Source organism: Varanus komodoensis, unplaced genomic scaffold (genome assembly GCF_004798865.1).
Source record: "Varanus komodoensis strain SLA01 unplaced genomic scaffold, ASM479886v1 scaffold23, whole genome shotgun sequence".
NCBI lineage: Eukaryota > Metazoa > Chordata > Lepidosauria > Squamata > Varanidae > Varanus > Varanus komodoensis.
This window is the reverse complement of record NW_025335627.1, coordinates 3938398-4065769: the sequence shown is the minus strand read 5'-3', so window position 1 is coordinate 4065769 and position 127372 is coordinate 3938398. Positions and strand designations below refer to the sequence as shown.

Genomic DNA, 127372 nt, shown 5'->3' with positions numbered 1-127372 from the left:
TCTATGTATGACTCACCTGCCACCTTGAGAAACCGTTTTTGGCATTGGCTTTAAAAAAATACAGTATTTCTGCTGTTAGACTTTTGTTGGTTGAATGAGTAATGCTACCTAGGAACATAACACTTAGTTGATACATCTCAAAAACTGCTATTTTTCAGTGAATCATAGGGAGGAAATTTAGGAGTAGGAATTAGCCAGAAGGAGAAACTGAATTAGTTTGGGACAGGAAAAAGGTAATTCTATAAAAATAGACAGTTCAAAAATAGACAGCACTGAAAACATAGATAAGGATTTCTGAATTCCATGCCTGGAAGGAAGCAAAATTTCACTAGAAACACTAGAACCCATATTCTTTTCTGTAGCCCATCCGTCATCCCCCCACCGCCCCCCCGGGAGAGGGTGTCAATATGGTTGCAATGAGGAGTTTCAACTGAAGAACAACTGTGTATCTCTTTTGTTTCCTATTTTTTATATTCTCAACATGGGACTAATTTGTACACTATGGGGTGATTTTTAGGGAATTACCTTACAATTTGTAACTGAAACTTTTTAAAAATGATGTAGCAGGCATTGCTCCTCAGAAATTATGCTTTTCAGTTACTTCGGTAATAGGAGAATAAGGCCAGACCCTGTGCATTACTTTTACTGGAGTGGAACAAAGATGGAGCACAATATTGTCAGTCTACTCTGAAGCCCATCCAGCATTCCAGAGACTCCCCCAGCCTGCTGGAGCAGATTTTCTGGGGTACCAGAAATGGTTTTGTGCTGTTGGAAGATGCCATGAGCAACATTTGGCATGAAGAGAAAAGTGGTATGAGAGTATTATCATGATAATAAAGGCTGTTTCAGGGTGAACAAAATCTCAGTTCTGAGAACCCTATTTGGCAAAAAATGGTTCCATAATAACGTCTAATAAAAAATAAGCAGCTCCTCCCATGTGGCTTTCCTAATTCCCATGGGCAGAATGTTTCAACTTGGAAAAAATGCTTCTGGAAAATTGCATTTCAGCATTTCAGAACACAGTTCATCTCTTATACTTTGTATTATTTTAATGAGTCAATATAATCCCTACATTTGGAAAAGGGTATATAAAAAGGCCCGTTGGGCTGTCGGTCTCCTTTCCAAAAGGTTGACATTCATCAAGAAATCTACACAATTCACATCCAAGTTGAGAGTGATTGTACCAGAGAAAAAGAGGTTATTAAAAAAAAAAAGCCCCAAACATCTTGGCTGTTAGCAACTTGGCTGTTAGCCAAGTCAGATACTACAGAGGAATGAAAGGAAGGGACATATTTTTTGCAGATTACTCTTAATTATATTCACTTGAAAGTTAAGTGCCCAAAAATGACATGTGAGGAATCTGATACCAAACCGCCATTTTGGTTTGGTGCTTGGGGACAAAAGGCAAACCAAGAAAGGATAAGGATAGCAAAGTTTGCAACAAAAGTGGAAGAGTGCTAGTTGTAGGAGATTCCTTCTTGTGTAGGATGGAAAAATATGTACGTCGTGAAGAGCAAGAGAATCATCAAGTTTGCTGTCTCCCTGGTGACAAAGTTAAAGATATAACCAGCAAGTTCTCACAACTCATAGAACCCCCTGACAAATACCCCTTCCTTCTCTTCCATGTGGGTTAACTAACGACACTGCCATGAGAAGTTTTGCTGAAATGACATCAGACGCTAAAGCTCTAGGGAGGAAAATAAAAAACACTGGGGCCCAGATAGTCTTCTCCTCAATCCTACCAGTACATGGAAGAGTAACTGTTAAGGAAAGTAAAATCCTTCAAGTGAATGACTGGCTATGATGGTGGTGCCATAAAGAGAGATTTGGATTCTGGGACCACAGCTAAGCTTCCCAGAAGATGGACTACTGGCAAATGATGGGCTGCAACTCACAAAGAACGGGAAGCAAATGTTTGGCCACTACATGAAAAACTCCATTAGGAGAGCTTTAAACTAAAACCTATAGGTGAGGGAGATGTGCAGCATGGCATACCATCACTTGGCAAAGACTTCTACATTTCAACAGAGAAAAAATCTCAAGCAGGGCCCAACACCAGTCTCCCAAAAAACGTAGAAAGAAAAGCGGGGCACAGCAAGAATGACCTTTGACTTCCCTACACCATTGCCCAGAGTATGGGAAACAAGCAACACGAACTTGTGCTCATACTACACAAGGGCAATTATGATCTTAGAGCAATAACAGAAGCTTGGTGGGATGACTCAAATGACTGGAACTCTACAATTGATGGATACAGCCTGTTCAAGAAAAATAGAAAGGGCAAAAATGGAGGTGGAGTTGCACTATATGTGAGAGACACATATTTCTGCACAGAAATACAAGAAGAGGAACTTAGTAGCCCCATTGAAAGCATCTGGCTAAATTTAAAGGGAGCAAAAAAATAAATAAATAAGAACAACATAGTTATTGGCGTCTATTACCATCCACCCAGTAAAAAGAGGACAAGGATTTAACCTTTGAAAAGCAACTTGCTGGCATTTCCAAGAACAACATATTTATTTATTTATTTATTTATATTTGGGATTTTTGTATGCCGTCCCATTTGCATAAGCCTCGGGAAGGCTTCCAACATCATAAATAAATACACATACAAATACATACATATAAAACCTGGATACATCCTGGCTCAATATTTAAAACCAATAAATAAAATCAACAATTATTAAAATATCATTTAAATAAAAAGTCTTGGCCTGGCGCCGAAAAACAAATAATGATGGTGCCAGGCGGGCCTCTCGGGGGAGCGCATTCCATAAGTGGGGCGCCACCGCAGAGAAAGCATGTCCAACATGGGAGACTTCAATTTCCCTATATATGCTGGGAGACAAATTCTGCCAAGCATGGCACTTCTGCCAGTGCATGGCATGGCACTTCCAAGAGATTCCTGACATGTGTTGCCAACAATTTTCTTCAGCACAAAATAGAGGAAGGTACAAGAGGATCAGCTGTCTTTGATTTAATACTGGTGGACAAAAGAACAACCGTGGGACCTCTGGGGGAAAGTGACCATGTGATACTTGAATTCTCAATGATAAAGGAGTCAAAGGGTAACTGGAGCCAAACAAGCACCCTGGACTTCAAGAAAGTGAACTTTAACGAACTCAGACAGATGATAAGTGAGTGCCATGCCTATGCACCCTTGGGGGAAAAGGAGTCCAAGAAGGATGGGAAATCTTGAAAAAGAACATTCTCCAAGAACAACTATGTACAATTCCATTAAGAAAAATGTGTAGAAGACAGAAGCCCACATGGCTCTATAAAAAGTTAATTGACACCCTGAAAGAAGAAAAAAAAAAAAGAACATATTCAGGAACTGGAGGCAGGGCCAGGCCACAAAGGAAGAATATAAACAAATAGCAAGGAATTGCAGGGATAGCTTCAGGAAGGCTATGGCAGGAAATGAACTGAGATTAACAAGGGATGCTAAGAACAACAAGAAAGCCTTCAGATACATCCAGAACAAAAGACATGAGAAAGAGAAGGGTGTTCAGCTACTTAAAGTAGAGGGCAGAGTGATAACAGACAACAAGAAAAGGCAGAGGCACTGAATTCCTACTTCGCCTCAGTCCTCACCCACAAGGAAATCTGCAATCAAGAGGAAGTTCAAGCTGGAAGTGAGAGATGGCAGCCCAAGATTGACAGACGCATGGTCAAGGAATACCTAGGTGGAATCAACACCTTCAAATCTCCAGGGCCTGATGAACTTGCAGTGGAAAAAGTGTGGCTGCTCTTGCAATGGCGGGGAAGTTGTTGGTTGGGCTGGTGGAGAAAATGGTGTGGCTGCTTGGGGCGGCAAAGCCTATAGAGCTGGGATCACTGGGGAGATGGGTGCTGCAGATTTCCAACGTGGCCTCGCTCTGAGACATGGGACTTCACGCAGTTCCATGAGCTGCAGCGGCACTTCGGGCCTGAGGGTCTTGCTGTGCTCATTTTCCCGTGCAACCAGTTCGGCCACCAGGAAAATTCAACCAATGATGAGATTCTGAGTTCACTCAAATATGTCCATCCAGGCAAGGGTCATGAGCCCAGATTTTTGTAACAGATGCTAAATGACTATTTTGCCTCTGTATTTCTTCCAAAGCAGGATGGGGGAGATCCACATGGGAGATTAGATGAGGCTGGGGACTTAGGGGCACAGATTAGAGTCACCCCCCTAGAAGTTGGGGAGCTCCTCAGGACACTGTATGTTACAATAGTGCCAGGCCCTGACAGGTTCCAACTGAGAGTACTTTGGGAGTTGGCAGGGGTTCTCTCACGCCCATTGGCCTCCATTTTTGAGGCCTCACAGAGAATAGGTGAAGTTCAGAGGATTGGAGGGTGGCATCAGTGGTCCCGATTTTCAAAAAAAGTTATTAGAAGGGATATGGGGAATTATAGACAAGTTAGCCTTACGTCCATTGTAGGAAAAACAATGGAAAGGCTCATAATAGTGAGAGATCTAGTGATGCTAGATAGGGAAGGGAGGCTGGCGGCCACACAGCATGGTTTCTGCAAAAACAGGTCCTGCCAGAAGAAACTTCTGTAATTCTATGACAAGGTTTCAAGGTGGCTAGACGGAGGGGATGCAGTGGATGTGGTTTACCTGGATTTCAGCAAGGCCTTTGACAAAATGCAAATGAGGAAGTACAAAGATAATCAAATTTGCAGATGATACAGAAGTGAGTGGAGTAGCAAACACCCTAGCATGTAGAATGAAGGTCCAGGGAGAATTTGAGAAACTTGAGCACTGGGCTGAAAGCAACAGAATGAGATTGAATAAGGACATGTGCCAAGTCCTCCACCTAGGAAAACAAACCAAAGGCATTGATACAAGATGGGGAACAGATGGCTTAACAGAAATGTAAAAGAAAAAGATCTTGGAGTCATTGTGGACAATATGCTAAACATGGGCCAACAATGCAAGGCAGTCACCAAAAGGGCAAATGCTATTTTGGGATGCATTAACAAAAGTATTACTTCCAAATCACAAGAAGCAGTCGTTCCCCTACACTCCTCACTAATCAGACCTCATCTGGGTTACTGTGTCCAGTTGTGGGCACCAAGATTCATGAAAGATGCAGGTAAATTAGGAAGGGTCCAGAGGAGGGCAACAAAAATGATGCAGGGTTTGGAAACAATTTCCAATGAGGAGAGACTGAGGGAACTGGGCATGTTCAGCCTTGAGAAGAGAAGACTGAGGGGGGCATGACATCCCTCAATAAGTACCTCAGGCTGTCACAAAGAGGAAGGTCAGGATCCCTTCTTGCTGATGCCAGAGTGTAGGACACGGAATAATCAATTCAAGTTGCAACAACAAAGATTCAGGCTGGACATCAGGAAAAGCTTTCTCACTGTCAGAGCAATACAACAGGGGAACCGGCTGCCTAGAGAGATGGTGGGCTCTCCCACACTAGAGACATTCAAAAAGGAACTGGACAGCCATCTGAGTGGGATGGTATAACATGGTGTCCTGCAACAGCAGGGGCTTGGACTTGATGGCCTTCATGGCCCCTTCCAAATCTTCTATTCTATGATTCTATGAATTGAAGAAGAGTTCAGTTTCTTCCAGAGATTAGATCTGGAAATGAGGTCAAAAGCACATCTAAGGTCAATTCTGTTCATCCAGATCTATTCTATGATTCTGTGACATAGTGGGGACTTATTTTTGTGGGGTGTCGATATGAAGGCTGTTGTGAACTTTTGCACAGCATTAGTCACTAGTATACTCCCACCAGTCTTGCTGATGTCCTAAAATATGCAGCAACTTTGCCAAGCAGTTTCCCCTTATCATCATATTATGGGTAATTGGGTCATGACATATTGAGGGAGATTGATTATAAACATTCAGTTATGTTTGAATAATAACATCATAACTAGCAGCCCATTGGGCAGATTTAGACTTCAGAAGTCTCATGGAGAAACTGCAGAGTGGTGAATCAGGAGGCTCTTCTCTTTAATCCAGCTTCCTCCAAATCTCCAGGGTGAAGGATATGCATGAAATGGGAAGGCAGGGCTGGAATACTTCCATTCCTCTTGCATTGCATTGTCATGGAGTCAGAATTTTTGTTTATTTAATTTATGTATTGCATTTCCATGCTTTCTAATAGCTGTAGAATGACTGAATGGGGCATCTCTCTCTTATCCACCGACATATACATTTCATTATGGTGCCATTAGGGTAGGATGATAATGATAAAGATGTTTTGGTATTGCCGCTGCTTTTTTAGAAACCAAAATTAGTATGTAGAAATAAAAATGAAAAGCAGCCCTTGCTTGCACAGCCGCCATAATTCTAAACTGAAGAGTGGGAGTCAGACTTCAGCCTGACACATCTGTTTACCTCACTTTTTCCCAGCCCTTTCCTGAAGGAGCAGTAAGTAAATCCAGATGTGGTTGCCTTGGAATGAGTCATCATCCACTGAGGCCAAAGCAAGGCATTAAACTTGCGGTCAGTTATTTCCTCCTAATCTAAAACTGAACAAGCTGGGGATTCTCTCTAGTATGACAGACATTAACCGAAGGAAATGGAGGCAAGAGATAACCCAGACTACCCTGCTGAACTCAAGGGATCCAAATCATGCAAGCGGGAGAGCAACATTCAATAGGTATAGCTATTCCCAGCACAGAGGTTTATTAGTCTGCCTTAAATTTGTTAAAGATGAGCTGCTTGGCAGAAAAAAGAGGTGGCGACCTTAATCCAGCGCTAGCATAGCTGAATACACAGGAATTCAAACTGAAATTTTTAAGAGGAAAACACTCAAAGCTCTGGGCCTCGGTGGCTCAATCTGCCAGTTTCCGTTTTTCTCAGAACTGTATGAATGCTGGTGAAGTCTTATCAAACTGAACTGAACTGGAATTCTCGCTCAGCTAAATTAGAATAGGAGAACACAAGGACTTGGCTTGGGTGGAACTGACCAAACATTATGGAAAGAGCTTACCATGAGAACTTCCAAGAACAGCCCTCTATTAGTCAGGATGGAACAGCCATGTATTGTTCAGTCAGCCGTGTGTTGTTCCATCCTGAAAATATACTTGACTGGGAGCCACTGCCACACCTTGCTTCCATAAAATGTGTGCGCATGAGTCACATGTCTGAGATGTAAGTCCCCACCACTGATTTGTTGTCGCAGTTTCAAGTGTACACTTAAAACATCTCAGATGTATATTTTAAAAAAAGAACATGATCTAGCCCAAGTCAAATCATTTAAAAATAAAATCTCCATTGATTTCATTAGAAGGATGAATGTATGTGTTTAATTCTCCCACAGAATAAAGGGGACTTAATATTGACTGGATTGTAGGCAGAATAATCAACCTCACCCTTATTTATGATCTTATTTATCCAGCTATTTTTGTTAGTGAAGTAGCTCAACGCTTTACTTTGTTCTGTTGCAGAGCTCATGGGCAGATGTCTGTTCACCTATTTTCTCTCTTGAATTTAATTACCACATTTAATGATGTACCTGCACTGAAGTCAACTGGACTGCACAAATGAAAGAAGTTGTGCCTGTCTTTGAACTGAACAGTTGTGCTATCAATTGGAGCATCTAGAATGGAACTGTTCTTGCCAGTACTGGAGACCTTCTGGGCTACCTGTTTGTTTTCAGGTACCATTCAAATGAAGATTCTCTTCCTAGACTTCTCTGTCTGGAAAATCTAACAATACTTTCAACTATTTGAATGGGTGGTGTATAGATGCTAAGGTTGAGAACCCTATCAGCGTCTGCCCCTCCAAGCATTCATAGCTTTCCTCTTGTGTTCAGCTTGGTCTTCCAAAGAGAACCAAGCTGAGAGGAAATCCATGAAGCCTTGCAGAGACCTGGTTGTGCCGCTGGCAACCTTCTTCCTTGTCAGCAGCAGCAACCCAAAAGGCAACTGTAGGCACAGAAGAGAGACTCTGCTTGTGCACAGAAGAGAGACCCTGCTTGTAACCAGTTGGAGGGGCTGCTTTCTTGGCAGGCACCCTGTGACCGAGTGCCCTGCATCCAGCCTTCTTCAGCATGAGGAGTGGCCACCGCTTGAGTGGCTGTTCTGACAGGCGAACTGGCCCCACCATCAGGCAGTGGGGCGCTTTCTTGGTGGATGCTCTGTAACCAGTCTTCTTTGGTGCAAGGATCGACCACCATTTGACCAGCTGCTCAAGCGCATGAATTGATGCTGCTTGTGTAGTGCTAGGGCTTGTTTCCTAGGGAGCACCCTGTGGATGATGGGTGTGCTCGCCAGGAACTCAGGCTCTGGGCCTCTGCAAAATGAACTGGAGTCTAGGCAGCCAAGGAATCTGATCCAAACCCTAGATAGATTCCTTGTACCTCGCTTAATACGGGCCACTCGCAGATGGCCTCTTTTTTGGATATTCGTTGATGCTTCTGTTGATGTTTATGTGTACTTGCTAGAAGCCTGTATTTTCATGAGCACACACACACACGCATACACCGTATGTAAGCATGGAAACTGATACATTCAAAGGTATGTAGCTGCCTTGCTTTCTTTAATTTTGTTGAACTTTTAAAATGAAAATAATTTAAAAGATGACGTGTAAGCTAACGACATTGCGAGCTTCTGAAAGTGGGAAAGAATCCTGCAGATTCATCTACATAAAGGGCCATGATGGGAGGAGACTCGTTGCAGAAGGATTCTTCACAAGGTTAAGGGCGATTATGAGCTGAGACTTGCAAAGAATGTCAGGAGCAACAAAAGGGACTTCCGCAAACATGCAAATAGCAAAAGGAAGAGAGACAGGGGGTGGAACCGCTTAATAAGAAGAAAGGGGATTCAGTGACCAATGTGAGGGAACAGGCACAGATGCTAAATGATTGTTTTGCCTCTGTGTATTCCCTAAAGCAGGATGGGGGAGATCTATATGGGGGACTGGATGAGGCTGAGAATTTAAGGGCACAGATTACAGTAATCCCCCTAGAAATCAAGGAGCTCCTCAGGGCCCTGGAAGTTACGAAGGTCACAGGCCATGAGAGATTACACTGAGGGTACTTTGGGAGTTGGTGGGGGTACTCTCATGACCATTGGCCTCAATTTTTGAGGCCTCATGGGGAATGGGTGAGGATCCAGAGGAATGGAGGGTGGTGTCAGTGGTCCAAATCTTCAAAAATGGTAGTAGAGGGGACATGAGGAATTACAGGCTGGTTAGCCATACATCCTTTCTAGGAAAGACGATGGAAAGGCTCATAATGCCAAGAGATCTAGTAACCCTAGATTGGGAAGGGAAGTTGGTGGTCTGCAACACAGTTTCTGCAAAAACTAGTCCTGGCAGATGAAGCTTATAGAATTCTATGACTAGGTTTTGTGCTCACTAAATGGAGGGTACACAGTGGATGTGGTTTACCTGGATTTCAGCAAGGCCTTTGACAAAGTGCTGCATGATAACTTGGTTGAGAAAATGAGGAGTTTTGGGATGGACTGATGCACTGTCCAATGGATTAGGGCATGGTTGACTGACCAAAAGCAGAGGGTTACTATTAGTGGGGAATCATTGGGATGGCAGCTGGTGATTAGTGGGGTCCCCCAGGGCTCTGTCTTGGGACTGATCCTGTTCGGTATTTTCATCAATGACCTGGAAGAGCGGGTGACAAATCTGTTGATCAAATTTGCAGACTATGGAAGTGGGCAGGGGACAACAGGATGGTGTTCAATGCAGATAAGAGCAAGGTCTTACACTTGGGGCATAGGAATGGCTGTCATAAGCACAGATTAGGGGACAAGTGGCTGGAGAGCAGCACTTGTGAAAGGGACCTTGGGTGCTGGTTGACCGCAGGCTGAACATGAGTCAGCAGTGTGATGTGGTGGTCAAGAGGGCAAAGCCGTGTTGCGTGGCCAGCAACCTCCCTTCCCTACTTAGGGACTCCAGAGCATTTCCTATTATGAGCCTTTCCATTGTCTTACCTTCTGAAAACAGAACTTCTACCCAAATGACAACAGAAACTTTTACAAAAGAATGCTAGGAAATAATAAGGAATGCAAAAAAGCATCTTGAGAAGTGTATCACTAAAAAAATACAACAGCAGCAAAATCTTTAAACATATTAGAAACACAACAGGGAACTTATTGGGCCATTGGATGACACACCGAGACATTTTCCATTGGTCATTTGACCTCATGGCCACCACCCCATTTTCTTCTTGGACTTTAGAAGCAGCCAGATGGCCTGTGCCCAGGCTCGTGCTTTCTTTGTAGCCAAGCAGAGTGCATTTTGAATCAATTGTATTTATTACGCAAATTATGAACTAGGAACGTGTGAGGAATCCATTTGGGCGAAGGAATACATTGAGTTTCCTGGGCTCGACTTCTCAGACTCTGGTCCACTTTGCAGCAGTCTGAGTCCAAGTACCTGGATGCATGCCCAGGAAATGAGCCCCATTTGGGGCAACCATGTCAGAACTTGAATGCTATCACCAGTGTCATTTTAAATTATCCAAAATCTGCTTTCCAATGTAATCCATATGCTGACACTCGCTTCTATTTTTCTTCAACCGAATATCTAAGCCAGAAGAATAGAAACTGTGTCCCTCCCAGATGTTGTTGGACTCCAGTTCTCATTGGCCCCAGTCAGCATGGACAATGGTCAGACAATAGGCATTGTAGTCCAACTTCTAGAGGTCCACAGGCTACCAAGAGCGATGTGTGAGCAATCCATCTGGGGAGTGGGAAGTCATCCGATCTCGTGGGTTTGGCTCTCTGGGCTCTGGTCTGCTTTGCCATGTAGTGGCAAGCCAGGCCCCTCTTCTGCACCATGTGCAGCACTTGTGCAGCTACAGGTGGCGAGGAGGAAAGCTCTTGGCTGCACCGCCTTTCTTCCGTGCATGTTTGGAGACTTTCTGCTCAGCTTGCTAAGACTGAGCTGAACTCAACAGAAAGTCCACAGGTGCCAGGGGGACAGATTCCATGGCACTTTCAGACGTCTCTAGTCACTACTTTTGACAGGAGGAGCCACTACCTAAATTATTGCTTGGTCCTAAGTTGAGTGCACACAAACGGAAATCATGAGCAGTGAGTCTAGAAAAAAACAGAAAGGAGAACACACACATTATTTTGATAAGATATATTTATTCATGATTGAGGATGGTGTTGTTTCCCTTTTGGATCCAGTAGGGGACACTGAATTGCTTTTCTCAAATTAATCCTACTCTTGGATCTGACCTGTTGGTAGGAGCACCCTTTTTCATCTCATGCAATGCATTGGTTTGGTTACCTTTTAGCTAGGTTGGACTTTGCTGGGCTAATCCATATTTTCGTAACATCAGGCTTGAGGACTCAGAAGCTTTAATTGGTTCTGAGTTCAGCTACCCATATTTTTTCCTGGAGTTGATAATTCAGCCTTATTTTGCACCAATTATACTAGCTTCTGCTTGATTCTGAATGTTATTCAGCTGCACAGCCCAGGACCCAGATGTACTTGGGGGCCACTTTTTCTGATGGTACACCCCTTTACTCATTACACTGACATACTAGCTGAAACTGGACCAAGCAGCTACAGTTTATTCTATTACTCCAACAGATGTAGATTGTGACATCTAGGAGCAGCTCGTTTCTTTTAATCTTTTGGATATTCTTTCAGTAAATATTGGGAACTCTGCAGTTTACAAGGATTTGGGAAAGGCTATAAAGTAAATTCTTTCAGGAGGCATTTGGATGATTTGATTTGTTTCCCCAGGAAACAAATTTCTGGTGGTTTATTATTTATACAGTATTTTACTGTTTATCATGAGATGCAAAGGTTCAGAACACCACACACGAATGATTATACACTACAGTAAGAGACAATTGGAGAAAACCAGGCAAGAAATTAACTGGAGGAACAGAGGTCTTTTTCATGTATGGCACAAAGGACATTATTTAATCTGGAATACATCACAAATAAATACCATAGAACACTCTCCTTGAAGTAAAGTCCAAAAAAGTCATTTAAAAATTAAAGATTCTAATCAATGTGTTTTTTAAATTTGATTTGCAGTATAGGGGATACAAACTTTTTAAAACAATCCTATCTTGTGTGTAGAGCTGGAGGCAAATGGATCAGTGTTTGGTAGTGGCAGATAAATTATGGTATCCAGTGTGTTATCTTTCCCTTGCAAGATCTGTTTGTGTGTTCTTCAAAGGACTATAATTAAATGCAGAGTCATGCCTACACTACTGCAAATCTGTATCAGTTTATACATTGCTTCCACCAATAAATTCTGGGAATACAAGGTGCTAAGAATTTTTTGTTGTGATTTGTAGCCCACTCAGAATTCCCTGAAAGTGTGTACAACTGCCTAAGTAGTATAATGTTGTAATTGTAGATGCACTAACATAGAAGAAAGACTAATTGAACATGATGGGTATATATGATTCTGAGTGACCATACATGGATCAATCTGCCCTTTTGTAGTGTACTGATGTCTTTAGCCTATTCAAGAATTCAAAGTTGCCTTAATAACAGTGGAAATGTCACACTTTCCAATGAGTAGTGATTCCCACTAGTTGTAAAACTCCTTTCCTTGTAAGTTAATAACCGACATAAAGCCAATTTCCTCCCACCAAGTCTGTGGAAAACAATTTATTTGAATAAATTTCAAAATGAACAGCTGTCAGTAAAACACAGGAATAAAATAAAATGAAGTGGTAAAATGAATACTGATTATAAAACAACAAAAGCGACAATCTTGAAAAGTTTCCTTTTTTAAGCATATGAAATTCATAGTTAGAGCACCATTGGAAATATTGAATTAAACTTGTCCAAACCTGTCCAACTTTTCAAGAATGACTTGAAAACTGGCTTCCCACAGCATGGTACCATAGAGGTATTTTGGGTTAAAATCCTCATGATCTCTAACCCCGCCTGTGTCTGATGGTCACCCAAAGCACCTGGAGGACACCAGATTTGGGAAGGGTGGGGGAAACAAAACAGTAATGTAAACCTCAAGCTATGGGTGTGAGTGGGGTAGCACCTACATTGACCATCACGTTGGAAAGGAGAGGGACCTCTGAAGTTGAGATGCCCAATCTCAAGACACATGTATTAATAACAACATAGCTGAATGATTCATCTGTAGCTTCCTTCATGCCTAGGCTCTAGTTTGGGTGAGATGCTGTTGGTTTAATTCCTGTTAAAATAATTCGCTCTGAACTGGACTGCATACCTGAAATAACAGTTTAATAACTTCTATATTCGTCTTGGAGAGCAACAGGTATCTCAATAAATGTCCCTTATTTTTGTGAGGCAATGTCATTTTTCCAGAAATGACTAGTCTAAACAAGAATCATTACTTTGTATCTTTCTTGTTACAAAACAAAAGAACAGACAGGTTAAAAAACATTTTAGCAGTGAAGTAAGGGGATATTTTATGAAAAAGATCTGAACATCCATGTGAAATCTCAGAGAAGAGAATAGTGCATTCCTTATCCACCCAGGTTATCTTTGTTAAATATGCTGTGAAAACAGACTTTTCGGAACACTACCAACAAATGCAGGAATAAATCAGCCTTCATTTTCCTCTGCAGGTTGAAAGAATTCATGGAGAATAAAGAAAACAGGTAGGGACAGTGCTGAAAGGGCACAAGTGGACTATGGCTTTGTCTAAAGACATGGGTTCCATCGGTAGCTAACATTTTATTTCTGAAAATATAGAATCTGTAACTCCTGTTCCTCAGTCTACAGCTATTCTTCTGGAGACAGTTTGATAGAATACCCCCCTCAGCAAAGACTGGTAATCAGGCACCCTGAAGAGATGGCGCTCTCCATAGGCCACATCATATTCAGCTGTCTTCCCAGTAACAAGCACACGTATGTTAGGCTCATTGATTTGCGTGCCAACTGCTAGTACATAAATTTCAATTTCTGCCTGTCGAGCCTGCTGAACTGCTCTCTCAATCGCACTTCTGGTTATGCCTTGAGAGTTGCCATCAGAGAAAATTAACACCTTCCTCTTGGTTCTAGGAGTGGAAGAACGCCTGTACAGGTCTGTGACATAGTTCAGGGCTGCGTTCACATCTGTGGCATCATTAATAAACTCCATTTTGTCAATAGTATCAGCAATCACGGTGTAGTTCTCTCCAAATGGCACTTCCAGTTTCTGCTGGTTTTTGCCACTGTACTGGACCACAGAGACGCGCACAGCATTACCCTCCGGTTTGGCTGCAGTCAGGAATCGTTCTGCAAGGCGTTTCACAAACGTCTTGGTGATATTGAAGTTACGGCTCCCAACACTGGTCGAACTATCAACAAGGAGTGTGAGATCAGCTGAATCAGCGAAAGAAACTGGAAAGAGAAGAAAAAGCTGAAAATCATTTTGCAGTGCACATTTTGCAGTTGTAAAGACAACATGGGTAATGGGTTGTTCCAATGGTTATGTAAGCAGATGCCAGCATCTAAGAATATAAGAAGAGCTAAGTTGGAACTGATGGGGATCTGTCTGCTCTAACACTGTGTTTGCACGTTGGGAAACCCAACAAGATGACCACGGGAAACCCACAAGCAGGACATGACTGCAACAGCATCCTGCCACCCGTGTTCCCCAGCAGCTACTGTACACAGGCATGCCTTCTTAAATAATTCCTTCCTTGTAGAGGTTGCTCTGGCACCTTAATTTCTGACATTGTCTGAGATGCAATAAGTTTCTTTTGGAGTCCCAGCAGAGAGCGCCTGTGATCTGGGTAGTGGGACTCTGATAGCCAAGCCTCCTCTGCCTTCCCCTGCAAATGGCGTGGAAAGGACCATGCTGGCTGCCCCTCTGGGAGCACAAATATTTATTTTATTTATTTATTAAAACATTTTTATGCCGCCCCATCTGCCGAAGCCTCGGGGCGGCTTACAACAATAAATTAAAATAACATTTTAAAATATATACATTAAAATACAAATATATAATAACAAATATATAATATAAAACATACAATATAAAACAAGCCGCCCTGGCCAAATAAAATTCAATAATATTAACATTTAAAATACTGCTTAAATAAAAAGGTCTTCGCCTGGCGCCGAAAAACAAATAACGACGGCGCCAGGCGGACCTCTCTGGGGAATATGCCTGAGAGAGAGGTAAAGGGGGAGGGTGGAAGCTTATTCCTGCTGATCCCCAGTTCCTACGGGTGCCGCAGCCTCCTTTCCTCCCACTTCCTGGCTTTGTACCTACACTGCTCAAAGTAGCAGCTATGTAAAATGCATGGCGTGGGGCACTAGGGCAGTGCAGACTGCCAACACCGTGCCTTGCGTACTCTGACCACTGGATGGATGTGGTGCTGTGAATTAGGAAGCTTATCAGCATTGAGATCAGGGGCCCTTTTTCTAACTCTACAATTTCGCTAACTCTTTCCCCTTCATGGATCACTGCCTTGCCGTGGTGAAGGGGCTTGTGTAGCACAATGAAGCTATGAGCTATGCCATGCAGGGGCACCCAAGACGGGCAGGTCATAGCAGAGAGCGCTGACAAAACGTGATCCACTGGAGAAGGAAATGGCAACCCACTCCAGTACCCTTGCCATGTAAACCCCATGGACAGTGCCAAAAGGCAAAAAGATATGACGCCGGAAGATGAGCCCCTCAGGTTGGAGGATGTCCAGTGTGCTACTGGGGAAGAGCAGAGGGCTAGTACTAGTAGCACCAGAAAGAACGAAGCGACTGGGTCAAAGCCGAAAGGACATTCAGTTGCAGGTGTATCTGGTGGTGAAAGGAAAGTTCAATGCTGTAAAGATCTATACTCCATAGGAACCTGGAATGTAAGATCCATGAATCAAGGCAAGCTGGATGTGGTCAAAGAGATGACAAGACTGAACATTGACATCTTAGGAATCAGTGAACTAAAATGGACGGGAATGGGTGAATTTAATGCAGATGACCATCAGGTATACTACTGTGGGCAAGAATCCCTCAGAAGAAATGGAGTAGCCTTCATAGTCAATAAAAGAGTAGGAAAAGCTGAAGTTGACCGGTTCTATGAAGGCCTACAACACTTTCTAGAATTAACACCAAAAAATGATGTCCTTATATTCATGGGGGATGGGAATGCTAAAGTAGGAAGCCAAAAGATAACTGGAATAACAGGCAAGTTTGGCCCTGGAGTACAAAATGAAGCAGGGCATAGGCTGGTAGAATTTTGTCAAGAGAATACAATGGTCATAGCAAACACTCTTTTCTTAACAACCCAAGAGAGGACTCTACACATAGGCATCACCAGATGGTCAACACAGAAATCAGATTGACTATGTGCTCTGCAGCCAAGGATGGAGAAGCTCTATAGAGCCAGTAAAAACAAGACCAGGAGCTGACTGTGGCTCAGATCATGAGCTTCTTGTTGCAAAATTTAGGCTTAGACTGAAGAAAGTAGGGAGAACTAGCACTAGGCCACTCAGGTATGACCTAAAACATATTACTGATGAATATATAGTAGAGGTGACAAATAGATTTAAGGAATTAGATCTGATAGAGTGCCTGAAGAACTATGGATGGAGGTTCGCAACATTGTACAAGAGGCAGCAACTAAAACCATCCCAAAGAAAAAGAAATGCAAGAAAGCAAAATGGCTGTCTGAGGAAGCTTTACAAATAGCTGAGGAAAGAAGGGAAGTGAAAGGAAAGGGAGAAAAAGAAAGATACACCCAATTGAATGCAGAATTCCAGAGAAGAGCTGGAAGAGATAAGAATGCCTTCTTAAATGAACAGTGCAAAGAAATAGAAGAAAACAATAGAATGAGAAGGATTAGAGATCTCTTCAAGAAAACTGGAGATATGAAGGGAACATTTTGTGCAAAGATGGGTATGATAAAGGACCAAAATGGCAGGGACCTAACAGAAAGCATATAGAATTGTCCAGGGCCTATTACATGGTGGCCCCAGGGGCATCTTAGAACCATTTGAGGCTCAGTGTAATTATTCAATAGGCACTTTCAGGACAACAACTCTTTTGCCCACCAGGACTTGAACTCCAATGCTAGAGCAGTGAGGTGAGATATCAGGGGCACAATCTGGTCTCATTGATTTGGATGAATTCCAGTTAGTACAGCTCAAGGGTGTTGACAAGTTGCTTGGACAGGTTCATGGGACCACTTCCCTACTGGATTCTTGCCGTTCTTGACTAGTAAAATCCAGTAGAGAGGGAACTGTTGGCTGGCCCAGGGAGGTGACTGATGCTTCCTTGTGAGAAGGAGTGGTCCCTGACCAGCTGAAAAAAGTGATTGTGAAACCACTCTTGTTCTATGTGGAAGGGGACAAATACAAAGTAGTAACTCAAGCAGTGCCTCAACATTCAGCCTCCTGTGAAAGTAGGTCCATTTTACTCTATAACTGAATTATCCAATCAGAACGGATGTGGAAATGCAGAATAATTCCTCCGTGTCTTTGCAACTCCCCTGCTCCCCCATGCTTAGCAGAAGCACCTCATCCGTGGATGCTGCTCATGCTTATGAGAACTTTTGATTAGTTTCACATAGCAAAGATCTTGGTTAGTGGGCAGAGTCCAAAGCAAAAAGAAGTACTAGACACCAGTAATTTAAAATTATGGTAACAGGGGAAATATTACTTGATAAACACAACTTTCTAGAATACTTACTTGGGCATGTGTAGTCTGGGCATTTCTTTTCTATAAAACAAAGACAAAATTGCATTAATGGATTCTCTTTACAGACAATGTTCAGCATCAGTACAAATGAGACAGGTTTCATATGGTTCTGTATATTGTTACATAGGAAGGCATACTTAAAGATTGCTGTTGTGAGTGTATAGCAGCTACAAATTAGGGATTGGGGAGGAATTAATTAATTTGATTCCCTTTATTCAAAATTAATTGATGCAAACTTACTGAACCAATATATGAATTAAAACACAGTTAAGTTATTCATATCTGCTTGCATGTGGTAGGCATGTCACCCCCCTGCTAGTGCAGGACTCCCAAGTGACACCATCCCACTCAGATGTCTGTCCAGTTTTGCCTTGCATATCTCTAGTGTGGGAGAACCCATGACTTCTCTTGGCAGCTGGTTCTGCTGTCACCTTGCTTTGACACTTAAGAAGCTTTTCTTGGTGTCTAGCCTGAATCTGCTGTGCTGCAGTTTAAGTTTGCTGTTCATGGCCTACACTCAGGGATGAATGAGAAGAGGTCTTTTCCTTCTTTCTTGAAGCTAAACATGCCCAGGTCTCTCAGCCTCTCATCATAGGGCTTAGGTTCCAGACTCTGGATCATCTTCACTGTCCTCCTCTGAACCCTTTCTAGTTTTTCTGCATCTTATTACACTTGAATGCCCAGAACGGAACACAGTATTCCAGGTGAGGTCTGACTTGTGCAGAGTAAGGGAGAGCTAGTACCTCTCTTGTTCTGTTTCTATTTATGCATCCCAAAATAGTATTTGCCCATTTTTGGCTGCGTCGCATTGATAACTCATATCTAGCCTATTGTTCACAATAACTCCAAGGTCTTTTCCAGTGCTGCTGAGTCCAGTATTCTCCAACTTGTATCAATGCATTGGCTCTTTTTCCCCTAGGTGGAGAACTTGGCATTTGCCCCTGCTAAATTTCCTTCTGTTTCTTTCTGCCCAGCATTCTAGCTTGCCAAGGTAACCCTGGATCTTCTTTTTGTTTTCCAGGGTGTTAGCTATTCCACCCAGTTTTCTGTCATCTCACATTTAATTATCATTCCCTGGACTTCCTCAACTAGATCATTAATAAAATGTTGAAGAGCACTGGGCCCAGGACTGAGCACGGTGGGCACCACACTCATTAACTCTCCAGCTTGAGAAGGTACCACTGAGGTGCACTCTCCGTGGCTGATTTTGTAGCCAGTTTTGGATGCACCTAATAGTAGTTCTGTCAAGCCCACTTTTTGCTAGTTTATCATGGGGCACCATGGGACACCATGTCAAAAGCTTTGTTAAAGTCTAGGTAAATTATGTCCACAGATTTCTGCTGTCCATTTGGGTGGTTACCCAGTCAAAAAATGAAACTAGGTAAGTTTGGCATGGCTTATTCTTAACAAATCTTTGTTGGCTTCTGTTTATCACTACATTTTCTTCAAGGTGCTTGCAGACTGATTTTTAAATAATTTGCTCCAGTATTTTTCCCAGAGTCCAGTTAAACTGACTGGTCTATAGTTCTCTGGTTCATTTTTTTCCCCTTTCTTGTAGATGGGGACAATATCAGCACTTCTTCAGTTGTCCAGCACTTCCCATTTCCCAAGATTTCTCAAAGATTATACATATTTATTTATTTATTAAAACATTTCTATGCCGCCCCATTCGCCGAAGCCTCGGGGCGGCTCACAACATAAAATTAAAATACAAAAAATAACAATATAAAATAAGTCGCCCTGGCCTGTGTGGGTTCCTAACCTTTAGAAGGAAAGGAGTTTATAGTCAAATAAACCTGCAGTCATTTCTTTCCTCAGTCACCAGCTTCTGCTGACTCCAAATGAGCAGCACTCAAAGATTGTTTCACACACCTTTGCATATATGAGCAGTTATGTTCTGTAGAAAAGTGTCATCAAGCAGCTCAGCGTAGTTGTCTCGATAAACAGAGTTTCTTCCACAGGAAATAGATGATAATTGCTCAGGGTTTGGAGGAGCACTGTAAATGTCACCAATGCCCAGGGGAACCACCTAGAGGATTACAGGTATTCAGACTGCTTACACTTGTGAAAATCAATATTGTACATATTTTCTGAAGCCCCAGCTGGATCCCAAAGGATACAGAGCAAAACCAATCCTTGCCCTGAAGAACTTGCAAATGCAGAATATCAAATGCATTGGGCATGGGGGAATTACTCTAGTACCTATGCATGCACCAGCATCAGATGTTCTGATTATACTGCTAAGAAGAAAATGTAGGTATTCCTTTCTAGAGAAGTTGTCAATGGTCAAGCATGTGGTTATGATACATGGAACTCAGAGAGGAACTGGGTTGTTGTAAAAATGATTAGGCCACTCAAATTCCTTTTGATTTGGCTTCCCTAATTCACCTGACTTGGTGAACATTAGAATATGTCTCATCAATAGAATTTTGGATTCTTATTTGGGATCATTCTAAGGTTGCCTTAGATGAACATCTGTGTCTGGTCTTCTAAAATGTAAGAAAGATGAATGAATGTCAACGTTTACTGAGCATCTGACATTTACACTACCACAGTTGCAGGAACTTTACAGTCAAACCCAAACTTACACTGAAATTACCTCCCAGCACACCTCATTTAGTTGCATATTACTAATTCTTTGTTTAATCAAATTCTACTACCCCTTTCCTTACTCAGAAGAAAGACACCCTGACCCCAAAACATGTGTTTCCTATCCTTCCCCTTAAACCCTTCCAAATATTAATTTCACCTGGGTGTTGGCTTTGCAGAGAGTATCAAGTGGTGTTTTGTCCCGAAGTATGTCCGACCGCCCATCTGTGATGACTATGGCCACTCTCTTGTCAGAGGTAAATCGCTGCGCCAAGTTATCTTTGGTGAACTCAAGGGCTTCCCCAGTAAAGGTGCCGCCAGCAATCCAGTGCAGATTCTTCACAGCCCTTGCAACCAAACATCAGTCAGTGTCAGCTGCTGAAAGCAAAACTCCTCTCTTGACAAAGGAATCTAGACACACCTCTCTTCTTTCCTTCTTGTCCTGCCTTCCCTGATAAGTGTAGCTTGTTTTTGCTTCCAGAAATCTGAAACTCTAATTTTGAATATACCAACATCTTTTTTGTGTTAATAATGTGTCAAAATAGGGACGGGCAGCTGCAGGTGGCATGTGCCTCCCAGCCATTTTTCTGCCATTTGCCCTCCTCACCAGTGACAAAGAAAGGCATGGCTTATTTTAAAGGGAACATCCCTTGCCCAGTTGCTGCTGAAATGAAGCTGGCGTCTCAGTAATAGCACTGATTTTGGCTCGTAGGGTGGGGAAAGGAAGCTTGTGGTGGTGTACAGGAGTAGAAACTGGCTTCTGGATCTCTGAAGTTGCCCACCCCTGTGTTAAAACGATGCAATCTAACTAATTTGGCTAGGAGGTACAAACAAAGAGCCAGTGTGGGGCAGAAGCTAGAATGCTGCACTGGGACTCAGTAGATTTGGGTTGTAATCCCTCTCTGCCATAAAGCTCCCTAGGTGAGTCAGAGTCTCAGCCTACCTCCCAGGGTTGTTGTGAAAATAATTATGGATAGGAAGGGGATCATGTAACTACTTTGGGTTTCTTGGGATAAGAAAAAAAAAGGTAGAGTATAAATGCAATATAATATAACAACAACAATAGCAATAGTAATAACAAAACTCCCACGCATGTGTTAGTCACACAGTATGTATAAAATAGAGTACCAGGACTCATCTGTAAAACACAAACATTTGATCTAAACTTACTCTTTGAGAGCCCCAACGCTATCAATGTTTCTGTCTCCCATGGCCACCAGTTCCTGAGTTTTGTCATGGCTGTATTGCACAACACCAACATGGGATTCCCCTTGGGAAAACTGTTAAAGAAAAATTAGACATCAAAACTATATTTTGGGGGACATGGGCAAACAGTGAAGGACACCAAGGAAGGTTTAACAAGTTTGGGAACTGTTATGGAACTGGAATTCTTGGGGCTGTTGCTTTTGTTTATACAAAACAAACATTTTTATACTCGTACTCCTTCCGGTGCCAGGTAAAGACCTTTTTATTTAACCATCATTTTAATAATTAAATTATTAATATTAATAATGATTATTAAGGTTTTAGATGTTTTAAGATTTTTTTTCTTTTTCCCACAGTTGCATTTTCTATTCTTTCCCTCCTCCTCTCTTTCTCTTAGTTTTATTACATACTTTTCATATTGTTTTAATAATCGTTGTTTTATTATTGTACTATTATAATATTTTACACTGTGTAAGCCGTCCTGAGAGCTTGTTGGAAGGTTGGGATATAAATGTTTGTAATAAATAAATAATAAATAAATATCTTGACAGAGACACTCTGTTTCAGCTCTTTCATGGTAATAATGCAGCTAAGTTGATGAGATTTATTGATGACTTACCGTCACATGTTCATCCTTGCTCAGTCTGTCAATGACCTTAACAATGAAATCCTTAGCGATCTCAAAGTTTTGTAAGCCAATGCTCTCTGAACTATCCAAAACGAACAGCACATCAACAGGGCCACACTTGCATTCTGTAACAAAGGGCAGGGGCACATCACAGGAGCATGCATATAAGTGTGAGGACTTTATTGCTTCCAGATGCCAAACATATCGGTAGTTACAGCACTATTACATGGTAAGAAGTGTTCTTGCTGGTATAAGGCTCAATTCAGACATGTCAAACCACAATTGTCCTAACTATAGTTTAAAACCCAAACTATGTTTGGTACATCTAAATGCAAAAGCAAGTTACCACTTACAGATGCTCAGCAATCCCATGTAGAGATAAAGATCAAGTGTTGTAACTATGGTTTGAGCACTGACCAGAAATTAGCACAAACCAGAAATTACAGATCCACTTCAGATCATAGTTTCTGTTCACATGCCTTTTACAGCAACAAAAATTAAAAACACAAAAATTAAAATAAGGGAAATGCCATCTAATGTGGCTCAATGTAACCCTCCAAACTTGGAGGATTACAGGCATCCTATTGAGGGTGGGAGAAATGCAAAGGTGAAGGTTGCTTCTGTGGTTCTTGTGCTGCAAAAGGCTTAGAATGATGGTTTTGGTCATCTAAATCTTGTGCCCCAGCTCATGAGGAGGACAGGCTGAGTCACCACAGCAGGTGAGCAAGGGGTTGACTAGATAGCCTTGTAGGCCACTTCCAACTCTGCTATTCTATGATACAGTGTATCCCAGCAGAGCCTCAGTCCTTTCCTCCCTCCCTCCTAGAATGCCCACCAAATGCCAGCTCCAAGTTCTAACTTCTGACTTCAGTGCCAGTCATCATGGAAAGGACCAGGGCAACTGCAAGGCAGAGGAAGACTGCTCTGAGGCTGTGCTTCTGAAGCTGGAGCTGGGATTCTGACTCACCCTGTGACTGTCTAGACAGGTTCTAGTGGTTGCAGGTTTCTGCCCTTAGCTATTCCATGATATAATACATACATAGCAAATGTTAGTCTGTTAAGCCTGAAATTAATTACAAACACAAGTAATAAACTTCCTTTATAATGCAATGTCTTAGGACTGGGTCTCCAGGTAAAGATATACACTGATAAAGAAACTGCTGCTAATTCATGCACAGATGAAATTTAATTTATCTTTTTTCAGATGCTTAGATTATGCAAAAATTGCAGCAATATCTTTAAGAAAACAGGCTGACATTTTAACAATGGAACTCAATACTAGACAGTTTTATTCCAGCCCTGTCACCTGCCTGTCAGCTTTTAGTGGAGTTTACATCCATGCTAGCATCCCTTTGCAGTTTATGCTGGTCTGTTTTCTTCTTTCACCTTTCTATTTTTGAACTAATTTATTTTGGTGAATCACATTTATTCATTTTTCAGCATTCCTTTTAGAAATGAGAACATGCAAAAAATGCAGCTTGCTTTTTGCCTTCCCTTGTTAAGTCTATTATATTGATTGGCATTGCAACTAGTACATTTCAGTAACTGTCATAATGAAGGTTATCTATGTTCATTTACCTTAGAATGGCTGATAAAGTTAGTTTTATATTAAGATATGTGCATATAATTGTTCTCAAATAATAGGTTGTATGTTTTAGGGGGTTTTTTTGCTATAAATGTATTTAATGGAATTTAGGTATTTGGGTAATTAGTAGTTTAGTAACTGAATATTTATATATCAAGATTTGTCTTTTGTAGCTTTGCTGCTGGGTTTGATTTCCTTTTGGTTTTCCTTTTTGTTTCCGATTTGCTAGTCAATCACAAACCATTGTTTGTTAATTTAGCTATAACATTAAACTGTAATTAAGCTTCTTTGATCATAATTAGGTATAATTTAGAATTTAAAGATGGATAAAAGTTTTACAAAGCATCCATGCAACAAGATGGGAAAGATAAATTCACTAAATCAGTGCCTAGATTTCATTCTCCAGGAACATAATATATACTTTTACATAAACATTCTTAGGAATGCAACTTAAATCTGATGAAACTGTCCCAGGGCAGAACTTTCATCATCAGGGGTAATTAAATTATGTCCCACTTATAAGTGGCAGAAAGAGAGGTAAAAGAGAGCAATCAAGTTCTGACAGACCTTTCAAGTGAAGAAAAAGGAAAACATTTAATTTTGAATGGCTGTTTGGGCCATCTGGAAAGATAATTCCACAAATGCATCACAGGAATATCATTGGCAAAGAACTTACTGACAAAGAAAGGACTTGTGTTTCCTGGTTCACCTAAGCCACACAGCCTTCCTGCATTTAATTTCTCCAGTTAATGAGGAGAGCTCTAGGATACCAGCTTGCTTGTTTTATTGCAGCTAGTTTTAGATGTGGTGGGCAATTTAACTGGCCATTTAATACCAATAGCAAGTGGCGACAGTGGTGAATGGTCTTCAAGCAAGAGTCAGCCTCCCTCAACTAAGTCTTAATTACATTCCAGTAATTGAATAGTACTCAATTTATTTAAAAGTTTGTATATTTTACTGATGGTTTTCCTTAGACTACTATACCTATTTAAAATAATTCAGGCAGTGGTAGTTGTCTAAATTGTATTAATTATGTATATTTGTATTTTAATCTGTTTTTTTAGTTCAAAATTGTTCACTGCCCAGAGAGTTCTGTGCAAGGCTATTGGTGCACATTATAAATTTAAAAAATAAATACATAAATAATGATGGAACAAGGGGATGTTTAATGGAAAACAAAACTATGTTATTAAAGGAATTGGAAAAATAACACTCACCACAGCAAGCTAAGAAAAGGATGGGGGGAAAGAACACATGATATTGTGAATATCAGCATTGAACAGAAGCATTGCAAATTGAGAAAATGCTGAAATTAAAACATATACAGCATGCTGACCTGGAGAAAAGCACAATATATAGATGCTGAAATGCTTTCCCTTCATATTAGCTAAGCTTTTAAATGCTTCCTATATCTGATATGTTAATATTCTTTCTGAATTCTAGAAACTACTATTTATAAACAGAGTAAATATAATCAAAATGATGGAAGCTTTTAAATATGCATGTATATTTTATGACTGCCTCACATCTATTGCAGCATTTTCCAGAAATACAGATATATGCTGTTAAATCAAATCACTAGTTAATTCCCAAACAAGGATGTTTGGGAACATAATGTATACAAAAATCCTAACAGAAAGTGCTTTACAAACCTAAGAAAGTTGTTCAGCTAGGAAAAGCTGGCATGCAAACAGCATGTTAGAGAAGACACCATTTCCAAGCATTGTAAACTTTTAATTTCTTTGTCATTTATGGAATGAAGGTAACAGTTTGCTTGCTTGACATTCAATAGCAGAAAGTCTACTATTATGTTCATACTATAACTAACAGTTCAAAGATCTAGGTTCCAGTGTATTTTCTCTGGTGTGCACACAGGAGATAAAGTATGGGTATAGTTACCATCTTGCTCAATAAGAAGTTGAGGCAATCACTTTTAAAAATTGGGTTAAAGCTTGATGCAAAGCAAAGGGTATTATGTGCAATAAAAAGCCACTCCAGTTTAGCTAATCATATAATTTTACTGGCTGTTCCAGCATATATGCTTTGCATTGATTTGGTTGATCATTCCAAGGCATTCTTTTCTGCTTGTCAGAGAAGAATTGGCTCCTCAGTTTTGCAGAAAGTTATGTGTGATAAAACAACTAGGACACTAACATGTAAAGTAGATGGAGGAAAATGAGTAACAAGTCCAATTTAAAACTAGAAAGAGCACATTGTAGAAGCCTGCTCAGTGGAAGAGATGGTATTGAAGAAATATTTTTCACTACCATCGTATTTTTCCAATGCTATCTGGAGCAATTTTCCAAGTATTTCTGGGACTTCTCCAGCTTTTCCCTTGGAAGCCCTGCCTGACTTCAATAGACATTCTGAACTGCTACCCCTGAAAAGGCTATTTATAGCCACCTCCCCCACCTTATTTGGTGGGAGCACCTGGAGGAATGCCTCAGGGCACACTGCTATTAATTATGGCCTTGATGATCACGAGCCCCAAACAGTTTACATCATCCTGTGCAGAGCAGGAGGAGGGGCAGAGCTGATCTTCACCTCACTGTCTCCCACCCTGCACCTTTTGCTGAGCAAGCCTATTTGCCCAACTAGCTGGGTTGCTTCAGAACGGGGGCGGGAGGAAACCAGGTAGGCCTCAGTCTCCTCTCCTCCCCACCAGTCAAAACACCCCCTTTCTTAATCTCTGAGGTCTTATTTCCAGATTCAGAGTGGATACATCCAACAATCTTATGGCGCCTTAGAATATGTCTTACACTAAAGGACTGCTCCTTTGGTGTAAGGAAATATGGGAGGAAAGGCTCCTTTGGTCCCAAGGCATTTAAGGCTTTAGAGTGAAAGCCAACACTTTGAAATGGCCTCACAGGAGTTGTCTTACAGTCAGTGAGATGAGAAATTACAGGCATAATATGATTAAATTGGCCAGTCCTGATTATCAATCTAGTTGCCTGTTCTGAACTGATGAAATTTTCCAGGCCATTTTCAGTATATTCTACATGCTAGCCCCATTTGGAACACATCACAATAATCCAGATGGGAGATGGATACCGTATGAATAACTGTCACAAAGCTGGTTTATGAATCTTTGAAGGGGAAGAAGTTGCTCTAGCTACCTTCCAGAAGCAACCAAAGGGCCCTGATGAAGAAGCGCTTCTTGGACCCTGATTTTTTCTATTGGCTACAGAAAATCTCCTTTTTGGGGAAAGTGCTTGAGCAGATTGTGACTGCAGCTGTAGGATTTGGGGACAGATTGCAATCTGATTTCTGTCTTTGTGTTAGTATTCGGATGACTTTCATTTCTCTAATGTATAAGCTATAGTTCATAATGGGTTGACTGTGTCTTAACTGGACAGTGGTACTGATGATAACGAGCTATTTGATCCTGGGGAGTGTCATTCAACCTGTTTTGAATGGGGCTACACTTTTCTTATGGGCCAGCACAGATACTTGGGGATCTGAAACTGCTGAAAAATGCCCAGGTGGCATTGTTAACTTGCACTGCTTTTGGCTGGTGCAACAGCTGCAGCCTAACTGGCAGAGAGGTACCCTGGCCACAGGAGTTTTGCTTTAATCTCCAAGCTGAATTACTGCAATAGGCTGCTCTTGAAAAGTTTTCAGAAACTAAGGCTTGGTCATAATATGGCAGTTATACTGCTCTCAGCGACTGAGAACCATGGATATATAATTTCAGTACTGGGAAAAAACCTTCACTGGTTGTCTCCAGGCGCAATTAAATTTGCTAGTGTTGGCCTTCAAAATACTAAGTGGCTTGGGACCAAGGAATTGGAAAGAACTTCATCAAAGAGCCTTCTCTGAGTACCTGAGCTTATATTTAGGCCACTGGCTGCTAGAGGGCAGGCCACCCCAGTGGTGTCATCCAAACGATGGAGCTCTCTTCCTTGGGATATTTGCCTGGTGCTGTCAGAATTATCAGTTGGCTACTGAGCAAAGTCTGCCCCTGTCTTCTTGGGCTTTTAAATCCTGCTGGAGAGATTTAATTTCCCTTTTACATTGCTTGTTCCCCTTTGAATGGATAACTGCATTAGCTCAGTGATTCTCAGCCTTGGGGCATTGAAAGTTGTTTGACTGCAACTCTCATATTGACCATTGGCTGTACTGTCTGGGGATGATAGGAGTTGTGGTCCAATTGGACCAGCAGCATGTGAGGACCCAAGGTTGGGAATGGCTCCTCATTCCTATTACATTCTCTGTGATTTTTGTTTAAGTTGCTGCTTTATTGTTTCCTTATGGGGGAGAGGAGAGAAGAGACCCTGTTCACATTTGAGGAATGTGTGAAGGGGCTGTGGTTTCTGTGGGCCTGCTTCGCTCATAGTGCATCTGGTGGCCATGACCTCACCTGGATGGGTGACACATGTGTAAAACTCTGCTATGCAAGGGGGAACCTCAAATGGAAAAGCCCTGTGTTAGTGGTGTGGAGCTGCATGCCTGTCTTTGTGTGTGGACAATGGGTATGTCAGTATTGGGGAGGACTTTGAACATGTGGGGGAAATCATATGAACCTCTCCTCTTCTTATGCTTTATTTTATTGTTCTAGTTTTAGTGTCTGCTTTAAGACATTTGTAAAAGTGCTGAATATAACTCCTAAAGTAACACTGACAGAAAGAAAGAACAGCAATGGGCAGCATGTGGCCCTCCAGATGACTACAACTCCCATGACCCCTCACCATTAGCTATGCAGACTGCAGCTCATGGGAGCTGCAGAAGAAATGATCTGTGGAGGGTCATGAACTGCAAACTTTGTTTTGCAATGTGTTACTGTAGTGGCAATTTAAAAGGTGCTTGAATTGTTATGTTAGTTGCAGAGGAACAAACCTTTGCTTGCAGTGCTCAGCTAACACAACTTCTGTTCAAATTCATTTATAAGACTGGAGAAGTCCTAATAATATGTACACTTGGGCTAAATCATGGAAAAAATCTGAAAGTCAGATTGTACAGCCAGGGTATTGGAATGATGGCTTAGTAACATCAAGCTGTTGCCATTAATGGTATCATTTTCTGGGGTGGTTATTAGTCAAGGGTACCCCTGCTGGTTTTGCAAGAATGGAGGTCAAATACTTACAACACATTTTCATGATGATATCTAAAATTTCACATTCCTAAAAACAAAAGAAGAATCATTGGCCTCACCCAGGTCCCTGAAGGAAAGAATCACTTTCTATCCCAAATTAGTGCGGTCCTTCACTGCTGTGAGCCATAGAAAGTAATTCCTATCATGTTGACAATGAATGCAGCAAGCAGAATTCTGGAAACTTATAGCACATAAAGCATAGGATGCTTAGAGGGACTTTTCCTGAGAGCGCAGGCAGTATTTGCAGATTTTGGTCTAATATACAAAATCAAAGGCAGACTTTTCCAATAGAAAGGACTATACCACCATTTTTCTCTGTATTTTGAACCAAAACAATATTTATGAATTTGTTTATTTCTCTCTATTCTGCCTTGTCCCAATATTGAGACACAAGGCCAAGACTGAATAATTAAAATAATAATAGAAATGGCAAAATTAAGATGACAATCAAAACAATATAAAAGACAGAGCTAGCCCCATACAATCTCACAGACCCAGGCTGTTCCCAAAGGCCCAATGAAAAAGGAAAGTTGCCTCTGAAAATCTAACAAGGGAGGGCACTGACATAACCTCCCTGGGCAGGCAGCTCCAGAGCCTTGGGGCAGCCACCAGGAAGGAGGCCCTCTTCCACATTCCCACCAAGCATGCTTGTGAAGGAGGTGGGACCAAGAGGAGGGCTTGCCCTGAAGATCTTAGGGTATGCACAGGCTCATGGGAGAATATAGTCTTTCAAAGAGCCTGAACCAGAGCCACGTAGGGCTTTGTAGGGCTTAACTAGCATTTTGAATTGTGCCTGGAAACAGACTGGGAGCAAGAAAAGCTGTTTCAGCAGTGGAGTTGTACGCTCCCTGCAGCCAGCCCCAGTCAGTAGGAGGGTAGCAGTTCACTGAGCCAGCTGAAGTTTCTGAACTCTGTTCCAAGGTAGCTCACACAGAGCATGTTACTGTAAACAGGACGGAACTAAGCCGCGTGGCACTGTCACCAAATCAGACATCTTCAGGAATGAGCACAGCTGGTGCATGAGTTTCAACTGCGCAAACGCCCTCCTGGATGCAGCAGAAACCTGGGTGTCCAGGCTCAAGATTGAGTCCAGTAGTACACCCAAGCTGCAGACCTCTGTCTGCAGGGGGAGAATAACCCCATCCAGTACAAGCCAAATCTGTGTTCCTTGATCCACCTTCTGACTGACCAGGAGCACTTCTGTCTTATCCAGATTAAGCTTCTTTGCACTGAAGTACCTTCCTTGGAATAAGATAGTAAGGAGAGAGTTGGGCGTCATCAGCACCAAGACCCCAAACTCCAGGCAACTCCTTCCAATGGCTTCATGTATATGTTAAGTAGCATGGCGGACAGAACAAAATCTGAGAAACTCTATTGGTCAACAGCCAGGCAGTTGAACAAGAGCTTCCCAGCACCACCCCCCGCTTCCAGAAAGGAAGAGAGCCACTGCAAGATGGTTTCTCCAATGCCTATCTTGGCAAGATGGCTGAGAAGGAGACCATAGTCAAAGGCAGTTGAGAGGTCCAACCCCCCCGTCTTGTTACCAAAGCAGTTACTGAACAAGGCAACCTAGGCTGTTTCTGCCCCATACCATGTCTGAAGCCACACTGAACTGGATCTAGATATTTTGTTTCATTCAGGAGTCCCTGGAACTGGGAGAACACCACATACTCAAAAATGGAATATTGGAAACTGGTTAATAATATCCAACACAGTGGAATTCAGGTAGGGCTTTTCAATCGTGAGTATCACTGCTGCCTTGTTCAGATAGGCGGGGACCCTGCCTTGATTAAGGCAGGCATTCGCAACATTGCATGTCAACTCAGCCAATTCCCTTCTGGCTGCTTTTATGAGCCAGGAAGGGCAAAGATCCAGAGTATATTTGGTGGTTTTCCCTTCTCTAAAGATCCTGTCCAAATGATCAAGTGGTACAAATTTGAAAAAATCCAATAACACTGGACAGACAGGAACCAAGGTAACATGAATGGGGAGGGGATGAGAATAAATGTCCCTTCATGAGTTTCTTTTTTTAAAGGACTATTTTGTGATCTGTCACATTTGGAGTGTCCCTTCTTAGTTGACCAAAGTATAAAATCAGCTTGAAACAGAGTTAAAACAGTGGTGACAATAAAAGCTACCTGCACTCTCACCCATGTCGTATTTCATCAAGTACTATGAAGACTAAGGTGATCCCTTTAGCCCCTATCAATAAAATAAAACCCAAGGCTTTAAGACAGATCCAGAAAGGACACTTGGACACTTTTCTGCAGTTGGAAAGAAAAGAACTAACTAGAAGTCATACTGCTCCAATGAAAACTGAGAAGGAAATGTCATTGGCTCTAGAACTGACCTTTGTCAGGAGACCACACACACATACAGACACAGTAATGAACTTACACTGTTTCGCTTTGTTGAATACTTCCCACCACAGTTCTCAGCCCTCCATAAAAATAATTAAGTGCTTTGTGGCACAGGAAATGATAAGGCAATACTTAATATCAGTTTTACTCACATCTGGTCCAGGAGGGCCTATGGGTCCTGGAGGTCCCTGGAAAACAAAACCATTGCAAAAGTGCCAGGAGAATTCTCAGTCGCACATGACAAATTCCAGAGTTATGTTAAAGACAGTTGCAACACAAACTGCAGACAACTGATGAAATGAAAAATCTATGAACTAATTTGTTCATCTCAGGGTACCATGAGTTCTACTCATTAGGTTACTGCCTGCTGTGATTTGTATTAGTTGTCCAAATTCACTCAATTATTACTAAATATTTGCAACTGAAATCCTATTGTTTTCAAAGGAGTAAATTTAATTGGTTGGGAGTAAGAAAAATAAATGAATCAATGGGGATCGTGTCTCTGTTTGTGCATAAAGACGTGGGGTGCTTTTGCCCATGTCGACTTTTGGCTTTTGCCATGCACATTTTTGGCATGCAGTTCTCAACAGGAATGCAGATACTGGGTGTAGAGTGGGATGCGAGAGGAAGCTCCCAACCCCTGGCCTAGCCTGTGACACTGTCATGGTATAACCCAAGTGGCACCTGGAAGTTCTGTTCTTTCATCATTGTTAGTTAGCAGAAACTTCACTGTATTACTTACTGGAGGGCCCTCTGGTCCTCTGTACCCTTTGGCTCCTTTCACGCCTCTGGTTCCTGTTGTGTTGCTCTGTAAGAAAAATATTTAATACTCTCCTTACTACGTCTGACATTTGTCAACCTCTTATAAACCCACATTGATCATTCCTTATATATTTATCTATAAATTTTTTCAATCTATTTACCAATATTGCTGTAAAAATCTTAGCATCTTGATTAATAAGAGGTAACGGTCTAGAAGATCCAGGGTTTGTAAGGTCTTTATTGGGTTTTGCTGTTAATACTATCATGGATTGTTTCCAAGAGCTTGGAATTGTTTCCCCTTCCATTATTTTATTAAACATTATTTTCATCGTAGGAGCTAGTAATTTTTTTAAAAAATTATATTTTTAATTTTTTAAAAAATATAAAAAATAAAATTAAAATTAAATTTTAATTTTTTTAAAAATATATATATTAAAAATAATTTTTTATAATATTCAACACCTAATCCATCAGATCCTATTTTCAATTTATTAATAACTTCCAATATCTCTTCTTCTATTTGAGTTTTCATAATTTCTTTATCCTCTAATTTCACAATTTAGATTCTTTTCCATATATATCTGACTTTCTTTCAAATGTATTTCATTTCCCATATATAACTTTTTGAAAAACCTTTGAAAAATTAAAAGTTTCTCTTTCATCTTGTTACATCTTTCATTCTTTAGTACTCCAATTAAATTTTTTGCCTTGTGTGGCTCTGGCCAGCATTTTGGAATTTTTATTACTACTTTCATAAAATTCTCTTTTCACATAAATTAGATTTCTTTGCCGGAGAATCTTTTCGATAATACTTCTAATTATGTTGAACTCGCACAAAAACAGGATACCCCCAGCTATAATTAATAGATTTTTCTCTCAACAACGCCAGCACACTTTTCATTTTCCTTCTAAATTCTATTGTTGGTTCTTCTTTGGAAATCCTGTAATTGAATTACGCATTTTTGAAGTTCCTTGGACATAGTCTCCTGGTGAAAGATGCTCGTAGAATTTGTGTTAATCTGGCTTTCCAGAATACCCAGCAATTTTTGAAACTCTTTCATGTCTGTTCTAATTGCTCCCAACTCCTTCAAGAGCTCCTTCTTCAATGTAACATTAATAACTGTATTGTCGAAATTATTGCTGTTTTCGTTTTTAACAAGTCCGAATTATTAACTTCATCCCATCGACTATCAGCCATGTTTTAAACCCTAATCGGATCAAGAAAGCAGGAAGAGGAAAGCCAGAAGTATGCAAAGAGGTGGTAATGCACCTTATCCACTAGATGGAGTTCTACTTCAAGAAGAGTCATTACAAAAAGAAAGGGTTTATTGTAGAAAAAATAAGCCCTTTACGGGTCTCACAGTTGACATCTGAGATTCAAATCTTCCCAGGAGAGAGACAAAGGAATTAACTCATGTTTCATGTGTTTTTCAGTCTTTCTTGATCTTAATTTGAGTATATTTAATCATTGCTTTTTTGTTATAGAACGCACCGGAACGGAGTTCTGGCACCTTTTTTCAACAGATTTTCCAAGCTTTAAAAGTAACTTTTGAAAATTTGATGTTTGGTCCACGTGGATTTGAATCGTCCTGTTGAGCGTAGAAGGTCGGCGGCAAAATCATTAAAACGGTGCATGCGGGCTGCTTGTGTGTCAAATCCAATGCATGCGTACTTCGTCCACGATGGTTGTGATGGCGCTGCTTGGCTTGTGATTGGTTGTGTAGTCGCGCGCTGAGTGCTTACTGCGGGCAGCGACCATTATGTTTTGTTACACAACTGACGTGTGTGGGTGTGTGTACAGTGATTGACTATGTGTGAAAGGTAAATAATTTCATGAGTTCTGGCACCTTTTTCCTTACAAAAAAAGCACTGATTTTAATCATATTTTTCCCGATGGTCAGGAGGAGTAGAGAAATTTTGTGTCCAGAGTCCATCTGAGCTAGCTCCGCCCCCACCCAGATGGAAAAAATATTGACACAAGTAGGTGATCTAGAGCTGGAGACATCGGACAAGGAGGATCCCAGGTCACTGGAGCAACCACCAATAGGAGAGGAAAATACTACAGGGACTGGATCAAAACAGGAGAGCCTTAATTTAGGAGAGCCCTAAATTACCAAATTTAAATTACCAAGAAAAAGGAGGGGGAAGAAATAATGATGAACTGATCTGAAAATGGTCCTTTGGGTTGTTTGGGTAAAACAAATATAAAACGGTTAATTAGAAATGACGGTTGGCCCCCAGTGGTATGATTTAGGTGGAGCTTGTATGGACCACGAGAAGAAGATTGTACTATTTTAGCTTCGGACTTAAGAGTAAAAATATTCATTGTTACACATTCAGGGGTTAAGCTAAGTATGATCCCTTATGTGCAATGGAATATATGAGGCAAGGTAGATGGGAAGGTGCGGGTAATATAGTAATGGGCAGTAAGAAATATTTAAAATAGTGAGATCCCATAGCAAATTGGCATAAGCTGTAGTAAGTTTTAATATGGAAGTTTGTCTTTAGGGACTATATATAGAATTTAAGGGCTAATCCCAGTAGAGTAGGAGATTGTAAATAAAGGGGCTATATATAAATTTATAATAAAATTCACAATACTAGGGAATTATACAAGACAGGGAGGTGAAGAGTGGTCTATTTTTTCCCCTTTGGAGAGGTTTACGCTCTTTCTCCCCTCCCTCTTGTGCCTAAGGGCAGGAAGGCTGCGGGGGAATGGTGGTAATTCAAGGGGGAAGAAAGTTTTTCTGTGTATCGGGGTTGAGGGGAAGTTGTAGGTTTATTGTTTGATTTATGTTTTCTATGTTGTATGTATTGGTAATGTTAAATGTGGATCACAATACTCGGGATTGAAGCTACAGAGCTGGGAAAATCTAAATGGTTAAACAGATTAATATACTAACATGGAATGTGAAAGGCCTAGGGACAAATTTTAAAAGGCGTAAAATACAGAATGTACTGAATAGGAGTACGAACGATGTGGTGTTTTTACAGGAAACTCATCAGAAAAGGGATGGGTTAAATGAAATTAAAGGGAATTGAATTGATGTTTATGAAAAATGTTTTGGAACTTCTAAATCCAGAGGTGTAGCTATTATAATATCTAAGAGATGTGAATTTAAAATTGTTAGTTAAAGATCAAGAAGGAAGATATATTATAGTTCAGGGGCAAATGATTGTAAGTTAGGGAATATCAATGCTCTAAATGTTAACCAAGAACAATTTATGCAGAAGATTTTAGCGATATTGGAGGAAACTAGGAAAGGATTTGTGATTTTGGGAGGGGATTGTAATATGGTAATGGACAAAGTGAATGATAAATCCTCTTGGAAACAAAATGAAGAACAAAGTAGATATACTAAACTATACAAGATGAGAAATAGGACAGATTTGAAAGATGCCTGGAGAGAGCTAAAGGGGAATGAAAGAAGGTACTCTTTTTATTCAGAAGCTCATAAAGCCTATTCAAGAATAGATTATTTATTTATATCTAATGATGTAATAACTAAAGTTAAGAATGTAGAAATGGGGGTAATTCAGATTTCAGATCTTGTGGAATGCAAATGGAATTGGACTTTAAAGCAGATTATTATTATTTATTATAACAAAGCAGATTATACAGAAGCCAAAAGATGGAGATTAGATACTAATATTTTCAGATATAAAAAGGTTATGGATAAGATGCATACAGGAGATCTGGAAAATACATGCACAGGGAGAGGGGAAATTTAGTATGATATGGGACGCTATGAAGGTGGTATCAAGGGGCCTAGCAATTAAAGCTGGATACAAGGTAAGGATGCAACAATCTAAGAGGATGAATGAATTAGAAAATAATGTAAATGAATTAGAAAAAGATTTATTGTGACTAGAGTTGATTAAATTAGAAAATAAATCCAAGTCAAAAAAATATTGGAAGGTATATATATGGAAATGTGCAGAGAAACTTAATATATTTGAAAAGACAATTTTTGAGTGTGGTAACAGAAATTCTAAATTATTAGCACGAGCCTCACAGATAAAGGAAGGGTAATAGTGGTGTGATAGAGAATGGAGAAGAAATAAGATATAGTAAGATGAAGGAGAAATTAAAAGCATTTCAAGAATTTTATAAAAAATTGTATAGAGCCACAGGGGTGGATACAAATAGGGTTATAGAATATGTGAAAAATAACTTGGAAAAGAAGATTGATATACAAGACAAGGAAGAAATGGAAAGGGAAATTACTGTTGATGAAATTGAAGTGGTAATAAATAAATTGAAAATTGGTAAAACCCCTGGGGTAGATGGGCTAGGCGCTGATTTTTATAAGTTTTTTTTGCAAATTAATGATACCCAAATTGAAAATTTTGATGAATTAAATTTTAGAAGGTGAGGAGATCCTCCCCATCATGGAAGGAATCACTGACTGTTTTAATATTGAAGCCTGGAAAAGATGCAGTAAATATGAGTTCTTATAGACCAATCTCCCTGATAAATCAAGACACAATTTTTTCTGCAAGCCTATCTAATAGATTGTACACCTTTATTGGAAAATATATTAATAAAGATCAAAATGGCTTCCTGAAAAATAGATGGCAGATGTCTTGAGGAGAGTTCTGAATATTATATATCTAGCAAAGAAAAATAGTTTAAAAACTGGGATTTTAGCATTAGACATTTTTAAGGCATTTGATTTGGTGGAATGTGATACATTAGAAATTGTGATAGATAATATGGGATTTGGAGTTAAGTTTAAACATTGTATAAATCAATTATATAAAGATAACACCACAAGAGTCCTGGTAAATGATGGAATCACAGATATAATATCTCTAGGCTGGGGAACACGTCAAGGACGCTCCTTGTCTCCCATTTTATTTGTGATGGTTATGGAATTATTAGCTATTGTAATTAGGGAAGGTGTGGAATTGAAAGGAATTGGATTTAAAGAGGAAGTTAAGGTAAATTTATTTGCTGATGATACCCTATTGACGTTAGAAGACCCTGTAAAAGTTATAGATAGACTTAAGCTGCATTTACAAGAATTTGAGGAAATAACTGGACTAAAAGTTAATTCTGAAATTATGTTAATTAATTATAGTAAAGAAGATAAGGACAAACTGAAAGACTTATTTGAAGGGAAAGGAGGGATACAATAAAATATTTGGGGATTTACATTACATGGTATATACACAAAATAGGGAAACTGAATATGGATTATCTTAAAAAACAAATAGAGGAATACAGCAGGGGATTGGACTCGATGGCCTTCATGGCACTTTCCAACTCTACTATTCTGTGATTCTATGCTTAATAGATATTCTTAGCAAATAATAATAATGATATTCAGCAGGAATGTATACTCCAACCTCAAATAAGGTAGAAGTAAGCCACTTTCATTTCCAGAAAACTTACCAAAAATTAATAATGTCTTATTTGTCATACATAGGTATTTTTTCATTCCCCATTCTAGCTATTTCCTTGTTCAGTGATTTCAACCAAAGCATGTGCTGTCTTTTCCATGTGATCACTTTGAAAATCTCAAACACAGTTTACTATGATCATTGGTGGGACTCTTCACAGACATGGTAAATCTAGGTTACTTTGCATTGACAACAATGGACCCATGAAGCATTGGTTTTCAGCCATTTTACAGCTGAGGACCAGCAAAAATAGGAAAAGTAATTTGGACCACTGAGGCAGAAATAAAAAGAATTATACAGATACAGTATTTTGTGCATTCATTTTTAAATATAATTCAAAAAAAGAGAAAATTCTTTAAAATAACTAGAAACTGAGCAATAATTAGGCTAATAAAAGAATAAAATATTGAAATTAAATGTAATCAAATACAACTGAAATTTTTAGTGAACAATATTTAATTCAAATAAGGCTAGTGTGAAATCTGCTGTTACTTCTTTTCAAGCATGCTTGATAATCCTGGCTGCAGTGTTGTTTCCGAGAAAGGAAGCACTGCATTGACACACATTTTGATTGATTGATTGATTGATTGATTTTGTTTCTCTGTTTGGTTTTTATCAGTGACAGGGCTGAAAAACTATTTTCACACAAATATGTGGTAGAAAATACAATTAACGATTTAATAGCTCTGTAACTTAGAGACATATTCTTTTTTCCAGTGAGATTTAAGATTGTGACAATAACTGCATGGACACTAGACTGACATCAGAAGATAACTCGATCAATTTTTCTTTTTCATGATGATTAAGTGTGGATAGGTTGTTATCTCCTTATAAGTTGCTAAAAGATCCCCTTGGAGTCTCTTCTTCTCCAGGCTGAAAAGACCAAGTTCCCTCAATCTCTCCTCATATATCATCCCTCCCAACCTGGCCACCATTGACCTGTAAGAAGTGGCCATGGACCGCAAAGCTTGATCAGAGGTCTGCTGCAGCACTTTACCCAGGTTTTTTTTTTTGTCATAGAACACACCAGAATGGCGTTCCGGCACCATTTTTTGATGGGTTTTCCCAAGTGATTGTGAATCACCCTGTTGGGCACAGCAGATTGGTGGCAGAAATCATTAACATAGTGCCTGCGGGCTGCTTGTGTGTTGGCGCTGATTGTCGGCGCTGATTGTGAGGGTGCCGGTCGGCTTCGGATGCTGCTCAGCTTGGGATCGGTCATGTGGTCGCGCGCTGAGTGCTTACTGCTGGCGGCGATCATTGTGTAAAAGTATGACACCAAGATGTGAGTTCCAGCACCTTTTTCTTTTTTTTCCAAAAAAAGCACTGACTTTACCACATCCATGGGCAGCCCTGGTCCCCTGTACTAAGAAGAGCTGGGATCCTCCAAGGGATGCTCTTCGTGTCAGCACACCTGAAGGACCCTGTGGCTGGATCAGACCCAACTCCATCTCACCCAGCATGCTTTCCACAACAGGCCAGCCAGCTGCCTATGGGAAACTCTCGAGCAGGACAACTCTCAGGTTGAAGGAGGAGGAGGCAGGGCATAAACCTAAGGCAATAACAACAGCAGCAGCACCCTCCTGCCCCTGTTCTCCAGTAACTGGTGCAAAGAGGTGTCCTGCTTACAACACTGAAGGCAGCCTGTGGGCAGCAGGACTAGCAGCCGTGAAGAAGCTGATCCTCCAGGAATTCCTCACACGGCTTGGTCCTCTCCTGTCCCTGAAAACAAGCTTCCCCAAAAGACGGCCTCTGCAAAGAAAACCTACAACCAGGCCTGGGGTGCTGGATGCAGTTCCTCAGTGGCACTCTGCACATACTCAGGGACTCTTCTTTATTATTGTATTTAAAAGGCACAGCCTCTCACAATTACTAGCTCCATGAAGCCCTCATGCTGGCAGGAGAATCTCTACAGATGCCAAGCAACTGGTTCCCACCCAGTTCAGGCACCGTTTAGCCCAGAGGCCATTGATCAAACCCTGTTCACTGCATCTCGACCAGAGAGATGTACCTTGGTCTGCACTTCTGCAAGCTCCTATTATTCCCCCTGCAAAAGGTATTTGTGAGGTAAATACTCATGGAAAAGCAGCAAGGAATGGTCCACAGGTACTGCAGAGCACAAAGCAAGCCTCCAAGCTCAGAGGCACGCTACCCAGCTTCCAGTTGAGGGGGACAGCAGTAGGAAATACCAGGTTTGCTGCCTCTTCCCAGCCCCATCTGCTGTTTGGCCGTGGCCACTAAGGGGCACAAGGAGCCCAACCAGAAGCCTGGAATGGGTCCAGCCACCTGACATGAAGTACCATGGCAACCGCTCTGTACATGCTCAGAGCCCCTTGAAAGGCCATTGTGTCCTAGCAGTGGTGGGTGGTTCAAGGCCTTCGGAGCCCCCAGCGTGTTCTGGAGCGCTGCTGCGTGGCGGGCCATTGACCCTGTCTCTGCTGGATGTGCCTCATCCTGCCGCTGCAGAAGTACACCTTGCTGAAGACGCCCAGCATGGGCCTCTCACAGAGGGAGCGGCCATCCTTGTTGGGGCTGGAGTGGCGCTTGCAAGAGACCTGCGGTCACTGCTGGACTCATGGGCCTGGCACTTCTGCCGGATCAGCGAGCTGCTGATGGTCGCAGTCATGGCTGAATGGGGGCAGTGGTCATAGGCTGCCACTAGCCATCTTTGCCCCCTCGGCGGTGCCCCATTGCTGCATTGGAACCTCCTAAGTCAGGCTGGGACAACGCCAAGAACCTCCTGCTCGTTTTGGGGGGGGAAGACGCCCTGCCCACTTTGTAGATCTGATGGGAGGAGCTGGACAGGGGGCCCAGTGGAGGCAGTGGCACTTGTCTTGTCCGGTGCTCCCCATCCCTTGCCAAGCTCTGGAGCTGCTGCCGACTCCATGTTTCGAGCACAGGGATGGGCATGGTTGAAGAGCAAAGCCAACGGAGGGGAGGAACGAAGTCCGCATGCCCCGGCACCGCAGGAGATGGAGGGTGCTCCCCAGCGGCGGCTCCTTCACAGACTGGCCAGAAATCTCCAGCGGATCAGTGGTGGTCCATGGCCCGGCAGTTGAAAACCACTGCCGTAGACTGACCCTTAAATCTTCTCTCCCAGTTTTTCTCAACCACCGCAACCGAGGCAGTCTCACACGCCAGATATACTTGTACTTCCAAAGCCACTATTTTTCCCGATTTTATTGAAAGAATGATCCTACTTCCCCATCCATTCAGCTTATTTTTATACTACAATGTGTGTGAGGTTCAGTTTTTAATATTGTTAGAGAAAGCTGATTGTATTTCACATGAAGATGTACAGTGGGAATAAAACATGGGAATTAAGTTTGATATATGACAACATTCAATGTCTGAGAAATATAATCAACCCCACACTTTACTTACTTCCCTCCCAGGGTCTCCAATCTCTCCTTCATCACCTTTTGGACCAGGATAGCCTTTGGAACCCTGAAGAGACAACAGAATTTAGTACAAGTACACAACTGCATGGAAGGAACAGATCTTTGTAGTCAATAATGGGTAGCTCTACTGTCCATAAGTTAGCATGCTGGCCTCGTCAGAGTGCTTAGCTGCATGTAGGGAAAGATCATCAGAGGTCATCCAAATTAATTTTGTTGCTGAGACTCAGTCTTTTTCCAAGGTGTGTCCAAAGTAATACTCTCCCAATGCACTGAAAATACTGGGTGCTGCTCTGGGTGGATAATATAGCTGGTTATATATTATGATTATTGCACTATTTACAACCTGCAGACAAGGAAAGGAGCTCTCATAATTTTATACTTGACAAATTTGGGAATAATACAAGGTTTCTGTGGGTACGAGAAATTCACATTATCTTGTCAAGCCAATTTGAAAGCTCAGCCGAGAATCTGTCAATAGCTCTGTCAATCCCCACTGTAGCCGCTGCTCCCCACGAAAATATCCCTTTCCTTGGTGGCAGATGTAGCACTGATGTGCCTGTGGAGAGGTTTTGTTTTTTGCTTGCTTTTTGTCACTCTCACACATATGCTTTGGATTAGTGCCTTGGATTAGTGACATGTTGTTTCCAAGGGAACCATGTGAATAATAACTTTAGTCCTCCTGAAAGTAATAGATGTTACTTGCCAGAAAGGGAATTGGGGCATGTATTGGGAATGTGCTGTTGGCAGCGGTAGCTAAAACTGGTGGGAACAGGGAGAACTAAATTCTGTTCCAGGTAATTTCTTTTAATCTGAGAAGAATTTTGGGAAAAGCCTCTCATGCCTTTAAGGTGAGCTTTCTGAGCTCTCAAATTTCTTCCCTAAGCCTCAGTTTGGAGAAGTTGACCAACATGCTGCTTTAGAGTAAATTGCATTCAGCAAACTAGTTGAGGAGGAAAAGAGACTTGGGGTACCTGGGTACCAACTGTAACCAAGAGACCAAGAGACTGAGACTTACATTGATCCCAGGAGCACCTCTGTCACCAGGATATCCCTTGGGAAGAGAAAAGAGACAGGGAGTTAAATCAGAGCAACATAAGTTCGGGAGTAGGCAGGGGTTGGCCTCCATTTTCGAGACCTCGGGGAGAATGGACATGGTTCCAGAGGACTGGAGGATGGTATCAGTAGTCCCAATCTTCAAAGAGGGTAGCAGAGGGGACATGGGGAGTTACAGGCCAGTTAGCCTTACATCCATTCTGGGAAGATGACGGAAAGGCTCATAATAGGGACAGTAACCCTAGATAGGGAAGGGAGGTTGGCAGGTGGCCACAACTGAGGAGCAGGACATGGGTGGAGATGGCATTCAATGCGGATAACTGTCTTGCACTTGGGTGTCATAAGTACAGGTTAGGGGACAAGTGGCTGGAGAGCAGCACCTGTGAAAGGGATCTAAGTTGGAATTGGTGCAGCATAAGGCCACAAGGATAGTGGCCATATTGCAGGGGAAGCTGTATGAAGAGAGACTGAGAGAACTGGGTCATTTCAGCCTGGAGGAGAGGAAACTCTGAGGGGATCGGTTGTTGACATATAGGTACGTGAGGGGCTGACACATGGAGGTGGCACCCAGCTGTTTTCCCCTGCAGAGGAGGGCAGGGAGTATTCCAGTGGAGCCAAGCTCAGGGAACCAAGGTTCAATTTGGATGCCAGGAAGTACGTCCTGACAGTTAGGACCCCAAGGGTATGGAATGGGCTTCCATGGGAGGTGGTTGAGTCCCAAAATGAGTGTGTTCAAGGATAGACTGGACATGCCCATGGTAGGTATCTTATGAGTGGAGCTGGCTGGAGCCAGGGGTCAGACTAGATGGCCCAGGAGACCCCTTCTGACTTGCTTTGTTTCTATGTTCTGTGTTTCTGTATCTGGAAATGCTGCTGATGTGTGTGTATGTGCGTGCATGTGCAAGTGTTTAAGCATTTGGAACTTTGGAAAGTTGAATGACACTCACTGGGAAGCCAGGAAAACCAGCAGTGCCATTTCCTGGCGGGCCATCTTCTCCCTAGGAAATAGGAGCAGTTGAGTCTATTAAGAATATTTATATCTTTCAAGATTTAACTAGCTAAAACAGCAGAGATATGAAAAATGGACAAGCATCAAAAAAGAATGAGAAAAAACCTAACAAGTAAAATATCAGATAAAATATAAACAGAATGCAAAAGACAGCTAGCAAGATCAACCAACATGCAGGTCAAGGTCTGACTAAACAAAAATATATTTGGGAAGCAGGAGAGGAGGCGATACATATTTCTCAAAACAGAGTGTTTCAGAGGATGAATACTCATTGCTTAGATGGGGCAGATTGCTCCCAAAGGTGTTTCCAAATGACAGTCGCGTAATACAAGAGAAGATGTTCTCTGGATTTCTTGGTTTGAATCCATGTATAACTTTAAAGCATCTTGAATTATGCCTGGAAGCAGACCCATAGCTAGTGCAACTAATAGAATAAAGGAATCACATTCTATGTTTTGCTGCTCTTGGTTCCAATAGTTTTGCTGCTGTGTCCTGCACTACCTAGAAGTTTTGGGTGGTTTTCAAAGGTTACAGCCTGAATTTGCTTGAAACCAAACCATGACTCTGTCTCCCCCATGAACAGGTATAGTTGACACACAAATTGAACTCAAATTGATATTGCCTCAAATTATGTTACTTACCCTTTCACCTATCAAGCCAGGGTCACCAGGTAATCCAGGTGGTCCAGGTAATCCTTTTGGGCCCTATGCAATAAAAAGCAAAATACCTGTGGTTAGGGATATATAAGAATTTATGTCAGTTTGCAAATCATCTGAAAATGCCCGTTTACAACCCCAAATGTGAACAGAAAAGCATGACTATTTAACTTGTACATTACCTCACTACTAAAACTAGCACTTAGTGTGGCTTGCAATCACTAATAAAATGCAATAAAAACACAACAATAGCAGAGTAGGAACTGCCTCCAATCCAAAACACACAGAAAGTCTGCTGGAGTGAAGCCCTTGCTGCTTCCTGGTGCAATGATAGTCGAGAGGGAGTGAACTTAGTCTCCTGACAGGGAGCTCCATGGCCAGGAAGCAGCCGTTGAGAATGAGCCCTTTTATGACACCACCAAGTGCACTTCTGAAGGTGAAGATCTCCCATACCAGGCCTTTCCTGAAGATTTTAAGAAGTGGGCAGACTCACACTGGAGAAGGTCAGGTATAGCAGTAACACGGTCCCAAGTTATATACTGTACGTAGGTAATAATCAGCATTGTTATTCTGTTCAGAAACATGTTCCCCCAAAAGTTAGTAAATGCCAAACTTGCATTGGGAGCTGCAAAATTTCAAAAATGTCTACTTAAATAGATGCACATTTTCCTGTTCAAAAAGTGCAGCTTTCCTATTTGAATGAACCAAAAACCAAGTTGCAGATGAAAGGGAGTGAGCTGAACCAAGCACTATAGAGCATTTCTGGAGAATTTTGGCAAGTTTGAGCATCCTTGGTTCTTCCATCCTTAGCAATGGCTATTGTCAAAAGGCATTAATTCAGATAAATAAGACAGACAGTTGCAGTTCATTTTCAGAGGGGTAGCCAAGCTAGCTGTTGAACCAAAATCAACAAAAAGTCTAAGACTAGCAATAAATCTGTTGATCTTCATGGTGGCAGAAGACTCTTCCTTGCTTTTACATTAATTTCCATGTATATTCCTTGCCCCTTTTACTTCCTTGTTTAGAAACAAGCCTGATGCACAGAAGAATGTAAATCAGGCTCTGAAATTAGTCCAGGGAAAACTATCTTTGTTATATTGATTAACAAGTTTGTGATCCCCACCCTCAGAAAACAGACTGAGCTAGAACATTCCTGCATATCATGACTTTAGCCAGTGTTGATTGATGTTGCATATGGGAGCTAATTTCTAATACAGCTCCAAATATCCTTATATATAGAAGTTAATAGCTGAAGACACATGATCCTCATTACTATAACTGAACATTTTTACTGTAGGTATCTTTTAAGATTGCTTTGTATGTGAAGTGTCTGACTTTTAATCCATGGATGTAATGGATAGTCCCTTACTGCCTACTACAATTAATGCAGACTAACCTCTGGTCCATTAGGTCCCTCATCTCCTCTATATCCCTTAGGTCCAGGTGGCCCAGCTGCACCCTGGAAGAAAGAAATGTGGTTAAAATGGTTTTAACCTGCTAAATATCTGGTCAGCAAGCAAAGGCCTCAGTTCCCAGCTTCCCAAAAGGACCTCTTGGCAATGCTCAGAGGCTGAGCTGCCATTCTTTCCATATCCCTCCTTGCATCTTGCTCAGTAAGTGGGGAGAGGGCAGGCAGGACCTCCTCTCCTCAAGATACACTGACTAGGACAGTATTTCTGTAGTGTCAATGGAGTAAAAACCAGCAACAGAGAAAGATCTGAAAACACAACACAGATGTAAAAACTAATCTGAAGACAAGAAAAGCCTACTGCTGGAAAGAGCACAACTTAGTGCGGGGCAAATCTCTCTGGGGAGGGCATTCCACAACAGCAAAGGTGCTGCCACAGAAAGCCCTCTCCTCATTCCCCGCATTTCAAGGGGAAACTGAAAGAAGGCCTTACTTGTTCTACACACTTAAATAGTGGCTCGGAAAGCTATTATATGGGTAGCTCCGGCAAAACACAGCAAAGGTAACATTTAACATGTAAACTAGCCCTGAGTAGGGAGACGAGTTGATGAGCTGTAGTCACCGTAGCCCAGAATGGGTACGTGGCCTGGTATCCGAGTTTACATTCTACCTCTGCCCATACAAGAAAGTTGGGACATAAAAGAGGGTAACCATGTCTTACAGGTTCTCCAGGTGGTCCATAAGGTCCTTCTCGGCCCTGGTCACCCTGTGGCCCTGGTTCACCCTAAAAATAAGGGAAAGGAAGAGAAAACAACTTTGATGTGTTATTATTTATTACATTTTAACCTCTCCTTTCTCTCTTTTACAAGGAATCCAAGGTGGCTTACAAGGTTGTGCATCTCTCCATGTTATCCTAACAAAAACAGCCTTGCAAAGTAAGTTAGACTGAGTCCATGACTGGCCCAATGAGCTTCATGACTGGGACTAGAACCCAGATCTCCTAAGTCCCAGTCTGACACTCTAATCACTATGCCATACTGGGCCTTCTCAGAATGGACTCTGCCAGGGGAGATGTTAACATTTCAGGAAGGAATAATATGTCCTCTGTATATCTGGATTTTCTTTGTAATCAACAGATATAAGGCCAAGTCAAATAACACAGGAGCTTTCTAAAGCATCAATCAGGAGTTTCAAAAGAAAAGCTATTTCTTCTGTTTACATCCTGCTCCAGCCTACATGAATACTGAACTAACCAAGAAAACTATTTCCAGATGGTCTGAGAACTTTGTCCTAAACCTGATTACTGACAACTAAGTTCAGCTGTCTGTAACATGACCATGGGCCAAAACAGATATGTTAGTAGCCATGGGCAAACCCTTGCAGGCATTCCATGTGTGCTCTGTTATGCACGAATGAACCTTCTTGCCCTGTAAGCTTAGGAGACCCATTTGGATGTGCCAAGTCTACCTACATATGAGTCAACATGTGGAAAGTGTGGGGCACAGATGGATCCACACAGATGATTTACCCATGGCCACATAGATGCTTTGCCCCTTGCTGAAGAGTTGTGTAAAGTTTTCAGCAGCAGTAGCTATCCTTCTCAGTCAAGACTAGCCCCTCACTATATCCATGCCAAAACTTAATCTTTTTTTAATCCAAATTTCTCTTGTGTAGAATTTTCTTCTGCTGTTGCTGTTGTGCAAGTACCTGTGGAGTTGTTACACAGTCCAGAGTTCTTCATTCCACATGGTGGTGGGCCTAGCATAATGCCATACCTGAGAACTCACTAACAATAAGCATTTACCAACAGGGCTCTGGGTGATGTTGCTGCATTGGTTTGTGCTACTTAAATAGCTTACAAGCCATACAAGACAGGATGGGTTTGCATAAACTCAGAGTGCTGCTGGAGAGACCAGGAAGCCGTACTGCTTGTCAGCCCAGTTCCCAAGAGGGAGGCAGCTCTCCAAAATGTAACAGTTGCCTCCCGGGTGGGTCAGGGTCAGACTCTTCCAGGTGCCTTCAGAGGACCGCTTTGTCGTGTGTGCTGACTCAGATGAGTCTTTGGCGCACGCAGAGAAAGAGACTTCCCGTGGGAACCAGGCTTTGCTGCAGGAAGATGTATATCTGGTGCCAGTGGTACAACCCCCCCCCCCCACTCCCTGAAGAAGCTCTTCAAAGAGAAGAGGGCGCAGATGGGAGTAGGATTCAGGGAGGAACTGATAGCGAACTGCAGTCAGAGGGCAGTCGGGCAGTTGCCAAGGAAACGGTCGAGGCGCCTAATGATAACAGTCTGGAGAACGTGGGAGTTGGCTAGGCCCAGCAGGGGGTTGGAAAATGCGTGCTCTCGCAGACGCACGCGCAGACTGGGGCAATTGGAGACAAGAGAGTCAGAGCGACAGGGGAAAGAAGTTTGTCGGGGCTGCCCATCAAGGGGCGGCCCAGGCGAGTCAAAAGCATTCCGTGAGCTGATCTTATTCAGAAAGAGAGGACAACTTTGCCATCATCATTAGCATCATCATTATCACTGTCTCTCGTAGTTGTAATTGACAGTTTTGTGTAGAATAAAGATTTTAGTAATGACAGCCTGGTTCGTTGTTTTTGTTGGGAAGGAGCGCCAGCCTCACAACACGCTTCTTCTTTATTTGGAGAAATTAATATAGCTGGGTAGGGCTGAGCCTAGTTTTACTTAGTCAGATTATCTTTTCTGCACAACACTGTGAAAAGGCTGAGAGACCTCTAGCCTGTGGGGCTTCCTACTCACTGGGCTGCCCCTGCGGGCCTAAGGAATACAAGTTGGGAGCCTGAGCCACACACTGTCTTTGCTTGCTCCACCACTTCCCAAATGGGGGAAGGAGAAAAAGGGCGCAGGCCAACCTGACGGTGGCGGCACAGGGTGACATGCTCCTCCATCAGAGCCTTGCCTTTGTTGCCAGCTGGAAAGCCCCCTTGCAGTGAAGCTGAGGGGCTGGTAGGAAGAGCAGCACACATTTCAGTTGGAGTAACTCTGTGACTCTCCCATGCAGCAAAGCTGGGTCAGGACAGGACACAGCTTTGGGAGGAAGCTGATGCTCTGTTTTCAATCATGCAAGTCTCTGCTTGCAAATAGCATTGATTAAGGTGAGTCAAAGCCCAAATTCATTGATAGGAAACTACAACAACACACTAAGCATTTAATGAGAATGCACATCTAGGTCGCTAGGCTGTCAGTCTCTCTGAAAAGAGTGGCTAAATCTCAACATTGAACATTTGCAAGAGGTTATTAATCGTTCAGTTAAGCACATAGTACAATGCTACAGCTTTAAAAAGCTTGAAAAAAGCCTGACAATTAGAAAAGAACAACTTCTTTCAAAAGCCAGTTTATTAGAATAAGGATCTGATGTGCTTCAAAGGAGCTACTACTGCATGTTTATACTGAACACCCTGCAGATCTTGTGAAAGAGGCTGAAATGCAGACTGACTTAGTAATATCTCTTGTGAAAGTGCCATGACACTTGGGGAACTGCTCTCTTTCCTTTCTTTTAAATGATTATCAATTTAAGGCACTGTTCTGACATTAGCTTCATAGCACAACTGCTCACATCTGGCCCCCAAAGTATCATTGCATTGCTGCTTGTGAAAACATGAGATGTAAACAGGAAACTTAAATTTAGATAAAACTTAAACTTTCATCCTATTGTGCCTATTCAATACAGTAGCAGATTTTTGACTTTGTGTGCTTGTATGGCTGCCAGTTCCATCGTAACAGTTCACACAACATAGCGACTCCCTGTGATTAGCCAGGGTGGGTGGACATACTGTGCAAATCAGGCCAATGGTTGTGCATGGAGCCGTTTTGTTTTACCTTGTCTCCTCTTGGCCCTCTGTTGCCAGGGACACCTGGTGGTCCTCTTTCTCCATTGCCACCCTGTGCAAACATGGACATAAGTACATTTTGCATGTTAGACTCTGCTATGATTCTGATTGTCACTCATACCAGACAACTACAAAATATATGTGGATTCATAATCCATTTTTATTTCATGGCTACGTTACAAAGGGACTCTGCTTTGTTCTATCCGTACAGTGAATGTTATACAAGAGCCCATTCTCACAAAACAATTTGGAAGGATTTTGGGGTCATGTTGGGGATCAGGCACAGAGAGGGATCTCCTAGAATTTGTCATGAGTTACCCAGAGTTTATGAATGAGCCACTCTCATGAAAGGGCATTCAAAACACATTACATACATGATTTTGCTGTAATCCTTACAGCAGCCCTGAAATCTGGGTCCTAAATTGCAGGGATTAGGGTGAGGGTGAAAGAGAGTAGCTTATCAAAAGCTATTTAAGAACTGTAAGCAAGCTTAAACCAGTGACTTAAATCTTACTTAAACCAGGTGCTGGGAAACCAGTTTTCTAGCTTGGACACAGGTTTTCTCCACTTGGGGAGGCTGGGGCTGATGAGGACTTGGGGGACTGACCTGTTCAGGATCCCCAGATAGGGGCCAGATGTGGCCAGGGGCCATTGCAAAAGAGGCGAGGGCCAAGGCACAGCCATCTACTGCCACTGGGAGGAGATGGTGGTGGGTGATTGCCCTGACCTTGAGGTGATGGAGGTCTGTTGCCAGCTGGCCTGTGACAAACTAGGGACTTTGAAGCTCTGGGCAAGAAACTCAGGAACCTAAATGCCCAAGTGGCCTTTTTCTCTATCTTGCCTGTCCAGGGATTTGGACCAGCCAGGGAAAGAGGGTTGCAGAAGTGAATGACTGGCTCAGCGTGTGGTGTCAGAAGGAACACTTTGGGTTCCTTGACCATGGCACCCAGTTTCTTGTCAATGGACTTCTGGCGAAGGAGGGGTGCACCTCACAATGATGGGGGAAAGGTCCTTTGGAAATGCTCTAGCAAGCTTTGTCTTCAGACTTTAAACTGAGGTGAGGGGTGTGTGTGTCAGGCCTCCCAGAAACTTGTCCTGATGGGACAAGTGAGAGGAGAAGACCAGGGCTTTGGGACTAGAGTGTTAGAGGTACTGCAGGGGCTGGCAGGACTCCTGTGAAGGGTGGGGTATTAGGAAGATGGGAGGAAGGAGGAGGCTAGGGGACTGAAAGAAAGGGATCTGTGGGAAGGAACTGAGGTGCATGTACACCAATGCTAGGAGCATGGGTAACAAGCAGGAAGAGCTTGAGGCTGTTCTTGGTATAGAAGGGTATGACCTGGTGGGGATCACAGAAACTTGGTGGGATGAAAAGCAAGACTGGAATGTAAACATAGAGGGGTTTGACCCTTTTAGAAGGTACAGGAAGGGAAAGGGGGAGGGGTGTAGTGTCATATGTCAGGAAAGGGATAGTATGCAATGAGATAGAAAGTGGTGCAGATGGGGATCTGGTAGAGGCGGTCTGGGTAAAACTAAAGGATTTTGACAGGGGAAGGGACCTGATAGTGGGGGTCTGTTATCACCCTCCAAGTCAGCTTGATACCCTGGACGATGCCCTGACAGACCAGATTCGAAGGATATCTCAGGGAAATGACATGGTAATTATGGAAGATTTCACTCTTCCACAGATGAGTTGGGAGACTTACTTGGTGGTGACAGCCAGGTCATGTCGCTTCCTAGATGCTATAGAGGGAGAGTTTTTCTGCAGGGGGTCCAGGAAGCGATGTTGTGGGGGGGGGGGGGACATCCTTGACTTGGTTTTGACCAACAGGTAAGGTCTGGTAGATGAGGTGCAGGTGAGGGGAGCTCTGGATGCAAGTGATCACTCCATCCTTTGCTTTGAGATCAGGGGAATAAGGACATGCAGCAGGTCGAGCACTAGAATTTGGGACTTCACAAGGGCCAATTTTGGTCAATTGAAGGCCAGACTGGGGAAACACAAAGGCAGTATTGTTGGGGGACAAAAAGATAACTTACAGGAATAACTGTATTGGGCCCACATCATTTCTGCCTGTGTGCAACATGAATCTGAGAGCAGACTAATCAGCGAATGTAAAGTAAGGAATATGGCAGCAAGCTTACTAACACTTAGAAGATAAATTTTGGTTATATACATACTGATTCCAGAGGCTGCTGCCTAACTTCAAAGCCCTACACAGCTCCAGATTGAGATGCCTGAAGGAACAGCTGTTACCATACCTGCCCATGCACTAAAGGCACCTCTGCCCCTGCCAGCTGAGGTGAGACCTCAGCAGGTGGAAACTGCACTCAGGAAAGCTGGACTTTGGTTGGGACACTTTATTTGTGGAATTCCCAGGAAGTCTTGCCTGGAACTCCAATGACACTAATACTTTTCCTGTAGCAGGGCAATGCTTTTTTGATTAGATGTTGGCTTTGCTTTGTTTTATTACTGTCTTTTATCTTGTTATGCTCTATTATTTTACATACACATGTTGTAAGTTACCCTAGAGACTTTTGTTGAAGATGGCTTAAAAATGAATAAATACTTAGGAGTAAATACTTTAGGGTACTTCCGTTTGAGTAAATACGCACAGGATTCAGCTGCCAAATACTCTTTTCTTGATTTAAAGGCCATTATTTGCAACTAAGGGAAATGGTTTGCTTCACCACATCACAGGCAGTAGTATTTTGAGTCATTATCATAACTTTTAATCAGCCTACTTGCTCTCAAATCCAGCTATACCAGCTTTTCAAATGATTAATCAAACCAGTTCCTTGATCTCACATTTTGTCAGTAAGTCTACAAAGCAGGCATGCTTTTCCTTCAATAAGCAAAATTAGCCTTACCCTCTCTCCAACAGGGCCATCTGGGCCAGGATTTCCCTACAAGAAAAGTAAAGAAACATGAGAATTCTTTGTTGCATATACAAATCCGGTTATTAAAATGCACACAATTTTTAAATGTGTACCTCATCTCCCATTTCTCCTTTCTCCCCAGGGGATCCAGGCTCTCCAGATGTACCCTAGATAAATATGTGAGAGAAAGGAAGTAAGTACATTAAAATCAAAGGATTCTCAAGTAAGTTCTTTGGTGCTCTTACATCAGCTGTGAGCTACAGGACAGAGCTGTTCTCAACAGAAAAGGATCTACTTATTGCATGATTTCCTTCTTTGCTATTGCCAACCATAATAATAATCCATCTTCTGTTGCAAATATGAAGTCTGAAAAAGCAGTGTATTTCAGTGTAATTAAATATTGTTGATTTTTGTGGTTTTGTTCTTGCATGAATTTTTCCATAATGATTAAGCATTTAAGAGAGGAAAGCTGTGGTCCTTCCAGCTATCACAATCTGTTTGAAGCTGAAGCATGAAGGAAAATGGCTGATATTGAGAGTGTAAGAAAAATTAAGCACAGTGACCCATATAGAAAATCTGCCCTTCTTCTGGTCCATTTAGTATACATGCTATATTCAAATTAATGGAATTAAAGTAAGTGAACAGGTCAAATGCTCAGCCTTTCTCCAGTCCTAAGCTAACTGAAGCTGCACTCTAATCCTAATATACGGAGAGCTCTGAGATTCTGAGTGCTTTCTGCAAGGAGTACTTTAAACTCCATTTAAAGCCTAGACCACATTCTGTTTTAAGCAGCAACAAGCAGCAGTGATTTTGATGTGCTGGAAAATACCCTTCCACTCTTTTTGAAAGCTTTCTTTTTAAGGGTTTAAGGGCATGATCTGATGGCCAGTAGATGTTGTCTCGCCAGCCATAGGAGAAGGCAGAGTCTATACTGTGACCTTGGAAAAGCCTTCCGAGGATGCAGTGGGGACTCTGCTTTTGGAGGGTTCCCACTCAGCCCTGGCACTTATCTCTGCATCAGCTAAGGCCCTGAAGATGGGTGACCATCTCTGGGACAGCCACTGGTGGTGGGGGAGCATTCTGGAAGACAGACAAAGCACCACCAGCTTCTGTCAAATCCAGGTGGTGTCTCAGCCCCTACTTCTCATGAGGGGGGAGAAAACATTTAAACAGCTGAAATCTGTGGACTAAGTACTTTTGAATGAAGAGGGCGCATGGAGGCAATTCTTGGCTCTGTACTGAATTGGATGCCTGTAAATTTCTATGTTCAGGAGTCCTACCTGAGTAGCCTTTAGAACTCAACTATATTCCTGCCTTTGTACTTTTGAGCCTAGAATTACCTGGGGATTCCAGAAAAGAGTCTTACTATAATGAATGCAGACTGATTTCATCTGGAACTGAAGCCCTGAATGTGTTTTTCCCCTTTCTGTACTGCTATTTCCAGTGGTTTCTGCCCAGTAGATGATGGAACATCTATTGTTATTGCCAGTTTTGTTTCCCACTGCCAGTTCTCCTTTTCTGTCCCCACAGAAGCCAAAATGTTCTGGAGAGCCTCACTATAGCATACATCTCATTTCTAGGCCTTCTCAGGCATTTCAGACCTGCCCATTAAATGCACGAGAAGGGGAAACATGCTAACTCCATCTGCCTGTTGTTGCATTTGCCACCCTCTATCCAGTGGGGCTCCCCATGTGATCCTGGATAGGGGAGTCATGTGGGCAGCCTCCGCAGATAGAGGAAGCTTCACAAAGCAGTCCTTCAAGAGGCTGGCATACTCTTCCTCCTCAGAATGCCTGAACAGCCTTCAATAATTAGTTGGCTCTGAAAATGGAAATGCACAGCAAGCACTAAGGACAGGAGGGCAACCCCCAGCACATCATTCACCTTCCCCATGGATGTCTCCTCCCAGTGTTCTTAATTGCAGACTTATGCTACTATTCTGCTCTGCCTTAAAATAATTTCTGCAGTAAGAAAAATTGTTGGGAAAATGCAAGAGGATTGTGGCTGGATGGTGACATCATATTCTGGAACTTCCATACACTTGCATAAATGAAGGATAGTGTTTGTACATACAGATAGGTGAGAAACTCATTTCAGTTCTTTTTGACCAAAACTTATCCAATGGACACATCCTGGATTTGTGTAACAAAACATGTATTAAAAATTCTTGCGTTTGAAAACTGTGTCTAAAAGCTCTTTGTTTAATGAGAAACATCTGTACTTTTGAAACAGTTGTACAACAGATGAGTAGATTTGGGAAAATGTGCATGGAAATATAGAAGAAAGGGAAAACAAACACAACGTCTGCACTGTGACAGAATATGAGGAGAAACTAGTTTTGAGTAGAAATTGGAGAACTTCAGTGAAGAGGTTCCATAAACTTGAAAAGTCTTTTGCCCTCTCGTTACCCATGGTCTGAAATAGGGTGCTTCTTCTATGAACGGAGGCTTCTCATGTGATCTAGAACTCTGTGTTTTAACTCTATCTGGACAGGGATCGCCAGGGGTTAGGATAAAAGCCTCCCTCAGCCCCTAGTTTTCTGGTTATCATGAGCAGTGAAGAAACAGTGATCTCGCAGGAGAAAAGTCTCTCACCAGCTTAGCAACACAGATATCTCAGTAAGCAGGGAGAAGTGTTTTATTGTAACACTGTCCTGAGGCGTTTGCAGTGGATGGGATATAAAAGCTTTAAATAAATAAACAAACAAACGAATAAAAAACTTTCCCATCCCTGCCTGCTGAATTGGGTGCATATACAGTATGTCAAGCATATACATCTCTGCACTTTGAGTGTGTGTGAATGTGCACACGTGTGTGGGCCCCAAGCTCCCATCTGACACTAGAAATGTCCCTCACTGACAAGCATGTTTTTAGACTTACTTTTTCTCCAGGGGCTCCAGGGACCCCACGCCTACCAGGTGCTCCCTCAAGTCCAGGTTCTCCCTTGGAGTAAAATACACAAAAACAAACAGGATTATAAAGGAAAACGCAGCTCACCATTCTAAAATTGAGAGTTAAGTTTCTAATAATAAATAGTAAACGTGTATAATATTTAAACGTTTTCCAGGCTCTGGTGCACCTTGTTCCAATATTATGTGTAAAAGCAGGAGCAGTATCTGAAGAGCCACCTGCTCCATTGTGGACCTTGTCAGTTGTGGGCCCCACCACTGGCACCACAGTGATTTGGCCCCTCTGGTGGATGGTGACCCAACATGAGCTCAAAGACTTGCTCCTGAAAGGAGGCAGGTTTGTGGAGCTCACATAAGGGATCCCTTCCAGAAACAACTGCTTCTGTTTGTTTGTGGGGCTTGCTCACAGAAGGGCTAAATTTCTATTCTGCAAATTTTAAGGGCTGTTTATCACTGTAATTAGCAGGGCGGGCTGTGTACATATCATAATTAGCAGACAGCAATTTGAGTTCATTGAAAAATGTTGTGCGTTATGAAATCAATTGACGGCAAAAGAAGAAGGGGACAGCAGAGGATGAGGTGGCTGGATGGAGTCACTGGGGCAGTGGGTGTGACCTTGAGTGGACTCCGGGGGATGGTGGAGGACAGGAAGGCCTGGAGGAGTGTTGTCCATGGGGTCGCGATGGGTCGGATGCGACTTCGCGAATAACATAACATACATAACATATGAAATCAAAGCCAAAGCTAGATCAAAGGGGGGAAAGGGAGGAAGTACAATTGTCCTACATGAAACTTAAGTAAATCTATTACAACATATACATATATCCTATGTATTGCTATATTTTTATATGTACAGAGAAATATTAATATATTGAATATAATTATCCATAAACTTCAACAAAGGCAGCCCAATATCCATATAATTGTCCATTCATAAATTGCATCTCAGAATTCAAAAGCCAAATGTTTCAAGTCCTCCACCCATTCACTGTGTTATTGCAAGTGCCTGTTTATCTTTCCAATGTTGTAATATTTGTCTTTTAGCTTCAAAATGTCATGGAGTCCAACTTCTAAAACAAAAGTAGCAAGCTGAAAACCTGGAAATTTGCTAGAGAAGTGAGACCCCACTACAGTTCTATGCAAAATTAATTTTGGAAAACTGAATTATTCCTTTATTTTTTGCATAAGTAAAATATGCTCAGCAGAGCCAGCACCCACACCTTCTCTTTCCCTTCTATCGCAGACCAATATGGTTGAAAGGGTGTGGCCTATGAAAATCCCAACAGCTAATCTTACATTCTGGAACTGGTTTGAGTTGCAGCCAAATTCCCCCTCTACAAGAGCCCCCTGCCACCCAAATCCAGCACTAAATTGTATTTCTCTGATTTGCACTCAGAGTAATTGTAATGGTAAACATTTTTAAAAATCACATTTCCACACAAACTACGACCTCTGTAAGAATGAGTAGGATATTCTGCCTTTACCACCATGCTCAGGCAGGAGCACGGACATGGATGTGGGGATGCTGCTGCACAGTCACACCTATGCTAAAATCCCAGTTTTCTGTAATGTTCTCTACAAGCAGCTTTCACTTCTGCCCCGGGAGACCCAGCTAATTTCAGAAGTAAACCTGGAAGCCAGGTTCTTCAGGTAAGTCTAGCTACTCTCGTGTAGAATGCAGCTTTTCCAGAGGGCCATCATTAGTAATGTATCAAGAAACTTTTGCAAAGGCCCAGTGCATGGCATAACCTTCCAGAATCTGACTCAGATTTTGGCAGATTGCTTTCAAAATCTTTACACTTCCCCTTAAAGAACTTACAACTATGGTTCACATCTGATCATACATGAAATAATTCCATTTGAAGTGGCAACTCTGTGTATAGGTTAAGTCTGAGAAATTGGTCAAAAGGAATGCTTGCAGGGGCTACAATGGAAATTTCACCTTACCGAAAACTGGGAAGAGTTCTCCTATTTTTTTTTTCTTTTTCTAAAATGAGATTGATGCCTCCACTCTGGTACACCGTAGTCATCTTGAGGCAGCTGAACATAGTTTTTAAGCTATTTTTCAATTTCTCTCAATTTGAAATGTCCAATTCTAAAAAGAGATCTTGGAGTATTTTTATGATTTAATGGTTAAAGTATCATGGGAATATTAATATTTAGTTTCACGGACCACCCTCAAAATTGGTAACCCTGGGCTTGTTGGTCCTTATACAGCCTCTATCACTCGTGAAAGAGTTTCAGGGACTCCGCTGCTTATTTGGATGTCAGTTCCCTGAGAAGGATGACACTGGGGCTTTTGCCGTTTCTTTTTTGAAAGTATTAGTATCCTTTGCTCAAGAGGAGGGTTCACAGTGTTCCTAGTCGAACAAATCTCCGCCTTCTTGATGGAGGAGGTTGGACTCAATGGTCTTAGTGGCCCCTTCCCACTCCACTATTCTGGAATTTTATGGTTCCTCTCACTTACCTAGGGATTTCCTCTGCAGAGATCCCAAGTTAGATCTCTCCTTCATCTACTATTCAGATTCTCCAACTTGGCTTCTGACTATATCTCAGGCCTAGTAGAACAGAAGCTGCCAATTCACGAGCCACAGATTAAGAGCTCAGGAAGGGGAATCCTTTAAAGTTCATGAGCAGAGCTCTGAGTTACAAGGCATTCCTGGAAACAATCTAGACTTGCCCCAAAACCAACCAACCAACCAACCTTCCTTCCTCCCCCCCACCCCCCACTGGGACAATTTTGAGGCGAGATGAAATTTAGGTGTCCAGTTAATGAAGAATGCTTTATCAGTTACTCTGTAGCACCAGCCTTTATTCTTCCTTTGTTTTCTGGTCTTCCTTCCGCTTTCTATACATGTCCTTTTTTGTTTTCAGAGTATCTTTAAGCTTTTTTCTGTTTTTTACTCTTTTCCTTGTCAGAATTGTTTGTCCTTTTGCTTTTAGAATTTCCTTTAAAAAAAAATCCCATTGTAGGCAAACCGTATGTTGTTGAAAGTTGCCTTGGTCAGCCTATGGCCAGAAACTGTGCATTACTGGGCTCAGCTAAGCTGCTTCCTTACACCTGTACTATGAACCAGAGTATGTAACAATAGCACACAGACCAGAACAAGAAAAGATGACTCACCTTTACTCCTTTGGGTCCATAAGATCCAGGGTCTCCTTTTGGTCCAGGAGGGCCTTGTAAGCCCTGTTTTAAAAATGTGGATGCGATCAGTTTATGAAGAAAATGAAAATTACATTTTTTATATTACAGTTATTCTTAGGAAGATTGGACAGGGATCTGAAATTCAGGGTTAGGAGCTCATTTGGACCTGGTTCACAATGTTTTACAACACATGCACTACATTCACCCTTTCACACACTGCATATTTTCCTTCTTGCGTGGGATTCTGCCGCTCGCATTCTTTGTGTGAATTTATCTAACCTTTTATTTGCTTCCGCCAAAGCACATGCAGACTGGTTGGTACCAGCCTGCAATGATACATGCGTACATGCACACGCACACACGTGCGCACACACGCTCATGCACACAATATGTTGAAACTACATACATCAAATCCTGGGGATCCTTTGCAGCCTGACAATCCATGAAATCCTTGTTCACCCTGTGAGGGAAAAAATGGTCCACATTTTATGAGGTTCGGGTTCGGGTTAGGGCCGAGTGACTGACCCAAAGCTCCATGGCTGAGTGGAGACTAAAATCTGGACCTCCCAGGGTCCCAGTTCAGTGCCCTGACTACCATACCGCACTGACTTTCAGATCATCCATCACGGTGACTAAAGCAATCTCTGTCCCATAGAGACTGTCCCATAGATCCGAAGTGGTTCCAATAAGGTGGATCTAATCCAGAAATCCATAGAGTGGAGAGATCTTTGGAGTCCAAACTTATCTACTATGATGGGGTTTAAAGACACATTTTTAAGAGGTATACCTTGCTTTAAAGAAATGTTTACCACTATCCTTTTGTACTCAGCAAACTTCTTCACAAAGCCAGGAAGGATCAGCTTTAGCACACAAATTACACACCTCATCACTCCAAGGACTCTGTCCACATCCTTGCCGAACTCTTATTTTCAGGTGGAATTGCAGTTGCCTTTCTCATGCAACTTTGGCCTGGCTTACAGTTATGTTTTTGGAAAGAAAGATGTGGATTGGAGACTTCACTTGCAAATGTTAACCATACCTTCTTGCCATCAATTCCATCAATGCCACGCTTGCCCTTCTCCCCCTGAAAAGAGAAAAGATACCAAAAATATAATAGCAGTTTTTATTATTCCCATTAATATTTTTCCAAACAGCATCTGTCAATGAAAGCCCAAAGACATACCTTGGCTCCTTTTGCACCTCTTGAGCCCTATGAAAAAGAGAAGAAAATTTAGAATTATGTACAACAGTTGAATTAGGCCTAATAAGCACCTAGACAGGCAAGGGGAAGTGATATGTATTAGAATTATTGTTAATGTACGTCCTATCATGGAATTCAAGGTGGAATTCATGTATACATGGGGTAGCCAGGGGTCTTCCATCCTAGCAGTAATCTTAGCTTCAGTGAGATAACCTTAGAGGATGTTCTCAGATCAGGTACATTCACATTTTAGATGTGAATTTTCATCTAAAATGGATGGGGAAATGGAAACTTACCCCACTTGGATGCAAACCTTAATAAGCTGAGGGGGCTTGACAGTGTCACAGACTCTGAGAGCAAGGCCACCAGGAGGCCAGACCCTCTCACTAGGCTGGTCTCCCAGCAGGTCCTCCAAGATTGAATGGTCAAGTAGAGAGGCCAGGCTAAGAGTCACCCACCCTCTTCCACAGTAACTGTCACATCAGCAGAAGAGAAGGGATGTCTCTACAGTTGATGGAGATGGAAAAGCTCCTGAAGGGCAGCTACTGGGCAGCAGCAGTAGCTGAAGGAGACAGCGGCAGAAAACAGCAGTGATGCTCAAGTTATTTCTCTTTAGTACTGCACAGACAAAGGTGATGGCAAACCATTTCTGAATATTCTTACTGATGTTGGCAGGTTTAGTTTCCCTCCCTTTTTTTTTTCCTCCAGCAGAATCAAATGAAACTTTAGAAGCACAGTCCTTTTATTAAAACTGAACATGTTATACGAGTAGAACAGTACAGATCAAAGTAGCATTCTCCTTGAGATGTGGACGAAGCATTTGAACATGAAAAAGTTGAAAATCCCCCTCCTTCCCTCCCTTTTAGGAAAGCTTCTGACTCCACCCTCTGGATGGCTCCTCCTGCTTGAGGGCTTGATGGCAGTAATGCTGGGCCTGTTGATTTGCCTCTCACCTTCTGACTGGGTCAAGGAATTCTGTTACCTGCCCCCCAGCTCTGAAATCTTTCCTTTTTCCAAGAGGGATTGGATTCTCTGACTGAGAATCTCTACTAGGTGTAAGATCCAGGACATGGGCTGTAGGCAACTATGGTCAGGAAACTGAGACCAGGGTGCAGGTGCAGGGTGGAGTCCTGCATGGGTTCAGAGAACCAGAAGCAAGGGACACATCTTTTAACAGTCCAGAGTCAAAAGCCAGTGAGACAATACAGTCGAGCAACAGAGTTACACAATCCAAAAACACAGTCCAAGGTCAAGTTCCAGAAAGATAATAATGTTGTAGAGCATGGGTCCTCAAACTACGGCCCACAGGCTGGATCCGGCCCGGCATGCCCATTTATCCGGCCCCCCTCAAAGGTTTTGCACTCCCTCAGAGAAAACGATCTCCGAGTATGCAAGCTGCTGCTGTGCACGTCCCCGCCACCGCCTCGCTGTGGGGCTACGGCTGCCTCGCCGCGCCACACACGTGCCCGCCCTGCCTCGCCGTGTGTGCACCCATGCCTGCCTCGCCTCGCCGCCGCCTCTCTGTGCGCGCACCCGCCGCACCCGCCTCGCCCCACATGCGTGTGTGCCTGCATTGCCTCGCCCCGGGTGCAGGAGCATCCGCAAACTGTGTACCTTGTCCTTTAGTGGAAGTGCCACCCCATGCAGGACAGGCTGAAAATTTCCCAAGTGGACAAATGGTCTACCCATCAACAGTACCTCTGTTTTGTCTGAATTTAGTTTCAGCCTCTTGGCCTTCATCCAGCCCATTACAGAGCACAGCACTGATATACAGCAGTCACTGCCTCACCTGGATTTGGTAAGAAAGAGAGGCTGATGACACTTCAGCCCAAACCTCCAGTTAACCTCTTCCAGGAGTTTCATGTTGAATAGCATGAGGGTAGAATAGAACCCTTCAGAACTCCATGGCATAATTGCTATGGCCCAGAGCAACAAGCACCCAGCACCACCATCTGGAATCAGTCAGCCAAGGAGGAGTGGAAGCACTGCAAAGCAGGGACACCCACTCCCAGCCAGGCCAACCTGTCGTGAAGAATACCATGGAGGACGGTATCAAAAGCTGCTGGGTGCGGGAGGAGGGAAGATGGCAACGAAGTAACATTGTTCAGACACAGCTCCCACTTACTTTGAAGAACTGAAGCCCCAGTTATGAAAAGTAAGAACATATCTACAGCCAAAGAGGGAAGAATAAGAAAGAGATGGCCCACTACAAGCCCTGGAGAAGCAAAGCTGGAAAAGGAGAGGAAGGAAAACAGCTTAGAATTGAGAGCTTTCTCCCCTCCAATGGGGCTACGTGTGCTGTGAGTATTGGCAGCACGCTAAGAGCAGACTTGCGGCATTTGCCACAACCCCCATCGCTAGTTCAGCCTGTCAAGAGATAGTAAGTAGTCCATTAACTAAAAACTCGGTCAAGGAGAATGCAGGGAAACAGAAACTTTTAGGATGAAAAGTAAACAGTCCGATGACGGAATATGCAGCCAAATTGCCTCTCTCAGCTTTATCTCTGCAGAAACTCTAATTTTGATTCTAGAGCATTTAAGCAAAACTGAAAGGCAATTAAGAGCCTTAATCCAAGTGCATGCCCACCCAGTACCCAAGTCAGAACAAAGAGGTGAGAAGGAGGAAGATCCCACTGCTCCATCTCCCCCTTAACTCTGAGCAAACACAATTTACACAACGTAAGACTGAAGGGAGAGTACAGAGAGTATTCCAAACAAACCAGGCCCTAATATTCTTCCCAAGGAAAGACACTCAACTCTGGACAAATAAGGAAAGAGTCCCTACCTCTCTGACAGAGCTGCTGAATCATGCTATATCCCCACTGGATTTCAAACACTTCCACTTTCTACCATCACAAATGGACCACAAAAGATTATTCCTAGACTTTAAATCACCTACTGTGCCCTTACAACTTTTTCACTCAGCACAGTATCTGAGAGGGTATGACATAATCCCCCAGAGAGTCTTCAAAGAGATAGGAGTTAGAGTCCCTTCCAGAGCTAGAAGGGTTAACCACGGCACCACTTCATCAGGGACAACTCGAACAGCTGTGGAGGAGGCCCGCCTTGACCTGGAAGACAAACTGCCCATGAACAGTCGCTGTGCGCTGGCTGGTGCTCAGCCAACCGAGCAGGATGGACTCGACAAACTAAGGAACAAATTAGATGAGCTATCAATGCCAATGAGAACTAGACAACACAAAGAAGACCTGGCCTTGGAGAGAGACAGCGACATCTCAGATCCTGACGCCTCCCTCATGAGCTCTCTGGATTTAAATTTGGATGCCTCTGCTCACATCACAGGCTGTGACATGAAGCTAACCAATAATGCTGGACTGGATAATAGGCCGCTCCTTTCCCCATTGATTAAGGAAAACCCATGACTGCCACAATGGATGACGCAGAAGTGGAACCAGAGATGAAGGCACCAGCGGGGACAAGGGAGTTGACTCCAACGAGGCCACTGGATGAGACCCAGACCCGGAGACCTCAGAAAGTCACTGAGGAATTCATAGAAGGTCTACCAAAACCAACAAGCACTCAGCCTAGCACTGAGCTAGGTGACGTGACAGAAAGAGACCGCCGTGCCCCTTGGGAGCCCCAGCTCAGTCCCTCTAGTCCTCAAGTGATGCCTGGACACGACGTAAAATCAGGCCCAACAAATCCCCCAGTTGCCCCCCCCCCCACCGGGAGCGCATTGGTTGGACGCCCCTGCTCCCTTAGCTGGGCTGCCCCTACAGCCAATAACCGAGCTGAGCGAGGAAAACAGGAGTCCCCAGGAGCTGGAAGGTAACACCTCTGAGACCCAGTGACAATCAGACAACTGGCATGTGAATAAAATTCTCCTTATTGCATGGAACATAAATGGCTGGGCTGGGATTCTGCAGGGCCCTGAATCCAAAGACTATCTTTCTTCTAAGGACATTGCACTCCTACAAGAAACATGGATCCAGGGGGCCTTGCTACTTAATGGTTTCCAATCGCATTCCATCAATGGAGTTCCCAGGGCGGGCCATGGAAGACATAAAGGAGGCCCAGGAATTCTGATAGCCACTTCTTTGAGTGTAAGCACAAGGATGCTGCTGTCTTACAAACAACATACAATGTCTTTAATTCCCATCATCATCCCATGATCTCATTGCTTGACTAGCTGGTTTCCTCCTTCTGATATACTGTATGTTTTTAGTTATATACTCCTCAAAGTCCCTTTTCTGCATTCCTTGTAATTCACTTGCATTTCTTTTGTGTTTTTTTAATTCTTCTTATTTGAGCAAGACTTCCATTTTCTTTAAGGAAGGCTTATTTTCTCTTATAGCTTCCTTAGCATTACTTGTTAACCATGCTGATGACCTCTTATACTTGGTGCCACCTTTCCTAATTTGTGGTATAAAGCTGAGCATCTATTATTGCGGTTTTGAGTAACCTCCAAGAATTTGAAGAGTTTTTACCATTGTAACTCCTCCTTTCAATCAGTCCCCTTCCTTGGCTATTTTCTACTTAAATATGTTTTACATATGATAGTACTGTGGACACTGTTTTCCAACTGGGTTGTCAAGATTCACATCTTGGCAACTTAAGGTTAAATGTTCACAACTTAAAGTTAAAATGTTGCCCCCTCTGTCTGGTTGGTTCCATGGAACATGCATTTATCCAGTCAATGTGGGGCTAACAGAACATATCCACATATTACTATAATGCTTCCCCATTGGGAGGGCTCCCTGATTTCCTTTCCCATATCAAGATTGCCCTGGGCATTCTGGTCTAGGGTAGCCCATTACAAAGCTATTTTGTGAGCACAGATTGTTTTCTTATAAATAAATCTAGCGAACTTTGCTTTTTCCAGGATTTGTAGGATTGCTCTAATGCCACACTTACCTTGTCTCCTCGAAGACCTTTTTCCCCCTAAATAAGACAAAAGAGAAAATGTGAAAATTATTATATATGAAGGTATGAAACTAAATTTAACTCTACAAACAAGCTATGCAAAAGAATTCATACATACCTTCATTCCTTGGTAACCAACTGGTCCGGGATCACCTTGCTTCCCCTAGGGTAAAGCAATAACAAATAACATTAACACAAACAACAGTGCAGGAAGTATTTTTATTTATTTCTCTAATTAATTCCAATGGTTACATATAGGTTAATAGGAGTATGAAAACTCTGATCAAAGGCATCAAATGCTGCTGAAAGGACTAGCAGAACTAACATGGGCACATTTCCTATGTCCAGTCCTCAGCACAGATCATCTTCCAAGGTGACTAAAGCAATCTCTGCCCCATACTCAGGTCTAAAGCCAGATTGAAATGCATCCAGACAATCCTCCCAATCCAGAAATCCCCTGGAGCAGAGAAAATCTCCGGAGTCAGAAATGATCCAACATGGTCCATCCAGTAAAACACACAATTCACAAACCAAAGACTCCCTTAAGAAGGGTGGGTACAACATGACCCCCCTGCCCAAGCTCTCTAATAATTGGTATATGTAGGCAGGAAGTGATCAGGAGTATACATTGCATTCAGGATCAGGTGGGCCATTCCATATATTGGGATGTGGAGGACTCCTGAAGGCTTTGTAGATACAAATCTTCACAATAACATTTTGTGGTGTTTAGTTAGGCAAATACGTTTTTTGTATAAAGTGTTATTCATCCCTAAGTTGCCCTTTCAAATAGGAAGATACTGTCACACCATCTAGAAAATGTTTCACAATAACAACTTGTACTTTATTTTACATGACTATGTCCCACCCCAATTAAAATGTGACACTTTGCTTACTTACAGGTTCTCCTGTTTCACCTTTCTCTCCTGGTAGGCCAGGTTTCCCTCTTTCTCCCTGGAACAAAACACAGTTGTCTTGACACAATTGTCTAGTTACATTTAGTTTTATAGAACACAATGATGAAAACTGACTGCTGCATAAATATATACGATGCAGGAAAAGCAGACCTAAGAATACCTCTGTTCTGTCGGACTATGTGTGTTTCTCAAAGGGGAAATATAGGAATACTTCTACATGCTAAAGTTACAAATTTGCGTAATCTTGCTGCTGCAGAGATACCACAAAGGAGCAGCTTTGAGTGTGTACAATTCATCAATCTCAAAAGAAAGTGCTCAGTTTTAGCAGTCCATTATCCATCACTCTATAGCATTAAACAAATTACAAGAATAGTTACAGGCTAAGTATTAACATCTAGTCTTTCTCTTGCCAGCCTTCCAGGTCTCTGTTGGCATATTTCTCCATATACTGTAGATTCTCCACTGCCTATTCCACAAACTCTATTCAAATGACGAGTAGTTCATTTAAGCTCAGCACATGGAAATTGCAAAACGAGAAAAATACAGACCTCATATCCTGGATCCCCGGCTGGTCCTGGGGGGCCTCGAGCAGGCTAGAACAACAGTGAGCAGGAAGAGGTAAGAGCAGGAACGTACAAACACATCACATTACACATGAAAGAAGCAGAGGCCAGTGGACCTGATGGCCTTCTGGCCCCTTCCAATTCTATTAATCTATGATTTTATGAATTAGTGAAAAGCTAAGTGAATTATTAGTGAAAATTTCTCAAAATTTAAGTAAAAAGCTTTAAATATTGTAAGCCGTCCTGAGATTTTTGTATAATAGGTCAGCATACAAAAACTTTTAATACATAATTAAATAAATAAATAAGTCCATTTCCACGTACCTGGCATTCATATGAGCAGCACTGCCAACAGACAAAATGAAAGCATACAATTAGAAGGAGAAGACCACATCAGTTAATACATTCTGTAGATTATGTACTTTTATGCATCATTTTATTATAAAAATGATTTACTCACAGTTTTGCAAAGGAGCAATGAACTAGAGATAGACATGATTATTTCTTTATTTAACCATTTTCTGTACAGTCTATTATTTTCATAGAAAGTCTTGAGATTGTTTACAATAATAATACAATAATAAAAACATAAACACAATTTAGAGCACTTGGCTAAAATAGAATTAAAACAGTTAGCTATTAAAATCAAGAATTATAATACTGGTTAAATAAAAAGCTTTTGGTTTGGTGCCAGAAGGAGTAAAGAATTGGCACTGAATGAACCTCTCTGGAGATCGTATTACCCAATTGAGGCGCCAGTGTTTCCCATTATGTAGCAACCTGGTTTCATGACACTCAGCCTATATAGCCATGGGATAACTAAGCTGGAAGTGGTCATAAGAGGACTCAGCAACAGTATATTGCTTGAATAGACATCACTGCTGGATAGAAGTATATGGGACATGCATGAGAACTGTGCTTGCTCAGAACATTCACCCAGAGACACTGAAAAGGCAGCAAAGGAGGTAGAGAGGTAGAGTTGCCAGAGAAGGCTGCCCTGATGCATGGTCATGCTTGGGGTCTCTTGTGCCTGGGCAGAACCCAACATTTACTTTGAGAAATGGACATCCTCTGAGAAGTCCTTAGCCAATCAAAAAAGATCAACCTGTTGCAGGAGTGGGGGAATCTTCTGCCTGTGCAGACCACCCACCGGTGTTTTTCTTAGTCAAAAACAAAGCAGCAGAAGCAGAAGAACTGAAAGAGGAGAAGAGAGTTTGGGGGAAGGATGGGGGTGGGGAGGGAACTAATGCATGGTTGTTTTCTCTCTTCCACACTTTCTGTGTGATTGGGGAGTCTGTGTGTATATGTATTTCCAACTGATTGAATCCAGACCAGAGGAAAAGTAGGTCTTTTAGTATTTTAATGTCTTTTTACGCTTCTGTTTGGATCATCTTAATCCCATCCTCCGCATCCTCAGCTTTGCATGCATGCTGTCTGTGTCACCTTTTCCTTTTGATCATAATGATGATAACCCCTCCCATTGTTTGCACTCATGAGATTACTGTTCCTGGGGGATGGATTGCTAAGTTTCAGAATACAGTTTAGCTTCTGGTGGCCCCCACTGGCTCTCTCCTGTTCTGGTATCCTCTATGCCACCAGTGCCAGAGGATACCAGCTACCACCAGGAGTAAGTGTGCAGACAAGTAGGGTGTTTTGTTTGTTTTTGGTAACTCCCAACTATAGAGTAATTCCATGTTATTGCTTCTCACATTTCTAAAGAAACAGACAGTAGTGTATGCCTGAGGTTATTTTCCCTTCCAGTTATTTTAGGTGTCACATAATAAGCTATTTCAAGTTTTCAGTCAAGTGTTTCCACCCTTAGAATACAGCTTCAGTGTGTATCATCATGCAATACATTTTTTTTCCCTCTGGGATGAATTCTAAACTGGTCATTGGCTCAGCCATTAGGGTCCCTGCATCTTTATCAGTGATCTGGGCACAGGATTAAACTAAGTAGCATGATACAGGATAATTAAATTCCTGCAAGCAAATAACTTACTGACACACATGCAATATAAAAAGAAAACCCTGACCCTCACATTTATAGTTAGCTTTCCGAGTTCTGTTGAAAAAAGGAATGGTGGAAAGAGCAGAGTAGAAGCAGAGCATCAGGAAACCTTACCTCATGCTCCACATTCTTTTCCTGAAATAAAGAACAACAAAAATATTATACAAGGCAGAAGAAAACAAAGCAGCCCTTGCAATGTATTAGAAAAATAAATAAAAGTAGAGAGGTGGAGTAGACACTCACAATCATATCAATGATGGTGTCAATTGTATTATCAATATCACGTGGGGATGAAGACAGTCCAGTTGCTGTGAAATTGCGGCGATAGGTGTGGTCTGTAGCAATCACACTTAGCCTGGATTCCTAGGACAGAAAGAGCCCATGGCCACAAAATAAGAAACCAGAAAGACTGATGTTTTCTTACTCTAACCCTAGTTCCTTGTGGATTCAGCTGTGCAACTGATATAATTCCTATACTTCCTGCTAGTACTGCAATAATAAAAATTTCCAGAGAGAACAAGAAAATATGCTAGTTTTCATATGAAGATGAAAATGCAGGTGTATTTAACCTGGAAAGAACTACGCATGCAGAGCAAGCAATGGAGAAAGAACTCTTCCAGCCTCTTTCCCCGCTTTCCAGGAAGGCAAGGAGACCGGGTCCTTCCTGCCTGCTGTTGCTGCAGTGATAGCAGTGGGTAGGATCATTCCTTTGCGAGGAAGCAATACTGAACAGCTGGTTCTTCTGCCACATGTCTCCTCCCAGGCCCCGTGCTACATCCCCGAGTGGCTTTTCTGCTGATGCCTGGATTGCTCTCCCTCCAGTGCCAGCTGGAGACCAGGGGACATGGATAGCAGCCATGCCTTGCTGGCTGACATCAGTTAGAGCTCTTTAGCCAGAGCAGCAATGTCTTTCTTGCTGCTCCGACCAGGAGTCGCTTAATGTTTGGCTTGGCTATTACTTAGCATGTTCACTGGGTTCAGACAACAGATGAATTAAACCAGGCAACAGCTAAATGTGCTGATTGAATGGCCACCCCATGGGAACACTGCTGGGATTGGATGACATGTTCACTCACCATCCCGTATAAGCCACGGGGGGTAATCATAATCTGAACCCAGTAACAGTAGGGTCTGAAAAGATTTCTGCATATACAGAAAGCCCTGTACATTTCCCAGCTTTCTCAACAGTTACTGCCCTGAGCCCCCTCAAAAAACACCACATTCACTTCCATTCTATGTCCAGAGAAATCCTCCACGGCAGTGGCAAATGCAAATGTTTTCTTGACAGCTGCTCTACAACTATATCAATTTCTTTCCTATAAACAACTGCCAGACACTTAAGGTCATTTTTGTAAGAATTATTGTGCACACATCCTGGTCTGCAGGCATGTGGCATATTATACCTCTGTATCTTTAACTTTAATTTAGGCTTAACTTTCTGTTGTGTTCCATCTTGTTGAGCAGCAATACTTTACTTCAGTGGAGGGCCAGCAGTGCCTTGGAGAGTATTAGAATTCAGGTTTTAGTGTGAAGGCTCCCACTTACCTTCTAGGTCATGGGATACTGCCAGCCAAAGAATTAACCCAGCCCACTTACTTATATTTTGTCCCTGCTTCAGTTCCCTCTATTTATTGACAATAGTTTGTCTAATAACATCCATGTGTGTGCTTTTCGTACCAGATGGTCTGGAGATATAGCGACAGAGAACACTTTGATCCCCAGATGCTTTGCTTCATTGGCAGCATCTTCCAGTCCCCCACAGGGCTCTTTGTAGCCTTCCAAGGGATGTCCATCTGTCACCACAATCAGGTATTTATTTTCCTTCTGATGAGACCCTCTGTAAAAATTCAAACCAGCTACTGATGAGCAATCCATACTATCTTTATAAACGCACTACTCCAATACACCATAATCCTAAACATTTGCCCTCGTGTATCCATCTGTTGCATGCTCCACTATTGTGGAAGTCACACCAAATTGCACTGGTTTGTAGTTTATTTATAAAATTGTAACATTTGTATGCCTTCCAATTACTTGCGTCTCTGGATGGCTTACAGCATCAATAAATTGACAACCCACTCTGGCTGATACAACTTACCCAAACGAATGGTGTCTTAAAATTTTGCTAGAATAGCCAACCACAATAAGGGTGCTTTGATATCGGGGGTGGCCAAAACAAGGCCCACAGGATACATGCAGCATTTTGAGTTTATTTTGGGGCTCACAGAGGGATGTAGACCTTCCGCTGCCATGATGGCATCCCTGTCATGCACTCTGTACACACACCATGTACGTTTGGCAAGCTACAGCCAGCCCACACTGGGGCCTGAGTCCGAGAGCAGCACCTGTGTGGCGCCTGCCTTTTTCCTGCTGTCCCAGCTTGAGGAAGGCGGCTGCCTGCTCAGACCCTACGGCTTATTTGATGCCTCCTGGGGCCAAGTATCCTGCCACCGGCCAGGGCAATAACAGCCCCATTCCCATGAGTGTTGGACTCTTCCAAGGCTGCTCCCTGGTCCCTTTGCACCCCCATGCCACCACCTCGCCTGTGCAGGACCCTGCTCAGCAGCAGCAACCGCCCTGCAGCCAAGGGGATGCCACTGTTGTCCTGTAGCACCTGCCCCCACACACTGTGGAGCTGCTAGCCAGCCTGGACCACACATGAAGGCGGAGCCTATCCAGAGCTCTGAGTTTCTTGTACAGACTGGTTGGAGTGGGCGACAAGGACAAACAGACCACCTTGGTTTCATTTATTGTAACTTATTGACTGAAATAAATGTTTTTAAAGGCCACTTTTAGAAACTCTTAGTGGGAACAAAGGGCCCCACTGCAGGGTTTATGCTTCCCTTTTTTTTCCTCCTCCTGCTTTTCTTAATCAGAAAATCTCCATGCATGTGCAGAGGCTACAAAACTGTCTTCAGGGGCAGCTGTGAGGAAAAGCAAAATGTGCAACAGCTGTCTTGAGGGCATCAGACCTGTGGTTTTTATACACCCTTGCAGGAATGTGTACAGAATGACTTCAATATCCCAGTAAAAGTTTGACTAGGAAACAGTTGGGCAATAAATAGTAACAAGCCAGGTGGTTATACAGGATGATGTTTGTAATGCGGTGTTGTTTTTCCAGGATTTCATATGTTTAGTATATTAAAACCTAGCATTTCCTTTTCTAAGTATGCAAACAGTTGGACAGAGTTGAGCACAGCCTGTACTGTGTGGCTCTAAGAGGCACAATCCTACACATGTTTAGATAGAACAACAACATACAGAGACTCCCTGAGAGCAGTATGCCTTTCTTCTGTCTCAATATGAGTGTGTCCTCTTTGGAATGCCTTTTTAAGCAGGAAAAGCCATGCCAGACACTGTCCCGATACCATGGCAACTACTGTATGCCTAGAGTAATTGTAGGCCTGCTTGTGAGCATGGCATGAAAATGGTGGCAATGGGTTAGGGATGCTGGTGGTGCAGGTTTCTATGTTTAAAGGCACAATATTATGCATGTTCCATGGGAAAAAATGTCCTACAACTCCCAGCGTTCTGCTGGCAATTGTAGAGCTTTTTTCCAGTTGAAACCTGCATAGGATTATGCTTTCGATCAGCATAATAAATATTTGTTCAGGTCTTGTGGCTCTCGAACATCTGGCATTTACTGTACGTGGCTCTTCCATTGAGCAAGTCTGGCCACCCCTGTTCTCGGAGTAAATCAGCTACTAAAGGTTGCTTTTGCAGACATAATGGTGGTAGACAGTGTGACAAGCTCCAGCATCCGGTGTCTTCATATTGCCTGCTTGGTAGCTCAAGAATGAACTCATTTTAATAAAAATAATATCTTGCATTTCAGAAAGTGCATTGTACCAAGACACAGTCTTCTCTGAAATCTTGTTTGCTAAGCATCTTGATGATTACAAAGGCTTTGCCAAACAGTTAGTGGGGAAAATAGATGGAGTGCTATATGCTCAATGCAGTATAGTGTCAAGTTCCACTCTTAGCCTTACTCTGCGGTCTTGAGTGAGAGTCTTTTCTCAGCATTGGCTTGATACTGATGGTTCTAAACCAGTGTCTCCAGGGTGATGGGCCGGATGAGGGCCAACAAATTGAAGCTTAATCCAGACAAGATGGAGGTGCTATTGATAGGTGGCTCCCATGTCCAGATAGAGGATATTTGCCCTGTCCTGGATGGGTTTGCACTTCCCCTACAGGACGAAGTCTGGAGCTTGGCAAACCTCTTAGCTGAATTACTGTAATACACTTTATGTGAGGCTGCCCCTGAAAACAGTCTGGAAGCTTCAATTGGTGCAAAACAGAGTGGCCAAATTGCTAACAAGGATTGGTAGCAGCAAGCATATAACACCAGTCCTCTATCAGTTGCACTGGCTGCCAATCGAAGTCTGGGTCTGCTTCAAGGTGCTCATTTTAATGTATAAAGACCTAAATAGTTTAGGACCTGAATATCTGAAGGAACATCTCCAACCATACAAGCCTACCCAGACCCTAAGATCTTCATTGGAGGTCCTGCTTCGGGAGTCACCTATAAAGGATGCTAAGAAGTTGGCTACTTGGGATAGGGCCTTTTCAGTTGTGGCACCCCATCTGTGGAATTGGCTCCCCAGAGATGTGTGCCAGGTGCCTTCTTTGCATACTTTCTGGTGCCAGGCAACGACTTAAAAAAAAAAAATGGAGTATTTTAATTGCTGACAGTTTTAATTCTATTTTAATTTTAATTTTAGGTTTTTAGCTTAATTGATGAATTGTAATATTTTAATTGTTTTATAAGATGCTGTCCAGTCTGTTTATATGATGTCAACATGGTTGGTGCTCCTGCTGATGGAATGGACGTTTCTATTGGTATTGATGTTTTATCATTGACATTGTATTATTGAATTTGTTAATATGCTGTTTTTTATGTTTTGTTGATAGTTTTTAACTGCATAAACCATTCAGACAGCCATGTGGCTATTGTGACAGTCTATAAACAAACAAACAAACAAACAAACCCCATCCATGAAATATCATCTACTTCACAGTGTTGTGGTAAAGATTTTTGGAAGTATCCTCTGTAGTACGCAAATGATCTTGGATATTAAGGGAACATTCCAAAGAAATAGGAACTGTTCCCATGTGCTCATGGAATTATTTTCTAGTGTGATTTCTGAATGTAAAGTATTATTATTATTTAATAATATATTTTTTGTTACAATTATTCCTTTGAAGGAACTCAAGGTAGCTTACATAATTCTTCTCTTCTTCTCTGTCTTATCCTCACAGCAACCCTGTGATATATTTTGGGTTGAGGGTCTGTGACTGGCCAAAAGTCACCCAGTTAGTTCCATGGGGACTGAGTGGGGGCTGAGTGCCAGTCCCATGTTCTTAACCACTACACTACACTACACTGGCTCTTATATCCATATTGTGTTCCCCTTCCCATTGACTTTGGCTTAGAATGTCAGTAGAACATACAATGCAGAACACTCTGATATCCTATTTCTGACTTCATTTCCACCACAAGTAGAAAGGTTACCTTCAAAATCAGGATTACCCAGGAAAATCTAAAATCACCATTTAATTATTGTGAATTCTTGCTGTACTGTGCTTATCACACTGAACTCTGTTTTTCTGGGTACAATCTCAGCAGCGTCAAAATAAAGGATTTTTAAGTAGTTCTGGATTCAGAAGTCTAACTGAATTCCTTCTCAGTTTGATCCTGTGGCATGAAGTAATGGTGGTATCAAGAAAATCTACTCAGGCATTTTAGAATTCAGTACCAAGAGCATTGCCATGCATATTGTAACAAAAATTGTAAGAAGAAGCATTGATAAAGTGCTATATCTTGTGGCAATCTTTTCAGCTCCCTAGGAAGGTCAGATGAGGGGATGAGGGTGAGTATAACTTGCTTAGTGAGTTCAGGAAAAGGTGACATATGAACCAGAAAATGTATAACTGGGTTTCCTTTACATCTCAAAATTAGGCACCAACTGAATCAGAAAAACTTGGCTTTAACAAAACACCATTTGGACATATGCAAAATGCACCATTTGCAACATAATTTGCAAAAGAATTTTCCATTGTGACACTTCAGATATTGAACACAACTGAAACTATTACAGGAAGGAATACATGTAAAGATATGATGCACACATTTGGTGTGATATAAGCAAAACAAACACGGTCTGTTGTTTACTTCCTGAAATCCTTCATGTTTTGAACTTCCCTCTGAGCTGCAATATGCTCAAAATCCTACAAGCTAGGCTCCAGCAGTATGTGGGCCAAGAACTACCAGAAGTGCAGGCAGGGTTTTACAGAGGCAGAGGAACTAGAGATCAAATTGCCAACATACGCTGGATCATGGAGAAAGCTAGGGAGTTCCAGAAAAACATCTGCTTCATTGACTTTGCTAAAGCCTTTGTGTGGATCACAACAAATTGTGGCAAGTTCTTAAAGAGATGGGAGTACCAGACCATCTTATTTGTCTCTTGAGAAACCTGTATGCGGGTCAAGAAGCAGCAGTGAGACCTGGACACAGAACCACTGATTGGTTCAAAATTGAGAAAGGGGTTCAGCAAGGCTATATACTGTTGTCCTAGTTTGGGATCTGGTTGTATTTCCACTTTTTAAGTATTCAATGAAGATAATTAGCCCAAATTATTGTACCATTCATAATTCCCACCACATGTTTGTTTGTTTATATATTGATTTTATATACTGCCCTGTTCTTGTATGTTCTGGGCAGTTTACAAGAGATTACATGTGCAATATATACCAGCATAATTCCATTATCTCCCATATTTTGGCCCCAAACTGAACTTAATAGATTTTTAAAAATCCAAACTTTTCCAATTATTGAAGGGTTTTCTCCAATCAATTGGCTCTTTAAGATCCATGTTTCTTTAAATCCAGCTTAATTTCTCATCGATCCTCCCTCCCTCTACTTTAAAAAAAGTTTTTAGAGAGGATGTGCCTTTAAACTTCTCACAATTCATTCAGAAGTGGTCAGTAGTTTATTGGCATTTGCTTGTAATATGGAGTTAGAACTAAAGTGAGATAATTCAAATCCAATTATAAGGTATATTCTTTTTAAAAATGATTCATTTCTAGTTACTTTAGATAAGATTTACTCCCTGGTAAGTGGGTATAGGGTTGCATTGCTAATCCATTATTTTTTGAATGGGATTTCAGATGCATTTTCTTTTCTTTTTTTTCTTTTCCTTTTTAATAAAAACTCATTAATTCTGATGAATAAACTGGAAGTTCAGTTGGTGAGCTGATTGGCTAAGTAGGCTGTAAAGATTTTATAATTCTCATTAGCCATCTTTAAGAATCCCCCCTTTTGTTGGTCCTTCCCCATTTTCCAGATCATACTTATTCTAAAGGTGTATCAGGCAGGTGCAACTCTCCCAATATTCGATGTAGTATTTAATAGTTATCCTGTTAAATAGTTCTAGATCAAGTACTGGTATACTCTCTCTTTTTAACAGAACTCTCCTGGTCAGCCACAAACAGGCATAAGACTCCAAATGCATTGCAAATTTCCTCTGAAACATGGGAGGGATCCAGTGGAGCTCCCACAAGCATGAATGACATAGCAGAAACCAGCCCTTGCACAACATCAATGCTACTTGCTATAGTGATGAGTCACCTGGAAAACTCATCACGTTCACAAGTACCAACATTCATTGCGCATGAATTAGTTCTGCTAGACCAATGTCAATAGTGTAAGCTGGACTACAATGTTAGATCCTTCTTTAGATATCTTCATTCCATGTTCTCATCACATACTGCCTGGGTTCTCCAAACACAATGATTCATCATGAATTACAAGTCGTAGTGGAATGTGGTATTGTGAGCCTGTACCTTTTCCCTCAGGGTTGCTTGTTTGTGAGCAATAAATCACCCTAAGAAGCCATGGCTTGTTGTCAGGATTCTTTTGAATGTTGTGTCATGCAAAAGTGGGATACTGACACCACTGTGAGTCCAGCAAAACTCCTTGCTGTTTGCCCAGGCTTCTCCCAGGGCAAGTCATGCTACCGATGTTAGATCCCATTTTAGTTTGCATACATTATGCACTGCATTTTTCATCTTTGTACTTTTGCCATAGAAACACAGGGGGAAAAATGAGTCACAAGGGACCTCCTGGGCCATATAGACTGACCCCCGGCTCCAGCTGGCTCCACTCATGTAATCCCCAACATGTGGTTGTCCAAACTTTCCTTGTACACCCTCACCAATGGGGCCTCAACCACCTCCCTTGGAAGCCCATTCCATATCCTAGGGGTCCTAACTGCTTAGAAGTACTTCCTGACATCCAACCTGAAGCTGTTGGAAAGCATCCTGCCCTCCACTGCAGGGAAGGACAGGGCATGGCCCTCCTCCACATGACATCCCCTCACATACTTATAAGTAACTCAAAGGGGACTTGGAGTCTCCTCTTCTCCAGGCTGAAAAGTTCCCTCAATCTCTCCTCATATGTTATCCCTCCCAGCCTGCCTACCATTTTTGTGACCCTGCACTGAACCTATTCTAACCTAGCTATTTCTCTCCTATAATGCAGATCCCAGAACTGGATGCAATACTCCAGTTGTGGGTGCACCAGAGTTGTTTACAGTATTATCAACACCTCCCTAGATCTGGATGCCACACTTCTGGCTATACATCCAAAGATGACATTTGCCTCCTTAACCACTATTTTGCATTGCTGCCTCATGTTCAGCCTGCTGTTGACCAGTACTCCAAGATCCCTTTCACAAGTGCTGGTCTCCAGCCCCTTGTCACCCATCCTATACCTGGGACACCTATAAGACCTTGCACTTAAACACACTGAATGCCATCCTGTTGTCCCCCACCCACTTCCACAGCCTGTCTAGATCCTTCTGGATTTGGATCACCTTCTCCTCAGTTGTAGCCACTGCCCCAGTTTTAGTATTATCAGTGTTCTCCCTCTTGACTGCTGCATCATGCTGCTGGTTCATGCTTATCCTGCAGTCGACCAGCACCCTGAGATCTTTTTTACAAATGGTGCTCTCCAGCCACTTGTCCCCTAAACCGTACTTACAGCACCCATTCCTATCTCACTGAATGCCATTCTGTTGTCCCCGGCCTACTTCCATAGTCTGTTCAGATCCTTTTGAGTCCGGAGTACCTGCTCCTCAGTTGTGGCCACCATCCCTGTTTTAGTATTGTCTATGAATTTGATCAGCAGACTGGTCATCCCCTCTTCCAGGTCATTGATGAAAAGAGTGAACAGGAGCGGTCCCAGGACAGGGCCCTGGGGGACCCCACTTGTTACCGGCTGCCATCCTGCTGATTCCCCACTGATAGTCACCCTCTGCTTTCAGTCAGTCAACCATGCCCTAATCCATCGGACAGTGCATTGGTCTATCTCAAAACTTCTCAATTTCTCAACCAGGATATCATGTGGCACTGTGTCAAAGGCCTTGCTGTGATCTAGGCAAACCACACCTACTGCGTCCCCTCCATCTAGGCACCTCGAAACCTTATCCTAGAATTCCACAAGGTTCATCTGGCAGGATCTGTTTTTATGGAATCTGTGCTGCGTGGCTGCCAACTCCCATCCCTATCTAGGGTTTCTAGAGCTTTCCCTATTATGAGCCTTTCCATCGTCTTTCCCAGAATTGACATAGGGCTAACTGACCTGCAATTCCCCATGTCCCCTCTGCTACCCTTTTTGACAATTGGAACCAGTGATGCCACCCTTCAATCCTCCAGAACTTCTCTTCCTGCTAAACCCTTTTGTCTACTTGCCCCAGTATCCATTTCCTGTGAAGGTCCCTCTTCCTTCTAATCCCTTTTACCACCTCTCTTCATATCCATGGTGGTACCCTCTTATTTATTCATGTATGTATTTATTTAAAGCTTTTATAGATTGTCCCATTATTAGCATATTGGGACAGTTTAAAACAAGCACAGATATTTAAAAAATGGCGCAGCATCCAGCATCCACAATAAAATCACAATTAAATCCAATTAAACATTAAAATAACGGGAGAATAAAAAGCTTTTCACCTGACACTGAAAAGAAAAAAGGGTTGGCGCCTGGGGACCCATGTTCCACAGTCAGAGCTCCCTGGGGACCATGTTCCACAGTCTCTGGGGATCATGTTCCACAGTCAGGGCTCCACCACAGAGAAGGCCCTCCTCTGGGTAATCACCCTCCTGATCTCAAGTTCATGTCTGAGGTCTGCTATTTGCATCAGTATCTTTCTTACAATTGCATACCCTTCTTTTGAGGCCCTGGGCACCTACAGCATCATGAAAACCCATCCCCAAAACAGGCTGATACTAGCAAATGGTTTTTAGGGCCAAAGTGCGCTTTTACATGGGATCAGGCTGGTTTGGGGGTACTTGGCACGTACTTGGCAGCATATCAACCTGCTGTGTGTGTGTGTGTGGTTTATTTTAGTTATGTCAGTACTGGGCTTTGAAGTCCTAGAATTGTGGGGTAGTGATACCTCCAGCATTAGCTGTGGATCATATCTGCTGACCCAGTCCTACTTTGCCCAGATTCCTTTGTAAACTATTTTAATTTAATTTCTATAGTGCATAATAGCCTAGCAGTCTGGGTGGATTACAACACCTTAAAAATACAGTATAAAATAGAAACAACATTATAAAACATCATAAAATGTTACTATGCAGAATTTAAAACATTTAAATTACAATAGCTCAATCAAGGTAAATCTTAGGACTCATTTTAGGACATGGTAGGCATGTCATGAGCGGAGCTGGCTGGAGCTGGGGATCAGACTAGATGGCCCGGGAGGCCTCTTCTGACTCGGTCTGTTCCTATGTAGTTTAATAACTGTTCACCCACATGTTGGCAACTAGATGACTAGGGCGTAGGTGGAGGAAATCCCAGGATGAATCTGACAGAGTGCAACTTAGAGCTTAGCATTGAGCCTGTGCTGTGGCGGTGAGAGCAGTGAAGAAGGAATTCTGCTCCGCTTCCATTGCATCCTCACACTGTCATCCAGCTGAGCTTTTTCGGGTGGTGCATGGCCTATTACATTCTGGCCCTAAAAAGGATCCTACTGCATCATCTGTAACTGACTGTGACGACTTTGCCAAGCACTTTAAGGATAAAATCGCTCAGATTCGCCATGAGCTGGACACCACAGTTGATATGGTCCTCGAACAGGGAGAGTCTAGATTGCTGTCTGGTCTACCTTTATTGGATGAGTTTCAATTGTTGTGGTCTGAGGATGTGGACAACATGCTCGGACTGATCCAATCCACCACCTGTCTGCTTGCCCCTTGCCCCTCGTGGCTGCTCAACAAAACCAAAAATGGGATATGTCCAGGAGGTCATCAATGCCTCTCTGAAGGAGGGCTGGGTTCCCGCCCCTTTGAAGGAAGTGGTGATAAGGCTTGTCCTGAAAAAGGCATCTCTGGACCCAGAGATGGCTGCCAACTATAGGCTGGTGGCTAATATCCCATTTTTGGCAAGGTGCTTGAGCAGGACAATCCAAGAGCCCTTGGAGGAAACTGATCATCTTGACCCATTTCAGTCTGGCTTCAGACCCGGCTATGGTACTGAAACTGCCTTGGTCACCCTGTACGATGACCTGTGCAGGGAGAAGGACAGGGGGAGTGTGTCCTTGTTGGTTCTCCTGGACCTCTCAGCAGCCTTCCATACCATTGGCCATGGTATCCTTCTGGATAGGCTGGCTGGGTTGGGAGTTGGAGGCACTGCTTTGCGGTGGTTCCACTTCTACCTGTCTGGCCGATTCCAGAAGGTGGTGCTGGGGGATTATGGCTCTGCGCCATGGCAACTTTGGCATAGAGTTCCACAGGGTTTCATTTTGTCCCCCATGTTTTTTAACATCTACATGAAACCGCTGGGAGAGGTCATCCGGGGTTTGGGCTGCGGAGTCATCAGTATGCTGATGACACCCAGCTCTACCTCTCATTTACATCTAGTCCAGGTGAGGCAGTGGCTGTCCTTAACCAGTGCCTGGCCGAGGTAATGGGCTGGATGAGGGCTAATAAATTGAGACTTAATCCAGATAAAACGTAGGTCATGTTTGTTGGCAGTTCAACCTTCCAAGCAAATGATTTTAGCCCTGTTTTGGATGGGGTTGCACTCCCACTAAAGGATAGGGTTCATGGTTTGGGATTGCCCCTCGACCCAGAGCTGGCCCTGGAGTCCCAGGTGGCAGCGGTGGCAAGAAGCACTCTTCTTCAGCTTTGCCTGATCCACCAACTGCGTTCTTACCTGGATGAGCATTGCCTGGCAACAGTGACTCACACTCTGGTAACTTCCCAGTTGGATTACTGTAATGTGCTCTACATGGGGCTGTCCTTGAAGATGGTCCAGATACTTCAATTGGTTCAGCAGAGAGCTGCCAGGATGTTAACAGGGATTGGCCAGTTTTCACATATAACACCGGTCCTCTACCAGTTACTCTGGCTTCCAATTGAAGTCTGGGCCCAATTTAAGGTGCTGGTTCTGACCTATGAAGTCGTAAATGGCTTGGGTCTGGGATAACTGAAGGAGCGCCTTCTTCCCACCCCTTGAGATCTGAGGTGGAGGTCCTTCTCCAGGAGCCCTCCTTGAAGGGAGAGTCCCCAGAGGAGGGAGAGACCCTGACTATGGAATACACTCCCCAGTGAGGTTTGCCTGGCGTCAACATTATATTTGTTTCAGCATCAGGCAAAACCCTTATTATTTTTCTGCTGTTTTAATGTTTAATTGATTTTAACTGGGGTTTTAGTATATTAATGGTTGGGTGCCGTGGGATTTGTTTTATTCCACTTATTTATTGTAAGCCATCTCAAGATGGGTTGTAGGGGATGGGAAAGAAAAGCTTTTAATAAATAAATACATTGAAGCAACTAGCAGAGCCCCAGTAATCTAATTAAAGGACCTGTGGTAGAAGACAGTCTTAATCTGGCACCTGAAAGATAAATTGGCACCAAGTGGGCCTCAGTGGGGAGCTTGTTCGATAACTAGGGAGCACCACTGAAAAGACCCAACTCCTTGTTGCCATCAACTGAACTTCCCTTGGAGCTCGCAATTGGAGGAAAGCCCCAGATCCTGATTGAAGTGTCCGAGTAGATGATTACTGGGAGAGGTGTTCCATCAGGTATTGAGGTCCTAAGCCATGTAGAGCTTTATAGGTTAAAATCTACACCTTGAATTGGGCTCGGAAGCATATAGACAGCCAGTGCAACTGGGCTAGAATTGATGTTATATGCTCTGGCTGTTGGGTCCCTTTTATTAGTCCAGCCATAGCATTTTGTACAAGCTGCAGCTTCCAGTTTTCAAGGCCAGCCCCATGTAGTAGAGATTACCAGAACACAGAGTGCTGGTAGCAGGATATCTCTGTCCATATGGAGCATAGCTGGGCTACCTGCCAAAGCTGGTAGAAGGCACTCTGAACCATCCATGCCACCCAAGCCTCAGGGGATAAAGATAGTCCAGTCAGAGGGACCACCCATCAGCAGCATCTCACTCTTGTTTGGATCGAGCTTTGGTTTGTGAGCCCTGATCCAGTCCTTTGTCACAGCCAGACACCAGTTCAGCACATTCACAACCAAGCCTACTGACAATGAAAAGGCGGACTAGTGCTGCATGTCATCAGCATACCGGTGACAATGCACTCTGAAACTCTGAGTGACCCCACTCAGTGGTTTCATGTCGGTCTTATTATCTATTTATCAAAAGCTTTTCTAAACCATCCACCACTAGTGTGTCGGGATGGCTTACAATAAAAAATGAATGGGATAAAACAAAACACCACCGCATCCAACAATTTGAGATAATACAACCTCAGTTAAAATCAATTAAACATTAAAATGATGGGAAAATATAAAGGGTTTCACCTGACACCAAAAAGAATATAATGTTGGCACAAGGTGAACCTCTCTGGAGAGCGTATTCCATAGTCTTAAATAACATGGGGGACAAGACCAATGCCTGAGGAACTGCATTCTGGACATTCCAAGGGGCAGAGAATCCAAGTACCACTTTCTGGCACCTGGCAAGCAATTTTGAGTGGAACCACCACAGTGCAGTTCTGCTCAATTCCAGTGCAATCATTCCAAAAGAATACCATGGTCAAATGGAAGGGAAAGCCTGTGAGAGGTCCTGGAGTACCAACAAATCACACCTCGCTTTGCTAGTGAGCCTCACCTTGCCTGCAGGACACATTTTCTTGGTAACCTGTCTTGTGCATCTTGTGACAAACATCCTGGCCCAAAGGATGGCCTAAAGGCCCATCCTTCCCCTTAGTAGTATCAGGAGTTTCTCTGCTCCTCATCTTCATCTTCAGGATGGTCCATTGGGAACCCTGGAAAGGTATCTTTCAGACTCAGTCCTGTCCTTTGGAAGTCCTTTCCCTACAAATCGTAGCTTCTGTCTCCACTTTCCTGCTGAATGATTGTGCAACTGTGTAGAGAAACACACCTGCACCATCCCCAGCTCATCCAGGACAGTGCCAGTAAAACATGACCTAAGTTTACATCCCTTGGTTTACCTCTGGGCTAATATCCTCATTGAATTGTTGTATTTGGTTGCAAATCAGCTAGTATTCATTTGGTTTTCTGTCTTATATATGTAATATGCATCAGATTGTCCATTGAGTACAAGCTGCTTAATTCCCTAATGGATTGTAGCATTTAACATTGGCGCATGACTGAGTACTGCACTATCTGGGTCTTTTCTATCAAATTAGCATTCTGCTGGGAGGAAGGGCACTGACTGGATGGGAGAGGTTCACGGGGTCATCCTCAGCCCTGAAGCTGTAGCTGTGCGTGCCCTCATTGTGTAAAGCAGCTTCCATTCTGCGGGGTTTGCCTGAGCATCATATTGCGTACTCCTAAAGGGAGCGAAGGGTGAGCTCCTGGTTTCAAGGACCGAAAAAGGCTAATAGATGCTCACAAAGCATCTCACAGGAATGGGCATCTTCCTTAACCAACCCTTTTCCTCTTCCCCAACCCCTTCCTTCCTTCCTTCCTTCCTTCCTTCCTTCCTTCCTTCCTTCCTTCCCCTCCCTCCCCAGCCTCTCCCTTCCCCAACCCAAGCAACTGGGAATGGGGAATGGGAAGGTAGCAGTGCACCTTCTAGAGCCCTGGCAGAGCCTGCTTTTCTGTCAGAGACGGTGCTAGGAATATTTGACCCAAAATTTAGTGTGCTATTTGTGAATTCTGACTCGTAGTTTCACTCCCGTACCTGAAGGGAAAACATGCTTCCCCAGGGCTGTAGGGGGGGAACTTCCATCTGCCACTTCCATCCCCTCCCAAAGCTACATTGTTTAGGGTGGTGTAAGGGGAAGTGCAGGCCAAATGGTTGAACTCACCAGACAATGTAGATTTGAGGAGGGGGAAAAGATGGGGAGAGGAGACTTTTCAGGCCCTCAATGCAAGGCTGAGCTTGCTTTAGTCCCGTTCACAAACATTTGGGAAGGAGCACTTGTTCTGCGGAGTGTGCCTGGTTAAATATTTGTGATATGAGTGTGTGGTGACTGTGAAGGGGGTCTTTGCGGAGGATGTGAGGAATAGAATCCATACAAAATAGTAGAGTTCTGAAGAATAAATATACTAGAAGACCACTCTGAACAAAGTAAGCTTCTGAGATCTCACCATTTCAAAGTTTCTCGCACTCACATATACACAATGAAAGGCTCAGAATGTGCTGTTTTCAAAGCTGCATGAGAGCCCCGATCTGTAATTTGCTGTACCCAGCCTTCTAGACCATCTCACACCTTTTTATTTTTATTTATTATTTATCGCTTGTTTTAATTACGAGGACAGACTGCTGTGGCAGCAGGGGCTCACCAGTGAAGGCCCGGGTGGCACGTTGGGCCTGGAGGCCAGACAGACTGCTAGCTCTGCTCCCCTTGCTTGTTTCTGCCTGTATTTCCAGCACGAGAAAATGATGGTTCCCACTTACCCAATGAGCAGCTCCTCGATCCCTCTTTTGATTGCACAGTCTGTGTATGTCCCTTTCCCAATGGAAACTACCGAAGAAACTCTGTTCTTTAACTCAGTCTGTCCACTGGGCATACGGGTGAGTTCCTTGATCAGCTCCACCTCGTCACTGTAATGCAAGGCTCCAGCATTCCAGACTAAATCCCTGCCGCACCGATAATTTCTGTAAGGAAAGAGAGAGCACTTAGATTTTGCACCTATTACATGTGTGTTTGTGTGCGAGTATATTATACGTAGTGAAGCAACTGACAAGACAGGAATATATTAAATGTTTCAGTTATCAAATGTTTCAGATTCTGCCTAGGGATGGGGGAACATGTGATGCCCATTGAGGTTCTCAAGATTCCTCCTTGAAGCTCATTTCACAACATTTTTTATGAAGAACCATACACGCCTTTTTCTATTTTGGAGAGGGCCTACGCATTGCTGCAAGTGTGCTATCTTGAAATATATACTTGGACACATGCATCTTTTCCGAACTGTACGCTTGCACAAAACAAAAATGCGATCTGGGAAAATGGCACATCTTTCCCAAGAGCTGTGCTCCTGCTCACTTTTGTGTCCGGGGTTCGTGTTAATAGAAAACAGGAACAAAACCTCCTGCTTCCCCAGTTCTGCCTGTATCAATGACAGCCAGCTGAAGCACAGCCCCAAGCCCAGGACATTAGTGCTGTGGAGATTCCCAGGCCTTTTGGTGTCAGTATGTGTCGTCCATAACTCCAGATGTTTGCCCTTGTTTCAAGGATGGCTGATTAGAGGGTTGTTCTTTTGGAAATATTACCACAATCTGAAAAACCCATCAGGTGATTCTTTCTTGTCAGTATGGCAAGAATCTGCAAGTGGGGATCCCACACTATTAGTAGCCCATATGGAGAAGTTTCAGGATGCCTTTAGCTTTCCCTTCTTTCAGACTGCCAGGATGTAGATCATATGTACAAAGAATAATTTCATCAGTACTTGTGTTCTTCTATTCTTCCCCTGGTTGCTTACCACACAATTTTTAATATGCCAATGTGAATTGATTCATCCAGACCCTCCATTATGAGATGAGGTCTAATCTTCTAAGACCCAGAACTCAATTATTTATTTTATTATTTTATTTATTTTATTTAAACAATTTCTATGCCGCCCCATTCGCAAAAAGCCTTGGGGTGGCTTACAACATAAATAAACAACTGTATAATTAGCCTTAAAAATCCGGAAACATTTCGGCACATACATAAAAACCCAATAAATACAATCAATAAATTAACAAAGCCTCGGGGCGGCTCACAAAGAATACATAAAAACATACATAAATAATAATAATATAACAATCTAAAAGAAAAAACAACAACAACATTAAAAAACCCCTGGTGCATTCTCGGCTAAACATTTTAAAATCCTAATTAATACAAGAATTTAGCAATTAAAATAACTTTTAAATAAAAAGGTCTTGGCCTGGTGCCAAAAATCAAATAACGATGGCGCCAGGCAGACTTCTCTGAGGAGCACATTCCATAGGTGGGGCGCCACCGCAGAGAAGGCCCTCCTCCGGGTGCTCACCCTCCTAATATCTTTCACGGAGGGTTCCCGGAGAAGGGCCTCTGCTGTTGATCTCAAGGGGCGGGAGGGCATAATTATCTATCCTTTAAATTCTATAAACCAATTAATACTATAATTGCTTGGTGCTAATATTTACTTTTTGAAATAATACTTCAGCTAAATCTGGTTTGTTTTTCTTTTTAGAAAACATTGCTCAACATTTGCTAAACTTGTGAAACATGACATGAAACCTCAGATTTAGCAGTTACTAGAGACCTGCAATGACCGGTAATTAGGCGGGACATGGTTGTCCTCTTCTTATTTTTTTAACTGGATCTGCTCCTGTGCCTTTAATGATGACCTGACATACAGAACTTAGGCAGGCAGAGCTTTTCTCATCACTAGGTCACAAAGTTTAACATTTTAATTTCTGTGTCAGTTTGACATTGAATTTTATTGCTTAAAAGGCACCAAAGCAGGTACAATTAAAGAAAAAAAATTAACAACCTGCTCCAGGGTGTTTCCCCTCAGGGAAAATGCTGGGATATACACCAATGCAATTAAAAGTGTGTGTCAGACATCTGTTCTAGTAATAAGCAAGCACTGGTTCAAATATATAGGAAATATCACCTTTTAATACCCCCTCCCCCAGTGTGTGTGTGTGTGTGTGTGTGTGTATGTGTATGACCTGATATTTTTTAAAAAAATATTTGATGTATTAGAGTTGCCAGGTTTTAGTTTGTACTGTTCCCATGCCTTTAACAGCAGACTGTCCGACAGACAGAAATGTAGTTCTCCCTATAACTTATCACCATAACTTGTATTTCAGAATGTTTTAGAGACACAATAGCACAGTAAATAGAAGGTAACAGGTTCATCTGAAATTCCATTTGAAAGGTGCCTCTTTCTTTCCCCTTCATGAATCTGAGGAAGCATGAAGCAGCAGAAGAGAAATGGAAATGTTTGACTAGCATACTTTAAGAGCAGGCATTTTAAAAGGAAACAGCACCACCAGCTGCACTGTAGAACTGGTGAACATCCTTCTCAGTCACAGCCTCACTCAGAAGGAAGTATCAAGAACCTCAAGGATTCACGGTAAAGTGTGCAACTCAGAAACACACAATCAGTGCATTTCTTAGCATATGTTTGCATGCAGCTCTCTGCATCATCCAGCTGTCCAGTGGCTGCAGGCCTGCCTTTGCTTCCCAGAGTGCTGCTCTGGAAATCACCGTCTCTTCTTTTTTCTGTGTGTGTGCGGGGAAGGAGAAGCAGGCTTTAGGGTTTGGGATGGCACCACACAGCAGGGCACAGCACAGCACAGTGAGAGAAATTCCCAAATGCATGACCAGTGTAGCATTTTTTTTTTTTTTACTTCCAAGCACAAGGAGTCTCAGATTTTACCTGTTAGTTAACTTATCAATGAATCGATTTGTGAATATCTTGATCTGGTCAACCAAGGCTCCAAAAGGCTTTATCCTTAAGGCAACACTCTCAGAGGTATCCAGGACAAAAAACAGATCCACAGGACAATCTGTTCAAAATCAGAAAGAGACAGTTTAAAGATAAAATGTGTATCTTTCTCTATTACAAGATGCTCCAGAAATGTTGTAATGCATCGTGGTGACACCTGGGTTAAGGGGAGCACACCAGTTAGCAGCTGAGGCTAACAATGACACAGCCTGCATTCTTTCTTAGGAGTAAATCTCACCATTCACTGGCACTTGCTCACTAGTAAGTGTGTTTAGGAATGCAGCTTAAGATATTAGGATGCCTCACCTTTCCTGTAAACTTGTGGGTGTGAGCAAAAACTACAACCAGGAGGGCCTGCACCTTGAGTTTCTCAAGTATTACACACACAGTCCACCCATACACCCCACCTTACATGGTGACCTGTTTTTGAAAGGGGTTTCTTGTATGCAGATCTGCTCTTAAAAGGGAAGAAAAGGGCCAATCAACACGCCAGAAGTACTGTCCAAAATTCTTACTGCAATAATAGAACCTTATCTGTAGAACACATATCAGAAATAATTGCTAGCCTTGTAAAGAGAGCTAGTCTGTGTGGATGTCTCCATGTGGTGGATGGGTCAGGAATTGTAGCCACAGTCTCATTCCCTTGCCCATCCCCCAATTTCTATCCAGTTAAGGAGATATATACCCAGGGGGCCTATGCATGGACACTGAGCAAAAAGCACATTATATCCTCCAAATATTATAATCCTAGAGCCTAGGAAGTATACATAATCTCAAAAAGCATCACCTCAAATACAGTGGTTTCAGGGGCAGATATGCACATAGCTCAGCTCAGTTATCAGATATTGAAGAGCTCTATTGCCATGTTCAGTCAACAAATTCTGTCTCAGGGATTTAGTAAAGTATTCCTTTCAAAGGGAAACTGAAAAATATGACGTCTACCATAGAATGTGCCAAAAGTTACTGTGTTTAATATAACTAGATGGTTACTGTAAACACTTTACTGTGCCAGTTATATATACAAAGCACACTTCTTTATTTTTTTCGTCTTCCAAACCATTTGATTTGAAACTTAAACAAAAATGGAAGGAAAATCTACATTTTGGCCCTATGGTTAAGTGTTGAAAGGTGACTGCTTTTGTGTGCTCATTTTCAAAGCATTTAAATATGAGAACTTGTTTCATCTCTCATAAAGCAATGCTCTCTACGAAAATTATTTATGTCCTTTTCATCATCAAATACGATCAGTACAATTATTCTCAGCAATTCTTCCATGGATTGTTTGAAACAAATAGGGAATAAAGCTTTGCTAATTTGAACATCTAGTGGGGTACTTGCAAAGTATTTAAAAATGTCACAACGTAACTTATTTTCTTTATACATAGCCCTGGTTTATATTATAACAATGTAACAGAGAACATTTCCTGATTAAAAAACTGAAATAGAATTCTGCATGATGCATTCAAACCCCTTGTTTGTCATTCTGAGGATTATCCTGTAACAAATACAGATATTTTCGTATTTGTAGAAGTAAAATAAATGTAGATGTTAGCACAAAAACATAGCTTTAAAAAGTTCTAAAATAATGCAGGAAACCATATGGCAGACAGATATGAATAGCCGTATCGTTTCAATATAACTAAAGGACATTAGACAAATGATAGGAGAAAACAAAACACCATGCAAATATATTCTTACCTTGGAAGGTTAACACACTGTTAGATACTTCTGTCCCTTGCCCAAGTGCTTTTTGCAACAGAAAACAGTCCTGAAGCAGGATGGTGAGGAGAAAGTAGGCGAGCCTCATTTTCTAGGAGGATGGTCACCATTTACTAATAGATGCCTATTAGAATCGCAGGAAGACTATTTTGTCCAGGTTTGCAATTTTTACCAAGTTTCTACTCTGTCCCTGAGTTTAGAAAGAGTGACGAGAAATGGATCAGGTATTAAGATTAGGAGGGGATTGTGGATGTAGCAGGAGCTGGAGCTCTTCGCTGTGCCAGAGGGGAGGGAACACACTGTGTGTTTCAGCTGAACTGCAGCATTCACTGGTGAGTCATGAAACAAACCAGCCCAGTTTCAAAATGTTCTTCACTCAGTTTTGCTGTTACTTTCCTCAGATACGGTCCTGCTTCTGGGAGTTATGATCTAGTACCAAAGCATACAGGACTGTCATTCTTTGGCATTTGCCTTTCTTTTTGCTTTTGTATTTCCAGTGATTGATACCTTAAAATGAGGCCGCTGATGTTAAATTAGTTTTTTTTTAACTCTTCAACAGTTTTTCTTTTACATTGTAAATAAGATAAGAGTGCGAAGTATCTGATGAAGTTTCTTGCCTGCAAGCGGGGTGTTTAGCTGACTAATGAGTATAGATGTAAAATGAGCATAGTTATATTATTAGGATGGGGCTGTCGTGAGAATATTCAAGATAATAGACTTGAACCCTCATGTGAGCTTCTAATACAAGCTATTAAAACTGAATTTTCAGTGCTTGTGGTGAGAGGCGGGAGATTTTATAGCTGGCCCCATTTTCAGAGTAGCTGTGCAGTATTTTTCATAGACTCATGTTTTCTCTCTCTGCAGTTTAGAGACCATTCTCCTCTGTTTAAGAAGAGAATTTGCTGGCAGGAAAGCAGCCCATTTGTAAGTAAAATTCAGGCAGAGAAATCTTTGGTTCTGGAATACAGGCCAGTTTCTGTGGAAGTCTGAAGCAGTGGTGGCTAAGCAAAGAAAACTGACCATAGAATGAACTAACACAAATCCCAAATAGTTATGAAAGGAGTTCAGAAAAAGTCCATGATTTTTTTCTCATACTAGGAATCTAAAAATTTTGCTTCAAGAGTTCCAACAGAATCACCAAATCATAGAACAGTAGTGTCGGAAAGGGCTCTATGAGGCCATCAAGACCAACCCCCTGCTCGGTGCAGGACTCCAAGGCAGAGCATTCCCGACAAATGGCTGTCCAGCTGCTGCTTGAATGCCTTCAGTGTGGGAGAGCCCACAACCTCCTCTGGTTATTGGCTTTATTGCCCTATTGCTCCAACAGTCAGGAATTTTTTCCTTATGTCTAGCCAGAATCTGGCTTCCTGTAACTTGAGCCTGTTATTGCATGTCCTGCACTCTGGGGCGATTGAGAAGAGCTCCAGGCCCCCCTCAGGGTGACAGCCTTTTAGGTATTTGAAAAATGTTATATCTCCCCTCAGTCTTCTCTTCTCAAGGTTAGCCATGCCCAGCTCTTTCAAACCCTCTTCCCAGGGCTTTGTTTCCAGTCCCTGGATCATCCTGGTTGCCCTCCTCTGAACTTTGTCCAGTTTGTCTGTTCTTGAGATGTGAAGTCCAAAACTGGACAGAGTACTCAAGATGGGGCCTAAATAGTGCCATATGGAGGGGAAGCAGTGCCTCAAGTGATTTGGGAGCTACACCTCTATTAACGCAGCCCAATATATTCATGTCATTCTGCTTTAGAATGGCATTGTGTGCTAGCAGCATACTTGTAACTGCCAGTTCAGTTGACAGCAGAGTTGAAAGCCTAAGAGACCACTGTATCATCTCAGGTCTCAGCATGGCCTCAGCTGCTCCTCTTGTCTTTACCCAGAATGCTCCAAGTCAGGCCTTAAGGAATTCTGACTTTCCCTATGTGGCTTCCCAGCCTTGATATGTCTCTTCTTAACCTCCTATTCTTGAAACTTCCCAATATGTTTCTGGTTGTCATTGTTCCAAATTTTAAAGGGCTTAAATAGGTGTCAAAGGCACTTGGGTGATGCTTGTAGATGAAACCTGTTCACTTTGTAACCCCTATCAATCCCCTTGAGTTTGCTTCTGTGGATGTTTATTCAGAAGTCAATAGGGCTTACTCCAAGGAAGCGTGCAGAGGATTACAATCCCAGCTTCTCTCTCCTTCCTGATCATTGACTTCCTCTCATTGTCTATGAGCCATTTTCAGTTTTCCTCTTATCTTTTCTCCTATTGCTAGTAGAATGGCGTGCAGAGAGTATTTTAAACAACCTGACTGTGGCTGCAGTAAGTAATGCATTGAGAACACAAACAATTTTGATTTGACCTTCACAAAAATTATTTTCTTAAAACAAGTTAATGACCAGACGTAACAGTAAGACTCAAACCTGGCCTATCCTGAAATTCTTTTACATCAGAATCCTTTTGAGCATTGCTTCTTGCTCAGTTAATACCTGTGTGAGGAAGAGAGCAGGGCCACTCTTGCAAGTTCCTGCATCTGGGCAAGTAGACCTGGAGTGGGACCTGTATGCTCCCTGCTGCTAGACTCCTAAAGCTAATACGGAAATGATGTCCGTGAGGCAAACTCCTCACTTGCTGCTCTCTCCCCAGGGCCTGTGTGGCAGAAGGGGCGGTCGGGTGTGAGGTGGGGTGGGGCTATCAATTCTAGCCCTTTCTCTCCCTTATGGACAGGGGAGATCTACATGGGGGACCAGATGAGGCCGAGGATGTAGGGACGCAGCTTAGAGTCACCCCCCCACCCCCGCAGAAGTCAAGGAGGTCCCCAGAGCACTGGATGTTACAAAGGTGCTGGGCCCTGATGGGTTACACCCAAGGTTACTTTAGGAGTTGGAGGGGGTACTCTCACACCCATTGTCCTCCATGTTTGAGGCCTCGTGGAGAATGGGTGAGATTCCAGAGGACTGGAGGGTGGTGTCAGTGGTCCCAGTTTTCAAAAAAAGTAGTAGAGGGGACATGGGGAAATACAGACTGGTTAGCCTTTTGTCCATTCTAGGAAAGACAATGGAAAGGCTCATAATAGACCTTTTTTCCCATGCAGAGGAGGGCAGGCCACATTTCAATGGAGCAAAGCTCAGGGAACCAAGATTTAGGGGGAATGCCAGGAAGTACTTCCGACAGTTAGGACTCTGAGGGTATGGACTGGGCTTCCACGGGAAGTGGTTGAGGCCCCATCAGTGTTCAAGGATAGGCTGGTCAGGCACATGGTAGGCATGTCATAAGCAGTGCTGGCTGGAACTGGTGGTCAGACTAGATGGCCTGGGAGACCCGTTCTGACTTTCTCTGTTTCTGTGTTTCTATGTTTATGCAATGGTAATTATTTTAGGTTGGAATGACTGAAGACAACTTAATTTTCCTATGCCTCTTCTTACCATACCACTTATACACAGATCACCTCTCTATCCTTCTTTTACAAGTGTGGTGCAAAGGAATATGGGCATGAGAGGCCCATGCTGAAGGATCCTTGCTTAGCTATGGCATGTCTGGCATGTGGTATTTTAGAACATTCCATTTATTTCAACTAAATCTACCATCCAAGGAGAAAAACAGAGATGCTAAAGCCCAGAATATGGTAAAGAATCTAAACTTTCAAGTACTGAAAAGATTTCAGTTTTTACTGAATTGGGCAACAATAATGATAACCGCTCAAAGGTGAAATGAAAGGAATTAATAAAAAATAAATTAAGCAGTAAGTGTTCATGTTGACAGTTCTGAATATTAACAGCTGATATATATGTGGTTTGATGGAGCCAGATTTCATACATGTAAATATCTGCAGACTTACAGGTTTCATGTGAATAAACCAGATAAACAGAAATATATACAGTACCTAGTGTTTTCAGAAGAATCTGTACATATTTTTAAAAAATGCAAGTAGGAAAACCAAATCAGCACAACATTTGGAAGATTAAAATGCCATAAAACTTTAAAATGGTGCTTCTCTAGTGTAAAGTCCTTAACTGAAACATTTAGCCAAAACATGCTAAAGATACTGGCTGTGTTCAGACAACATGAGGAGCCCTGGGGAATTTTTTTAGCACTCTTGGTCTGTTGCATTGTCTGGGCCTAGTCATGGTATTTCAGCTTGGTAAGCTGGGTCTTTAAAAAGCATGATAAAAAGCAGTGCTTTGTTCCATGGTTTCTTATAGTGTCTGAACCCAGGATCATGGTTTCTAGATCCTGGTATGCGACTACCACAGAAGCCCCTGGAAAGAGTGGCAAGTGCTGGAGCTGTTCTAGCCATGCAGCCTCTATGTGTGGACCAATGAGGAAGAGGTAGGTCACAAAGGCAGGCAGTGGTGAACCTTGAGAATGAATTTCAGGCACAATGACTGATGGGATACATGCCAATATGGGGAGGACTAAGCAGGGAAGATGGGAACCATGATAAAGTGGAAACCACTTAACCCTCTGTCATTTAGACAAAGGTAAAAATGTCAACCCATGGTAAACACACAGGGTTGCTTGTCATGTGTGAATGCAGCCATTCTGAAGATTAAAAATGTAACAATAATACATCTTGACAAAGGTTATTTCTGAATGTAAGATCTGCTTTAGTCCAGTCCTGTGATGGCACTTAACCAAAAGCGTCATTGGAAATGTGAAACTAGGAATCCGGTTCACTCTGCATTACGAACTTTGTTGGACTGGATCCACACCTTGGGTATTCCCATTCAGGGTAGTCCCACTGAAATCAAATGGGATTAAGTTAGTCTTCGCTGTACTCTAAGTATGCATTGTTATGCATAATGTCTAATCAAGTTTGGGAGACAAGGACAGAGGAGCAGGGAGAAATCTAGAATAAGCGGGGTGGCGGGGGAGGGGACCAGTTGGCTTCTTTTTGTTATAAACCATTCAGAGAGCTTTGGCTGTGGCATGATATAGAAATATTTTTTTAATGATAAGATAGATCACAAGTAGGTATTGTAGTGCCTTTCAAGAGTTTTGGACTACAATTCCCACAATCCCTATGCAGTAATTTGCTGACCAGGGTGTTATAGTCCAAAGCAGTCAGAGGGTGTCATGTTGCCTATCCTTGTTCCAAGCTTTAGATACACACAACCACCTTGGAATGTGTTTTATGCATTTCCACTTTCTTTGTCAAGCTTAACAGAAACTTTACCAGGATCAAAAATGATGCCTATATGTGTGTGTATGTTTTTTTTTTAATATAATAATTTTAAGGAAATTTGGGTCTTCTTAAAATGTCCTCATGCCTCCTTTGAATAGAACATACTGGAAAAGAGTCTACTGTCTCCAAAATCCTAATGATAATTATATGGCTTTTGCAGTTCATCTTTTACCATATTTGGAAATGGTTTCACATCTGGAAGCAATCAGGGACACATGCTTTTCGGGCAGAATCACAGCTGGGCTTGATCCCAGCTGCATTCTGAAACGAGGAGTTTTGAGGAAAGAGCAACAGCGCACCCTTGGCTGCTGAGGGCGGTTCTGCAGCTGGGTTCTTAAGCACTTGTGTGTCCTCCAGGGCTCTCTTCTCCAGAACAAGATCTTCTCACACAAATAGCTTTGAAGTTGCACACTGCACTTAATTTCTATGGAAACACTTATTTGGAAAAATCCGTTCCCATTCAGGACTTTAATCTAAACTCTACAGTTTGTTAAGGATTTCCATAGAGCTAGTGATCCTCCATTTAATAACAGAAGCCATTTCATATTTAAATACATTAGAATTATGATACACAACAGACTGCTGAGTGCTAATTTGTGACAAATCTGGAAAGAACTTTCTTCTTTAATAGTGCGGTCTGGTTGTTTCTGTACTGAAGCCTCTGGGAAGAAAATTTATCTGCATTATAGTATTCCTAGTTACTGTTGAGAGGAGGAAATCTCATAAAAGCATAGGGCCGAATGGGAACACCAATTTTCAAGTGATACCAAGGGCCCCTTTGGAGCAGAGTGGTCTCTAGCTTGAACCAGGGGGGCTTGCTTTCTGCTTTGGCCTGCCCCTCCCTGCCCACTGAATGCATCCCAGGTCGTGAGACACACACAGCAGGCATCAGCAGGAAAGGATGGCAGGATATTATCTCTGGCCTGCCATCGTTAAGATACATTGAAAGTAACCCGATACTTACTTTTCGATGGAATAAAGCAGGCCTCATAGATTGTAAGGCAACATGGTCGCCATGAAACAAAAACGTTCTGAGACATTGTATGTAGAATGGTCTCCATTTGGAAAGTCACTGGTGACTATCACATGTCTTTAGTGTGGCTGCAGTTTATTGTTTATTCTTTTCAAAGTGAGTTGTCTCCTTGGCAATCATACAAGTGGAAGTTGTCACTCTCAACAAGAAACTCAGTAGACGTTGCTGCTTTAATATCTAGCACCTTGCAAAGAGTTGCTACCTCTGTGATGTTTGAGGCTATTATGGTCTTGGTGCCATGGGAGACCAGTAATATTCAAAGGAAACTCCAGTAGCAAAGGTCTGAAATAATTGTACTTTGATGCCCTTATGTTCCTGTGGCCTGAATTTGTTCAGGGTCTTCATAGCTGAACATTTTGTGGGATATCTGGCAAAGCAGATTATAATGTTACTCATCTGTACCATGTGGGTGGGATTCTGCCCCCTTGTATTAGGTTCAAGCAGTTGCAGCCCTCGGTTTAAGTAACAATTCAGATTCTACAGTGCTTCAGTACTCTATTGGTTTTGGATGGGTTAACATTTTTCCAGTTAACTCACATTGGCTTTAGGTTATAAGGAAGAAAAAAAGCAAACATCTGGTAATGATATATCATTAATAGCTGTCTGACTTTGTGGAAAAAGTTGGCTTGATTTTCTATGAAATGAGTGCAGATTCAGTTTAGGAATGGAATTTTCATAGCAGACAAGACAGATCCAAGCCTACAAGAAAGCGAAGGAGAACTAAAAGCACAGCTGAGTACAAATGACCCATATATCTTTCCTCCTGCCAGGCCCACGTTTCTGAGTTCTTAAGAAAAAAGGACAAGAATCTCACTTTTTCTGATCGTACAGATAAAATGTACAACATCCATATCTACAGTATATAAACTTGCCTGATGAAGCAGCTCAGGAAGAGAATGGGGGTTTTAGGGGGTTTTTGGTGTTTTGTTTTTGTTCATGTTTTTACAAATTCATGTTATCTCTAATAGGGATATGCTGAACTTGGATTCTGCTGTAAAGAGTTATGAGTGTGTGTGTATGTGCCTTGCTAAATATAGTGCCTAGTTTTTTAAGGGTGAAAAGAATTACAGAGGACTCAAGATCACTTGGTGTGAATACTAAGACCTATATATATATATATGGGGAGGGAATACAGACATAACATATATACCACAATCCCATGTTGCACATACAGTCATGAAACTTGAAATAAAGTACTCTTTAGTTTTAAGATGACATTTTGTACATTTCTGAAAAGACACCATGGACCATAACAAAGACCACCAAACACCTTGCCTTTTTGTTATATTTGTTCAATATAACTCCGGCCAGAAGAACATCCCTTCAAAACTTGTTAGCTCATATGTTTTTGGTTGGTCCTAATAAAGGTATCCCACCCAGTCTTTTTAAAATTTTGCAACAGAGCTGCAAATATTTTGTTCATTAGATAAAGGCAGTTTTATCCCCCCATCCCACCCTGCCACCAAAGTCTTTGGGCATTTTTAAATTTTTTAATCTACCCACCCTCATTTGTTTGTTTGTTTATTTATTTATTTAAAACATTTCTATGCTGCCCCCATCGCAACAAAGCCTCGGGGTGGCTCACAAAGAATACATAAAAACATACATAAATAATAATAATATAACAATCTAAAAGAAAAAACAACAACAACATTAAAAAACCCCTGGTGCATTCTTGGCTAAAAAATTTAAAATCCTAATTAATACAACAATTTAGCAATTAAAATAAGTTTTAAATGAAAAGGTCTTAGCCTGGCACCGAAAAACAAATAACAATGGGGCCAGGCGGACCTCTCTGGGGAGCGCATTCCATAGATGGGGTGCCACCACAGTTAAAGCCCTCCTCCGGGTACTCACCCTCCTAATATCATTCACAGAGGGTTCCTGGAGAAGGGCATCCGTTGCTGATCTCAAGGGGCGGGAGGGCATATATGGGCGCAAGCGTTCCTTTAGATATCCAGGTCCCAAGCCGTTTAGGGCTTTATAGGTCATAACCAACACCTTGAATTGGGCCTGGACTTCAATCGGGAGCCAGTGGAGCTGACGGAGAACTGGGGTTATATGAGAACAATGCCCAGTCCCTGTCAGCAACCTGGCAGCTCTATTCTGCACCAATTGAAGTATCCGGACCGTCTTCAAGGGTAGCCCCACGTAGAGCGTGTTACAGAAATCTAATTGGGAAGTTACCAGAGCATGTGTCACTGTCGCCAGGCAGTCATTCTCCAGGAAGGGACGCAGCTGATGGATCAGCCGAAGCTGAAGGAAGGCGCTCCTCACCACCACCGTCACCTGAGCTTCTAGAGACAGCTCAGGGTCAAGGAGCACTCCTAAGCTGTGAACCCTGTCCCTCAGAGGGAGTGCAATCCCATTTAGGACAAAGCTCAAGTCCCCCATCTCGAGGCCCGAGCCACCCACCAACAGGACCTCTGTCTTGTCTGGATTGAGCTTCAGTTTATTGGCCCTCATCCAGCCCATTACCTCGGCCAGGCACCGGTTCAGCACAGCCACTGCCTCACCTGGATTGGTGGAAAATGAGAGGTAGAGCTGGGTATCATCAGTGTACTGATGATTCTGCAGCCCACACCTCCTGATGACCTCTCCCAGCGGTTTCATGTAGATGTTAAATAGCAAAGGGGACAAAATGGACCCCTGCGGTACTCCATGGCATAACTGCCATGGCGCAGAGCCATAGTCCCCCAGCACCACCTTCTGAAATCGGCCATTGAGATAGGAGCGGAACCACCGCCACACGGTGCCTCCAACTCCCAATCCCGCTAGCCTATTCAGAAGGACACCATGGTCGATGGTATCGAAAGCTGCTGAGAGGTCCAGCAGAACTAACAGGGACGCACTCCCCCTGTCTCTCTCCCTGCACAGGTCATCGTACAGGGCGACCAAGGCAGATTCAGTGCCATACCCAGGTCTGAAGCCGGACTGAAATGGGTCCAGATAATTAGTTTCATCCAAGGGTGCTTGGAGTTGTCCTGCCACCATCCACTCTAGCACCTTGCCCAGGAATGGGATGTTGGCCACCGGTCTATAATTGGCGGCCACCTCTGGATCCAGGGATGCCTTCTTTAGGACTGGCCGGACTACTGCCTCCTTTAAAGGGGCAGGTACCCGGCTGTCTCTTAAAGAGGCGTTGACCACCTCCAGGATCCAGGTCCCAATCCCATCCTTGGCTTTCTTAAGTAGCCAAGATGAGCATGGGTCTAGTAAGCAAGTGGTAGGACGTACTTGTCCAAGCACCTTGTCCACATCATCAGGCTACAACAACTGAAATTCATCCATTAATTGTGGACTCGATGGCGTCTCCCCAGTAGAATCTGATTCAATAGCAGAGTCAAGCTAGTGGCGAATCTGAGCGATTTTCTCCCTGAAATGCTTGGCAAAGTTGTCACAGCGGGCCTTCGAGGGTGGCACAAGATCTTTCTTCGGGCCCGGATATATCAGCCCCTGCACCACCTGAAAAAGCTCCACCGGACAGCATTATGAGGAGGCAATGGAAACGGAGAAGAATTTCTTCTTTGCCATCCTCACCGCCACAGCATAGGCCCGATAATGGGCTCTTAAGTGTGTTCGGTCAGAATCACCCTGTGATCTCCTCCACCTATGCTCTAGACATCTCCCAACCTGCTTGATCGCCCATAATTCAGGTGTATACCAAGGAGATGAACAGGCTCTGCCAGGTGGGAGAGGACACTTGGGAGCGATCGTGTCAATAGCCCTGGTCATCTCCTAATTCCACAGTCCAAACAGGGCATCGACAGGATCACCAGGCTTGTCAACCGGAAAATCCCCTAGAGCTTCCAGGAATCCATCAGGATCCATCTGGCTCCGGGGGCGGACCAATACAATCGGGTCCGCACCCTTGCAGAGGGAAAGGCCGCTCTCAAGCTCAAACCTTATGAGGAAGTGATCTGACCATGACAAGGGCATCAAGCTTAAATTCCTCACCCTCAGATCACCCTTTTCCTGCCCTGTCGAGGAAACCAGGTCCAGAGTGTGTCCACGTTCATGGGTTGGGCCAATGACATGTTGAGACAGCCCCATAGCCGCCATGGAGGCCATGAAGTCCTGAGCTCCCCTGGTTAGAACCGTCTCGGCATGGTGATTGAAGTCCCCCTGGACCAACATCCTGGGAGTCTTCAACACCAGGTCCGAGACGATCTCCGTCAGCTCAGGCAGGGAGTCTGTTGGGCAGAAGGGTGCACGGTACACCAACAGAATCCCCAATCTGTCTCGGTCGCCCAACACCAAGTGGAGGCACTCCAGCCCCTGCCTCGAGAGGACAGGGAGCCCCACAAGGGAAATAGAAGCCCGATAAACCAGAGCGACCCCCCCCTCCCCTCCAGGTGTGGTCGGTGCTGAACCAGGTACCTGGACGGGCACAATTGTGAGAGGGAAACATCCCCCCCCCTCACTCGCCCAGGTCTCTGTGATGCACGCCAGGTCGGCCCTCTCATCTATGATCAAATCATGGATGAGTGTTGCCTTATCACTAGCCCACAAATAAATAAAACCAAACCATGGCCAGAGCCCCTGGCCAGCCCAGCCCCCCGCTCGGCCCCCCGCTCGGCGACTGCCCTTCGGCCACCGGCCCGAGGCTGCTGGCCCCGGCCGCCGCCGGTGCTTTGTGGCCCGCAGGGCCCCTCCCCATGCCCCACCCCTTCCCAGCGCGTCTCTCACACGCGCTGGGAGAAGCAGGCCGGAGCAGGGTCCTGGGTTGGTGGTCCTGGCCTCTGCAGCAGGGCAGCGACAGCAGCAGGCAGCAGCGGGCGGCGGAGCAGCGGCGGGGTCCGGGCGGCGCGGGGTCCGGGCGGTGTGGATGGAGGTGGGCCCGTACGGCGTGCTGGTTCCTCCCGGCATGTGACCCCCCCTCATGTACCTACATGTCACCAACATATCCCCTTGGAGTGCCCTCTTCTCCAGGCTGAAAAGACCCAGTTCCCTGTTGTACAGATTCGAACCGGTGACCTTTCGATCAACCAGCCCAGCAGCACAGCAGTATAAACCACTGCGCCACCTGCATCCCTAAGCATATGGATAGTGGTGTGCAAAACTGTGAATCAGTCAGACATTCATGCAGTTAACATGGATTAATATAAATGGAGCAAAAAATAAATGGAGCACAGTGGCTGGAGTCTATTACCACCCAGTCAAAGAGAAGATGGGGGTGAAAAGTGAATTGCTAGATTTTTCAAGGAGGCATGATGTCGTTATTATGGGGCACTTCAATTTCCCTCCTATCAGTTAGGAGACAAATTCTGTCAAACACAGTCCCTCCAAGAGATTCCTAACATTTGTGCTGATAACTTCCTTCAACGGAAAGTGGAGGATGGAACAAAAGGAACAGCTATTCTTGACCTTGTACTAACCATCAGGGAAAACTCACTGGACAAAGTGGCAGGTAGGGGAACTCTGGGGAAAAGTGACCATGCCATGCTTGAATTCCTGCTTCTAAAGGAAGCAAAGTCAAATGTAGCCAAGCATGCACCCGGATTTCAAGAAAGCCAATTTTCATAAAGACAGAACAATGATAAGAAAAGTCCCATGGCAAGTGTTTCTAATGAGAAAAGGAGTCCAAGAAGAGTGGGGATTTTTTTAAAAAGGAAATTCTAAGGTGAAATTTCAATCAATTCCAAAAAGGAAAGGGGGTAGGAGACAACAGAAGAAGCTGATGTGGCTTCACAAAAGGTTTTAAGGTGATCTGAAAATAAAAAGGGAGAGGTACGGGAAGTGGAAGGAAGGCCAAGCTACAAAGGAAGAATCAAGCTAGTAGTACAGAACTGCAGGTATGGCATCAAAAAGGCTAAAGCTAGGAAAGCATTGAGGCAAATGAGAGATGCTAAGAGCAACCAAAATACCTTCTTCAGATATGTCCAAAGTAAAAGAGAGCAGAAGGAAAAGGGAGTTCAGCCACTCAGTGTGGATGGCAAAATGATAACAGATGACAGAGAAAAGGCAGAAGTGCTCAATTTCTACTATGGCTCAGTCTTCTCCCCAAAGATCACCCTCCTGATGAAGGAGAAGTACAAGCTGAAGCAGAAGGACGGCAGCTCAAGATTGACAGCAAATGGTCAAGGATGATCTCATTTGGTTGAATGAGCTGAAATCTTCAGGGCTTGATGCAACCCATCTTAGAATCATAAAGGAGCAGGCAAAAGAACTGTTGGAGCCACTGTCTCTTATCTTTGAGAAATCATGGAGGACAGGGGAAGTGCCAGATGACTGGAGAAGGGCTAATGTTGTTTGCATCTTCAAGAAAGAAAAGAAGATGAACCTGGGAACTATGGACTACTCAGTCTGACATCAATCCCTGGGAAAATTCTGGAGCAGATTATAAAGCAGTCAGTCTGCAAATTCCTTGAAAGCAATGCAGAGATTACTAGAAGCCAACATAGATTCCTCAAGAACAAATCCTGCCTGACTATTCTGATTTCATTTTTTGACTGGGTAACCTCTGTTAGGAAAGTCGAAATAAATCCTTTTAGAGAAAGATTACTTATCTGTGTCTTTTTCAGTGCTTTTTTTGTCATAGAACACACTGGAACAGAGTTCCGGCACCTTTTTTCAACAGATTTTTCAAGTTTTAAAAGTAACTTTTGAAAATTTGATGTTTGGTCCACGTGGATTTGAATCGTCCTGTCAAGCGTAGCAGGTTGGCTGCAAAATCATTAAAATGGTGCATGCGGGCTGCTTGTGTGTCGAACCCGATGCGTGCGTACTTTGTCTGCACTGGTTGTGATGGCACTGCTCAGCTTGTGGTGCTGCTTGGCTTGTGATTGGTCATGTGGTCATGCGCTGAGTGCTTACTGTGTGCGGCCACCATTATGTTTCGTTACACAACTGACATGAGTGGGTGTGTGTTCAGTGATTGACTATGTGCAAAAGGTAAATAATTTCATGAGTTCCGGCACCTTTTTTCTTTCAAAAAAAAAGCACTGTCTTTTTGATATAAAATCAGAGAGCAGTGTTCCTTCTTCTCTTTCCATAGAAAGGACTAGAACTTTTCAGTCAGGCTCCCTGTCCTGGGAAAACAGGCAGCACTGGAGGATCCATTATTCATCTGTTGCTTTCAGAGATTGAGGCTCACCATCTGCTTAAGATGGCTGCTACAAAGTTGTAATGTTAATCCTCTCTGAAATGCTTGTGCATGGCTCTTGTTATCAGTTCCAGCTGCTCACTACATTCTTCCATGCTACTGACACTAAAACATTGCATCTGGTGAGCTCATGGGCTGCTGAGGGCAGCCCTGAATAGATTATTCTGCCCTGATGAAATTATGTCCCGCTGCATGTCAAAACCCACACTTGGGATCTGTTACTATTTGCCTTGTCAATACTCTCCATTCACCCATCTGGCTGTAACCTTGTGTAATATCCTTTCTGCTGTTAAGATATATTGTTCTGTTTATGTCTGCATTGTCTCTTGCAATGTACCCATTCTTCCCTCAGCATCACACCCACTACTGTGTATGTGACCCACAACCTATGAAACATTCTGTGTACGCTCAGGGAACTTGTAGCCAGTTGGCATACTGATTACCCAGCAGCAGTGTTGTTGTTTTGTCTCTGTCAGAGTGGTTCCTCAGTGACCTTATCAATAAACTGCTGAGGTTCGAAAGTGGCATCTTCCATCTTCCACATACATTCTCCTCTGTTCTGCTAATCCGAGATTCTCTGACACCTCCCTGATGGACTGTGGGAATGCTGTGAGCATCCTCTATCTTGATTTCAGCAAAGCTTTTGACAAAGTGTCCCATGATATCATGACTAACAAATTGTGAATTGTTGTGAGTAGGTGGCCCCTTCTAGCCCTGAGATTCTATGGTTCTATGAACATGAGCATGAAACTGTCATGACCACAACAGGGTTGTGCACTGACTAAAAGGCCCAGTTCCCAAAACTTCAACCCAGTGCTTGGGTTGAGTGTTGTGGGGGATCATATTATGAATTGCACCATTTTTGTTTTGTTTTGTTTCTGTTTTTTTAAATAACAATGGTCTTCAGTATTTTTAAGTGGAAGCCACTTTGGAAAAAAAAATAAAAAGAAGAAAATCAGAAAAGAAAAGAAGAGAGAGACTTCTGGGGGAATAGCAACTTGATGAAGTAGCTGCTTTGTGCCTTATGTTTGGGTAATTATAAATCGCCCTGAGGGATGTTTGCCTCTTTAAATGACAAGTCTCTCAGTTTGCAGCTCTGATTTCATCGAGACGGCCTCATGAGGTAAAACTGGAAACAGTAAACAAAGTCGCCCCCCCCCCACACACACACTTGCTCCTTTTATTATTTTCCTTCTATCTTTCTTTTAGTTTTTATTATTTCTTTTTATATTGTGCTATTGTCTTTGCCAAGGGAATAGCACACCGATTTGATGCAGCTTGAACTCTTAAGGCATTTTTGTTGGCATAGTTTGAAGGGATTCTGAAACGGATAATCTTTTGTTGACAGACGGCGTCTTATTTGCAAAGCTGTTTGACGTCTCTACTCTAGAACTAAGCATTACGAATACTGTAAACTGACCTCAGTGTGAAAATACTAGATGGATGAATTTTCATGCTTTCATGTGCTTTTTGAATTGAGAAGGAGGGCAACGGTGCTTTTCAGACAGCTGAGACTTGAGGTTATGATTTGGTTGTGATCCAGATTTTAAGACATTTCTGTTTCTCTGCTTGGAAAAGACTTTGAAAAATGTACACTTCTACTTAATTTTGCAGCTGTAAGTTGTCTGATATTTTGATTCAAGAATCCTGGACATTACAAATTGACCTTGGCTGAAGCTCACTGCAGCGGAAGAGATGGTTCTCTCCCACTTTGTCGCCATTTTTAAGGGAGTTGCTGGTTGTTCAACCAGGTGATTTATTGTTGTTTTTGATCTAAACTATACATGATTTGCTCTAAGGAACAATTATATCTCCCTGCTGGGACTTGGGATTTTTCGCTGGTCTTGCCCCACCCCCAAGAATAGAAAAGCAATAATCCTAAATAACAAAGAACAAACAAGATGTACTATGAGAAGAAGACCCTTAGCTCTGCCTATTGGACCTGGAGAAGATTGGAAGTCGAGGCCCCTTGCTATGAAAGTTGGAACAATGCCTCTTCTTAAAAAACTAATTCAACAAATATTTTAATAGAGATAGAATGGGAATAATAACTCTAATATTGATAGAAGGCTAACTAGCTAGCATTATCCACTTTTGTCTTTTGTCCTTTCTCTTTCTTTCCCCTTTTCCCTTCCTTCCTTCTCCTGCCTTCCTTCCCTTCTTTGTTGAGTTCCCTCCCCTAACTCTTCTGTACTGTCAAATTGTAGTTTACTTATAGGTATGAAGAAATGTGAGAGGTGGAAGAACAGAGAAGAGAAGAGAAGAGAAGAGAAGAGAAGAGAAGAGAAGAGAAGAGTTAATGTGAGAAGGAAATCTGAACTGGACACTGGAAAGCTGGGGACAAATCTGAAGATAGTCGTCTGAGCTCCTTAGGTTGAGTTTTAGAGACAGAATGGAGATATTATCAATTAACATTAGTGCATTGAATTTTTCTTTTAAGAGACTCAGAGCAGTTTTTCATGAGTCTTACAAATGCAGTGTCAGAGAGCCTTTCAGGGAATATGTCAGAGTTAGGATTGCAGCTGGTTCTGGGTGGACATCAGCAGAGCCCTCAACGACTGAAGGATGGAGAATGGACTGGTGGAGGTGCTGCTGAGGAGATTGTGAGAGGAATGTGCAGCAGGAGAAGTGGATCCGAGGTTTTTTAAAAAAAAAAAAGACAGGGAAAGCTGTGGAGGATCTGAAGTGACTGGAGGCTCTGTTGTTGTACAGATTGAGGATTTTTTTTGTGTTACATTTTTATGGAGTGTTGATGGATAGATTCTGAGGGCTGATTGTACTGGTTGGATCTGTAGCGAATTCCCCTGGAAATTTTGTCTATTTCAGCTATAATAAACTTTGTTTATTATAGTTATTTTGCTTTCAAAAGAAAAAAAAGAGAATAAGAGATAGCTACATTAGCTTACTATGAAAATGAACACAAAATAATGTGTGATGCAGTGGCCAAGAGGGCGAATGCCACCCTTGGATGCAAAGCCAGAAGCATGGCTTCTAGACTGAGAGAGGTATTACTACCACTCTGTATGACTCTGGTGCACCCACAACTGGCGTATTGTGTTCAATTCTGGGCCCCTCATTACAAAAGGGATATAGCAAGATTGGAATCAGTCTAGCAAAGGGCCACTAGGATGGTGGCTGGTTTGCAGGGTAAGCCATATGAGGAAGACTGAGGGAACTGGGTCTTTTCAGCCTTGAGAGGAGGAGACTCAGAGGGGACCTGTTAGTGACATACAGGTAAGTGAGGGGGTGCCATGCAGAGTTAGGTCATGACCTTTTTTCCCCTGCAGAGGAGGGCAGGACACATTCCAATGGAGCAAAGCTGAGGGAACCAAGAGTTTGGGTGGATGCCAGGGAATACTTTCTGATGGTTAGGACCCCTGGGGCATGGAATGGGCTTCCATAGGAGGTGTTTGAAGCACCAACGGTGAGGGTGTTCAAGGATGAGCTGGACATGCACATGGTAGACATGCCATGAGTGGAGCTGGCTGGAGCTGGGGGTCAGACTAGATGGCTCAGGAGGCCTCTTCTGACTCACTCTATTTCTACGTTTCTGTGTCTAATCAGTCTTACTTTAACTACATGTGTGAATGAATTGGGAAGGCTGATTTAATATATTGCCTCCCCCACCCCTCCACGCACGAATGCCTGTAGAGAGTTCCTGTTGGACCTAAGGAATATTCTATTAATTTGTTTCAACATCTCATATAACTCAAAAAGCAGCATCATGTTAAGAATATAAGATTTGTGCTGGATCAGACCAACCCATTTCTAGTCCAGCTTTCTGTTTCTGCAGTGGTCAACCAGAAGGCCTAATGCTCCTGCCTCCACAGCCCTTTGGACAACCTTCAGTGTAATGTCCAAAACAAATCTGCTTTTCCTAAGTATCTGGTTTATCAGTTTTCTCTGGACCTGTGGTTGCCCCCAACTTCTCTCCCTCTCTCTCTTTCACACACACACACACACACACACACTCTCTCTCTCTCTCTTACATAAATAAATAAATAAGGAAAATATCCTAGCTTTCTTGTCACAGTGCTGAAATGTCAGATTAAATTTATTTTAAAATGAAAGAAACTGAAAAGGCTATACTTGTAACCTGAAGTCCATTAATGCAAGTCCCAGATACCTGGAGCAGGATGCAGAAATTCAACTCCAGGGGCAACCAGAGGGTGGTCCACAGTGGTTATTAGGCCTGAGCGTCAAACTCAAAATAGGGGCTCAAATTTGTTAACTTAGATGGAATCTGATAAATGTTGCTACTAGATTTTATGTGCTCATACTCTCAGCTTAGACCTGTAAATGTAAGCAAATATAAGATACAATTTAGTAAGAGACATACTTTTTGTTAGCTTATATAGAAGTTATATTAAATAGTTAAAATAACCATAAATATTAATAACATATATTAGTCTGGATGACACAAACTTGGACCATGATGAACATGTCCTTTCAAATAAGCTGCCTATATAAACATTCCCACTGGTTAGGCCCCTCCTGCACCCAAGCCCTGCCAACTGCCTGACCTCACACTGATGTGATTTACCACCATTTTTCTGCTTGATGCTGCACTCCTCAGTCCATCTACCACATTAAAACAGGATTTATTTAATTTTGGAGCAGATCTGTTCATGCTTGGTTTTCAGGTCTTGTCCCCTTTTATTTTGGCAAGGACCCTCAAAAGCTCAACATGGCCTTGCGCTTCTCAAGACCGCTTGGAGGTCTTTGCAGTTAAAATGCCACCCCTCCAGCCCAGAACTCATGGATCCATTGCCTCCCCTGCCTCAGGGCCACGCACTAGTGTGCCTTAAGACGGGATAGTTTCCTGGAGCCATGCCAAGGCCTTATAGAGGCCTTCATTTTGTTAGGAAAGAACAGTAGAGAACTCTGCCTTGAAACTTCCTTTCCCAATCATGCTGTGGATAAAGGCTGCCTTTGCTATGAGAACAAACTGTTTTTTTCCAACAGCTTTGTGCCCCTCCCAGCCTGTCACCCAAGAAGTTAAAGACTGTGGGTTCTGGAAGGAACTGTGTAAAATCTATGGCAAGAGGCATCGAGGGAGGAACTGCTATGTTGCTTGCCCAACCAATTGCCACATATAAGGGACTGTAAGCTTTCTTTTGCTTGTTTATATTCTGCCTCTATTTTTCATCACTTCCCTTGATAATGTATATATTTTCTTTGGCTCAAAGAAAATATATACATTGTTTATTCCATGTGTCCTTGAACCTGAAAAAATGCCCAACATTTTTACTGGCCTAAATCAACCCTCTGTTGGGCTATTTTTTTCTCCTGAAGGAAGAGGTGTTTTGTTGTATGACTGTTCCCACCCTTGTATATATTGATTTGCTTTACATTATCCCAATTTAAAAATGGATAATGTATTAAAAAAAACTGGTGTACTGGAAAAGAAACAAAACCTGCTAAATTTCCAGTTAAATAGAAGTGCTAATTTGAACACAAAACATGTAACTATTTTGAGAATGAAATTTTCTATGTATGGGGTACATTTTAAATTTTGTAACTTTTGATTAGTGCTGGCACTTTCTGGGTCTAGTGTAAGATCTGCAAAGTTGGCAGAAGCATGGTTCTGGGGATGCAGAGCTGCTCTGGCTCTTGGGTGGGAGTTACAACCCTTCCCCTCCCACCCAAGTACTTTGCCATTTACAGTGCTTAAGCAGATGCTGGAGTACAATTTCTAACATTTTAGGAAGAACAATGATCCCAGGCCAGTGCCAAGCATCCTCCATGAGTTTCTCAGAAGTGTCAGTCCTAGAAAGGATCCATAGGAGTGCAAGTTGTGCCAGTTATAACACTTGCTGGGAGTGGAATGCACCGTATATACTGTCAGTCTGGAGTTTGAACCTCTTTCCACTAAATGTTGCACAAATTATGCACCTATACTCAAATTTTGTAGAAAAGCTTGTATACATGGGAAGTAAGAAACAAAGCTATTCACCGTCCTCTTCAATGTGAAATGTGCCACATGCACTCTTAGCTCATTCCCTGCCCTGCTCTTTTGTCTTTCCGTGCTTTAGTCACATGGATGCTTGACCCAGAGGCAGGGGAGGCAATGGATCCAAATACCAAATGAGCTCCTAAATACCAAATGAGAGCCAGTGTGGTGTAGTGGTTAAGAGCGTGGGACTGGGACTCAGACAATCTGGGTGTTAGTCCCCACTCGGCCATGGAGCCAACTGGGTGACTTTGGGCCAGTCACGGACCCTCAGCTCAACCTCCCTTGTGGGGCTGTTATAGAGAGGATAAGATTGAGAAGAGGAAGAAAATTATCTAACCTGCCTTGAGGACCTTGAAGGGAAGAAAGGCAGGGTATAAATATAATGCATAAATATTAAATAGATGAGCTGGTATTGTACAATAATGGAAAATAACTTATGTGGAAGGAGGAGTGCTTTCCAGTGCTTTTGCCTTATAGCTCATCATACACATGGCCACTGCAGGGGAAATAAGCCCTGGGCTTGGGGAGCCAGAACTTGCCCCATTCTTCTTCTGCGTAGCACCAACAACAGCAGTACATTTCACCTACCTTGTGTTAATGCTCCAGTAAAGGAAAATGGCAGTAGATGCTTTAACACATGAATTAAACTACTGTGGAACAAAGGTTGGAATGTCAAATGCTGCATTCAGGGCTGCACTAAACTTTGCATTCTTTGAGAATGGTCTCTTCCTCCCTGTCAATGAGCTCCTGTTTTCTAGTCTTTGCAGCTATGCTAGTGACAGCTATTCTGAGGGTGTACAGAACCTTCATAGAATAGAAGAGCTTGAAGGGGCCATGAAGGCCATCAGGTCCAACCCCCTGCTGTTGAAGGACACCACATTACACCATCCCGGTCAGATGGCTGTCCAGTTTCTTTCTGAATGTCTCCAGTGTGGGAGAGCCCACCACCTCTCTAGGCAGCTGGTTCCACTGTGCTATTGCTCTGACCATGAGGAAGCTTTTCCTGATGTCCAGCCTGAATCTGGGTTCCTGCAACTTGAACTGATTATTCCATGTCCTACACTCTGGCACCAGCAAGAAGGGATCTTAACCTTCCTCTCTCTGACTGCCTTTGAGGTACTTAGAGAGGGATATCATGTCCCCCCTCAGTCTTCTCTTCTCAAGGCTGAACATACCCAGTTCTCTCAGTCTCTCCTCAAAGGGCAGTGTTTCCAAACCCTGGATCATTATTGTTGCCCTCTGCTGGATCCTTTCTAATTTACATGCATCTTTCTTAAATATTGGTGCCCACAAATGGACACAGTAACCCAGATGAGGTCTGACTAGTGAAGAGTATAGAGGAACTACTACTTCTTGTGATTTAGAAATAATTCTTCTGCTAATGCATCCCAAAATAGCATTTGCTATTTTGGAGGCTGCATTGCATTGTTGGCCCATGTTTAGCATATTGTCCACAATGACTCCAAGATATTTTTCTTTTTCAGTTCTGTTGAGTCACGTATTCCCCATCTTGTATCAATGCATTTGTTTTGTTTTCCTTGGTGGAGGACTTGTCACTTGTACTTATTCAATCTCATTCTGTTGCTTTCAGCCCAGTGTTAAAGTTTATCAAGATCTTCATTCTATCTGCTAGGGTGTTTGCCATTCCACCCACTTTCGTATCCTCTGCAAATCTGATCATCATTCCCTGCACTTCCTCATCCAAATCATTAATAAAGATGTTGAAGAGCACTGGGCCCAGGACTGAACCCTGTGGCACCCCACTAGTTACCTCCATCCAATCTGAGAAGGTGCCATTGATGAGCACTCTTTGTGTCCAATTTAGCAGCCAATTTTGGATCCTAAATGTTTTTCCATCTAGTCCAGTTTTTACTAATTTGCTTGACAGAATGTTGTGTGGCACTATGTTGAAAGTTTTGCCAAAGTCTAGATAGATTACATCCACAGAGTTCCCTCTGTCCATTCGGGGGGTTATCTACTTAAAAAAAAAATAGAAAAACATAGTTATTGGCATATATTACCATCCACTCAGTCAAAAAGAGGACAAAGATGCAACCCTTGAAAAGTGACTTGCTGGCATTTCCAAGGAGAACAATATCCTTGCATCCTTGTCCTCTTTTTGAATGGGTGGCTGGTAATAGATGTCAATAACTATGTTCTTATTTTTTGCTCCCTTTAAATTTAGCCAGATGCTTTCAGTGGGCCTGCTAAGTTCCTCTTCTTGAATTTCTGTGCAGATATATATGTCTCTCACATATAGTGCAACTCCACCTCCCTTTTTGTCCTTTCTATTTTTCTTGAACTCGTATCAATCAATTGTAGAGTTCCAGTCATTTGAGTCATCCCACCAAGCTTCTGTTATTGCTCTAAGATCATAATTGCCCTCGTGTAGTATGAGCTCAAGTTCGTGTTGCTTGTTTCCCATACATTGGTGTGGAGACACTGAAGTCCATTCTCACTGTGCCCTGGTTTTCTTCCTATGTTTTTGGGAGACTGGTGCTGGGCCTGCTTGAGGTTTTTTCTCTGTTGAAATATGTGAGTCTTTGCCAGGTGATGGTGTGCCATGCTGCACATCTTCCCTCCCACCACCATAGGTTTTAGTTTAAAGCTCTCCTGATAGTGGCCAAACATTTGCTTCCCGTTCTTAGGTGCAGCCCATCATTTGCCAATAATCCATCTTCCAAGAAGCTTAGCTTGTGGTCCCAGAATCCAAATCTCTCTTTATGGCACCACCATCATAGCCAGTCATTCACTTGAAAGATTTTTCTAGCAAAAACTGGACTAGATGGAAAAACTATTAGGTGGATCCAAAATTGCCTGCTACATCAGACCCAAGGATTGCTCATCGATGGCACTTCCTCAAATTTGATAGTGGGGTGCCACAGGATTCAGTCCTGGGCCCAGTGCTTTTCAAAATCTTTATTAATGATTTAGATGAGGAAGCACAAGGGAAGTTATTCTTTCTCTAACACTTCCTCTTCCACGAACTGGTAGGATTGAGGAGAAGTCTATTTGGGCCTCAGTTGTTGGGCCCCACCCACCTGGCAGGATTGGTGTGGCAGGAGGCTATCAGTTGTGTATTGGGGTCAGCACAATAGGAGGCTTGTCAGCCGCCCCAGGCATATACAGAGTGTTCTTCAAAGGATAGGCTAGCTGCAAGCCGCTCCGCTTTTGTATCAAAATATGGACTAACCGCAAAACCGTCTTGCCTCTGTATCATGCCAGCTCGCTTGCGTAGGCTGTCAAAAACAATTCTCCCTTTGTTTGTAACAAGGTATAAATACTCCGTTGTCCCTCTAAAGGGCGCGGCACCCATCCCGTCCTTGTGGGAGAGTGTCGTCCCTATAGGAAATAAAAAACCTTCTCTTAAAAATACCAGCTGGTCTCTAATCTCATCTGTAAAACTGTGGGATACAACACAGTGTTTTCTATTTTCCTCCCTACAGCTCTGGAGTCTGAAGTTATTTCAGTGAAGCGTTTCATGGCAGTGTCATTAATTCCCACATGGAAGAGAAGGAAGTTGTGTGATGTTTTTGGTGATATCTTTAATCTTGTCACCAGGGAGACAGCATACTTGGTGATTCATTGCGTCATCATGACATACAGTACATATTTTTCCATTCTGTGCAAGAGGGAATCTCCCACAACTAGCAATTGTGGTTGCAAATTGTGGTCTTCTCAATTGTTGCAAATTTTGCTATCCCTTTCCTTGTTTGATTAGCCTTTTGTCTCTTTTTCAGAGTTACGCAGTATGTCAGGTAGTTCTTCCACTGTGGGTTTCTCACAAGTCCCTTCCCCAAGCAACTCGAAGCGGTTCGAGAGTTCTACTGCTTCCACAGGTGCAGAGTGTTTTCTAGGTTTTCTGTGTCTAACCGTCACCCTGTTCCACCAAGTTTCCTCATTTTCCCTTCCCTCAGGGTGCTCTTCTGCTGCCTCAGCCTGCTGATGCTCTTCTTGCTTCTGGACTGCACTTAGCTGTTGCAGCTCCTCTGCTCTATCTAAAAACTCCTCATTTTCTTTTATTGTCCAGAGGGTGGACACTTGCCGCTCTCCCCTTTTCTTGTAACAGGACTACTAGTTTGTAGCTGTTGCACTTTTTGCAGGCCACCACCACTGTGGTGTCTCCTCAGTCCATTGTTTGTGCAACCTCAGTGATTCTGTCATTGTGGAGGGGCTGTTGTGACCATTGGTGCTTTCAAATGTCTTCATTAAAGGTTAGCAACACAGTCCTCCTAGTAAATGGGAGTGTATTACAAGGAAGGAAACAACTTGATTCAAACTGTTCCATTTTCAGTGGTTGAAATAATTGTGGAAAAAAGAGGATTTAATTAAATGCAGAACCCTCATAGAATAACCAACCCCTTAGCTGCTTTTGCCCATACAAAAGGCAGAATTCATTCCAGGAAAAAGATGACTACATAGTGATTGGTAATCATTTCTGTTGAAAACTCAATCTCTGACCATTTGGAAATAATACCCTTTTTCTAGGTATTCATTTGGCAGAAAAGCAAATTATTTAATATAATTCAAATGCATGCAGTGTATTCTTGCTGCAAGAAAGCAAACCAAAATTAAAAGCAGACAAAACCTCTGAAGGAGGGATTGTCAAATTTAAGGAGAAATGCTATGTCCAAAGAATTATGGGGGCCCTAGAAGTCTCCTCAAATTCCATCCTAGTACAACTTTGGCAATAACTTTATTACTTAATATTTTAAGAGCAGGATCAATCACATATGCTTCCGTATTATAATGAAATGTAATCAGACTTCCTATTTTCTATGCCTTGGCTTTCCCAGCCTCCTTATGATGTTTCCAAGTTCTCCATGTAAAGCACGCTGAAATATCTAAATAGACTAATTTATTGTATAACATGTTGCTCCAAAGTCCATTTATACTTGTGGCTACATCTGCCAAAAGAAACATTGTCTAGATGTGGTTTATAGGCAAATCTGCCAAATAATACAGCAATTTGGATAACTGAGTTTAGGTGGGAGTGGTATGAGGGCAATATCCTTCAACTCATCCCTGTGATCCAACTCTAATACAGTTCTTCACAGCAAGTATCTGTGGGCTTTCAGATACATTATTAATGAATGAGATGTCAAATTCAGAAAGACTTGACAGGAAAATATTTAATAACATGATGTGTGTGTGTGTGTGTGTGTGTGTGTGTGTGTGTGTGTGAGAGAGAGAGAGAGAGAGAGAGAGAGAGAGAGAGAGAGAGAGAGAGAGCGCTTCATGTAACTTCAAATGAACTCTGTCAAGTTGCCCAGGATTCACTCCATTCCCCTGTGCAATGATAAAGAACTCTTACTTTCCTCCCAAATTCACAGGTTAATGTTATGATGCAACTCTCTGAAAGTCAATACCACCAGTATAGCACAAGAATATGGGGGGAGAGAGAGAATGAGAGAGACTGGGCTCAGTCTGGGAAGCAGTAAGCAGAGAATTAGACAAGGTTGCAGCTGGAGTGAGATTCTGTGGGTGGCATCAGAGACGAGGTACAACCCATTGTGGCCCACAGTCCTTGGCTTCTGGATCTACTGACACAGGGACACTGGGTTGCATGGAAAGATTCCAGCAGTATGTTCAAGGACTTCACCTTTCCAATAAGAGTTGGGATTTTGTTTTCTAGGAAAAGCTTCCCTTGCTTGCTTAGTGAACCTTCTCACATTCTGTATTTTAGAAGATGAGCAAGACATAGAAACATAGAATAGTACAGAGGGCTCAACCCCCTGCTCAGTGCTGGATTCAAGGTTAAACCATCCCTCTCAGGTTGCTGTCAGTTGCACCTTGAATGCCTTTAGTGTAGGAGAACCCACAGCCTCCCTATGTTGGCCTCCCTAACCTGCTCCATCAGTGACGGTATTCAAGGATAGGTTGGACATGCACACAGTAGGCATGTCATGAGTGGAATAGGAGTAGTTTCCAGTAGGAGGGCATCTAACCGTGGCATAAACTGGATTAAAAATAGCAGCCTTGATGATTTAGATAATTGTTCCAACTTGCTTCAGAGGAGCAGGCAAGAGATTGAACCAAATTGAGCACACAAGTCAGTGAAAGCTGCATATAGGGAAAATACGCTTATCCACCAAAAAAAAAAAAAAAAAGAGGATAAGCATAATAGAGCATAGAGGGAACCTTCCCAAAACAAAATTGCTCCAGACCAATTACAAAGATGTTTGTCAGTCAAATATACTATCTTAGTTTATAGATTGTCAACTTCGTCTATGGGTAGCTTATATTTTCCAGGGATTGAAAGTAAACTAATACGACAATAATTAGAAGGTAAATCAGAGGATCCCTTTTTATGAATAGGAACAATTATGGCCTGATGCTGTTTATCTGGAATTTTGCTGAATTCTCAATGGCAGTGGATACAGCTGCTAAAATTGGAGCCCATCAATTAGTATCCAGCTTAAAAAGCTCAGCAGGGATCCAGTCAGGCCCAAGGGCCTTCCTTATTGCCAAAAGGATGGGGGTTTTCTCAGTAGTGATAGAGTCTCAGCTTTGGATTTATAATCAAAGGAGTAGGGCTGTCAGGCAAGGAGATCTACTCATTAAAAACTGTATTAAAATGTTTCTCACATACTGAGAGTGTAATTGAGCAAGGAGAGGAAGCAAAATCTCCTCTACTACTAAAATTAATCAAATGCCAAAATTTATGGGAATCCCACACAGAGGAGGCTGGAGTAATTTTTATCAGCAGCACCACTGATATACCTTTTTAAAAACCTTTTATTTTAGTTTTAAAATAAGTTGGTGCTTAGCTTGTAAATATCTCAAAAGTTTAATGGCTAGCCAGATCAAAAAAGTTTCTTCTACAGAAGCTAGGTAACAGTTGAGATTTCCTCCTCTGAAAACTTTGCAAAATCTGTCATAACAGGGAGGTCTACTGAGGTCATACGGCTGATGTTGGAACCTTAAAGAATGGTTGCAATAAATCTAGTAGCGTGAAAAAAATTAAGAATGCTATCTAGAGGTCCAAAAAAAAATCCTATTCCTCATATCCATCAATATCATTGAGATCAATGCCAAATGAAGCTGTTGTGCCAATTCTAGTGACCATTTCCTGGCCTAACAGTGGTAAAATATCTCCCGATATCATTAATTATAGCACAAACTTTTATTCCCAAATCCAATTTCATCTGTAGAGGTAAGTGATCACTAACATAAGGGTTTCCCAATGAAAATGACCTAAAGCAATCAGAAATAGGGGATGAAACCAAAAATTAATCAACCAAGCTACACCCTCTGGGAGACAGATAGGGTTCATTCCTTGCCTTATCATATCATTTACAATAATTAGACCTAGTTTAATGGCTGGCCCGATCAAAAAAGGGGCACCAGAATTCATCGCAAACATCTTTTGAAGATCATGGGCTTTAAGCTTTAAGCCCACCACTGCATTTAAGCACTGACCTGCGTGCTAGCTGGACTCAAACCCTGGTGTAAGGGAGAAAGGGGGCTTTTGCTCTTTGCTGACACTGAAATTCCCTCCCACACTCATCCTGTTGGTGTGTCCCTCCCATTAGGAATAGCCGGCGTGGGTGTGAGTGTCTGATCTGGCTTGTGCCAGGGTTGAAGGCTAAAGCCCTTCCCACTGTTCCTAATCTAGCCCTCTGTGTGTGTGTTGCGAACCAAAGGCTTTGTGGGGAGAGGGCCCAGCTTTTGCATGTCGCAGTCTGCTCAGTTACATCTGTGCAATTCTGAGAAAGAGATAGAGGAGGGGCTTTGCAGTTTCAAGGTTACTTAGTGCAGATTCTCGGAGCAGGAGAACCACCCCACCTTGAAAAACGAGGGAGATCTTGCAGGACTGCAGGAGGAGAAGATTGTGAGGGAGTTCCTTGATCTGACCAGGAGATGACAGGTGAAATGAGAACAGTTCAGGAGTGTCTTGCATTCCTGTTGTCTAGTCCTCAATCAGCAGGAGCCACCATGAAGGTGGAGTCAGAATTGTTCAGAAAGAAATAGATGCTTTAGTCTGGATTCAGCTCTTGACATGCATAGATGTTTCTCTGATATCTCCTTTGCTATCTTGATATATACAGTTTTGCGGTTTGTTATGGTTTAATAAGAAGACAGTGCTTATTAAGTTTCATCTGCATCTGCAGGAGCTGAAAGAGATGGAGGGAGAGACCTGCTCACAAGAGGCTTCTTTAGGTTTGGAATGGACCCTGTCAGACAAACACTGTCCCCCTTAGCATCTGCTGACTTCCCCTTGTGCTTGGCCCAGTCTTCCAAAGCAGGCCAAGTGGAGAAGAAGCCTGCCAATGCACAGGCTTCTTCTCCAACGCGCAACCATGTCAGCAATGGTCCCGAAGGTGGCTGCAGCTGGCACAGAAGAGGGATGCTGCTTGCACAGTGGTTGGAGGGGAGGCCACTCCCGGTGAGCCGCTCCCCACCAAGTGTCCCATGACTGCCATTTGAGTGGTTGTTCCTCGTGTGTGAGAGCATCGCTGTACACAGTGTGGTGACTGCTTGTCTGGTGAGCCCCTCACAACCAAGTGCTCCATGACCAGCTTTCTCTGGTGCCAGGAGCTGCCACTGTTTGAATGGCAGCTCCCCATGTGCAAAAGCAGCACTGCCACTTGATTGCTTTCAAGAACTTCATGAATGCTGGGTGCGCTTGGACTCAGAGTGGACCAGAGTCCAAGGAATAGAACCCAGGCAATCCTATAGATTCCCACCCCCAGATGCAGTCCTTGCTCATCCCCTGGCTTCTCTAGATGAGGGGTGTAACCCACCCCTGTATGAGTTATTTTCTTGGGCTCCAAGATCACTGCAGACAGTGACTGCAGCCAAGAAATTAAAAGATGCCTGTTCCTGAGGAGGACAGCTATGGCAAATCTAGACAGCATACTAAAAAGCAGAGACATCACCCTGCCAACAAAAGTGCGTATAGTCAAGGCCATGGTTTTCCCAGTTGCAATGTATGGCTGTGAAAGCTGGACCATAAGGAAGGCTGAGCACCGAAGAATTGAGGCCTTTGAACTGTGGTGCTGGAGAAGAATCCTGTGAGTCCCTTGGACTGCAAGGAGATCAAGCCAGTCAGTCCTAGAGGAGATCAACCCTGACTGCTCTTTAGAAGGCCAGATACTGAAGATGAAACTCAAATACTTTGGCCACCTAATGAGAAGGAGGGACTCACTGGAGAAGACCCTAACGCTGGGAACAATTGATGGCAAAAGAAGAGGATGGAAGTGAATGAGGTGGCTAAACGGAGTCACTGAAGCAGTCGGCGTGAGCTTAAGTGGACTCCGGGGGATGGTGGAGGACAGGAAGGCCTGGAGGAATGTGGTCCATGGGGTCGCGATGGGTCAGACATGACTTTGTGTCTAGCAACAGCCATCGTAAAGGAAAAATGCATGCTTTACACAGGACTTTTTCCAGGGGTTTATATTTCTCTGCCATTTTCCAACCATGAAGTGTTGTTATGGTACAGAGGATTTTTTTTCTTTTTACAAGGCTTCTGTTCCGGTTCATTACAATTTACATTTTAATACCTTATCCTTCCCCACAAAAAGCTTGCCGGAAAGACTGGAAAACTTGAGAGAATCTCTGGAGAACAATAACATCATCAGAAGGCCCTGCAAACTTCTATGAGAGAGGGATCATGACTGCACAATAAATGCTTTGTGTAGAGAAGCTCCAACTCCCTGGACAAACATCATGTCTGTTTTGGCCATCAGATACGCCACAATGCAGTGTTCATTCAATAATGCTGCGATAGTGTTTGAAGAAACTAAAAGTTTCTGAGCAGTTCTTCTCAACAATAGCTAACAAGCTCATGAAAGGGCAATGCCGGGTGATGATCTTGCTCACAGCCTGCTATCGATGCATTTAGATTGCTGATTCTCCAGATTCTTGAATTTTTCTTCCATGTTGATTCCTTATGCACCAGAGCTGAAGTTGGGACTTGCTTAGTGGAGTGGGCTTGGCCAGCTAGGGCTTGTGAGTGTGCCAGCTCTCTATCTTCTTCCCTCCTTCCATGGCTGAGGGGACTCTTTCAGTGTTCATCTAGGAGCTTGCCTGTTTGCAAATACAATTCCTAGAGCCCATCAAAACCATGATATTTCTTTCTGAAAATAAAGCCTTTCAGGGTCCCCACAGCCCATTGGTATACATAGGTTTTTTAAAAGTTCTTCCTGTACCTATCATGCCATGTGGAACTCAAGGGAAGAAAACAGCAGCCATCAAATGATGGTTTGCTTCCTATGTGAATTTAAATCCTGTGTGGATAGGAAGGGCAACTGGTAGTTCCTTTCTACTTTTTAAGTAAGTATTTGTTTTATTATACTAGAATCCTGGGGGCACACAGGTGATCGTGGGGTAGGGATAGGAATTCCGGGGCTTCCAACACTTAGAGTTGGAATGAGACTTGGGAGATATAGATTCTAGTCCCTACTCAAACATGGAGCTCATTGGTTAACGTTGGGTTATTCAGCCTAATCTCTCTCAGAGGACTATTGTTGTCATGAGCTGAGGTTCCTCCTTCAAACAGTCAGAAGCCAGACCTTTTTCCTTGCAAAGGGTTTTCAAAAGTACAAACACAGAGAATGAATCTCTGAGCATGCACAGAACAGTTAACTGAACTCAATCTAGTATTCACCTCCAGGAAATTTTCTTATGAGTATGCCTGGGCCCATCTCTTTGGGAAGGGCCTTCAGAAAATGAGCACAGCTCATCTAATCCTCCAGTTGGGCCATCCTCCTCTGCTGATGCCCTGTCATGGGGTCAAGAGCTGGGCCACCTCATCTGTGTCTGAAAAACTTCTCTGCTCTGAGTCTCTTCCTGGCATCTGTACATCTTGGTTATTCCCAGGGACTATCTGCCCACCTGGGGAGTCTGGCCTTGAGATAAACATCTCTGCTTCTCACATCTCAGTGTCTTGGTTTGGCTCACATTCCCAGTGCTCCCACCCACCAGTTCTTCAGATTCTGATTCTGAACCCTCTGAAGTCCAGCCAGCAGTCCTTGAGAGCAGCCGTCTTTTTCACTCCCAGCATTACTGCCCTTCCCACAAGGGCTCCTCCAGGGCAAAGGCTGCTTCTTCCCTGGCTTCTGAGGGAATTGAGAATGGAATCATCTAATCAAGGCAGGGGCATGGGTTCCCATGACCTGTCCTCCAAGTGATGTCCCTTCCAGTCCACCCAATACTGCAGCCTACTCTGATGAAAGCAAGAGTCCAGAATGTCCTGCACATCAAAATTCTCCCCCTGTCCCACCCACCAGAAGAGGAGGTGGAGGTGCCTCATGGGAGTAAAGGGGGTGCCCAGTTAGAAGGGGAGCAAGAGAGAACATTGAAATACTTCAATGAAGGGGGCAAGAACAGTTTGAAAGCCATTGGGTCGGACTGTACCACTGTCTGAAAGGGGCTAGTGCAGCGTGCAGCCAATTTCCTGGTAGTAGAGGAGAAAGCAGTACTCAGTAGACAACCAGACCCAGTCTCTCACATGCAGCTGCGCCCCTTTTTGGTGGTAAGCACCAGCAATCACTTTGTACACAGACTTAGTGTCTTGTAAGCATGATCTGGTAAGATTGCCAGGCATGCACATGAGAAGCTGACCATTATGGTGCGGCTGACAGCACAGACTCTGAAAACAAGATGTATGAAGGGGAGTTGGCTGACCCTGGAAGGCTTAACAGCTTGGACTCTGATAACAGAATGGTTATTGTAATGGACGTATCTCTAGTTGCAGTCCCAGTTTCTCTGTACCAGTCTCAGGACAGGATTAATTCAAGGACAGCCAAGAGGCCCGGTCAACCTGCTCACGGGAACAATGAAAAACAACAACATCACTGGCTATTATCTTCGATAAATCTTGGAAAACAGGAGAAGTGCCAGACGACTAGATAAGGGCTAATGTTATCCCTATCTTCAAAAGGAGTGGGGAGGGGAGATGAACCTGGGAAATACAGACATTGATCCCTGGGAAAATTCTGGAGCAAATTATTTTAAAAATCTGTCTGCAAGCATCTTGAAGGAAATGTCTCACATGAGGTGAGACTGAGGGAACTGGGTCTTTTCAGGCTGGTGAAAAGGAGACTCCAAGGGGATCTGTTGACGACATACAGGTATGTGAGGGGGTGTCATACAGAGGAGGGTAGATACCTGTTCTCCCCTGCAGAGGAGGGCAGGGCATGCTCCAATGGAGCCAAGCTCAAGGAACCAAGGTCTGGATGCTAAGAAGTACTTCCTGACAGTAGGACCCCAATGGGCTTCCAGAGGAGGTGGTTGAAGCCCTATTGGTGAGGGTGTTCAAGGATAGGCTGGACATGCACATGGTGGGCATGTTGTGAGCAGAGCCGGCTGGAGCCGGGGGTCAGACTAGATGGCCTGGGAGGCCCCTTCTGACTCACTCTGTTTCTATGTTTCTACGTTTCAGTTATTTCTACAAGATTTTAATTCCCCTTGCATGCTATGAGCATGAGTTCATGTTCTTTGTTTCCCACAGTATGGGCATTGTGATATAGACATTGAACTCATTTTTGCTGTACCCTGGTTTTCTGCCTATGTGTTTCGGGAGATTAGTGCTGGGCCCAGCTTGAGGATTTTCCTCCATTGAAATATAAGTCTTTGCCAGGTGATGGTAGGCCGTGCTGCACATCTTCCTCCCCTGTCTGATTTAGTTTAAAACCCACCTATCAAACTTTTCATGTAGTAGCCAAACACCTGCTTCCCGTTCTTTGTGAGGTGCAGCTCTTCATTTGCCAATAGTTCATCTTCCAGGAAGCTTAGCTTGTCCCTGAATCAAAATCTCTCTTTATGGCACCGCCATTGCAGCCAGTCATTCACTTATCTTTATCTTTTCCTACCAGTTATTCTTCCATGTTCTTTCAGGAATGAGGAGAAGAGTATCTAGGCCCCAATGTTTTGGATTTTTCTACGTTGAGCTTCAAAGTCTGATGTTATTTTATCAAAGCTTCTCCTGGAAGTGTTGTTTGTTCCCACATGGATGAGAAGGAAGGGGTATTTGTCAGTGGGTTGTATGAGATGTGTGAATCTATTGGTTATATCATTAATCTTGTGTCCAGGGAAACCCTTGGTGATTCTCTGGGTCATTGCAGCGTACATATTTTTCCTTTCCACACAGCAAAGAATCTCCCACAACTAACACTTCCTCCTCCTCCTCTTCTTCTTGCAAGCTGTAATGTTTCTTACTGGGTGGTCTTTTCTCCTCCTGTTCAACATCTCTCAGTGTGTCATAAAGTTCACTCATGGCCGGCTGTTCACTTGCCTTTTTGGGTGCGGAAGTGGCCAGCCCTGCAAGGGACAACCTTGAGTGTAGTCAAGGACAGGGCAAGGACTAGTTTGGCAAAGCACGCTGTTTGGCAAAGCCCAGGTCCATGAAAGTTGCTGTGGCTTCAGTGTCCACCAGCACAGAGGCATGCAGCTCAGGCTCCTGGAGAGAAACTTAAGAATAACTGTGCATAGGAAGATGATTCCAACTCCAGGGGGTACCTCTAATGCATCTGCAATAGTTCCAGATTTGCAGTACCTAATGAACTTGGGAGGTGGGGAGCAAAGCCCCACAGCTTTCCTACAGCCAGCTTTTACTCTCAGGAGATGAGGCTTCATTAGCCCTGCCTGCATGGTCTCAGGTTTTGAGAGTAGAGTGGGAGAGGGAGCCAAGAGAGGTACAGAAGGGGTCAGTAAAGAGAAGAAACATGGCCCGGTACCTTTATGCTCTAGCCACCATTCTTCCAATCAGTTGTCAATCTGGAGACACAGCTGAATCCAAGGGAGAAAGGTCTGAGGTTGATCGACATACACCGGTTCTTCCAGAATGTCATCCAGCAGTCTTCCCTGGTACCACACCATGTAGGCCACATTGTTCCAGTGTAGAGGATGGGGAAAGTTGGAAATGGGTTGTGTAGTCAGTGACACAGTCCCTGCCTTGTTTCAGGAGCCAGATTTTCCAAGTGGCAGTTTCCACTTGTAGGGTGCCCCAAAGAACTCTCCCCTATGGATTTTGAATAGTTGGCTCAGAGGGGATCATTCGCCAAGAGATGTGTGGTGGCCCATTTCCCTGCCAGTCCTGTCAGCAGGCTGATGACAGGACCGTCATCAACCCTACCTGGATTGGTCATTGGGAAAATCTTTGTCTCCATTTCATATACAACTTAGCTTGAGGCCAGAAGGTAGGAAAATGCCCCCAAGTTCCCATCAAATTTTGCTGCAGGTTTCACTGGGCACTTTCTCTGAGGAGCAGGGACTGGCGTGGGAGCAGAAGCTGAAGCGGGTGCAGGAGTGCATTGAGCTGCCTGAAGTGTGGCAGGAGCTTGTGTCAGCTGGTTTACTTGTGCTCAGGAAGTCTGAAACTCTGCTGCAGTAGTTTTTGCCATACCTTCCATCAGTCCCCCAGGGAGTCACGAAAAATAAAGTCAACCACTGAAGAAGGAAAGAGAAAGTAAGATTGGGTTCAAGCTGTTGTCAACCAGGTCCCTCCTTCTCATATTCAAAAGCCACAGACCTTTTTCCTCACAAAGCATCCGTTATTGACCAAAAGCACAAAACACACAGAATGAACCTCTGAGCATGCACAGAGCAGTACGTTAAACCCAATCTAGTAATCACTCCAGGAACTCTCCTTATCAGCATGCCTGTGTCCCATCCCTTTGGGAAGGGCCTTCAGAAAATGAACATCTCTCCTCTCTGTGCACCAGCCCTCTAACTTGTCCATCCTTCTCTGCTGATGCTGTGCAATGGAGTCAAGAGCCAATCCTGCTTGGTCTGTCTCTGAGAAATTCCCCTGTTCCACATCCCCTCTCATCAGTGATACATCTTGGTTGTTCCCAGAGACTGCCTGCCCACCTGCGGAGTCTGGCCTTGAGATAAGCATCTCTAATTCTCTCATCTCAGTGTCTGGGCTTGGCCCACATTCCAAGCACCCCTGCCCCCCCCCCACAGTTATCCTTCGGATTCTGACTCTGACTACTCTGAAGTCCAGTCGTCAGTCCTCAAGAGCAAATGTCCCGAGCATCCATCTCTCTCACTCCCAAAAATTGTTCAGAAGCTAACATTGGGAGAACCTTGCAAGCCACCTTGGGTTCCTTGCAGGAGGAAGAAAGGTGGGGTATAAATAATGCTGATATAATAATGCTTTCTATTTCCAGAAACAAACAGCATAATGGTAAACAGCAGACACATTTGACAGCCATTACTCCGGGGTTGTGGCAATCTAGAGCTATTTATGTAAGAGGAGTGGCAGATTCTGTCTGTTCCTGTATACACTGCATGGAATTACCCTCACCATTTCTCTGTGCACATTATTACGAAAGCTTCATTGAAATGTTTGCTGGATTTCTGAGCTGCAAATATCTGCAGCTCAGTTATAGCACAGTGGGGTATATCCTTGCTCACCAGGAATAATTGTAGCAGCATAAATTAGGTACATGAAATTTCTTGAGTTATAGCCAATCATTGCTTTATGGATTGTAGTGGACTGCAGCCTTAAAGCTGCCTGATAGATTAGTAAGTATTGCTGTGAATAGTCCTCAGGTTACATACAGTGCTGTACTAGTTGCTTCAGTAGAATGTAACAATTCTGTGTCTGAAACAATGTCCAATGGGCTCCCTTTTTCTGAAATCATGGCTACTGAGCATGTTTGTATGACCATTAATTGTTCTGCCGACACCACATTTGCCTTCCGTGCAGGCTGGTGCTGAAGGGAGTAGCAGTTCCAAACATCTGGAGGGCACACGTGTGGGGAAGGCTACTGAACTACATAACTGCAGTGATGGGCTCAACTTTGGACATGCAAGGAATCTGATGGAGGTTGGGAATCAGCTGAATTCCCTGGGCTTGGCTCCTGGGACTCTGGACTGCTTTATGGGAGCCCAGAGTCCAAGTTACTGGTGAGTGTATACAGCACTGGCTTGGTGCATACTAGAAACTGAGCCCCATGCACCGCACAAGCGGTACCCGCTCACACACCACAGCAGCCACTCAGGCAGTGCCTTGCACTGAAGAAGCCTGGGCAGGGGAGACTCTATTGCAGGGCGCCCAACAAGAAGGCAGACCCCTGTCCAGTAGCACCGGCTCCTCACAGACTAGACCATCTGCTCCAATGGCAGTTGTTCCTTGCTTCAGAAAATGCTTGTTGTGGTGGCAGAAAACACTGGTTGTGGGTCACCCTTTCACTGGCAGCAGTGCCTGCTTGTGTGCTTGAGCAGCCACTCAAATGCAGCCGGCGGCCCTTCCCCTGGATGACTTCAGCGGCTACAAAAACAACTGTGCCAGGCCCTGGAGCACAGGAAGCTGTAACAGGCCAGAGAGCGTGAGCTATTGAGAAAGGCCCTGCTGGCAAAAAGCATGGCAGAGGAGCAGGAGGCTCTGCTGGCTGGAAAGGCAGGCAGAGTGGGCTCGTTGGGTGAGGCAATGGCTACAGCAGCAAGAGCAACCTGCTGAGCCCCAGAGAGAGAGAGAGAGAGAGAGGAGGCTCCCTCACTGAAGGCTGGAGAACATGAGTCGAGTAGGGAAAGCCCTGAAGGAACGAGGGATTCTGGCAGACGGAGATGCAGAGGAGGCTCACTGGAGGAGGAGGAGGCACCCAGAAGCAACAGGTGACTGCGCTGAGTTCCAGAGAGAGGGAAGTGGCTCCTGCCATTGCTGGCCAGAGAGCACGAAAAGAACAAAAGCCCCGGCTGGAGCCCAGTGAGACTGGCTGAGACTGACCCAGCATGACGGAATTAAAAAGGAAGCAGAAAGAATGGACTGAGAAAGCACCCCAGTACTGGTGACCTACAGCATCTGTGCAATGTGTGTTTGAAGGCAACGCATCCTGCAGGTGCAGCAAGTGCAAGCTAGTAGCCCTATTAGAAGAAAAGGTTAAGAGCACTAGAGCAGTGAGTGTCCACCCTCAAGGGAATATAAGATAATTTTTTTTAGACAGAGCAGTGCAACTGCAACACTTAGGAGTAGTACAGAAGCTAGAAGTGCATCAGCAAGCTGGTAGAAGAGGAAAATCCTGATGTGAGGAGGAGGAGGAGGAGGAGGAGGAAACTCCATGGAAAAGAGCAACAGATGTGCAGAGGAACTAGAAGACAGTGGAGGGCAGTGGAACACTCAAACCACTTTCAGTAACTTGAGAATGAGACTGGAGGGCAGCCTGCTGTGGAAGAACTTCAAGACAAGGAGTACTACCCCTACTCACTAGTCGGACCTCACCTGGGTTACTGTGTCCAGTTCTGGGCACCAAGATTTAAGAAAGATGCAGGTAAATTAGAAAGGGTCCTGAGGAGTGCAAGAAAAAAACGATCCAGGGTTTGGAAACACTGCCCTGTGGGGAAAGACTGAGAGAACTGGGCATGTTCAGCCTTGAGGAGAGAAGACTGAGTGGGGACATGATATCCCTCTATAAGCACCTCAAAGGCTGTCATAAAGCGGAAAGTCAAGATCTGGACATGCATATGGTAGGAGCCAGCTGGAGCTGGGGGTCAGACTAGATGGCCCAGGAGGCCCCTTCTTTCTTACTCTGTTTCTATGTTTCTATGTCTTCTCACTGATACCAGAATGTAGGACATGGAATTCAAATTGTGACAACCCAGATTCAGGCTAGATATCAGGAAAGGTTTCTTCCCTGTGAGAGCAATACAACAATGGAACCGGCTGCCTAGAGAGGTGGTGGGCTGTCCCACGCTGGAGACATTCAAGAGGAAACTGGACAGCCATACGAGCAGGAAGTTGGATCCAATGGCCTTCTTGGCCCCTTCCAAGAATAGAATCTACTATTCTAAGATGCTATTACATCATGTGTGACACTGAGCAAGAGGCTAAAGCTCAACCAGGTTGTGGCAATGATACCAAGGCACACAAGTGCTGGTTGTGGGAGACTTCCTGTTGAGGGGGAGAGATCCGTGGTGTGGGATGTAGACCCGTGGATTCATCAGGTATGCTATCTTCCCAAGAGGTCAGATTAGTGATATAACTGGAAAATTGCCAAGGCTCATATAGCCCCCAGACACTTATCCCTTCCTTCTTATGCATGTGGGAACAAACAATACCGCCAAGCAGTGCATGGAGAAAATGATGTCACACTTAGAAGCTTTCGGGAGGAAAGTCAAGAAGATTAGCCATATGTGAGCCGTCCTGAGGCTTTCGCGACAGGACGGCATATAAATACTATAAATAAATAAATAAGGGGCCAGATAGCTTTCACTTCCAGGGAAGTGACAGCAAGAAAAATACTTCAAGTTAATGCTTGGTTATGAAGCTGCTATTGCCATGAGAGATACAGATTCTGGGACCACAGGCTACACTTCCTGGAAGACAGGCTGTCGGCAAGAGATGAATTGCATTTTACCAGGGCTGGTAAGAAGATACTTGGCCACAGCGTGACGTTTGTCAGGAGAGCTTTAAACTGAATCCTACAGGGGAGTGAAAGGAACACCTGGGCATAACAACAGACAGTCTTATGCACCACAACAGAGAGAGTGGCTCTAACAGTGACCAATAATAGTCTTCTAAACAATGTAGGAAGAAAGCTAGATTTTAAAGCACATGATCTTCATTATCTGTATACAAATGTCCAGAGTATGGGAAACGAACCGCATGAACAGCATAATGGATCAGAAAGGGAGGCAGAATCACACTATATGCTAATGATGTATATCTCTGCACAGAAAAACAGGAGCTTGAGTTTAGTAGCCCCATTGAGAGCAGGGTACATCAATGAAGCAAGGAATAAAAGGAACATGGTGGTTGGAGTCTATTACTGACTACTCAGTTGAGGAGAAGGTGAGGATGGAACTTTTGAAGAGCAAATTTTAAGGAGGCATAAAGTCATTATGGGGGACTTCAAACTCCTGATATCCTTTGAGAGACAAATTCTGTCAAATACGGCCCCTCCAAGAGATTCCTAACATGGGTTGCTGCTAACTTCCTCCAACTGAAAGTGGAGAATGGAACAAGAAGAACAGCTATCCTTGACTTGATACTAACCATCAGGGAAGAGTTAGTAGACAAAGTGGCAGCTACAAGAACTCTGGGGGGAAGTGACAATGAATTCTTGATTCTTAAGGAAGCAAAAACCAAATGTAGCCAAACATGTACCTTGGATTTTAGGATAGGCAGTTATAATAAACTCGAAACAATGACCAGCAAAGTCCCATGGCAAATGACTCTAATGAGAAAAGGAGTCAAAGATGGATGGGGATTTTTTACAAAGGGAAATTCTAAAGGCACAATTGCAATCAATTTAAACAGAGGAAAAGGGTAGAAGACTTCAAAATAGACTTTGTGGTTTCATAAAAAGCTTAGAGAGGATCTAAACACAAACAGGACAAGTATAGGAAGTGGAAGGATGGCCAGGCCACAAAGGCAGAATACAGGCAGGTAGCATGGAATTGCAGGGATGGCGTCAGGAAGTCTAAAGCTAGGAATGAACTGAGGCTAGCAAGGGAGGCTAAAAGCAACCAAAAGTCTTCTTCAGATATGTCCAAACGAAAAGCTAGAGGAAATGAATTGGGGTTCAACTACTCACTGTGGATAATAGATGACAGAGAAAATGTAGAAGTGCTCAATTCCTACTTTGGCTCACTCATCTCCCAAAAAGATTTTTTTTTCTAGTGAGATTTTGAACTATTTGTTGGCATGGATTGTTCTCAGCCATTTGCCTTTTTAAGATAATTGTTACTTGGGGTGGTGGGGTGTCTTTCTTTCTTATCAGTCAAAGTGAATGCAAAAGTGGTGGGGAGAGGAAACTACAACTAATACACTTATTGGATCTAATTTTGTCAAATACTTTTGTAAAATAGGAAGGAGGTAAAGGTGGGCAATAGAAAGAGCCTGACAAGGAAAACCAAGACAGGAAACAGTAAGACCAACACCAAAGTTTGTAATTAGCAGAGTCGAACAGACTTTTATTAGCAGACACAAAGAATGGCAAATACAGCAGGCTCGCAGAGACCGGAGCTTCCTGAGATAAGTCCAAAAGTCCATGGTTCTTAAGAATACTTCCAGCAGCTCTTGCCATGCTTTGCATTTCAGTTCATTATCTCATTTCCTTTACACAATTAATTTAAAAAAGATTTTATCAGCTTGCTCTCTGCTTGATAATAACAATGGCTTGCTTTGGCTATACTATCTTGGAAGCGACAAGGGGGATCCCCACTGGTTCTCATTGGCTCCTGAATGTTCTGCTTCCAGCATCAAATGGGAGAAGCCATGCCACATTCTAAGGACATGGATTCAAACATTGTTTGAAGAATGAGCCAAGGACAAGCACGATCCAAAATGGAAGGAATAATAGAACCATTACAAGAAATAACTATTTCAAAGCAACCTACTGCTCTAGATGAAGCCAGATTGCAGTGCTATTGCAGGTTCTGCAAAAAAAATGAAAATGCTAAGATAGCTTAACATCTTAGCTAAATAGAGCTAAATAGAGACTAGGAAGCACAACCTTCTT

The 127372-nt window shown here is 43.1% G+C and overlaps 1 protein-coding gene across 1 annotated transcript; it reads right to left on the bottom strand.

Annotated features, from left to right (window-relative positions):
- Positions 1-12535: 12535 nt before the first annotated feature.
- On the bottom strand, positions 12536-88083 carry COL6A1 (collagen type VI alpha 1 chain). Its single transcript, XM_044431909.1, has 35 exons — positions 87680-88083; positions 85913-86042; positions 82950-83150; positions 68729-68888; positions 67295-67414; positions 67166-67186; positions 65368-65388; positions 65029-65073; positions 64464-64517; positions 63685-63729; positions 63558-63584; positions 58666-58692; positions 58522-58566; positions 57889-57942; positions 57462-57524; positions 54309-54371; positions 51543-51596; positions 51421-51456; positions 48545-48607; positions 45425-45487; positions 44692-44754; positions 43281-43343; positions 42578-42628; positions 41593-41628; positions 40561-40623; positions 31751-31816; positions 31161-31196; positions 28640-28676; positions 24774-24782; positions 21963-22096; positions 21308-21417; positions 20298-20484; positions 19421-19577; positions 17540-17569; positions 12536-14251 (listed from the first exon to the last, which is right to left on the bottom strand). Exons 1-35 carry the CDS (start codon positions 87786-87788, stop codon positions 13641-13643), a joined length of 3054 nt encoding a protein of 1017 aa, XP_044287844.1. The 5' UTR covers positions 87789-88083; the 3' UTR covers positions 12536-13640.
- Between the last annotated feature and the right edge of the window lie 39289 nt (positions 88084-127372).

What these genes read in the sequence shown, in the direction of transcription:
- COL6A1 (XM_044431909.1), bottom strand. Translation starts at nt 87,788, where the DNA reads ATGAGGCTCGCCTACTTTCTCCTCACCATCCTGCTTCAGGACTGTTTT. An exon ending in GAGGTGCTCCTGGGATCAAT is followed by an intron (nt 40,624 to 41,592) that starts GTAAGTCTCAGT and finishes TTGTCTCTTCAG; the next exon opens with GGTTCCAAAGGCTATCCTGG. An exon ending in AGCGTTGGGGCTCTCAAAGA is followed by an intron (nt 20,485 to 21,307) that starts GTAAGTTTAGAT and finishes TTTGGTTGCAAG; the next exon opens with GGCTGTGAAGAATCTGCACT.